The following is a 144,179-nucleotide window of genomic DNA, read 5'->3' as shown; positions in this document are numbered from 1 at the left end:
GAACAAAGATTCAAGAAAAGTGTTTCTTTTGGAAACACTACCAAAACCCCAACAAACTTCATAGTTATGGCTTTCAATTTAGTTAGTAGATTGGGTAACATTATAGCAACTGCAATTTCTAGATTATGTAACAAATCCATTATTAATGATAAATGGATAATGAAAACCTCACATACCTGATCAACCTCGTATATATGTGAGAATATCTAATCTGGCCTTTGTATTACCATAATACTTAAAATTCTTTCGAGTTTCTAAGTGTTATTTTTCGTATTAAAATAAAATTCATTTATCAATATCATTTTTCATTTCTACAATGACATTCTTTACGTGGTATTGGATTCTTGATCGATCATAATATTTCGTTATATCAATTTAACATTCAACTAAACATCATCATCAACATCAATTAAACATTTGTGTTCTACATCAAATTAAACAGAAAATGTTTAGGTTTTTGAAATCTTTATCTCACATCTAATTTTATCATCTTTTTTTTTGTTTGTCTTTTGATATCAATATTCAACGGAAACTACTAGAAGCATGGCACACGGCAATCATCACAACAATTTTACTCAAAATCCATGCGCCATTAACTTTTAATTCTTCCGCCGCTACTCAATGTGATCCTTCTCTGCAATTTTCTCTACCTTTTACAAATATTTCCGATTTGTTTCAACAGAACATGCTGGTGACAATTACTTGTTGTTACGAGATCAGTTTGAGTCGAGCTTAATCTCTATTAATTTGTTTGGTTATGTTAATGATGAAATTCAAGAACCGCTGAGAGAGAGTTGTTGATGGATCTATTAGGGTGAGGTTGATCGTTTTTTCGCAAGTTGTTTCAAAGCAACATTTACTGATACGGTTTCTGGAGATGTTTTGGTCTCTCATCGGCTCGTGATATTTGGTTAATCTTGGAAACAAGCTTCAAAAATCAATTCTCAGCACGTCGGAATATGCTATGAAATTAGTTTAGTGGTGTTCGAAAAGGAAATTTATCAATTCTTGTTTACTTGTATACTATCAAGTTTATAGTTGATTCTTTTGATGGTATTGGTGAACAGGTTAGTGAGAATGATCTCACTATGTATGTTTTAATGGTTTAGGAGCATATGATAAGTTCGTTATATATGCAAATAATAGAGAATCACCTTTCACATTTGCTAAATTGAAACCACGTTTAATGAATGAGAGAAGTGGTTACTTGACCAAGTACATGATATGTCTATGGTTTTTTGTTCCACATATTTATCCTCCTTTTTCCAGCACAAATTTCAATAACTATGGTGGTGGTAGAAAAGGAAAACCTAGGCCTAATTCTAGTAACTTTGTGAATAGTCCTTATCAATTTGTTTCTACTTCTTCCCAAGGTGGTAATACTCGTGGTTATTCTGTTGGATCTACAAATATAAGTGGACTACTAATTTTGGTGGTGGAGGACGTCAAATTGATTACTCTCGGGTTGAATGTCATATTTGCAGAATCTTTGGTCATTTTTATAATAGATGTTATTATAGATATGCTCAGAAAAGAAGCAAAACAATTCTCAATTTTATCATGTTGCTCTTGAGATTTTCATATATTTGTCTCTTTCTGCAAATTTTTCTTTTATAGAACAAGTTTAAAAAATAAAACTTTTGTTTCTCCTGTAAAATTGGTTCATCAAAATAAAAGATTTGAATTTTACACAGCTATATATATGATATATTATTAACAATTTTGCACATAATATGATGTGAGTCATACTAAATATTATATGTGATACCCGTGATTCACATATATCATAAAGTTAATTTTTTCTTATCGTTAGACACTAACATCAAATGGTATCTATTAGAACAATGCATCTTGTTTTGTTACCAAATCAGAAATATTAGCTTCTACAAAAGAATAATACCTTAAAAGAAACAAATTAGTAAAACAAACATTACTTTTACCTATGCTATTCTTTTTATCTATAAAAACAAATAGCTTCTAATATATTTACCTATATTTATTTTTTCAACGCAACAATATATGAATAAATTTTTAGATCTCCATTTTTTCAATGCAACAATAAAAAGCCCATTATACTATGACAAATGCCTTTGAAACATCATGTTTTATGGCAATACCTCCATCTTTAGCTTTTCTTTTTTCAAGAAACCAATCATCTCATGAGCAATTACAATATTGTCATGTTTGAGTCTACCAGATAGGAATACTGTTTGATCAGGAGCAATAACTTTATGAAGAAATCTTTTTAATCTAGATGCAAGTAATTTAGATATGATTTTATAAGCAACATTTCATAGACTTAAAGGTCTAAAATCAACTGAACTTTTAGAACATGAAGATTTACGAATGAATGTAGTAAAATTATGATTAAGTTGCTTCAAGATATGCTGAGATCAAAGAATGACCTAACCATATTTATTACATCTTGTACTACAATATCCCACATCAACCGAATAAAACCCAGCTGGGAAACCATCTAGCCTCGGAGTAGTCCAAGGTTTCCTATTAGAGTCCGTAGTCAAGTAATCCGATGCATCTGCCATAAATACTAACAAATCTCGATGTTGTTGTGAAATGTCCGTACATCAATTTGATACTCGTTACAATTGAAGAGAGCCCATCAAGTTTGGTTTTCTGGAGAACACTGGCTGATACCGATAGATGTGTAACCGTTATTATGAATTGATAAAAGGTTTTATAAATTGCGTAATAGTAGACCAGTATTCCTACATACCTCATCACGATGATCCAAATCCCCTCTGATACTGCAACCGATACGGATGGAAGTAATATTTTGTTACCAAATCAGAAATATTAGCTTCTACAAAAGAATAATACCTTAAAAGAAAAAAATTAATACAACAAACATTACTTTTACCTATGTTATTTTTTTTATCTATAAGAACAAATAGCTTCTAATATATTTACCTATATTAATTTTTTCAACGCAACAATAGATGAATAAATTTTTAGATCTCCATTTTTTCAATGCAACAATAAAATCTCATTCTACTATGACAAATGCCTTTGACATATCCAGTTTTATGGCAATACCTCCATCTTTAGCTTTGCTTTTTTTCAAGAAACCAATCATCTCATCAGCAATTACAATATTGTGATGTATGAGTCTACAAGATATGAATATTGTTTGATTAGGAGCAATAATTTTACGAAGAAATCTTTTTAATATAGATGTAGGTAATTTGGATATGATTTTATAAGCAACATTGCATACACTTAAAGGTATAAAATCAACTGAACTTTTTGGACATGAAGATTTACGAATGAGAGTAGTAAAATTATGATTAAGTTGCTTCAAGATATGCTGAGAATCAAAGAATGACCTAACCATATTTATTACATCTTGTACTACAATATCCCACATCAAACGATGAAACCCATCTGGGAAACCATCTGGACTTGGAGTAGTCCAAGGTTTCGTATTAGAGACAACTTTATTAACTTCATCATGTGTTGGAATGGCAACGAGCATACTATTGTCATCAACAGATATACAATAAACAACATTATTTAGATATCTAAAAGGATTATGATGATTAGTAGTTTTGCTCGTGCTAGAAAAATGATGCAATAGTTCATCTGCAATATCCTTTCTCTCTCGGTAAGCCACTCAACTACTATATTCTAAATTGAGTCAATCCGAGTTTCTCTTCTCCAAAAATTAATTTTTTTTAATGAAAATAGGCAGTGTTCCTATCATCAAATTTCAGATGATCATCTATATTTCTTTGTTTCCAGATATCTTGCTATGCATCATACCAAAATTTAAGTTTCTCAGTTAACTCTCTAATATGATTAGAGTTTTGAGATCCTCTATTTTCTAGTTAAAGCTGCAAATTAAGACTGAGTTTTGTTTATTTGAGTTGTAGTGTTACCATAATGAATATGATTCCAGTCTCTAAGAATATGTTCAGTCTCAAAAAAAGCTTTTAGTAAGCCTATAAGCATGTGAGCCATTATCTTGACAACCCCATTTACTTTTGATTAAATCTGAGCAGGAATTATCATTAAATCAAGACCAATTAACTCTAAAAGGATTTTTTAGTAGTATTGTCCATTCTAGAAGTGACAAGCATAATGGGGCAATGATCATTACCTTGATAGGTAAGATATACAGAGTATCATTACTATAATATTGATGCCAATGAATACTAACACATGCTCTATCTAGTCTTTCCAGAATCAATTCCTCTCAATTTATTATATTGGTCCAAGTATAGGGATTCCCTATATAACCCATGGTATGAAGACCTCTACTTTGTATCAACGCATTATAATCATCAAGATCAGATTAAGATCGAATATTTCCACCTTATTTTTCACCTGAAACTAATATGAAATTCATGTCTCCTATAAGAATCCAACTATTATTATGAGAGTTTTTGATGTCGTCTAGATACTTCCATTGAGCAAACCTATCATTACCATTTAAGCTCCATACATAAAGGATATTAGAGAAGCATTGTTTCTAAAATCAAGTTTAACTAAACAGTTCATGATGTTATAATTAATATCCACCACATTAAGATCCATTACATCCTTCCATATAAGACATAGACCACCAGAGAAAACAATGGGATATGAAAGATAGTATTTTGAAATTTAAATCTAGCTGTCAAGAACTATATTTTTTCAAGTTGGTTTTTGGTTTCAGATAAAAAGATGATATATGGATTATGGGCTCTTATTAAAGATTGAAGAGGTTCTTAGTATCTTTATTTCCAAATCCACAGACATTCCAAGAGAGGATTTTCATGTTGTAAAATTTGTTTTTGTAGACAACAAAGTGAGATATATAGTTATAACTTAAAGAAAAAGATATAACAAAAATAAAGAAATTAGAGATTACATGGTTCTCTCTATCTGTTTTGCTAAAGTATGATTGGGAGATGCATAAACGATATAGGTGGAAGACTAGTAGTTGTAGGATTAACCCAGATTATTTTATTTTTGAAAATCTTTGGTTCTGATAAGTTATCATCTATATCTGTCAAATATATTTTTATTGGTCATAGTTTTTATTTTATAGGAATATGAGCGCTACAATCCAGTTTCCAGAAAAACACATATCTCCCGACAGGTTATTTTTGATGAGTCTCAACTTTATTTTCCTTCTTCTACTACATCTTTTCAACTAATTCAAGAATATTTTCCCATTATTTCACCATGTCCTCCTAGTACTATTACTACTAGATTAAGTCATGGAATCTCAAAAGAAAAACTTTTTCCCGATTACATTGCTTATGTAAATGTTAAGCATCCCATTTTTTATGCTTTTGCTTCTCTTTTTAATAGTCATCCTAAGCCCAAGACATTTAAAGCAGCTTCTAAGGAACCAAAATGGTTCGTTTCTACGAGGGATGAGAAAGTTGCTTTGGATAATAATGGTACATGGGATCCCGATCAACCCACACCTGACATGAATCTGTTGGGTTGTAAATTGGTTTATAGGGTTAAATTGAATGCAAATGGCTGTGTAGATGGATGTAAGTTTGGCTTGTTTCTAAAGGATTTAATCAGCTAGATGATATCGATTATACATAACTTTTAGTCATGTAGTTAAGTAACAATAAGAAGAGCAGTTCGATGCGTCAAATGTTTTTCTTAGTGGGGATTTACAAGAAAATGTCTATATGCAACAACCTCCGGACTTAACCAACTGGCATTAGCCCAGTTGGCCTTCTCGCATCTTTGGAGCTTTTAGAAAAGGAAAATAGATTAGACTGTAAGCCTTGTGACACGCCAGTTGCTAAGACACATATGGCTTATATTCATGATGGTACTTTACTGGCTGATTTGCTGGAGTTTAGAACTATTGCAGGAGGATTGCAGTATCTCAGTCATCTAGGTACTTTACTGGCTGATTTGCTGGAATTTAGAACTATTGTAGGAGGATTGCAGTATCTCACTCACACTAGCCTGACATTTGTTTTGGAGTCAATCATACCAATCAATTCACGTATGCTCCTACAAGTTTTTGTTGGGATCAATTGTTTGAAATACCGCTTAACCTAATACTTTACTAGTCGTAGCTCCCAATGTCCCATAAAAAAAGCCATTTAAAGCAAAAAACAAAATGAGGTCCCAAACACACCCAAGGTAGTCTCGACATTTGCTGGCGCGGAGTACTAAAATGAGCAAATAAAAATCCGGAAGGCGGGATTTTCCTGGGATTTGTCATGTTATAAGAATTCAGTTTCAGCTTTGATTTGATTCAGAATCAGGATAGTTTGGGCTGTTTTAATATTTTGATTGTAGCCCATTGGGCCCGACATGGGATAGAATAAAAAAACAAGAACAAATTGAAAAGACATATGAAGCAGATGAACCGGATGTGCCATGTATCTTTGTTTCAGCAGAACTGCAGTGCGCTTCTAAAATTAAAAAGTAAAACAGTTGATAGACTGTAGTAGAGTCGATTTCCATATAGGGTTTGGTAAACAAAAGTTGTAATACATTAATTCCTAGAGAGTGCAACAAAGTAGAAACTGAAGTGGTGTGTGTCTTGGAGGCGCAGTAGCTTTGGATCATTCCTAATGCTGAATAGAGCATATGTTTCCCTGCCATTAGACGCACAAAAGTCAGTCGAATCATCTTGTGGTACAAATAGGACAAGTATAGTATGAAGCAATTTAGAAATCAGAGTTTAAATACATTAACTCCACTTGCAACTGCACTTGCTGACTAACGTTTTCATTTGGTTGAAAAGAATGCACCAAATATTGCACACTTTTGAGATACAAGTGGTGAAACATATATAACACACCTGCATTGTTCTATTTGCCCCTGAGACGTGCAATCAGCTCATCCTGCAAAATTTTCAAACTATCAGCCATTGAACCACATATATTCGTCCCGTTCTCTTGAATTTTCAACGATGTGCGAAAGTTATATAAGTAAATGGGTCTCTTTCACATTGAAACACAAGAAATGACAGGTTTTTGATTGTTAGATTCTTTCCTTTCACCATCAAACCTCTTTCCTTTAGAAGGGCGCGCAGGCTCTCTACAGTCAGCGTTTGGTAAGAATCTTCAGAAGTAGAGTGATTCTTAGATCCCTCTACAAGAAAACAAAAACAAACAGAAAAAAGGGTATTACTTGGACATGTAATTGGAACATCATCCTGTCGTCAGGAATTTCCCCTGCGTCTAGATAGTTCACTGATAATTATGAAAATTTGAAAATACTAGTGCACGAGAATGCAAAAAATCAGCTGGTTGTATGGGCATTGGGAAAAATTGTTTGTTTAACCTCATCTGCTAGATAAATCCTTAACACTGAAAAGTTAGTTGATCTAGTCCAACAAGTGCATGCTTAAGTTTTGTGATTTTTCACTCAGTACTATCCACCAGACTATGGTAGAGAGGCAGCAGGCAGCGTTGAAGCAGAGTGTTATACCCAAATCAGAATTGAGCAATTTCAGTTGGGGAAACCAAGTTCAGTTAACAGGAAACAGGCATAAAGGGACAGGAATAGTATCATACACATAGAGAGAAGAAAGCAAAAGGTAGATAATCTAATCTAAAGCAGAAACACCAAAGTAGAAGACATGCAGCGAAGTTATCAGAGTGGGTTTCATGACTGACAAGGTCAATATTAGGAGATAATATATGAGAGTCTATATTTAGGAGATATGCACATTAAGTTGTGAGAGTTATATTAGGAAAGTGTCTATTGCTTCCGCGCGTTTATGCTCTCCTCTCTCTTGCTCGATCCTTAACATGGTATCAGAGCGAGGTGAGAGGAAGAGAGAGGAGAAGGAGAAAGAGATATAGAAGTTCTATTATTTTTCGTTTTAGGGTTAAAAAAAAAAAAATCGTTGTTTTGGTTGCTGTTTGCGTGAAGAAGAAAGAAGTTGAAGGTTTGTCAAGCCTTGTTGTTGTTGCTGAAGTGTTCGTTGGTAATTGAATCACGTCTGTGAGTTCAATATGTCAAAGATGGGCTGTTGATTAAGTGCTAAGGTCATCGCCGGTAAAACATTGGTTAAGGATCGAGCAAGAGAGAGGAGAGCATAAACGCGCGGAAGCAATAGACTACATTGATAATAATCTTGGTATCAGAGCAAGGTGAGAGGGAGAGAGGAGAGAAAGAGTTAGAGGATGTTCGGTGGTAAAGAATTTCCGTTTTTGTTTGTGCTGCGTTGGTGAGTCTTCACCAGGATTCGAGAGTTTTAAAAGAAGAAGTTAAATAAAATAAAAAAAAAAAGTCCAGTACGTGAGATTCCAACCCTAGGGTTTGAGAAGAGATGCTGAAAAGAAGAAGTTTAATACACTGAGCCTGTAACGAAGGTGATGCTGCAGGAAATCCGAAATCAAGATGGGATTCGAGAGTTAAGCTGTTGTAGCAGTTTGTGATTCTCGTTGCTGTTGATTGCGAACTGGTGATGGCAGACGAGCTTTGTGCTAGGTTGAAGCACGAGTTGTTGACTGCTATTATAATTCTTTGAAGAGAACCAAGTTGTGCTGATGAAGAATGAAGTTGGTTACAACAAGTTGATGGTACTGGTTTAGGGTTTAACGAGAAGATTCCGTTCAAGAATTTTCAGGCGAGAGGAACATGTTGCTTTCTTTACCGACTGGTGGTAACTGCTGAGGTTTAAGTGACGGTGATGGAACTATGGCAGTGATGTTGAGCTGCTGGTGTTTTGTGGTACTCGGTGATGGAAGATGAAGCAACTAAGGGTTCGAAAAAGGTTTCGCTGTCGTTGAGTACGTTGTTGAAGGAGAAGGCATTGGTGAGATCTGTGTTGTGCTAACAGAAAATTACTTGTTACTGCATACGGAGCTTAGTTGTTGAGCAGTGGAGATTCGATGGTACATGGCAGTAGTGACGACGACGGGAGATGGCAATGAAGACGTGTTAGCTGATGGAGTTGGTACTCCAGGTCCGTAAAAAAAAAAAAATTATTGTTACAGAAGAGAAGAACAGTTATAGAAGCGTAACTAAAGGTTGTTATAGATGAATAGTCACAGTTTGTGATAGTAAGCGTGACGAAAAGTTTTATAACAGCGTAAGTAGTGTGAAAGTTTGTGGCAGAAACTTGGAAGTCTTACAAAGTGTGGCAGACTTTGTGTTAGTTATTGCTTGTGGCAGAAGCATAACAAGAGAAAGATTGTGAGAAAATTTAAAAAAAAAAGAAAAAAAAAAGTGTGAAGGTTTCGCAACAAAAGCGTGATTGGAACAAGAGAAGAAAAAACAACAGTCATGTTGTGAAGAGAAAAAAAAAAGAAAAAAAAACAATCACCAAGAGGTGATGAGAAAAAGAACAACAATAGTAGGTTAAAATCCTATGAGTTGTCGAGAGAGTACACAAAGTATTCTTTCGAAGAAACCAAGAAACCAAGAGTACAAGAAGTATTCTACCAAAGAAATGAAGGGGACCGTAATGTCCTTAAACTACAAAGATGGGACCGAAACGTCCTTAAACTACAAAGAGGAGCGAAACGTCCTTAAACTAAAAGATGGGACCGTAATGTCCCTAAACTACGAAGAGGACCGAAATGTCCTTAAACTACGAAGGGGACCGTAATGTCCTAAAACTTCCGAAGGGGACCGAGATGTCCTAAAACTATGAAGATGGGACCGAAATGTCTTTAAACTACAAAGAGGACCGAAATGTCCCTAAACTAAGAAGATGGGAACGAAATGTCCTTAAACTACGAAGGGGACCGAAACGTCCTTAAACTACGATCTGAAGATTTTTTTCACAAAAGTGTTGAAAAAAAAAAGAAGAAAACTGAAGTTAAATTTCTTTTGTCCAAGATGGGCATTCGTGATCTACATGCTCCATCTTGAGGGAGGGTATTAGGAGATAATATATGAGAGTCTATATTTAGGAGATATGCACATTAAGTTGTGAGAGTTATATTAGGAAAGTGTCTATGTTTAGAGTTTGATCTTAGTTAGGAAAGTACCTTGAATGGTCGTCAAGTTTGTGAACAATATAAATAGGCTGTTGTGCCATGAAAGTTGACATACCGAATTATTATCAATGTAGTCTATTGCTTCCGCGCGTTTATGCTCTCCTCTCTCTTGCTCGATCCTTAACAGTCACAAAACAAGAACAGGTTCATAAAGGAATACAGTATCTGAGGTCGCATGTATGACAGATATCAAAATTTGAGAAAGGCGCATAAACCTAGTTTGAGGAAGAACCTCAAAGATAACCATACAGACTTATGTCATACTACTAGTATGTCTATATTCAAAATGAGTGCGTCTGTCTGACTTGGGACACATATAACTCACCATTTCACAGCAAGGATACTTCCTACCAGCTCCTAATTATGACTAAAAAACATCTTACTGCAGCTTTCGAAATTCCATTTGCCAAGAATGCATGAGAAGCATCCCTAGTATATTGCAGGTTTTCATAGAAGAACCAATACAATGGTTTTGGTATATATATTCCTGAGTCTATCTGGAACAAAAACAAATGCCCATAAAAGAGAGATTTCGTAGTTAATTCTAAACCATTCCAGTAGTATATAAACACCCTAAACACAATTATATTCTAAATCGTTCCAGTAAGGTTAACCAATTTATACCTTTGATTTGGTAAGGCTCCAGAGTACCGCCAGTAGATAATAGAACATAGGTAGCTTGCTCACGTGCTTCGAGTTCGGTATTACGTGCTTCAAGAACTGAGTTTCTATGCTTAAGAATCTAAAAATCACAAATATATACACACTATAAGTAAAATTGGTAGTTAGTAAGAACAACAAGGATAGACGAGTAAATGCAAACTGTAAGTTTAATACCTCAAGCTCCGTGTACGAACTATTTGCGGTTCTTCCTCCGACATAGGTACCAGAGTTTAATGATACTAAACTTTCCGAATAATTCTCCGCCGACAGATATTTCACCTTACATTCAATAGCTCTTCCATGCTCTGGGTCATATAGATATGGGTAATGATTATACTCCGTGAATAGAATAACACCACATAAACCTCAAAAATGAGCAACACACTCAATTGTACAAGTTATTATCGTATGGGTAAACTGTATAACGTCTAGTCCACGAATTTGGATTTCCATAATCTTGCATTGCCCATATTTCAATATCATCATTATCTCCTCGAACAAGTACACAAAGTCACTCTTCTAATACCCCCACAACAATAACCTGAAACCATCCCAGTGGTGGTTGAATTCTTTGAATTCCTCGTTTGTAACATCCAGAGAAACTATGGAAACATCGGTACCCGAGGGAGCCCAATGAAGATCTCCATTGAAAAGTACCCCAGATTTTTGGGACGAATAATAGAACTTATAAGGTGTTACAAAGCTTTTCCATGAATCTGATGCTAACGAATAGACATGAACTAAAGAGTTCATTTCATTTGTGTCATCTTCAGAGGATGCAGCAATCAAGAACTTGTAATCATCAGTTGTGGGATCATAAAAAAAAGCATGTAGTCTGATTTCGTGGTGTCTATATCTCTTTGGTGCTTCAGATATTTTCTTGTATTCGCTCGTTGCTGGGTTCCAAAGACAAATGAATTGCTCCTGATCATCCTGATTGTCATGAAACCATAGGAAGACACAACCATTACAAGAACCAAATAAATCAACCGCAAGACCTGAATCTTTAAATGGATAATCCTTTTGAGCTACATAACCATCAATCTCTCTCAATGTTGATGATGAATCCTCACTCGATGTGGACAATGAATAACCCATTTCAACATTATCATTCTCATCTTCAATTTCAGGAAGCAATAATGATGCTAACAAGTCATAACCAATTGAGCATATTATATAAATGTCGTTCTTGTATGTACTAAACATGAGACAAGTAGAGTTTTGTCTATGGAAATCAAGATGCATTTGCATGAAATCATCTGAATTAGAAATTAGGTTTAACCAACTCTTGCATTATACATTTGCATGGTAATACAGATCTTGCTGGTAACCTTGAGATGATCGACTTCCAAATATCACCTGGAATCTTGCTGATTGACATTGCTTTTACCATCGACTTCAAAGACACCACTTGTTTGCTGTGTTTTCAGACTAGAAGAGATTCACCAGAAAATCTCTCACAAACTCCACAACCCATGTAGTCTGGTGTCGCCGTAACTATATCTCTTTGGTGCTTCAGATATTTTCTTGTATTCGCTGGTTGCTGGGTTCCAAAGACAAATGAATTGCTCCGTATCGTCTCTGAGATAGTCTTCATAAAACCATAAGCAGAGAATACCATTACAAGAACCAAAAAAATCCATACTAAGACCTGAATCTTTAAATGGATAATCCATTTGATTAGTATAACCATCAATTTCAGGGTTTCAACATCATTAATATTATTATTTTCTTCATCAATTTCAGGCAGTAATAAAGATGCTAATGAGTCATAACCAACTGGATGTATTAGATTATTGTCTTTACCAACAACACAACCAAGCATGAGACGAGTAGGGTTTTGTTTATGAAAATCAAGATGCATTTGCACAAAATCATCTGAATAAGAAATTAGGTACAACCAACTCTTACATACACATTTGCATGCCAACACAGATTTTACTGGTAACCTTGATAAAATCGAAATGCAAATATCAGTTGGAATCTTGCTGATTGACATTGCTTCTGTGTAATACACTTTAGAAAATCACCAAAAACCTCTTAGAAACTCTTAGTACCTATTAATTATTGAGCGTAGAAATGGCTGATGTTTGCTTAACATTGAACTCCAAACGTTGAAGTCTTGAATTGAAGTGGAAGATGTAGAAAACAAATTGTTTGTCTTTTCTTTGACTGTCTCCTTGACCCAAGACTTCTCCGCTTTTTGCAGGGTGACGCGTGTCCTCGCCAATAGTTATCTACCACGATTCGGAAATGTAAAAAACGTCAAGTCATTTATGTTCACTTAAAAAGTAGTGGGTGAATGTTACGTTTAAGAATCGCATTGATTCTAGTGTCGCCGGAGTTAACGAATTTGAATCTGACTCGTCATTTGAACAAATCCAAGTTGCACATTTTTTTCTTTTCATTTATCTGAGAGTCAATTCAAAGAAACTCGCTGGTGTGACGTGCGTAGCCTGTTGTATCTTGTATCGGTCTACAGTCTACTACAAAATACTATAGACAACCGATTAAAACACAAGCTGTTATTTTTCTTTCCCGATCGATAAAATCATCAACTATTTTCGGCATCATAATCGATTCTATCGACTAATAGAGTTGTTTTAAGTCACACCCATTTTTCAGATTTCTCCCACTATGAAACTCACCGACAAAAAACTTCAGGCGCGCACCCATTTTCTCGGTGAAAATTTCTTCCATATCCAGAATTTCTAAAATTGTTTGTTCGCTTATTCTTCCTCGTTTTTCTTTCATTACTCATTTTATTCTTCTTTCCTAATATTATTTTTTTTGGATTCGAAATTAATCAGAAAAAAAATGGGTTTTGGTATGGTAATCGAATTGAGAAATTGGAGTTCAAGAAGGAATATGAGAAGGGGATCTGAACCGAGAAAAGTTTTGACTCGCATATGAGATGGGTTTCTGGTGGTTTCTGCTATTCAGAAGAAATGGAAGAATTAAACAGGGTTTTGATTGCTGGAAATACATGGAACTGCAGCTGTTACGGAGGAGAAAGTGAAGCCAAGAATGAATGGCTTGAGAAATCAGAAATTAGGGATTTAGAATTTAAACCTATGAAGAGACAAGTCAGTTGCTAAACCAACAATTCCATCACCAACAATAACTATATCTTGCTTTTGAGTTTCGCCCACACTTGTTGATGAAGAATAAATGAGTTTTAGTCTGTCTCTGAACAACGAATTTCTTATTGTTTTTGAATGAGGGAAATTTGATGAATACGAGAAGAGATAACATGAGAAGATAGTGACAGCCATTGTTACTGATCAAAAATTCAGTAGTGCATGTGATAATTGAAGCCTTTGTTTTTTATTTTGTGATGGACAAAGGAAAAACCAGTGGTGGAGAAAGAAATGGTGTTCACTTTCTACACAGAGAATTAGGAGCATGAATTTTGCCGGATGCAAAAAATGTAAGTTAACCTAGATGATTTTATTCAATCACCCCAATTATTCTCTTGGATTGTAAAACCGAGAGGCTAGAAGATGGACATGTAACTCTGCTCATTGCTATGTGGATGTAGTGGTAGTGGTTGTTTGAAGTTGTGAACCACATACATTTTAATGCTAAGTGAGTACTAGTAATGCCTATTTATAGATAGAACATGGATACTAGAGATGATGCATATGGACAAAATGCCCTTCGCTAATCGACAGATCTCAGGATGCCATATCTCTCTTGTGCACATGAGCGTTGTTGGGACAACGACATATCGACATTATTTTTCAAGTTGCTGCATTTATAAAAATGGATGCATAACCTATTATGTATCTATAAAATTTGTTGCATTACTTGTTATGCAGTCCAGAAAACGGTTGCATAACACGTTATGCAACAACTTTTTTGTCACTATTAAAACCAACAAAAACAAAGACTGCATAACTTGTCATGCACCTACAATAATATCTGCATAACATGTTATGCAGTCGCGAAAATAGATGCATAACCTGTTATGCATCAAAAAATACGACTGCATAATGCATTATGCATCGAGAAATTTGTTGCACAATCTTTTATGCATCGAGAAAGTAGATGCATAATGCATCTATTTTTTATGTACGCGCTAATACAATGGCTACATAACTTGTTATATAGATGCATAATTTGTTATGCAATGGAGAAAATGGTTGCATAATTCGTTATACGTCTGCAGAATGTGTTATGCATCTTTTTTGGTGGCTGCATAATAGTTATGTATCAAGTTTTCGAAAAATTTTCCTAAAATGATGATCACTTCCGATTTTTTCGTGAAAAACAAAAATTTGATATTCTTGTGTTGTACTCGTTGCGTAGCTCTCTTAAAAAGATTTCCAACGATATAAAATTTGTAAAATCCAAGGCGTGGATTTTTAGATATGTTATATCCAAGTTGTGTTGCCAATTATACCCCTGATGCATAACCCGTCATGCGGATGCATAATCCGTCATGCAAACATTTTTAATAATTTCATATAATTATGGGTGTCACGGAAATAATTATGTGTGTCACGGTACCTAAAATTAATTGTGGATCTGACAATGAGAATATTATTTTTTTTGGACCTACCACCAATTTTCCCTTATTTTAATTTCAACTTTATCTTGAATCAACATTAGTTTGGGCTGTTTTAATATTTTGGTATCAGCCCATTGGGCTCAGTATGTTAGAAGTAAAATGCAACAGAAAAACAAGACACACTAGAAAATAGGTGTGAGCATCCGCGGAACCGTTCATTTGCGGATGGATATCCGGACCGTTCGTTAATTGGTTGGATGCGGATGAAACTTTTGAAATCCAACAGACAACAGATCGGGCCCGGATGCAACCTTGAAAATCCGTTGGACATCCATATCCGTTAAATTAAAGGGGATTTATATAGTTTTAGAAAATGCTATGGATCATTTAGGAATTTTTAAGATGTTTGCTTGTTGTGTTGTACATGACATATTTATATTTGCATACATATACAGGATATGTAGGTTTTATAAGGAGTCATTTGTGTCAGCTTATTTTCTTTACTATAAATTTTAACTAAAATAAATTCATTGGATTATCCGCATCCAATCTGTCCATCCGTGCATCCATTGGATATGGATTGGATGCGGATGCCAAATTTGAAATCCGTAGTGCAATGGATTGGATGCGGATGAGGCGAAAACCGGTCCATACCGGTCCATGCTCACCCCTACTAGAAAACATTCGAAGAAGATGAACCAACTGTATCATTTGTTTCAGCAGACTGATCCCTTATTATACAAGAATACTTTCCAAAATATCATTGATTCGATTTTTTTATACGGGTTATGCCGGTATGGTAAACAAAAGTTGTGATACATTGCGCAGAAAACAAAGTAGAAACTAAAGTGTCGTACATCCTGGAGGTGCAGTAGCTTTAGATCTGAAGCGGCGTGCATGTAAAGCTCGGACTCGATACTGTATCTTGAATTAACTTTCTCTGCCAAGGTGTTATATCCTCAAAAGCATGTTCTGGAAGATGTTTAAATTCCCCTGAGACGTGCAATCAACTCATCCTACAAACGTTTCAAGGTATCGATCAATGAACCATATACATTCACAAAGATATTTATAAAGATGGTCATGCTCTCTTGAATTTCCAACGCTGTTTGTAAGTTGTAACAGTAAATGCTCATTGAGACTGTACAAAGCTCACTAATCTAAACATCTCCAGCCACCCTCCTCACAAAACTGGATTAATAAAAGCAATCCCTCATCCAAATTTTAGAGGATGCATAAGTCGTTTGATAGGTTTTCTTCACCAACTTTTAGTTAGGAACCCATTTTTGACTTGTACGTATCGAGGAGAAGTTAAAACAACAGAAGACAGGTGTTTGATTGTTACCTTCTTTCCTTTCACCATCAAACTTCTTCCCTTTAGAAGGGCACGCAGCGATTTTACAGTCATTGTTTGATAAGTGTCATTGGAATTGGAGTGAGTCTTAGATCCCTCTACAAGAAAACAAAATATTATTTCGATGTAGATATCCACAACATAGAACCCATACAGCAGAGGAAGTCCTAGTGTCACACTACTGCTTTGTCTATATTCAAAGCGAGAGTCTGTGTGACTTTCCAAAATCATCCTGTTATCCTGTCTACTAAAGACAGAAAGTTTGTAAGCATCATTTCAGTGAAGTGCATTTCCTCCCAAACATATCAAAAGGATTCGCATGTTATCATCACAATGTTGCTTCTACAGGACCTTAGCATTGAATTGTAGGCATTACAAACATCTGTAGACATGATAACTAATGTATTCACCAAATTAGATCTCCGGACCAAACTACAAAACTGGTGTAGGATGATAGTACTGGAAACGAAAGAAATCACACATAGATAAAACTTCTCAATGGAAGAGTATGTTTATTCAAAGTCTGCCTTTTTTCCTTACAGACGAGGCCATATATAGGCCTTATGACATAATCAATATTAATGCAAATATCTCTTAAGGTTAATGCAAATAAAGAGGAAATCCTAACCAAATATGATATCATGTCAATTCTGCAAGATATCTCTTATTTCCTAAAAATAACAAACAGGAAAATATTCCTGCATGGCTAACGGATATTCTTTCGTCGATCTCTTTCTTCCAAGTAGGATTCTGCCATATCTTGCACTACATCATTCTCCCCGGGAAAGAGGAAATTCGCCCTCAAATTAGGCAGGTTAGGAAGATCATCATCGGACAAGTCGCCGTGGTAGGGAATTAGATGACGCACATTGAACACATCAGCCGTATGAATATGACTGGGAAGCTTCAGACGGTAAGCATTGGGGTTGATTTTCTCAATAATCTCAAAAGGACCAATCTTGCGAGGGCCCAATTTGTTGTATGTACCAGTGGAGAAACGTTCCTTAATAAGCACAACCCAAACGAAATCACTTACCTCAAATTCCACGTGAGGACGATGTTTATCAGCCGAGTGCCTTTGAAGAGAAACCCGTCCGGCAGTGAGAACTGTGCACTGGTGCCTGTGTGCACAGCATCCAGGATGACAGAAAAGTACGGGTATGTTTTGTATAATGCAGCAAACGAATCATACCCCAATACCTTAGTTCGCAGTGATGTAAGAATACTTCGTCGACGACTAAGACCATCAGCCACACGGTTCTGAGTACCAGCTTTGTGTTTGAGGACGAATGTAAAATCCTGCAGATAACTAGCCCATTTAACCTGGCGTGCACTCATCTTGTCTTGATTACCTGTTTGGCTTAAGACGGCACCAATACCAACCTTAGAGGCGACTGTGTGAACTTCGAACGACAAAGAAAAATTGGGTAAAGCTAATATAGGAGCCGAACAAAGCTTCTCCTTAAGCAAGATGAAGCTTGCTGTTGCCTTTTCTGTCCATGCAAATTTACCATTCTTCATGCAGTCCGTGATTGCCGCTGCTATCGTGCTAAAGTGGGGAATAAATCTCCTATAAAAAGACGCAAACCCATGAAAACTCCGAGCCTCATGGATTGTTTGGGGGAAAGTCCAAGTACGTAAAGCATCGACCTTAGACTCATCCCCGAGATGCCATCCTTGGATATGACGTATCCAAGAAACAGAATACGATCCGTACAAAAAACACACTTCTTTGTAGCAGCAAAGAAATGTTGCTGGCGTAAAACTACTAAGACCTCATGAAGATGACACAAGTGACAATCCAAGTTAGTACTATAAACCAAGATGTCATCTAAATAAACGACAACAAACTTACCCAAAAATGGTTTTAATACTTCGTTCATTACGCGCATAACTGTACTAGGAGCATTGGAGAGACCAAACGACATCACCAACCATTCATAAAGCCCTTCCCTCGTTTTAAAAGCGGTCTTCCATTCATCTCCTGGACGTATACGAATCTGATGGTAGCCACTACGCAAATCTAATTTGCTAAAAACCGTAGCACCATGAAGCTGGTCAAGTACATCGTCCAACCTAGGAATAGGAAAACGATACTTTACCGTAATCTTATTAATAGCATGACTATCCACACCCATGCGCCATGTACCATCTTTCTTAGGAATGAGCAAAGCCGGGACTGCGCAAGGGCTGAGACTCTCCCTGATAAGACCTTTGGCTAATAACTCCCCCACTCTCCCTGATAATACCTTTGGCTAATAACTCCCCCACTTGACGTTGTAGTTCTGTATGTTCTTTTGGACTCATGTGATAATGAGCTCGATTAGGAAGCACTGCACCAGGAACCAAGTCTATCTGGTGCTGAATAGCTCGAGAAGGAGGCAACCCCTCTGGAAGATCAACTGGGAAGATATCCTCAAAGTCTGATAACAGCCCCTGGACACATGCTAGAACCTCCACAGCAGCTGTAGCCTCATGAGAGAGACCACACAAGATGAACACCATCCCCTCAGTGAGCATCTCATTCTCAAACGGACGCCAAAAAAGAAAATTGGAGGCCCCGGGAGAAACAGGTACATGCACCGTCACATTGGCAGGAACCAGCGTAACACGAGTATTCTTAAATATGAATGAGTATGTATTCAGCTTACCATCATGGGTCACTGCCCTATCGTATTGCCATGGTCGACCCAACAACAGATGACAAGCATCCATTACCACGACATCACACCACACGACATCTGCATAGACAGAACCAATGGAAAAATTCACAAGACAACGCCTGAAAATAGTTACCTCAGATCCCTTGCTAAGCCAGTGAAGACAATACGGGCTAGGATGTTTTTCTGTGGGAAGCTTGAGTTTCCGAACAGCCTCGTCAGACACCACATTTTCACAGCTGCCAGAATCAATGATCAAACGACACACCTTGCCTTCAATAGTACACGTTGTCTGGAAGATGTTCTTTCGTAGCCATGACTCGTCAGCGTCAACTTTAGGTGTAAGAAACGAGCGACGGTAGATCATCAAACAGTCACCTTGGTCCCCTGGCAGGAACACCTCATCGCACTCAGCTGCTATCTCCTCCGCATCAGCAAAGACATCAGCAACAGTATTCACCTCTGTAAGCAAAGCCTTACCAGGTATTCCAGCCTTGCGACACTCGTTTGCCAAGTGATTCGGATCTCCACAACGATAGCACTTAGGAACAGACTTCGTAGGCGTACTAACAACCTGTTGTGCGGAAGAAGTATGAGAAGAAGAAGCCGGGGGACGGACGATTGCTGCCCGAATCGACTTACGAGATAGTTGTTTCTCCAATCACAAAGCACGCTGATGAACCTCAGACACAGAATAATAGTCAAACAGATTAAGGGTATCTTGAAAAGTCTCACGCAAACCCCCTAAGTATCGATAGACAAGTTGTTCTTCAGTGTCTGTAATACCTGATCGTGTGACCAAATCATAGAACTCTTTCGTATATTCATCAATTGATCGAAAACCCTGACGAAGATTTTGTAAACGAATATAGAGTTCCCTCGTATAGTTAAACGGTAAAAAGGCCGAACGCATGCACTTTTGAAGCCTAACCCAGGAAGAAATAGGAGTTTTACCTTTCTGAATTCGTGAAGCTTTCAACTGACGCCACCAAACATCAGCCCTTCCTCGAAAGCGCGTAGCCACAAGCGGAACCATTCGATCATCAGGAACCCTCTTAAATTCCAGAACTTCCTCCACAGTGGAGAACCAGTCGATACAATCTTCCGGTGTTAAACCGCTACCATGAAACTCGGGAATCTCTATGCGGAATGATGATTCCCAACTCCTAGATTCACGCTCACGCCCAGCAAAGGGGTTTTCAGTATCATTATCGTCATCTGTTCCATCCGAATTGGATTCATCCGTAGGAGGAAGACGTCGCTCATGTCGTTGTAACAATGTTGCTACTTGACCGGCGAGCTGCTCAACCGTGCGTGATAGTTCATCGTACCTAGTTCTCTCCATCACCTCATCAACCAGAGCTTCGCGAGGACCACCCTGACCTCTACCACGAACCATGTTGGAAGAATCGATACCCAGATTCTGAATACCAAATGGTGTAGGATGTTAGTACTGGAAACGAAAGAAATTACACATAGATAAAACTTCTCAATGGAAGAGTATGTTTATTCAAAGTCTGCCTTTTTTCCTTACAGACGAGGCCATATATAGGCCTTATGACATAATTAATATTAATGCAAATATCTCTTAAGATTAATGCAAATAAAGAGGAAATCCTAACCAAATATGATATCATGCCAATTCTGCAAGATATCTCTTATTTCCTAAAAATAACAAACAAGAAATATTCCTGCATGGCTAACGGATATTATTTCGTCGATCTCTTTCTTCCAAGTAGGATTCTGCCATATCTTGCACTATATCAAAAACAACATGATCATTCATCTAAACAAGCAATCCTGAATAGGAAATAACAACTATTTATAAAACTACGATACTTCAAGTAAAAGATAAAGATTGTCTGGTAATGACAATGAAGGATACCACACTCTGCAACTCTGATGTATGACCAGAAAGAGAAAAGCTAAAAATAAATGAAAATAACAGACAAAAGAGAAATCATATTTCTTCAATCTACTGCATATGTCGCTATATGACAAGGAAGATATTAACTCTTACGACCTATGTGCAACAAACATGACGTGCATAATTTACATTTGTGACACATGTAATTCCCCATTTCACAGCAAAGGATGTACTTCCTACCAGCTCCTAATTTATGGCTATAAAATAACATTAGGCCAACCCCTATGGGCTAGATTGAAGTGCTAGATTGCTCAAAAAGTGTTGCAAATCATGTAAAAAGTGTGGGAAATTTTTTTACACTGCTAGTTGATAGTTCTCTCTCCTAGCAACTGCTCGCAGTTCAACTATCATCTAGATTGAAATGTTGAACCGTTCAACGCTCAAAAAGTGGTCTAAACGCTGAACCATCCAGTGTTAGGGAGAAAATTTTCTGATCTAACGGCTGAGATTTAAAATGCTGAATGGTTCAGCATTATATGGTGGTCCCGCTGCTAATCTAGCTGCTAGATTGGCCATTCCCATATGACTTAGGAGGCTTCCCATGATGGCGTGGATGTCCAATCTAGCAGCTAGCCCATAGGACTAAGCCTTACAACAGTGGGGTTCGAAATTCCATTTGCCAACAATGAGAAGCACCCCTAGATAATCATAGAAGGACCAACACGATGGATTGGTATATAACTGAGTCTATTTAGAATAGTCCACATAGAATCATCAACCATGGAACAAAAATGAAGCAATGACCGCCATAAAAGAGAGATTTTGTAGTTACTTCTATGCCATTCCAGTATCATAAATACAGTTATATCCAAACCCCTAGAATTTTAACCAATGCATACCTTTTATTTGGTAAGGCTCAAGAATACCACCGGTCGATAATGGAGCAAGTTTAACTTGCTCTTTCTCAGCTCTCTGCTGCACGGTGAGACTCTCATCTTCGAAGTTACTGCTTTTTCCTGGACTCCCTGCAACCGCTTTCGAAGCTTTCCTCTATAAACATAGCATAGGTATAAAACAATTATCTACAAAATGTTAGCTTTTACCAAATTTTCCCTGCTAACCCAACATAACCATGCATTCAAGATTTACATAAGTGGGGAATCAGAAAACTTACTGTATTATATTGGTATTGAGCCTTCGTCTTTCGACAGTTTTTCTTGTTCATAGCAGTTTCTTCTTCTTCATCTTTTTTACTCCCCACTGCTTCTTTCTGCAGAATCAAAATCACATAGCAACAAAGAAAACCCAAAACTTGTTTTACAAAAAAGAGACCAACAAGCTAAATTTTGTTTTGCTTGGATCACACATTCGTTTTCTTGTTAATTCAATTTGCATAATCAGCACTCATGTTTTAATTTTTTAGCCTAAGACACTATCTTTATTAGTAGAAATTCACACAACTAAAAGATGATGAAATTTCCATCCAAAAAGACAACACAAACCTGAGCATTAATGTGTTGTTGTAGGTGTTGATATGCCACTTGAGACTCGTGGAGCTTCCTCTGTAGTTCTGCATTGCTAGCAACCAGTTGGACATTATGTGATTCAAGTTCGGCATTACGTGCTTCAAGAACTGAGATTTTTCTATTCCTAAGAATCTAAAAATCAAAAACATAAACACACTTTAAGTTGCATCGGTAATTAATAAGAACAAAAACACACGAGACGATGCATCTTGTAAGATTAATACCTGAACCACTGCGTAAGCGCTATTTCCCGTTCTTCCTCCGACATAGGTACCAGAGTTTAATGAAACTAAGCTCTATGAATAATTCTCTGCCGACTGATATATCAACTTACATTTAATAGCGCTCCCATGCTTTGGGTCATATAAATATAGGTCACCAAACTCCCTGAAGAGAATAACACCATTCTTAAAAGACGATATAAACCTCAACAAACAGCAATGACAAGAAATGCTGCTCTTTCTGATCTCATGGATAGTGTTATAACGTTTATTCTTTATGATCTTATGGGTGATGGTATAACGTTTAGTCCATGATTTTGGATCTCCATAAACTTGCATTGTCCATATGTCAAAATCATCATTTTCATCTTCAACAAGTACATAAAGGCGTTCTTCCAATACTCCCACAACAAGAAGCTGTAAACATCCTAATGGTGGTTGAATTTATTTGAATTCCTCGTTCTTAATATCCAAAGAGACTATAGAATAACGGGTTTGGCCTATGGCAAGCAAATGAAGATCTCCTTTAAAAAGTATGCTAGATGTTTTGCCAGAAATGAAACCATAAGGTGTTAGAAAGCTTTTCCATGAATCTGATGCTAACGAATAGACATGAACTAAAGAGTTCATTTCATTTGTGTCATCTTCAAAGGGTGCAGCAATCAAGAACTTGTAATCATCAGTTGTGGGATCATAAAAAAAAGCATGTAGTCTGATTTCGTGGTGTCTATATCTCTTTGGTGCTTCAGATATTTTCTTGTATTCGCTCGTTGCTGGGTTCCAAAGACAAATGAATTGCTCCTGATCATCCTGATTGTCATGAAACCATAGGAAGACACAACCATTACAAGAACCAAATAAATCAACCGCAAGACCTGAATCTTTAAATGGATAATCCTTTTGAGCTACATAACCATCAATCTCTCTCAATGTTGATGATGAATCCTCACTCGATGTTGACAATGAATAACCCATTTCAACATTATCATTCTCATCTTCAATTTCAGGAAGCAATAATGATGCTAACAAGTCATAACCAATTGAGCATATTATATAAATGTCGTTCTTGTATGTACTAAACATGAGACAAGTAGAGTTTTGTCTATGGAAATCAAGATGCATTTGCATGAAATCATCTGAATTAGAAATTAGGTTTAACCAACTCTTGCATTATACATTTGCATGGTAATACAGATCTTGCTGGTAACCTTGAGATGATCGACTTCCAAATATCACCTGGAATCTTGCTGATTGACATTGCTTTTACCATCGACTTCAAAGACACCACTTGTTTGCTGTGTTTTCAGACTAGAAGAAATTCACCAGAAAATCTCTCACAAACTCCACAACCCAACAATTCTGAAACCTCTTAGAAACTCTTAATGCCTCAAACCATTCACTACCCTATCAATTTATGATCCGAAGATTCTCAACCGATACACACACAATTAGCCACAAAACAAAACTCAATTCAAAAAAACCTTGAAAAGTCATCTCCAGTAACCAAATAACATTACAAGCATTAAAACATTCAAATCAAGAAAACCCTTAAAGATAATAAGCCCTGACAAAGCTTAATAAAAAAAAAGATGGATTCCTAAGGCCAGCAATGCTGCAACAGCCAATTCAGAGGCTCATGAGACTAGTGCAGGGGGGACAGCAGAAGTGGTTACGAGGTCTATGCAACAAGACTTGGAGGTGGTGGCTCAATCAAAGGATATTTTGACTGCTGGTGTACAACATGATGGGGTCATAGAATTGGCAGCCAAACCTTCATCAGAAAACTGGACTGTTTATACTACAAAGAAGAAGAAATCTAGCGGAAAAGGCAGCAGAAAAGAAGAAATTAGAGAACAAGAGGGAAACAAGGAAGTTAGCGATGACAAAGTAACAATTGAATCTTGTGATGTTTCTAGTGAAGAGTCGGAGTATGAAACAGATAAAGAAGGTATGGCAGTTGAGAAGATGAGAACTCTGGAAGAAATACCTAGAAGAAGACCTATGACTAAGGAGCAAAAGGTTGACAAGCTTGTGAATGTTAGTTCTTTGTTAGGTGTTGGAGGAAAGAAAGCCGACACGGAAAATGTATTCAGTGGCATAGTAGAAAGGCAATACAAGCTAAACCATGAAAAAGAACTCGCTAAACTCAATTGGCCTGGGTTACAAACAATGATATGCTTGGTAGAGGGAAAAGAACCCCAGCTAGGAAGAAATGGACTGCGGCATTTGCTTGGATGTCTTTTATTTTAAGCTCTTTGGGGTTGGGAGAGAGAGTTGTATGCCTTTGTTAGGTGTTGTTAAGGCTTGTATGTTATAGCTTAGTTTCCTTTTGCGGCACTTGAACAGTGCTTTCTTCTTCTGTAATTCTTTTTTTTCTTGTTTCAATAAAATTTAACCTTTTAAGTCAAAAGAAAAAAAAAAAAAAAAAATCCAGTATCCTTGGATATATCTACTATTCATCTCTTCACGATAGTTGAAAAACCAAGAAGTAAAAGATGCCAAAAGAAATACCTATTGAGTGTAGGAATGGCTGATGTTTGCTTAAACCTTAAACTCCAAAGGTTGAAGTCTTGAATTGAAAAAACCCCCAGAAAATTCTAAACTGCACTGATGAACTTGTAAAAACGAGTGATGTTGAACGAGTACTTTCGATAACTCAAGCAGGTTGGAGATCCTCACTCACAAATGCCTACTACGATAGCGGGACAAACATTGAAATTTGTTTTACTTTTTTTTTTTCTCTTTCACCTTCTCCTTTCAAGTGCTTTTCAGCTTTTTCACTCCAGGGTAACACGAGTCCGTCGCCCACGTTGTTAGCCAATAGTTGTCTGCCACGATTCAGAAATGTAAAAAACGTCAAGACATTTGTGTTCACCTAAAAAGTAGCGGGTATGTTACGTTTAAGGATCATATTGATTCTGGTGTCTTCCGAGTAAATGAAGGTGAATCTGACTCTTCATCTGTACAAAATCCAAGTCGGACCACAATTGTTTGTAGAATTTTCTACACTCCCGTTGTCTGGAGAAGATGCATAACAAAGAGCTATTCGAGGTAGAGATGTTTCGTAGCATAATCAATTCTATCGACTAACAACACCAAATGAGGCAAATATATCCCACAGAGTTGGTTCATGATTTAATTTCAACTTCATCTTGAATCAAGATTAGTTTGGGCTTTTTTAATATTTTCGTACCGGCCCATTGGGCTCAGTATTCTAGAAGTAAGATACAACAGAAGAATACCATGGTTTTTTGAGGGGACCATGGTTTTATTAGGCCATCTTCCCTATAGTAATAAGGGGTGTCCTAAAATGTTGAAATGACTAACCTATCCTTAACCTAGTTTAATTTAAAACCAACCTAATAACCACCTATATATATATAACCACCTCCTCCCACCACCACCGCCCACCACCGCCGATTACCACCACCACCACTTCCGATTATCACCACCAGCACCCACCGATTACCACCACCACCATCACCGCCCACCACCGCCGATTACCACCACCACCACCTCCGATTATCACCACCACCAACCACCGATTACTACCACCACCACCACCGCATATTCAAGAAATGTAACAACATCAATGCAATCACAATTAAGTTCGGTTACATAATAATTTTATCGAGTATAAAAGACGCCAGCCGCAACCTGATGATTCTGCCATGGAACCACTCCGGAGGTATTTTCCAACAAACCCTTCGCTTTAATTTGATTTTGATTGCTTCAATCGAATAGATATCATCAAAATAGGGTTTTAATAGGAGTTACAGAGCCATGTTCGGTTAGGTCGATTTTCCAAAAAACCCTAGTTTACTAACCGAACTTCTTGAAAATGAAGAACACGAAGAACAGTTCGGTTCTATTGGATTTAAAACAAAGTCACCGAACTCTCTGTTCGGTTGTTTCGCAAAAAAATTTAAAATTCCAAATTAACCGAACTCCAACCTTAGAACCGAAAAAAAAAAACAAATGCAGTCTAACTGAACTGTGTTGTTGTGGCCACTATGTTGAGTTCCAAAATAACCGAACTTAGTCAATGGAGTTCGGTTTGTTCGCAAAAAAATTTAAAACTACAAAGTAACCGAACTTAGCTAATAGATGCTGGAACTTCACATTTTTCTTGTTTGTTAAGTTCGGTAACTTCACAATTTTATCGCAGAAACCGAACTCAGAGTTCGGTTGGTTAGCTGTTAGGTTCAAGTTTGCGAAAGAACCGAACTTTGTAAATTTATATACTCTTATATTACGTAAAGTTCGGTTAGATCAAAAGTGCATGCAGTCTGCGAACCAACCGAACTTTGTACACCAAAGTTCGGTTAGTTGAGAACCAACCGAACATAACGCTGTAACTCCTAGAAATTATTAGAGAGTTCGGTAACCTACGTGTTTGGAACAAGTAACCGAACTACACTTTCAGATGAGTTCGGTTACTTGTTCATCTCACGAGGCAACCGAACTACAGCTTCAGATGAGTTGGGTTACTTGTTTTTCATATAAAGTAACCGAACTGTTCAAAATCCAGTTCAAATCCGGATCATTTTGAAGATTAACAAATATTTTAGGAGAGGATGGAGATGAAGAATCAGATGAGTTTTCATCATTTGAATACTCAAACTTAGTGAATTGGATAAAAAAATATTTTCCATGTTTTTCTCCTTCATCATCTCTAACTCTACTCTCTCAATAATTCTACTCAACTAATAATAAACCCATCTTTTAATTTAATCTCACTAATTGTTTTTAACTAAATCATTCACTAATCATAACCTAAAATTAATTAAGAGGGTAGATTAGGTATTAAATAAATAACTAGATATGGGGTGACCTAAAATTACTTCTAATACCTTTACCCAAAATAAAACCATGGTCCCCCCAAAAAAACCATGGTCCCCAAAAAATCGTTCCAACAGAATAACAAGAACAAACTAAGAAGTATTCTACATATGAATAAGATCAACCAGATGTGTCATTTGTTTCAGCAGACTGACCCCTTGTTATACAAGAATACTTTCTAAAATATCCTTGATTCGATGTTTCTATACGGGGATGTAGGAGTGGAATATCACACATATCAATAAGTATGCGAAACAAGGATTATCTAATGTAAGCGAGGACTATCGCACATGGAAAAATTGCAGTGACATATTGGATAAAGTCAGCAGAATCACGAGAAACGTGTGATGTTCTATGCGAGGTATAGTCTGTGCGAAAATAAATGATTGTAAGTGAACGAATGTACCGCACAGTGATTCCGAAAATAGTGGATCTCTTAGCTGTCATCCACTATGAGGAATCACTATATAAAGGAAGGAAGTCATCACGAGGATAGAGATCTAGTAGTGAGTGTTAGACAAGCAACTAGGAGAGAGAAAGTTTATTTGGAGAGAAAGTAAAGTCATTGTAATCCTTTATTATTCATTATATCCAATTGTAAACCCTTGAAATTTAATAAAGAATTCATTATGATTACTTGAGTGCTTGTCTAGAATACTTTGGGGGTGTGGTTGTAGGTTTTCCTGCAACTACATTTTTGGTGCCAGAAACATCTTTGGGTGATAAATCCTGGTAGTAAATTCATAGAATCTTGGAAAACGTAAGATCTGGAAATTGAAGATGGCAAGACTTGGATCAACTATTAAACAGGGAACATCAACCATAAGGGGCAGTAAAATTGCTGAAAGAAGAAGAATTACAAATCTTGACCGACAAGAAGACATAATTGAAGAAAATCAAGGAAACGAAGATCCAGTTGGTTCTCAGCGTGAACAAGCGCATAACAATGATATTGATTATGATAGTGTAAGTGTTCATACTTCGCAAACAAGTTCGACTGAATAGGAAACACAGAAAACTGGTGAGACAAGAAGAATTGAGGGGAATGATGAGAATATGACAATTGCAGAGCTTAGAAAATATTGATTGCACAACGACAAAGAGAAGGTGAAGAACGTGCGAATCTGTTACGTCAGAATGATGACTTAAGAGAAGAGAATCTTAGATTGCAAGAACAGAGATCCAGAAGCACTACACGATCAAGATCGAGATCAAGCAAGAGTTCATCAAGAGAAAGTCGGTCTAATCAAGAAGATACTAGGCGAAGACAACACATGGAAGTTATTGAAGAAAACATGCAAGAAGATGATAATTCGCAGGACCAACAAAGGAGAAGGGATATAGTTCAAGATTTAGGAACTAATCGATATGAGCATCCGCGTGAAATTCTACGTCGCACACATAATGATTTTGCAAGAGAAGAAGAGGATTGGAGGCAAATGAAAATGCAAATGATACTACATGGAAGAGAAATGTTAAAAGAAGAGAATGAGCGTGAAAGGGAAGTTACAAATGCAAGGAATGAAAGAGACAAACAAAGAAGAAGGGAAGACATCGAAGAAAGAGAATTACAAGAAGCATTACGTCAAAATAATTATGACAATCGAGTAAGGCGGCGCGAACATCATCGCATGAATGATACAGAGCAAGGAAGAGTTTCACCACAAGAAATAGAAATGTCAAGACATCGACATGATGGAACAGGTGAAGAGGAAAGACATGATAAAACACAGATTGAAACACACACTGACAAGCGTTGGAGAAGGAGAGAAGAAGCTGAAGAATATGTGATACAAGAGGCAATACATCAGAATAATCATGAGAATAGACTAAGGCAAGCAAGATTAAAAAGACCTATGCCCGAAGATATATATCAGAGCTTCAGTGAAGACATTCTTAAAGAAATGGCGGAATTAAGAGAAATGATGACTGCGAAAAGAAATGGTGGAAAAAGGAAACTAGAGGAAGCAGTGGAGGAAGCTGGGAAAACTCCCTTTACAAAGAAAATTCAAAGGGAAATGATACCATCCAAGTGCAATTACCAGCTTTTACTAGCATATTTGATGGAAGCGCCTGTGCGATACAACATGTGAAAGCTTACACTCGGTCTTTATTGCAATGGGAACATAATGATGCTGTAATGTGTAAGTATTTTGCTGCGAGTCTGGCAGGGGAAGCTCTGAAATGGTTTGAAGGGCTACCAATAGAATCCATTGGGTCATTTCACCATTTACAAAACGTACTTTTAGGACAATATATCTGCAATAATATGTCAAGACCAGGGATTGAAACAATATTTGGACTTCACAGATGAACAACTGAGAGTTTGCGTCATCTGACAACATGCTGGAGAACCATGTGTAGTGAAATGGGAAGACGAGTGGATGAGAGACACCTTATTCTTTCATTTATCAATGCTCTTTTCGCTACAAATTTATTATACACACAAATCTTCAGGATAAAAGATACAATAACAATGTCAGAGTTACGCGAATTTCAAGAGGAGTACATAACACTTGAGGAGAAGCAAAGAGATATGGAATCGTACCCTGTTGTAGTACCTGATGCGAAAGGTGAAAATGCAAGCTTACTCCCAAGAATGACAAATGTTGTTGCGAGTACATCGCAGGGAAACCAAGGAAGGAATATTACAGAAATGGAACAAAAGCTGATAGCCATGGGTAGTGCAGATCAAGCAGAATTTGACAAGGATTACAGAGATAGGCAATTTCAAAATCAGGGAGGTAGTAATAAGATCCAAAGAATGAATAATCCACCAGAAAGTTCAGGAGGCCAGCAACTATATTATAATAAAAGACAAGGAAGTGGAAGGATAGTATGGGAACAAATAAACTTGACAAAATTGAATACTACGGTAGATAAAGTGTGGAAAGCTGTCATCCTAATGAAAGAAATCCCAGAGCCACATAATGTAGGGGATGAACCACCTCCAGGGAGGAGGAGTAGAGAATTTTTTGTATATCATTGCTTTCACGGACACACAACAAGTAATTGCAGAAATGTGAGGAAAATCATATTGAGGATGATTGAACAAGGAAAATTGGATCATTTCTTAGAACAGCAACCGTCGGTAGGAAATGTATATGCAAAGGAGAAAGGAAAGAATACATTTGTAATTGAAGTAGGTGCGAAAGCGAAGAATCTATATTGTAATTCAATTGTACATTCATTCAGGAACACCGAAGACTTTCATGACAATGTCTTAAGTAGGGTGTATGCGAGAGATGCTGATGGAAGATAAATTCTCAATCTTGCGAAAGTGTCACCATTGAAAGATTGGCAAAAACAAACAATCTCATTTGGTGCGGAAGAAACACCAGGAGGAGGGGAATCGCATGAATGTCCATTAGTAGTGAGATTAGGAATTAATCCGAAGCCAAAAGAAGATGATGATGAAGAGGATGAAGCAAACACTTGGGGAATAAATAAAATCTTAATAGATCCCGGAAGTTCTGTTGACATTATATTTTATCCTACATACAAAACCATGGGTGGCAGGGACGATGAATTGATTCCGTCAACATATAAAATTTATGGCTTTAATGGAACTGCGAACAAACCAAAAGGTGAAGTGACTATGAGGATTCTTCTTCAAAATATGCCAACAGAAATTGTATTATGTGTTGTGGATGTTGAATCGCCCTATAACGCTCTAATTGGAAGACCATGGCTGCATATTATCTTGGGCGTGGCCTCAACATTTCATCAGTGCATAAAGTTTTCTTTACCCCAGGGTGTTGGTATTATAAGAGGAGATACAATTGAAAGTATAAATTTTCAAGAAATTGACATAGACAAGTGTGAAGAAAGAGAGAGTAAGCGAAGAAATTGGAAAAAGCATGCTGTAGAAAGTCAAAGAGCTGAGAGGTTAATGGTGGACACAATATATAATGTTGGACAAACAGATAAGAAAAATGTTGAAGCAGTATTTTATATGGGTAACGATACTAAGCGAACCAGAAATATTATTTCTAAAGAAGCAGAAAGAATACAAAGGCAGAAGTTGTGTTTTCAAGACAACAAAGATGTGTGGGATGCTCATCGCACAGAGGAGGTTGAAAGGATTATGCGAAATAATATTCTGAAAAGCATCTGCGAGCTTAAGGAAATACAAAAAATGAAGGGGTAAATGAGTAATATGAGGAATGGATATGTCTAAGCTTTGGATAGCGTGAATTTTATTTCCAAAATTCTGTCTGACATCATCAACTCTTCTTAACCCTCTACTAATGATCCTTGAAAACTTCGCATTTGCTATACTTTAAGAAAACTTCAGTATGAATTGTATAAACTCAAAAATTGAAAATGGAATGATAAATTCTAGTTTCATGAAGTGATACCGTGTCAATAAGAGAAAAATTAGAATTTTTATAATAAGACCTTACCAAAAGGCACCAGAAATGATAATTTTTATCGAGATAGACTAGGAATCCAGATGTGGCGTGCAACCTAGTTCGCATACATGCAAGAGACAAAACAATAAGACCTATCACACGTCATAGTCGGAGAAACCTAGAAAGCATGACTCAAGGGAAAGCAACACCGACCCTGGAACTTGAGTCATTGAGATTTGGGGTGAGAACAAACGAAAATGCCCATCCGGGAGAGGTACCTTTAATTTTCAGTTTAAGATAATAATCTTAGATTGAGAGACTAAGGTGAGAAAGTCTCTCATAAGGAGTACAGAAACTCGATCAGGGCGCCAAAGTACACGGTTGAGTCAAGAGTGCCCTGGGCGTCTGGAGCGTACCTTGCCACTCTTGAAAAGTCCTGACTATGATGCACTCGGTCCAAAGATACCCCACTTAGGGTGCGGTCTCGTAACCATAAACCTCATCGGTGTTGGGATATGAGACTGCGAAATCAACTGATTGTTGGATTAACCAGAAGGGAAGAGCCATAACCTTAACCCGGTAGAGGTAAGCTTCCTTGAAGGATCAATCAGGGGGGAGATAAGGACGACACCCTCCATTAGGGAGCTTAATTGTATCAAAAGACGTAAATGTCATAAGGCTTGTTACTCAAGGGAGTATTAAGACTTATCATATTTATGCGAAAACACCTGAAGAGGAAATAATACAAGAAAAAGATAAGATGAGGTCAATGGGTCGATACACTACAGGGTAAAGAGCGTCTGCGATCTCATCACACAGAATTGAGGCAAGATAAGACCTTTACATAGGAAGGCAAAATAAAACCTTGTGATAAATATAAAATTTTATACTAATTTTGTTTTGCAGGGATTTACAAGGAAAAATGAATACTGCGAATGTATTCGCACCAAATGAATGAAGGACTATAAAATAGAATTAATCATGATAAGCCCATCAAGATGTGTCAATTAACAAAGGCAAGAATGGGAATGCAAAGGGAATGTTAATTGCCCCAGTTGATAGACTCATATACATGCGAAAGAATGATATTTTGGATGCGAATGTGAACAAAGGGAATTTATATTAAAGGAGTGAAAAATAATGCTCAAAGAGTGCATGATGTTAAGGTTACATGAAAATGTTCAGAAGGCAAAGAATTTACAACAAATGAAAGTGATTAATTTTCATCTTTCTTCATCTCGCTCAGCCTCAGAACCACTTATTTCTTCTTCAGATTCTTCATCTTCTCCCCCACTGTCTGAAATATCAGAAATATGTTCATTATCAGAGATTTCTGGAAATCTATACTTTGTAAGAGGGATGTTATTCTCAACGCAGACTTTCTTAACAGCAGCTTCGCGAGCACGGTTAACATCATTGCTATTGTTTGAAACCATGATGATGAAATTCTTGTTCAATTGCTGATATTTAGAGTTGCGAGCAGATAAATCTTTTTCTTCAGAAGCCAAGCGAGTTTCTAATTCTTCGATCTTCTGAGGATTATTCTTCTCTTCTTCAGAAGCTAAGCGAGTCTCTAATTCTTCAATCTTCTTAAGATAATTCTTCTCCTTATCTGCGAAATATGAATAAGCAGGTTAGGATATATATATATATATATATATAAATTATCTCCAAAGAAAAGACAAGTATTAAAAGAGCAATATTTGACCTTCATAATTGGAAACAATGTCTTTAACCAATGCGGAATGTTCATCTTGAAGACTCACATTAATAGCTAAATTCTCTCTTGCATCATTCAGAACCCTAGCATCCCAACTAAATTCGGCTTCGCTTTCTATGAGAAGCTGAGAGCGAATTAAATTTCTTTCTTCGACAAGGATGTTCTTTTCGCTCAAAGCTAAGTCACGTTCTTTTTGAACCTCAACAATGAATTCTTGGAATTTTTCTAGTGCTTTCGCACCCTTAAGAGCAATCTCATATTTCTCATCAATAAGCTCTTCTTTGTTTCCAAAACTTGAATTTGTTCTTGGCTCTCATGAAGACGATGTTTAAAATTATTAAATGTAGTCAATAAAGATCTATGGATTTTTCTAAGAGCAGCATATTTCAATCTTAGTTCCTCCAAACTCAAATTTTCAAATCCTTGGTTGGGATAATTATTAAAAGAAGAATTAAGGTGTTATAAAAGGGTTTCACCATCAGGAAGATTGGCAGCCTCATCCGAAAGGTTATACAGGCCTGCGAATATAACAAAATAAGAAATGCGAATTACCGCATAAAAATAGAAGAACAAGGGAAATAAAGGCTACATACCAATGAGTTCGTCATTTCTTTCTCGGACTCGCGAATCAAGTCAGAATTTGTTGAATTCTCAACTTTAAGTTTGGTATTTTCTTTCTCAAGTTTAGTAAGTCTCCTTTGATATTCTAAGGAGATTACATAAGATAAACGGGCTCCCTGCGAGAATCAAAGAAACTGTTACGATTAGGAATAAAGCAAGGCTACAGAAAAGGCAAAAAAGCAAAGTTGCAAATATTACCAAAGAGCTGATTGCGAATTGGATGTTCGAATTTATCGCAGAGGCAACTCCACGAAGAGATGAATCATCTAAAGTAGGAGCATCACATATTTTAGAGACCATTCTAAAATCTCGATTTAATTACTCATTATCAACAGCAGTCAGAAGATCTCCAACGAAAAGATTGGACAACTCTTTCAAAGAAGAATGAATTGATGAATTATCAGAAACAAGAGTATCATCCTCACTAGACTCCGAACTTGAGGAAGAATCATATCTTTTACGCTTCCTAGAAACTTCATCTATTGAAGACATCCTTTTTGATGAAGCTTTAGACGTAGGACTTTTAGGAATATTCTTGCCTTTAATTGAGATCTTATCACCTAAAGATTTCACCTACGCGAATAAGAAAGATAAGAAACAGAGGAAAAAATATTGTTAAAATCAAAAAGGGTGTTTCTTACTTCCTTATTCTGCGAAGCTGATGTATTGTGTGAAATCTTAGTCCTCTTAGCATCCTGCAAAAAATGGGATCATTATGCGAGATTGAGAACATTAGAAGGAAATTGGAAGGAAATTATGCGAGACTGAAAACATTTATGCGAAGCCCCATACCACTTTCTTTGACTCAGCTTCGGAAAGAAAAAACTTCCAAGGTTCGTAAGGAGAAAACTTCTAGGGAAGAGGAATATCAGAGCCATCCTCAGCTTTACCAGAAATATAAGGACCTTCTAGAATGGCAGGGAAATTAAGCCATCTTGAGTCATTAGATCTGCGAGCAGAACTGTTAGATTTGTCATTCCAATCAACATCTCGCATGATCTTACTATCTTCAGCAATACCGTCTTTTCTTCTTAACCGAACGGCCCATTTAGTCAAATTACTCTTCATAATTGCAACATAATAATTGTTGAAGAAGTTATCAAGAGTGTATTCGGTAGGATCGATAACCTTATCACGATGTGATTCTTTTCGCACTTCATAAATGTAAGAAGTCCCTAAACCAGCTGCGCGACGAGAATATTCATATGCTATTCTGATCGCATCACCACTTAGTTGGAATATTCCCCGTGCGAATCGAGCATCAGCAAGAATTTCATAGAATAGGGTTATTTATGGGTTAAACAAAGGAATTGGAAGAATGGAAAGTTGACCCAACGAAACAATAACTCGTTGATGGATCCATTGATCGGAATTGATCAAATGAAGATTGAGCTTGGATGAATAGTCAGACGATGGGGGAAGAGAAAGTGAGTAACCTCTCGGATGAAATTCATTCTTCAACCTGTTGAATTCTGTCTCCATCTTCTTGCCAGCAGGAGCCATTTTTAGAATGGGAATGGAAATGGGTAAAAAAGAAAAAAGTAAAAAGAAAATTGTTTGATGAAACAAATTTAGCTTTGATCAGAGAAAACAGTAGCAGAGAAGATGAAACAAGAAAATAGAAAGAAGAAAGAAGAAGACGAGAGAAGATATATAAGGAAAGATTAGTCTCATTTTTCGAGATTTCATTAATGCGAGGAATGAATGGATAAAAACAGGCGGTTAAAAGGACGTGTCACATAATAATTGGTTAAAAATGCACACGTAATTAAGAAAAACTGGAATTCCGGAGGAATGTCGGCAAAATAGAATGCGAAAAGGTATACACATGCGATATTATAGGATGGAAATTTCTCATATCGCTCACTTCACATTGCAAGCGAAATGAGAAGAGGCAAAATGTAGGAATGGGATATCGCACATATCAATAAGTATGCGAAACAAGGATTATCTAATGTAAGCGAGGACTATCGCACATGGCAAAATTGCAGTGACATATTGGATGATGTCAGCAGAATCACGAGAAAAGTGTGACGTTCTATGCGAGGCATAGTCTGTGCGAGAATGAATGATTGTAAGTGAACGAGTGTATCGCACAGTGATTGCGAAAATAGTGGATCTCTTAGTTGTCATCCACTATGAGGAATCACTATATAAAGGAAGGAAGTCGTCACGAGGAGAGAGATCTAGTAGTGAGTGTTAGACAAGAAACTAGGAGAGAGAAAGTTTATTTGGAGAGAAGTAAAGTCATTGTAATCCTTTATTATTCATTGTATCCAATTGTAAACCCTTGAAAGTTAATAAAGAATTCATTATGATTACTTGAGTGCTTGTCTAGAATACTTTGGGGTGTGGTTGTACGTTTTCCTGCAACTACAGGGGATATGGTAAACAAAAGTTGTGATACATTGCGCAGAAAACAAAGTAGAAACTGAAACGTCGTGCGTCCTGGAGGCGCAATAGCTTTGGATTTGAAGCGGCGTGCATGTAAAGATCGATCTTGAAATAACTCTCTCTCCTAAGGTAGCTATATCCTCAAAAGCATGTTCTGGAAGGTGTTCAAAGTTTTGTCAGCTGAAAGGAGGGATAAAAAAAATGAATTGCAAAAATTGAATTGTGTCTGCTGGGATTTGATCCCAGATCTCCAGTGCCAAAATGTGGAACTATCAAAAGGGGGATACAAATTTCTACGATGTTTGGTATCCCTTTGATAAACCATGGCGACCAGTTTCTTACTGAAGTTTTCTTTTGTAAGATTTGTGACTGGTAATTTCTAAAGGTGTACGGTGGAAAACCCGAAATCCGTTCATTTTTCAGGCTACAAGACAGTCATCCCACACCCCCATACTCTGGAGAAGATGCATAACAAAGAGCTATTCGAGGTAGTGGCATTTCATCATGTGAAAACTACAGGGAGACCCATTTTTCCAATTTCTTCAACTCTGAAACCCACGCCCGGAAATCTAAAGGCGCGCAACCATTTTCTAGGAAAAAATTATTCCCGGACCCAAAATTATTGAAATTAAATTTAATCGTGAGATTTTATATGTTCATCGTGCTCTTCTTCTTCTCTCTTTCCCCTCGATCTCTTTCATAAAATACGAAATTACTTCATTGAAAAACAAGTTTTAGCTGTAGATCTATGATTATCAAACCTTGTTTTACAAACCCATTTAAGGATTTTCTCTGAAAAACAGAAACATGGTGGCTTTAGCCTAATTTGGGTTACCCTTTTTGGATGAAGATGAAGAACAAAGAATCGCTACCAGCAAGGTACTTTTGGAGCTAATATCAAAGATGACATCCTTATTCTTCTGCCTCTACCATCAAATTTAGTATGTCTATCTTTATTTGAACTTCTTTGTGGTGCTAATTATTTCTTTAAACTTCCTTGCTGCTGATCATCTTTCTGATCTCCTGCTACTACTATATTGAAATCTTTAACTTCTGATGCTGCTTTATGATTATGGGTTTCTTCCATTTCAACAATCTGGGTCTGTTTTGATCTTGATTTTGAATGTGGGTTTATGTTTATTCCTCCTCCTCCTTCTCTAGGTTCCATTCATTCAAAGTACTTCAGAAACAACTGGTCTTTTTCTTTCTGTTTTTTTTATCAAAGTCTGAAACAAAGAAAAAAAAGGACTAAACTTTCATGGGTATTCATTGTTTTTGGCAAAAAATACTTGATTTCAAAAAGAAGAACTGAATATAAAGAGTTGAGATCAAGCACGTCAGGTCCACTAGGATTAAACAAATGAGTGGGATGTGATGCTGTACACAGAGGCTAAAGAAATGGTGGACGATGTTTACTAGAAATTGAGAGACAAATACTGGGGTCCGTTGCTGGTGTTGGTCTGTTTAGTGTCTGCAGATCATGGTTAAATACAGGCTCGAGCTCTGCAGGTTGTGGTGATATGCAATAGCCGATAGAAGGTGCCCTTAGCCGCGCTGCATAATCCGTTAGGAGATTTGGTTAGTGCTGTGGAAGATTTGGTCAATGCTAAACAACAAGAACATAACCAGCTGCAGCTGCTTGACCGCACCGTTTCCTTGCTAGTTTGTTGTGCGTTTGTGGGATGAGTACAAGGGTTGTTTGCAACGGATGTGGCGTTAATTATAAACCAGTAGGGTGAGCTAACTTGGGTACCAATTTTTTTCAGCATCGGATAGAGTTTTTTATGACTGCATAACATGTCAAGATCATATTTTGTTTTTAGTCTGTTTGGTGTTGTTTTAAGTTGTTATGCAGCTATGAAAATGGATGCATAACCTGTTATGCATCTACAAAATTTGTTGCATAACTTGTTATGCAGTCCAGAAAACGGTTGTATAACACGTTATGCATCAACTTTTTCATCACTATTGAAACCAATAAAAACAAAGACTGCACAACTTGTCATGCACCTACAATAATATCTGCATAACATGTTATGCAGTCGTGAAAATTGATGCATAACCTGTTATGCATCCGAAAATATGGCTGCATAATGCATTATGCATCGAGAAATTTGTTGCACAATCTTTTATGCATCGAGAAAATAGATGCATAACCTGTTATGCATCCGAAAATATGTTTGCATAATGCATTATGCATCAATTTTTTATGTACGCACTAAAATCAACTAAAACAATGGATACATAACTTGTTATAGATGCATAACTTTGTTATGCAGATGCATAATTTGTTATGCAGTTGAGAAAATGGTTGCATAATTCGTTATGCGTCTGCAGAATGTGTTATGCATCTTTTTTGGTGGCTGCATAATGGTTATGTAGTCAGTTTTCGAAATTTTGCCTAAAATGATGATCATCTCCGATTTTTTCGTGAAAAACAAAAATTTAATATTGTTGTTTGTACTCGTTGCGTTGCTCTCTTAAAAAGATTTCCAACGATATGAAATTTGAAAAATTCCAAGGCGCGGATTTTTAGATATGTTATATCCAAGTTGCGTTGCCAATTATACCCCTAAAAAATTAGGCCGCATAACGAGTTATGCCTAAAAAATAGTATGCATAACGAGTTATGTATTAATTCTTAATAATTTTGGATAATTTTGAGTGTCAGAGAAATAATTATGGGTGTCACGGTATACAAAATTAATTGTGGGCCTGAAAATGAGAATATTTGTTTTTTGGGTCTCCCCCTAATTTCCCCTTTCATCATATCATAATCAAATTCAACATAATCCCACAGAGTTGGTTTATGTGTGGGTTTGAACTTTGAAGGCATAGTTGGCCAATTAAGCAGAAACTGGCCCATTGGGCTCAGTATGCAGAAGTAAGAGACAACAGAAAAACAAGAACAAACTAAGAAACATATGAAGAAGAAGAAACATTTGTTTCAGCAGACTGATCCCTTGTTATAAAATATCCGATGTTTTTATATAGGGTATGGTAAACAAAGTAGAAACTGAAGTGTCGTGCGTCTTGGAGGCGCAGTAGCTTTGGATCTCAAGTAGAGCTCGGACTCGATTCTTGAAATAACTCTCTGCCAAGGTGCTATATCCTCAAAAGAAGGTTCTCAAATTCCCTCAGACGTGCAACCAGCTCATCCTACAAAAGTTTCAAGGTATATCAATCAATGAACCATATACATTCACAAAGGTATTTATAAAGATCGTCATGCTCTATTGAATTTCCAACGCTGTTTGTAAGTCGTAACAGTAAATGCTTCTCTTTCTCATTGAGACTGTATAAACCTCACTAATCTGAACATCTCCAGCCACCACTAGTATATTTCTAAGAGTCATTGATCAAATTTTAGAGGAGAAGTTAAAACAACAAATGCATAAGTTGTTCGATAGGTTTTCTTCACCAACTTTAGCTAGGTACCCGTTTTAAACTTGTACACAACGAGGAGAAGTTAAAACAACAAACGAAAGTTTTTTGATTGTTACCTTCTTTCCTTTCACCATCAAACCTCTTTCCTTTAGAAGGGCACGCAGCCTGTTTACAGTCATTGTTTGGTAAGAATCCGTGGAAATGGAGCGAGTTTTAGATACCTCTACAATGAGAAAAACGGATTATTTCGATGTAAACATCCAGACCTATAACCATACACCAGAGGAAGTCATGGTGTCATACTACTAGTTCGTCTCTAAGTGTGTGTTTGTGACATTCCATAATCACCCCATCATATTCACTAATCTATAAAGATAGAAAGTTAGTAACCATCAACTCACTGAATTGCATTTACAAAAGACAGAAAAGAACATGATCATTCATCTATTAATCTATAAAGAAAGAAAGCTCGTAGACAAGATAACTAATGTATTTACAGAAGTCAGATCTCAACAAGCAATACTGCAAGAGAGTGAAGAGACAATGAAAAATATTGATAGAACTACTATATAGTAGCAGTAAAAGATAAAGACTGTCTGGCAATGATACCTCTACACTCTACGGATCTAAACTAGCTAACAGAAAATATAAATGAAATTGAAAACGAAACAGATTTCTTCAATCTACCTGCATATAGATACTAACCCTTCCTACTTTAAGGATAAGTTATGATTTGGGACACATATAGTTCAGTCCATTTCACAGCAAAGGATACTTCCTACCAGCTCCTAACTTATGGCTATACAAAAGCATCATAACTGCGGGGTTCAAAATTCCATTTGCCAACAATGCATGAGAAGCACTCCTAGTATATTTTAGCAAGTTCTCAACGTATATATCATCATAGAAGGACCAATACAACAGTTTGGTATAAAACTGAGTCTATCTGGAATAGTCCACCAAGAACCATCGACCACGGGAAAAAAAATGAAGCAATAAATGACCATAAAATGAAGCAACAACGGTTTAGTATTATATAACTGAGTCTTCAGCTGATTTCGTAATTATTTCTATACCATTCCAAGAAATATGAACATCCTAAAAACAATTATGTCTAGACCCCTTGAACTTTAACCAATTCATACCTGTTATTTGGTAAGGCTCCAGAGCACCACCAACCGCTAATGGAACACGTTTAGCCTGCTCTTTCTCAACTCCCTGCTGCACAGTGAGACTCTCATCTTCGAAATTTGAGCTTTCTGACAGACTTGATAACATGGCTGCACCAGCTTTCAAGGCCTTTCTCTATAAACATAGTGTAGGTATAAATGTTGGAACATGTAATTTGTAATAGTCTAAAATGTTCCAAAGAAGTATAGAAAATTGTCGAACACAGGCACTCTAGAATGTGCTACAGTTGGCTAACAGAATGTTCTAGAGAATGTGAGGTCAGTCAAAGTCCTCGTTGTAGAAAGGTTGTTAGCAGATAGAGTATTCTAGAGAGGGTCTTATACTAGAATATTAGAGAGAGTTCTAGACAGTCTGTAGTCGGTTTGTATTGCCTATAAATAGGCAGATCCTACACCAATTGTAAGCAAGTAATATTCAATTCAATAGAAGATAAAGTTCAAATTTACAAAGTCCTTGCTTCCACCTTCACCATTAGAGTTCCTGGAGCTCTATACGAGCACACCTGTGCTCGTATATCTCCGAAAATATAGTTCAACGTCAAGATTATAAGAATTTCTAACATGGTATCAGAGCGAGTTCGATCCAAATGGGCGCTAAAGTTTCCGCTACAAGCTGAAGGTGATAATTCCACACAATAGATGACGCAAGGTACGTCTCAGCTATCCAAGTTCACTACTTATTTTACAACCCCCAATAAAATCTAGTTATCACCCAATTCTAAGTTTAGAAAAATATGAAAAGAACATAGCAGCTCGTGAAGTTGAAGTAGTTCCTAGAAATGATAAGTCTCCATATAACATAAAATACAAGTAAGAAATGTATAAGTTTCACCTCCTTCCATTAAAGAAAAATAAATAACAAAAATAAGAAGAGAAGTTTCCATCCTCGCAGGAGATGCACCAAAGAGTGCATTTCTAAAGAAAATTTGAGGGAAGAGCATCAAAGAAATGCCTCCTCAAATAACAGAGATGGCAAAAGTGAGAGTCATCCTGTAAAAATATTCTACTCATAAAGTTGAGTGGGCGGAACCTCTGAACCTACGATGGTCAAGTTTTGTGAAAGGCGAGGAATATCAACAGAAGGCAAAGCCTCTGAATTTAAGACTGTCAAGTTCGATCTAAACCATGAAGGAGAAGGAGATAATTGACACAAGACAGAGGCTCTGAATCTACAAGGAACAGGCTGCGAAAATGCCAGGTCAACAAAGAAGATCTAAAACAGGATATGGAGACACTACGAAGGCGAGCTGGTTTCAATGTGACGACAAGTCCGAAATGAATACACTACGAGCATGGGAAGGCAACGACGAGCATAAGCAGCTAAGAGCGAGTCAAGATTGGGTGAGATCAAAATCAAAGACCAATACAAATTAAGAGGAGGTGTTGGAACATGTAATTTGTAATAGTCTAGAATGTTCCAAAGAAGTATAGAAAATTGTCGAACACAAGCACTCTAGAATGTGCTACAGTTGGCTAACAGAATGTTCTAGAGAATGTGAGGTCAGTCAAAGTCCTCGTTATAGAAAGGTTGTTAGCAGATAGAGTATTTTAGAGAGGGTCTTATACTAGAATACTAGAGAGAGTTCTAGACAGTCTGTAGTCGGTTTGTATTGCCTATAAATAGGCAGATCCTACACCAATTGTAAGCAAGTAAGATTCAATTCAATAGAAGATAAAGTTCAAATTTACAAAGTCTTTGCTTCCACCTTCACCACTAGAGTTCCTGGAGCTCTATACGAGCAACACCACTATGCTCGTATATCTCCGAAAATACAGTTCAACGTCAAAATTATAAGAATTTCTAACAATAAAATAGTTATCTACAAAATTTTATTTTTTTACCAATTTTCCCCAGAAAACCAACACAATTATGCATTCAACATTAAAGTCAATGGTGATATTCTTTGTATCCTATCATGACTGCAGCTTGGATGCCAACATTCCTTTTACCACAAAATGGTGATTAAAGTCAAAATCACATAGCAATTAAGAAAACACAGAATTTCTTTTACCACAAAATGAAACCAACAAGCCAAACAAAAACTTGGATCCCAACATTCATTTTTTTCATGCTTCGATTAGCATAATCAGCTGTTATTTCTTAGCCTGAGAGTCTGAGACACTAGCCTCTATTTGTAGAAATTCACACAAGTAAAGATGATGAAAGGTAACACAAACCTGAGCATTCACATGTTGTTCTAGGTTTTGATATGCTACTTGAGACTCGTGGAGCTTCCTGTGTAGTTCAGCGTTACTAGCAACCAGTTGCCCATCACGTGTTTCAAGTTCAGCATTACGTGCTTCAAGAACCGAGTTTTTCTTCCTAACAATCTTACAATCACAAATATATTACGCACTATAAGTTACATTGATAATTAGTAAGAATAACAGAGTTATACGAGACAATGCATCTTGTAAATTTAATACCTGAAGCTCCACGTAAGCACTATTTACCGTTCTTCCTTTGACATTATTTACAGTTGTTCCTTGGACATAGGTACCAGAGTTTAATGAAACTAAGCTTTCTGAATAATTCTCTACTGAAATGTGGCTCAGTCTCCGTTCAATAGCAGTCCCATGGTTTGGGTCATATAAAACTAGGTTACTCGAATCCATGAATAGAATAATACCGTTTTTAAAGGACCACATAAACCTCAGAAAAGAGTATTGAAGGGAAAGTCTACTTGTTATTATCTCATGGGTGATGGAATAATGTTTATTCCATGATTTTGGATCTCCATAAACTTGCATTGCCCATATATCAATAGCATCGTTTTCATCTTCGACAAGTACACAAAGGCATTTTTCCAATACCCCCACAAGAATAAGTTTTAAACATTCTGATGGTGGTTGAATTTCTTTGAATTTCTCATTCCCAACATCCAAAGAGACTATGCAATGCTTGGATTGGCAAAAGGCTAACCAATGAAGATCTCCATTAAACAGTACCCCAGACTTTTGATAGGATAAAATGAAAATATAAGGTACTAGAAAGCTCTTCCATGAATCTGATACTAACGAATACACATGGACTAAACTTGTTTCTTTTTCAGAGGATACAGCAATCATGAACTTGTAATCATCAGCCATAGGATCATAGACAAAAGCATATTGTTTGACGACGCTGTAACTGTATCTTTGTGGCACTTCGGGTATTCTCTGGTTGCTGGGTTCCAAAGACAAAAAAATTGTTCTTGAAACCGTAGGCATAGACAACCATTACAAGAACCAAATAAATCAACCATAAGACCTAATTCTTTGAACGGATAATCCATTTGAGCTGCATAACCATCAATCCCACTCAGTTTTGACGATAAATTGTCTTCTTCAACAGCATTATCATTCTCATCTTCAATTTCAGGCAGTAATAATGATTCTAACGTATCATAACCAATTGAGCGTATTCGAGTATTCTTCCCTTGTTCACCAACACCAACAAGCATTGGACAAGTAGAGTTTTGTCTACGGAAATCAAGATGCATTTGCACGAAATCATCTGAATTAGAAATTAGGTTTAACCTGTTGCGTCTGTAACAATAAAACACTCAAGAAAGATGTTAGAAAGATGTAAGAATAAAAGGATTAATTTCTGGAAAATAAATAGACACTCGATTGGACTGCAAACAGAGGACAGAGTCACGTGTTCAACACGCTGTCCTTAACACGATATTTGACCGGTACGCCTCAAGAATGAGTGATGCCTATACCCTGTGGTCAAGTTCGTATCCAGGATAAAACTGCCCGTTGCAAGCACTGTTAGCATTACAGTACTTGCCCACTCTTACGACCTCAACAACAATTGCGCAAATAGTGAAAATGAGCTAGTGCCCTTAGTGACCAATAGATCCTAAGTTCCAATCCCACCAGGACCAAAAACCAAACTATTTTATAAACTCATTTTCTCTAACATAACCAACTCTTGCATACACATTTGCATGCTAATACAGATCTTACTGGTAACCTTGAGATGATTGACTTGCAAATATCACCTGGAATCCTGCTGATTGACATTGCTTCTGTATAATCTCCTTCAACACTTTAGAAATTCTCTAAAATCTCTCAAAAATTCTTAGCTAAACAAAACCAAAGAATTCCCAAACCTCTTAGAAACTCTTAATGCCTCAAACCATTCACTACCCAATCAATTTCATGTTTCTGATTTGAAGATTCTCAACCAATATACGAATACAGAACAACATTTGGTCACAAAACTCAAATCAAACCTTATCTCCGATTGTAACGAACTAACTTTACAAGCATTCAAATCAAGAAAACCCCAAAATCAAATTTGGTATAATAAGCCCTAAAAAAGCTTAATCAATTAGAAACAGTATGCTATTCAACATCTCTACCATTCATCTTCGTAATAGCTGAAAAACCCAGAAGTAAAAAGAAGTACCTATTGAGTTTAGAAATGGCTGATGTTGAAATGTAATTGCTTAATCTCCAAACGTTGAAGTCTTGAATCTTGAGCAGCAGAATTGAAAACCCCAAACCCCCAATTTGAAATGACCCAATCTGACGAATATTTGTTTGTTGCTCCAAATGTTGGAAGAAATGCATGCAGAATGTAACGTGAGAAACTTCTTTGACAAACATTATTACACCCCTTTTACACCACGGTAATTTTCAGTATTCCTATCCGTTATGGTAAAAGAAATGGTAACTTTGACGGTCATCGGTGAAACTCCATCCGTCCCAAAAACCGAAAGTATCACTTTTCCTGGGACTTTTCCTGGGGCGGAGGTCCAATGGCCTGTTTTAGTTCCAAACACACCAAATGAGTCTCAAGATTTTTGGCATCCTTGAAGATGTAGTTCTAATTTTCTAGGCTTGGGATGCCATAAATCACAACTCCCAAAGATGAGATTTGCCATGGGATTTTTCTCAGTTTATTAAGAATTGTTGTTTCAATGATCAGCTTTGATTTGATTCAGAATCGGGATAGTTTGGGCCGTTGTAATACACTAATTTATGTAATATGCACAAGTAACACATAATAGAAAAACAAGAAACGTATGAAGAAGATGAAACAAATATGCTATCATTGTTTCTGCAGAACTGCAATCAATACTAAACTGTAGCTCCTTTATTAGACAATTACAGAGTACAGTCGATTGAAATCGGTGTTTTTAAATATATAGAGTATGGTAAACAAAGGTGCAATAGATTACTGTGGAGTGCAATACAAGCACACTAGCTCTGAAATGGGCGCACGTCTTGGAGGCGCAGCAGCTTTGAATCATTCCTTACGTTGAAGTTAGCAGAGCATATGTTTCCCTGCCAGTACCCGTAAAAAAGCCAGTTGATATATCTTTCATAATAAATAAAATGGAATACGGGCAATTCAGATATCAAAGTTTGAATAAACTGCGGTCATGATTCTTTCCATATTTCTAACCGAAAGATCTTAGCATGTTATAGGCCAAGAGAAGAAGAACAGCAAGCATGATAAATCAAAATATTGGCTTTGACCTGGCCAAGTAACAAGAAGGAAACTGCACTTGCTGACTTACAGGACTAATGTTTTTCATTCAGTTGAAAAGAATTCACCAAAATTCACACATTTGAGGAAACAAGCATGAAACATATAACACACCTGCATTTTCTTTCATGTGCCACGTAGAGCACGGACTCGATCTTGAATTAGCTTTCTCTCCCAAGGTGCTATGTCCTCAAAAGCATGTTCTGGAAGGTTCTCAAATGGTTCTTTCCACGGATCGTTCTTAGCAAGATCATATGTAGCTGCACGTATTGCTTTCTTGTTTGGTCCACAAGGCCTCACTGAAGTAAGCGTCTCATAAGCTGTATTCAGCTGATGCAGGACACCAAACATAATAAGAATGCTTGAAGTTCGAGATTCTTAAGCACATGTTTAGCAAAGCAGTAACAATCTCAGAAGAGCTAGTTATACAAGAAAGTTTGGGGTATGTACAGCTCGACCCATATTAAAGCTCTAACTTGATTTTCAGATGAAGCATTGCAAGGAACAAGCATAACAATATGCTAGGCTGCTTCAATGAAACAAATGCAGTATACAAAACAGGACAAGTGAGGCTAATTAAAGACTTACATTCATATCGCAAAACCAGAACATATAAGCAATTGCAACAGCAGGTGCCCTTCCCAATCCAGCAGTACAATGCACATAAACTCTTCCTTTTCCTTCTTCAACAGCCCATTCTAATGACGAAACAGCTTTAGGTAATCCACTTCTTAAAGAATCCCCATCGAAATCTTTCGCCTAAAATCCAATTCCCAATCCCAAAATCCAATCAGATAACATACATTACAGACTCCCAGGTTAAACTTAAAAGGGGAAAACAAAATTCACTTACAGGTCTTCTCATGTGGCGAATACCGATTTCTTTACATCTATCAACATTCAATTGCAAATCAATTCCCCAAAACTGAACATCTTTGTCTTGTTGCAAATTCAAAATGTAAGCAACACTCATCTCCTCTCTCAAATGATTTATATCCTCAGGCTTCTGTGGTTGAGATCCCACAATCAAATTATCAAGTATAAGTTTATAGTTCATTCCTACACCACACATTTCCACAAATCAAAGAAACCCACACAACTAAAATGTCTAAAATCCTCAAACATTCTCAAAATTTCTACCTAAACATACATAGAAAAATTGAAATAAACAAATGGGGTTTGTTAATTGCTTACCAAGATCATGGTGATACTCATAAGGGTTTCTCATCATCTTCTTCATAGCTGTATTATACTCATCCATTTTTCCACCACCACTGCTACTAGTACTGCTGCTGCTGTTCATGGTGTTTCTCCCTTCAGTCTCACCTTTTGATTTTGAAACTTGACATGAGATTTTCTTGTAATTTCTAGAAGAAGATGGTGATAAAAACTTCAAATTAGTTGCACATTTCTTATTGTTTTGAAGTGGAGAAGATGTAGAAAGCAAACTGTTAGTTGCAGTTACAAAAACAGCTTCCATTTTCCACCACCACCACTACAGTCACTTACTCACACAGATTTGGCATTGAAATCTGTTTTACAATTTTTTTTTCTTTTTCTTTCTCATTTCAAGTACTTTCAGCTTTTTCACTCCTTTTTCCAAAGTGGCACGTGTCAACCGCCCACGATATCAGCCAATAGTTGTTTGCCACAATTTGGACAAAGTAATATTCTATTAAGAAATGCGATGTGGTTGTGTTCACTTACAAACAAGTGGGTGAATGTTACGTTTATTAATTGCTTTTGACATCTAGTGTCGTTGAGAGTTAACCCCTCTGTTGAGTTGGGTCTGTTTCAGAATTTGAGTCTGACTTGGCATCTGAATCAGTCGAAGTCAGATTATAATTTTTCTTACTTTTTGACTTGGGGATATTTGATTTGAGTCAGCACCAGATTTGTTGGGTTCTGTATAGATTCTACCTGCCATATGTTATTACCCTAGGTGATGGCATAAATATATGCATGGAAGGGCACTTGGGTTTATGTCTTGTTATCTTAACTCTCATACTCATATCATGAGTGGACGGAAATCCACGTGCCTACAGGCTATTCTAATAGGGGAAATATGAGGGTTTGAGTTAAGAATAAAAACCTGCCTGTAAGGAAAGTTTGAGTTATATATAAGCTGTTAAGATTTAACTGAACCCTAAAGTTCGATCGAGCTTTGTTTACCCATTACAATCATCTGGTTAATGGAGCTTTAGAAGTCAGAGGCGATACAACTCACTGCATAGACCGCCATTACGTATAATATTCATCATCGTCCATCCTTTAAGAGGTTAGTGTTGTAAATTTGTTTCTGGATCTTCGACTTGGTAGCTTATGTTGTATTTTCAGAATGCAGACAAGGTCTAAAAAACGTAAAGCAGTTGACAGGCCTCTACCGGATGTCAGAGTTGTTCCTGATCTCAATTTAGTTTACAATCCTAATCCTTTTGTTGATTGCTCATCAGTTACCGATGGCACATTCGTTGAAAATCCTCTTGTTTATCAGCCATCTGTAGAAATCCCCGTCACTCGCTGTTTTCTACCAGTTGTTAATAACTCAACTTATCATTTACCAGCAGTTGAAAAAACTCTCCTCAATCTCCCTCATCATATCATCGACATACTTATTAGACTCCCAGCAGAATGTGTTTTCGGGTGCCAACGTGCACTCCTTTCTTTGTTCGCGCACACCTTGATCATCAAGCCACTTCTGTCATAGCTCTGCAATCCTTTTCACAATCTAGTGACCGAGAGTTGACGTTTTGTTTCATCGACGAGCATGCAAAAATTAAGAAAGAAAAACTGAAACTTGATTTGCGCTATACGGAGAGAGATTATCCGCTCATGCTTTATAATTCTTATGACGGGCTTCTTTTATTTAAGAACAAAGATGGTTCCTCATCATGGAGATCCGTTTTTGTCATATGGAATCCTACAACAAAAGAACAGGTGACTATTACCATGGATGGTCGTAACTTCAAGGTATGTGGATTTTATTTCAATCCTCACAACAAGGAATACGAGGTGCTTCTTATGTATTTGGCACTTGGTAGAAGTGGAAGTGGAAGGTATGCTTTTGACATACTAAGCTTTGGATCACGGAGACATATTGGCAGACACTCATATATGCCAAGAAGTGAAAGACCCCCAACAATCATAAATGGGATCTTGTATTGGATGGTTGACACAATTTACAGCGACTTTCAGGACCCTGGGTTTACTTGTTCAAATTCCATTTTGGCATACGAAATCGGAACAAATAAGTTTAGCACGATGCGGCATGGTGGTGCTTCATGTGATGATCCTGGTCGTAATAATAAGCATGATGATATGCAGTTAATAGAGATGGAAGGGAAACTGGGTTTATGTCTTGTTTCTTCAAATATTTATTTGCCAAAGGCTGAATTTGTGCTATGGGTTCTAAACAGCGCAACAAATAGCTGGGATAAAACACATACTGTGACCCTTCCCCAACACTCTATGCCGAAATATTTCTCATCTAATCCAAATAGCTTTGATGTGGAAGTTGTGAAGATGAAGGATGGAAAATTGCTAGTTAGACAGATTGACACACTTTTGCTTTTGGATTTGGATTTGTATACTTATAAGATAGTTCGGAAGAAAGGATTTGAGGGTGATAATTTTCGACCAGTGGTTCATACTCATAGTCTAGTCTCCTTGGGTGCTCGTAGATTGATACACTTACACTCAAGAAGAGGTTATACTTTTGTTATTTAAGAGTTTTTTTTTTTTTTTATTAGGAATGGAGATTTTATTGAATTAACTAGAAATCAAACTATATTGTCTGCCTGCCTCAATTGAGGCTGTTAACCATGAAGGAGAATCTTGACAGCTAATTTTTTTTGAAACAGAATTATATGCCTCTTTAGCTATTAAGTCAGCTGTTGAATTTGCCATGAGTGCATTTCCATTCTTGAAAATCAGATAGTGAATTTAGAAGTCTAAAATTACTGAACTTCTTATTTATTTCAGTTCTGCTCAGGATTCATTATTCATGCAATCCATTTAGGCTTTGAAGAAGAACAGCACATTTGTGAGTTTTTCGATGTCTGCTCGAGTTACCAAAAGTACTTCTTCAATCTCACCCATTTCTACATGTTCATAGAGTTTAGAATTTGGTGGGGTTTTCACTTCAAGACTTCCTTTTCCATATTTTGGAGTTTAAGGTAAAAAGGAAATTACACAGTTTACACTTGATCAGATCAGCCAGTTTTACGCTCAGTAGGTACTTTTTCCATCTTTTGATTCTGTTTTTTTCAACTACAAAGAATAAATAATTCTATGCGAAATTGGAGTTTTAGGGTTTTTGTTTGTGCTCAGAGTGGGATTTGTTCATTGCAAAATTGGAGATTAGGGTTCTAACCAAATGATTTGGGGGGTTTTCATTAAGGTTTAATTTCCTGACACAATGAAAGAAAAGAGAAATGCATCCCCGTATTTTAATGGGGAAGATAGATTCAGTAGGTTACATGATATAACCTAATTCACCTTATCATGTCTTTCAATGATACTAAATATGCTGTCCAGACTAGTGTTTTGTCGAAAAGATGGATTAATATTTGGAAATCTCTCCCTTCTCTAGATTTCAATCAGAGTTCATTTTCGAATGACAAAACATATAGTTTTGTAATGTTTGTAGACATGATATTCATTTTTCGCCGCAAAGACATTGATATTCAGAGGTTATGTGTGCATTGGGAGAACACTACATATCATGATTCAGTGGCTGTGAATGTTAATAGATGGTGCCTTTTTGCTGTTGAGTATAATGTTCAAGATTTAAGTATAATTATCAGTCAGCGTCATAATTTGGCATATGAAATTCCTCACCATATCCTCAATTGTAAATCACTGAGAAAGTTGGCAATAGAAATGTATGGAAATGCTAGATATGCAGATATTATTCTACCAAGTTCAATGAGTTTACCTCAGCTTAAAGAAATGTAGTTGGTTGGGTTATCAATCACCAATGTAGAATTATCTAAAAGACTCTGGTTTTACCTATTTCCCATCCACACTTTTCCTAAATCCCATCCCAACTAAATAAATAAAATTTTGTGTAACCTTTTCTAGGTTGGGTAAACAAAACTCACAAATTAAACTCATCAACTACCAACTTCATTCTTCCTTTCTCTCAAATTTTAACCCAACTATTTCTTGCAACTACTATGAACGTCCGTTAATACGCAGCAATCATATGTGTTTAGTTTGCGACAGTATCAAGTTTATGGATCTCCTAAATGTATTATACCGTCATCTGATATCCATTCTTAATTTCCATGATGCATATGCTTGAAGGTAAAGGATAACTCATGCCCGCCTATATCACCGGTATACATGTCCATATCACATGATCTAATTAAGGATTCGTACCATAGTTAGATTGATTATTCAATATTTTTTTATTGGATTTTTCGTTTTTGGAATTAGGGAAACATATTATTGTCCTTAGTATTCCTTTTTCAATTAGGTTTCAATTGGATTTAAATCAATGGATTTTTCTTACTTTAGATGTTCACACTAGTAAAGAAATAGAATTGTTTTTACCAGTTCGATCTCCAAACTTGATTAAAATGGTAATTTGTAAATTATTTGCAGAACCCTATTAATCTGGCACTGGTGAGACTTTAAATAAATGAAGGATCTTAGAGAATATCTTAAGGTTTTGTCTACCCAATCTAAAAATAGTTAAACAGAATTTGACAGTTTTAGTTGGGATGGGATTTAGGAAAAATGTGGATGGGAAATAGGTAAAACCAAGACTCTTTTCAAGTTGTCCGGTTCTTGAAACGTTAGGTATATGTGATTGTGATATACAAACTGATAATCAAAGGAATTTGATTGTTGATTCTGTCAGTTTGAATATTCTCATTTCCATACAAGTCTTTTGACGCATTCTATGGCTAATATTATCAAGTTAAGTGCTCCGAATCTGGAAGAGTTCAGTTGCAGATCTTTCTTGACACAATATTTTTATCTAAGAAACTGTTCTCTAATACCTAGGGTGGATTTTGACATGCTTCTTGAAGAAGATGTGAACCCAGAAACATATTTAAAACTGCGTAAAAAAATATAATGATTTTTTCTCCTTTATATGTTAATTTGGAAAAAAATAATCCTAATATAACAATTACTCAATTTCCAAATTGTATTTGGACTATCATAAAATTCTAAACATGTTAATTTAAGTTTCCCTTTTAAATTTGTAATTTTTAAATTAATCATACGTTGCTAAAATGTCCTTACCTAAATATTGTCATCCTATAAGTTCCAAATTGAATTTGGTTTCCTTTTTTAATCTTTTTCCTATTTTTTTAAACCAATCATACGTTGCCAAGTGTCGCCAAAACGTTTGTTTCACAAAACTCAAAAAAAGTCTATTTCGACCAATAGAAAGCGAGGATTTTCTCACCGTTCAACGTGGAGGCTTTATTTATTTAGGCCTTTAAGTCTTTAGATGTTTTATTTAAGGTTCTTCCATGAATAATTTTTGGTTCCCATATTTTCTTTGGCCATTACACTGTCGAAATTTAATATATATTTCATAACAGTTTTAATCAAATAATATCCATTTATAAAAGTGGGATACGTACACATACATTCACAGTGGTTTTGCCTTAATTACATAGATATATTTACATTTTCTCCGTATCATTTCCTCTTTGTGTGAAAAAATATTATATGGATTCTCTTTTAAAAATCTAACTTAAAAAAGACATAAAGTGAAAATTAGAGAGAAATACAACTATAATCTGATAAGTTTTATTTTTGTTTTCTTAATTACTGTGCTGCAAAAATAAATTAGATGGACGCTCAGTAAAAAGACAACCATATACATAAAACAATTGTCAAATGTGGCCTCTCAAGAAATGTAGTTTGGTATACCCTGTGAATGCAGTAAAAGTCCGAAAGATGATGAGGTTTGTCATGTTAGATGAATTTTTTATTTTGAGTTTGTTTTAGTTTCAGCTTTGATTTGATCTAGAATAGTTTGGGCTGTTCAATACTTTCATATCGTCCCACCTGGCATTTGTTCCAGCAGAACTTCTGTGTACTGATCTAGCTCCCTTATTATACAAGCATATTCTCTAAAATATCGTAGATTTGATGTTTTATTTTATATACCGTATGGTAAACAAAAGTTACAATACATTCCTAGGAAAGTTACAATACCGTATGGTAAACAAAACTTGAATAACATATATGAAGATAAGAAATCTATAAGAACATAAGAGTTAGGTTCCTCGGAAAATGGGAAATTATTGTAATTCTTTGAATTTTATTTACTTACCGTTAAAAAAAGGGTTTCCCATTGATCCCATAGTTCTCAACTGTAGCAGTATAGAATACAGGAAAGATGGATGAACCCATGACTGAAAATTATAAAATGGTCGGAGAATATCTGAAAAAAATGTTTCTGGAAGTGCTAATTATTTCTACAAAAGAGAAATTCTCAATCAAGAATTTTTCTGGAATGGTTTACAAGTGCTAAACTCCATGCTCTCGCCATATCAGCACTATCATCTAAGCATTCCCACTTCTTGATGAAAGTAAGATGTTTTGCTCGATCACTCTTTCTGTATGCATGTCCACTCATCATCGACGGAGTAGTGTTCATCCATTGTATCCAGCACAACCTCTGCTAAGGAAAGGTGACCCAATTTTTCCAGCAGAACGTTTGTAAGATAGTTGTTGTCTTTATCCAGCACAACCTATGCTGCACAACCTCTGTGGCTTATTGTCTGTTCATATCCATCCCTGCTGCTTTACGCTGAGCATCAGATTTTTTTTGCAACCTCTTCAAGTGACCTTGCAAGTCCCTGAAGGCAAGAGCATAAAAGTTATTAATCAAAAATAGATATAAATAAAAGTTTTTATAAGACAGATTTTGTATTTCGATCTTATAAGCATCATATTTCCTAGACATGGCTTGAAAGACTACCCACCTACAACGTGGCACAAGACACCCTGATCTTGTTCTGCAAACTCTGGCGTGAAGTTGAAGAAGATACCACATTTTCTTACACAGAATACAGCCTCCAGAAGCACGAGTTGTGCACTGTATACCATGGCGAAACAACCCCTTAACCTTACGGCAGTTGTGGTACTGGCATTGGTGCTGTCTGCATTGACACGCGTGGATCAGAAGATCAAGCATTTTTCTAAGCTCAAACGTTTTCAATTCATATCTCAATTCCCTGGAGATAAAAATAAAGGAACCATAAAAAAAAAAAGTTTTTTATATCACGTCATACATATGCAACTCAAAAACATATACTCACCTACAATGCGGCACATAGCACCCTGATTCTTTTTCGCAATTCCCCGCGTGAAGTTGAAGTTTTAAACACAAATCACAACCACCAGAACCAGAAGCACCAAAACACTGTATACCATGAAGAGATATTTCTTTAACCTTACGGCAGTTTGGGTACTGGCATCGCGGAAGTCTGCACTCAGATGCATGGACCAGAAGATCAAGCATATCTTTAATGCTGCATTACATAATTGCAACATCACGTCAGAAGTTTTTTGTAAATTCGATCAATTACTGTAAGCAATTCTAATAGTTTTGTTTTTTTTTAACCCTAGTAAAAACAAACAATTAAGGAAAAGAAAAAAAAAGCATCTATTGAGAATTAATATCTGAACTGCTAGAGGTTCTGGATAAGAAAAACTTACAGTCGGGGGATCTAGCGTTAGGGATGAAATCCTCGTAGCCTGAAAAAAGAACTTGTTAATGGTTTAATCATCAATTCTTCTTAACATCAAACAGAATGTTTATGCTGATGTGTCGGCCTCACAACGAATTTCAATTTTTTTGTCTGATGTGTCATCGCCATATAAGACTTGAGGAGAGAGAAAAGAATCGGAAAGGAACGACCTTTCGAATCGTTCTACCAAGAAGACGCACCATGAGAATCTTTTCTCTTAGTTCCGAAGAGTTTCTGTTGAAAGGTTGAAACTTGTTCGTGGATCAACATATGATGTTGATCCCGTCCGAATGGATCAACTGTTGCAGTTGACACAGTAAAGTTGAATCAACGGGAACTGTTGACACGCCGTGCGATATTTAGAAGTTCGGGTTAACTAGAAGAGCAAGTTGTGTCGGTTCCTTGTTTTAGAGTTTTACTATATTTAGCGTTTCTAGAAGTGTGTTTTATTTAGAGTTTGTTTTTTATTAGGAAAGTACTTTGAGTGATTGTCAAGTTTGTGAGACTATAAGTAGGCTCTTTAGCCATGAGACAATGTACACCAAACTGATTATCAATGTAATCGTTTTATTTGCTTCCGCGTGTGCTCTCCTCTCTCTTGCTCGATCCTACAAAACTCATCATCCATCAATAACTTTTATATATTTTCTGTATACAAAGGCGCGTCGTTTGAAACCGAGAATCTACAAGGCAAATACTTTCAGGCGTATCCAACAGGTGCGTCCATTCATTGGTTTGGTTTTTATATAAGGATTTCTAAAACCTCATGTCATATTGCAGACTTACAGTTTTGAGATTTGTTAATTTATGTCTATATCGTTAACAAATATTTTTTTTTGTTGATGCAATGATGCTGATTCAGGGATTGTATTTTGGTTAACAAATTCATGAAATCCAGACTTGGTAAGTACTCTTCGATTTAATTTTATTACGTGGGTTTAGGAATTCGATATTATTGAAAACAGATGCAATGAAAAGTTTGATTTGTGTTTTATATTTTTGAGAAAAAATTTGATTGCCATTAGGGCCATTCATTTGATTTTTTTTTTTTTAAGTTTCTTAGTTCTTCCTCTTTCCTGGCAGACCGGCCTTCCGGAGGGTGTTATAAGTGTGATCTATGACTTGGTCCTACAAATGGTGCATTCATTTTCCAGTCATATGGATGTCGGCAATGTTTGTTTTCCTGCATCGGGCAACAAATATACTGCATCTTAAATGATCGATAGATAGAATTTTGGATTGAAGGTCTGGACGTATCAAGGACAAGTCTTGAAGTATGTTCTCGCGATCCTTTTTATTTGACTGTTCGAAGTTATTTGGATATCTGGGCGATGTTTATTTTCCTGCATCTGGCAGCCAATATATTGCATTTTAGATGATCCATATTTGTCTCAAGGTCAAGGCCTGAAGTAAGTTCTGTCAATCCATTTTATTTGAGTGTTCCAAGTTATTTGGATATCTGGGCGATGTTTGAATTCCTGCATCTGACAGCCAATATATTACATTTTAGATGATCTATATTTGTCTCAAGGTCGATCCATATTTGTCTCAAGGTCAAGGCCTGAAGTAAGTTCTCGCAATACTTTTTATTTGACTGTTGACTGTTCCAAGTTATTTCGATATCTTCTTATTATATTTATAATTTTGGATGCAAGGAACAATTGATGCTTAACGCTTATCAAGCATGTGCATGCTTTCATCCTGCTTCGTCACAATAAAAAGCGAGATTCCACTAGATTTTCCAACAGGAGGGTGGAAACCAACAACTTGGAAATTCTGGGTATCGAAATGGTTATCTGTATACTCAGAGTCTGAAATTGGGTCACATCTATCTTCCTTTAAGAAACAATATAACCGGAAGCTCCTTAATGTGACTATGGAGGCTATACATAGACCAGAAGAATGGGTTTTCAGAGAGAAATTAAGTTATATATAAGAAAAATGGTTACATACGAAGACGATGTATGTTTATTCAAGAAATTGCGGATAATGATTGGATGCAACCAGTTGGGAATTATTTTTTTGGTTTTTTTCAGGATCGTTTGTATTGGAGGAAGATATGCTGATCAATGTTTATGAATTGCAGCTTGAGTGTGCAGCGGAGGGGATATGGAGAATTCTTACAGTTGGTTTCCTGAATGACTGCAACGCCTATGAGAATCAGATGAGTATTGTTATATGAGTATAAGTGAAGGTATGTTATATCGTCCAATTCACCACTACAAAAAACCTGAGCATCGGCAACCAAGCCAGTTTGGTTGCCGAATATGAGTTTTTAGTTGCCAAACACATTGGCAACTAATGGTAGTTGCGGAGCCTAAGTTGCCGTATGGGGTGTTTCCAAATGTAAAGGCAATTACTAAAAATACATAGTTGCCATGGTTTCATTTGGCAACTTATGTTACAGGACCCAAATATGTTACTTAGTTAAATGCAATTAATTAAAACCACAAATTTTTGCAGTTGTTCTAGAGTTGCCAAACATATTAACAACATAGTCATTGTAGTTGTCAGTAACTTGCCAAATAATATGGCAACTAAATTAAAATCTTGTTGTGGATTTATTTAGCAATTAATTTGGTGGTATCCAAATACTATGATTTCATAATTTCAATAGGTATAGACAATTAAGTTGAAGTTGATTGATAGTTATCGAATCGTTAAACAATTAAATTTACTAGTTGGCATGTGGTTCCCAAATCATTCCGCAACTGTGACGAAAACTAACATTTCGTAATGTAATTATTTTGGTTGTATGCATGGATGATATTGTAATTAATATCGTAATTAATATCACAATTAATTATTATAATTAATATGGTAATTAATATCTTCATTTATCTTGTAATTAATATCCTAATTAAACTCAAATAATTATCATAATTAATATGGTAATGATAATATCGTAATTAACCTCATAATTAGTTAATTACTATTTTTGATCATATCCTAATTAATAATTTTTTTGTATAATGTATGCATCGACAAAACAAATTAATAAAATATGCATTTCATTTCCAGAACCAAGAGTAAAAAGTCATAACACCTTATTACAGGATGCTTCAAAAAACCATACTACACGTTATCATCCTCCCTACCCTAATATCCTAATACCAGAAAAAAAACAAGAAAGAAAAAAACACAAAACAAAATAAAATAGAAATTCATTCATCACTGGCTGGCCCACTCCGAACTAGGATCCTCCAAGTCAGTCTTTCAAATAAAGAAAATCATTCATCATCCATGGCACCTTCCACATTTTGATCCTCCATATCAGGATAGTCATGGATGTAGTTTTCATCCTCTAGGTCATCATAGTCATCCTCATCATTTTGACCTTCCACATCAAGATCCTCATCTCGCCCACTGACCTCTGCATCATCCTCCATTTCATCATCTGATACATCTGGTACAACCATGGAAGGATAATGTTTAGAAAAAAAAACTATTAATTAGATCAGTAAGCCGACGTGTTTCTCTTATCTGTAGCATGTTTTCTATCTGTAGAGACTCAATTCTTCCATTCAACAATTGTATTTCTTTTTCCCTTAAATCAGCCAAACTCTTGTGAGTGTGAGAAGCTTTGTGACGACGTTTGTTAAGACTCCCACATTGTTCATTATAGACAGTTTCATATATGTCAGATGGAGTTTTACTAGATTCTCCTCGCAGTGTTGCTTCTTTCATGTCCTCCATTGTTTTCTACATAAATTACAGATAGCTATACATGATCATATACTGTTGCAGAGATATATTTAGACACAAACTTCAAAGTATATTTGTAGTATGTATTACTTTCATCTCCTGACATTTCGGTGGTAATTTTTTAGAACCATGGGTTCTGAAAACAAAATCACTGCATCACAAGGCTTGTTCTCCGCAATCTTTGAAGCAGCAAGCAGTTGCATACAAACCAAGTAAGTTAACACTACACGGTATATAAACACACAGATTCGAACCAACATCAGTAGACAAAGAATGAGATACAATTAATGCATACCAAATCATATTCTACGCTGGCAAAACTTCTGTTGCCCCCACTATGATTAATTTCCTTTGCTTTAGCAGCCGCAGTCCCTCTGTCTGATTTTTTCTGTCATTTAAACTCCACCATCTGTTAGCTTAAGCAACTCTGCAGTGTATTCATAACATATATAGCTTGATATTTTAAATATTCTACACATACTATAGGAGGCTCTTTCATGGAAAGTCAAAACTTCATTTTATTTGCGACAGTCTAAAACCAGGTATGCTACGCATATTTGACAATAGAAGAACAGATAGGAAGTTCAAATGCATACCCTTGCGGAAAAGAACACACTCCTAACTAGACACAATAAATTTTCAAAGAAGCAATGAAATTGTATAAGGGGTGTATTACTAGGTGACATAAAATTGCATATGCTATCTAATTTTATGGTTATAATGTATCCACAAGTAAATTCAGAATCTAACACATAAGCAATGATAGTTTGATGAAATGATCACATGTAACTGAATGTATATACCTTGAAATCTGGCGTGTCGAAATTCTTGCACATATATATCCAATCCTCTTTGTTAATCTCCAGTTCAGAGGGTGGTTCAGAGGCCAAAGCTACCTCGTGACTACTAAGGTTTTGAATCTTTAGGTATGCTTTATGAATTTTGTGCCTATGCCTGTTATATGCATTCCTCATTATTTTCTTGATTGCTTCCTCTGGGTCTTCTCAAGTGCGAGACTTGATTGTAAAGTAGTACTGGTTGAGAAAAAACTGATTAGCTGGGAGTTATAATTGACATTAAAACATCCGAATTATTGCTTTCACAAAAAATATTATTAAAATTGGAATAACACAGTGACTTCTAATACATACATAGAGATTTTTGATCACCCGCTGAATTTTTTCAGGAGGAATATCATCAAATGCATCGTAATTCAAGGGACAGTTCTGACTTTGCCTAGTCCACATGCACACTGAATTGATTGCGACTTCGTTTTTATAACCACATAGTCTACCTTCATAGAGATCCAATTCAAGTATTTGTCCCATGAATTTGGAAAGTTCCTTCATACAGATGCGCCCTCTTTTTTTCCTTAATGGTACAACTGTTTAATATTAAAAATGAACATATAAGTGAACTCGCGCAAAAAAAATAAAATGAAGTGTTCTGCATCTTTTATTTTCACATATGCATACATTTCTACTTACTCGTTATTTCTGCAGTACCACATTCTTCATTTGATTGGGGAGAATTAGATGTTGAACGTGAAGGATGCTGCCGCTGGAGGTGTTGATCTTCAGGAGTATCATTTTGTTGTGGCTCATAGCGTGAAGTATTATGATGCAAGATGTTTTGGTTTCCAAGAGGAGCGCCATTTGATGGTGTTTGAGATTGTCGTTGGGAAGATGAACTTCGACTACCCTGATGTTGTAATCCCAATGGTTGTTGCCGAGAAAAACTTGATACTTGAGTGTTATAAAGTTGATCTGATTGATGTTGGACTTGAAGATGTCTTTGCATATGTCCTGCATTTGAAGCATTGTACTCTGCCTCAAGCGATCTTTGTACCCTATTATTGTCGAGTCCCCTTGGATATCTCCTTAAAGAATTAATAAAATCATTAGACCTGCTGGTTAGTACTCGATTACTACCAAGTCCTCTAGGAGATCTTCTCGGAGAATCAAGAAAATCATCATCAATTAGAGGTAACCTGCTTGGTGTTATAGGAAGACTTTGTCCACCCCTGTCTCGCGGTGGTGGTGAACGTGTTGGCAAGGGAGTGTTACGAGTTCTTCCTGATCTTTCTTCTGGTGGTTGAAGGTATTCTTCCTCCATTTGTTCATGCTCTTCGATATAATATGATGGTTGTTGATTCATTGGTTGTTGTTTCTTTCTACGAACTTGTTGGAATATTGATCCTCTTCTTAATTTTCCTGAACGCGATGGTGGTTCAACCAAATCCTCCAATGAATGGCGCACTGATTGTTGACGACCGAGTAGACTAGCCCTTCCTCCTCTATTCTTTACGCTACCTGTAGGAAAACAATGAATGAACAAATTAACACATGCTACACACTTCATTATATACCGTCATCTGACAATATAATTCTTACCGTAATTTGACCTCAACTGTCCAGGGGCTATGCTTGCTCTGTCGGAGCTCCCAATTTTGTTCTTGGAAAGTTGTTTTTTGGTTTGAGACATCTGGAAAGGAATAAGAAAAGATCAGTCACGAAATCAAATCTGAATAGCAAGAATGATATTACAAAACTATAACAATCCTGTAGAGACAAGCATAGGATTATATTATTACTAAACTATAACAAATTCAATCATAATTTAGATGCATTATTTTTTGTTTTGAACCATTCTGCAAAACCTGATGGAAAGGGAACACCCAACTTAAGAAGGATATCATACACAATTAACTGCTTTGTAAAATAGTGCGGCGATTTGATATGCATTTTCTAGCCTCAGATGCACACTTTCCTAAATTCTAAAGAGGGATATGGTCATCACTCCACACCTTCCTGTATGTCAAGCAAATCAAGTAACTTGTTTGATAACTGAATAATAATATGTATCATGAGTCTTTTCAATCAAAGATAATCTAATAAGATTGAATTGTTACAAAACTAGATGAATCCTATGTAACCCCAGTTTCTTTTTTTTTTCTTTGAGGAAAAAAGTTAAATGTATTAGAAAAAGGAATCCAAGAGAAACAAATTACAGTGCTACAAAGAAAACAAAGCTCAAAAAAGCTAGAGACAAGGCCAAATTTAGACCAAAACACTAGAAAACAAAAATATGTAACCCCAATTTCAGATTCAATCAAATAGTCTAATATCAACTTATGAACTCATGGATCAAATCAAAAATCGTAAGTTATTTAGCTACAGATAAGTATAAAAAAGATATACCTTGCTGTTTTTGATCTCTGATAATTCCCCAAAAAGGATAAATCTCTTAACATCTCTCGAATGATTTTAGGGTTGAGATTTATAGCTATTCCAAAACACCAAGCGGGAATAATCCCCGCCCAAAAGGATTTTCTTTTGATTTTTATCCCGCCCAAAAATTGTTAGGGTTCAAATCGAAAGTTCTTGGACTAAGATTATTACCGCTTGATATTTTTCTTCCAATCCTTATCAATATAATCAACACAACCATCCTACGGTGATGCAGAGAAATTTCCAAAATTGTAGAACTAAACTTCGATGAATAATCCCTAATTTTCTGCCAAAATATCAGATGGAGGAGAAATCTTCTACCTAAAATAGAGATTGGGAGAAATTCGCTGGATCTGGAATTGACTCTTGAGGAGAAAACTATGTTGGGCGTCTGTTTTACTTCCTTTCTCTTTTTTCCTTTTTTTAGTTGGGCGTACACGGTAAAGTAAAGGCTTTGGTATTTTATTTTAGACCGCTCCTATTGACAGGGCCGCAATCTTATTCCAAGGGACGTGAGCAGTTTACTTTTTCGCTTTTACTTTTTGCAATTGGACCAAAGGTACTCATCACCGCCGGGCAGAAATTTCCACCACCGTCCCCAAAATATTACTGCCTCTCACCACCACCATTGCTAACAGTTCAGATTGAATTTTTGATCGTTATGGACATAACCCATAAGACCAAATACTCTAACAAATAAATTATGTTACTTTTAATGTGGAAATGTTAAAAGGATGATATCTTTTTTAATAGAATTGGGTTTTTAATGGAAGAAATGTTGGTGGTCTGTATTTGTTAAATGTTCAATTCAGCAGATGCTGGGTTCAAAGCCGTAAGGCCGTAATTGTCGAGTTTCGCGCATATTATCATTATTCATCTGATTAAGTTTTGAACTAAATTTTTTCCCGTACTACATGATTATAATTAAAACTTGATACTTAAATTTAGTAAATTATAAATTATTTGAATATTTTTGATGAAAATTTGATCAAGATAAAGCATATCTGAAATAACATTGAAGCAGAAGAATCCAAATTTCACTATTTTTTATCAAATTTAAATAAACTATCCACATCAAATATTCAAAATCTTTTAAATGTCGGCAGATAGACCAAGAGTAACATTATTCAAAACCCCACTTTCGACACTTCATTTGTAATAAATCAAAAACATTTTGAGTATATTTTAATGAAGATTCGACCGAGTTGGAACGAGTTCGAGTAAATTGCAGAGACTAGAATTTTATTCTTCCAAGTAGAGGCGATTTGCATCAATATTTATTAGACAATCAAAACTCGACACGTCATCATAATAAATAAATAAATAAATAAATAAGAAACAATATGAATATTTTTTTGATGAAAATTGGATCGAGTTGGGACGAGTTCGAGTAAAACTGAAGAAATTGGAACTTAATCCTTTTGAATTGAGACGGTTTATAATTGAAAATATAGTTACATAATCAAGACTCGACAATTTTGTTGAAAATTTGACCGAGTCGGAAAGAGTTCGAGCAAAAATGAAGAAACCTGAACTTCATCCTTTCGAATTCAGACAATTTGCGTCAAAATATAGTTACATAATCAAGACTCGGCAATTCTGTTGAAAATTTGACCGAGTCGGAACGAGGTCGAGCAAAGATGAAGAAACCGGAACTCCATCCTTTTGAATTGAGACGCTTTGCGTCAAAATATATTTACATAATCAAGACTCGGCAATTCTGTCGAAAATTTGACCGAGTCGGAACGAGTTCGAGCAAAAATGAAAAAACCAGAACTTCATCCTTTTGAATTGAGACGATTTGCATCAAAATATAGTTACATAATCAAGACTCGACAATTCTGTTGAAAATTTGACCGAGTCGGAAGGAGTTCGAGCAAAAATGAAGAAACCAGAACTTCATCCTTTCGAATTCAGACGATTTGCGTCAAAATATAGTTACATAATCAAGACTCGACAATTTTGTTGAAAATTTGACCGAGTCGGAACGATTTCGAGCGAAAATGAAGAAACTGGAACTCCATCCTTTTGAATTGATACGCTTTGCGTCAAAATATATTTACATAATCAAGACTCGGCAATTCTGTCGAAAATTTGACCGAGTCGGAACGAGTTCGAGCAAAAATGAAAAAACCGGAACTCCATCCTTTTGAATTGAGACGATTTGCATCAAAATATAGTTACATAATCAAGACTCGACAATTCTGTTGAAAATTTGACCGAGTCGGAAGGAGTTCGAGCAAAAATGAAGAAACCGGAACTTCATCCTTTCGAATTCAGACGATTTGCGTCAAAATATAGTTACATAATCAAGACTCAGCAATTCTGTTGAAAATTTGACCGAGTCGGAACGAGGTCGAGCAAAGATGAAGAAACCGGAACTCCATCCTTTTGAATTGAGACGATTTGCATCAAAATATAGTTACATAATCAAGACTCGACAATTCTGTTGAAAATTTGACCGAGTCGGAAGGAGTTCGAGCAAAAATGAAGAAACCGGAACTTCATCCTTTCGAATTCAGACGATTTGCGTCAAAATATAGTTACATAATCAAGACTCGGCAATTCTGTTGAAAATTTGACCGAGTCGGAACGAGGTCGAGCAAAGATGAATAAACCGGAACTCCATCCTTTTGAATTGAGACGATTTGAAGCTTAAGAGGCAACCATTCTTAGTGAGTTAGAAAATCTTAAGCTAATCCAGAGATATCAAAGCTCAGTGATGAAGTAAGGGGCTGCAAGTTGGATCTATAGAGTGTTTTTTTTTTTTTTTTGAAATTTAGTTAGTATATATAAGCATAGCTGTTAAACTTTAACTGGCAAGACTTATTGACAGACTAGGTTGACAGCATGACTGAAAAACTAAATGGGGGCATAAATAGACAGGACAGGATCAGGAGAATCGAGTACACCGACCGAATTGAGTGAATCGGGTCAAACGAATAGATTATGTTAGTGAACCGAAATATTGACCAAAGTTAATGGTTGAGTCTAAGTAATACTCGTACCTATGGGCCAATGTGACAAACAATATTTCATCCAAAGAAATATGGCACATGTACATTTTTGCCGAACACACAAACACCAAATATTTACATTTTTTTTTCTTTGATATATCTCGTGGTGGACCATGTTTTATTTTCTAGCTGAACCAGTTTGTTTCTTTTTTTTCTTAATAAACCAAACCTTGGATTAGATCCCAGAAACCTTGTTATCGGAGTATTTTTCCACTCTCTAATGAAATTTGTTCACCATCAGAAATTTTTTTTGCGCGGGATAAAATCAAATGGATTAATTTTTGGGCGGGATTGTTCCCGCGTATCTCTTCATCTATAAAGGGATCCCTAAAGTCGTTTGACATTCACTGTAAACAAAACCCTAAATCGTTTCGAAACCCTAATTGATATTTTTTTCTATTGACAGGAAACTTATCGATTTTTGATTCAAACCTTCATCTTACCAAGGTATGTTTTCTGTTGACCTCTTTTATTTTAGTTATGGGCTCAATTTAGTTTAGTTATGTGTATGTTTATCAACCGAAAATTTAACAACTTAACTTTGTCCGTGAACTTCTTTTCCTGCTATGATGATTTTGCACACCGACATATTTAGCTTGAAATTGTCTAATTTCTTTGTGTTTAACTCTTAATATCAAGATGTGTATATATTTTAATGTGATAAATGATTTCATGAAGATTTGTAAATCTAGGCAGCCAAATAAGTTATAATTACCATCATAAATCAAGCCTTGAATTGATTACCTAGCAAATTCTAATTGATTTTTTAGAGTAGCCTATAACTGTTTGTGAAAATTACCTAGTCAATTAGAATTTTGAAACTTAAAATACAGTCTATAAATGACGTGTGAATTGATCTTGGTCTTCTTTATAGACCTTGATTCATGCATTTTCGTTTAGTAACTATCTAAACAAGTACTTCATCAGCTGAAAATCTTACAACCCATGTTTGCACGATACTATTTGAAATGTAATGCCATATAAATTATATCCATTCTATACAGGCTTGCACTGCGACTTGCTTTGATATTAACTAATAACTAATTCTCATTCGTGTTCGTTATGTCATGATGTTCCCTGGATTTTGTCTTGATATAATAAAGCTATTGGTTACCATTGGTGTTGAATTAACTGGAGCATGTTTAATTTAGTGATCTAATTCAGACTATATTTTTAGGTATCTTAAATATTTGCATCTAAATTGCTCATCAAAATCGAATTGATATATTTACTCTTTATGTTCATAGGATGGATTTCCAAGACTTCACTACTATTGACAAGAGCTGGATAGGACTGCCAAGAGACGACGATGCATTCAAATCAAGAGTTAGAAATTTCATAGACTATGCGAGTTGAGATTTAGAACCCGACCAGAATTTTTTTTGTCCTTGTAAGGATTGAAATAATAATAAGAGAAAGCTTGTGTCTGTAGTGCACGGACATATTCTGTGGAATGGCTTTATGCCGAGATATGTCGATTGGGTATACCATGGAGAAGGGGATGACCAGGTGAGGGAAACAACCAATACTGAAAATGTGGTGCAGGACGACGATGAAGAAATGTCTGATTTGCTGCAAGAAATGAACTATGACGCCTCCAATTTTTACAAGTTGCTGAATGATGGGCAGGTGTCACTATATCCTGGATGTGAAAAGTTTTCAAGATTATCCTTCATTGTGCACTTGCTTCATGTCAAGTCCCTCGGTGCATTGAACATCAAGGGGTTTGATGCGTTGTTGAGTCTCTTGACCAAAGCCTTTCCGGATGCCAAACTACCAAAGAATTTTTATGAAGCTAGAACAACAATCAAGGGCTTGGGGCTTGGCTACATTTTGATCGATGCTTGCGAGAATGATTGTGTTTTGTTCTGGAAAGAGAATGCAGATAAAATTTCTTTCCCGGTATGTCATGCTTCAAGATGGAAAACTACTGAATTGGATGTGGATAACGAATCAATCAGAAGGACACCAAGAGGTAAAAACATTCCAGTAAAGCAATTGCGGTACTTCCCATTGAAGCCAAGACTTTAGAGGTTATTTATGTCTTCAAATACCGCTTCTTATATGCGATATCATGCCAAAAGACGTCCCAAAGATGGAGTTTTGAGGCATCCAGTTGATGCAGAGACATGGAAGACCTTTGATAAGAAGCACCCAGCGTTTGCAGCTAATCCTCCCAATGTAAGACTTGCATTTGCAACTGATGGGATGAATCCGTTTAGGAATATGTTGCATCCACATAGTACATGGACAGTTGTTCTCATCAATTATAACTTACCACCGTGGTTGTGTATGAAAGAGGAAAATTTTATCTTTTCTATGATAATTCCTGGACCCAAATCCCCAGGAAACGACATCGATGTGTATTTTCAACCACTCATAGACGAATTGAAGGAATTGTGGGATGAAGGTGTTGAAACTTACGATATTTCAAAGAAAGAGAATTTTAAATGTCGTGCAGCATTACTTGGCACCATCAGTGATTTCCCTGCACTAGCTATGCTTTCCGGGTGGAGCACCAAAGGGGAATTTGCTTGTCCGTGCTGTGGGCCTGACCGATGTTCAGAACGACTGAGCAATGGGGGCAAGTATTGTTACATGCATCATCGCCGATACTTGACTGCTGGTCATCATTGGTGCCACCAGAAGTCAGCCTTTGATGGAGAGAAAAAACTTCGAGAACCACCACATCTGATGAATGGGGATGAAATTGCTCAATAACTGGCTCATTTTCGACAAGTTCAGTTTGGTAAGAACGCCAAACATACTGGTCTGACAGAAATAACACCGGTTACTTTTGAACACAACTGGAAAAAAAAAGAGCATATTTCATGAGTTGCCGTACTTAAGCTCAATTATATGTTTTCATAATGTCGATGTGATGCACGTTGAGAAGAATATTTGTGAAATTGTATTGGTCACAATGATGAATGTAGAAGGGAAAACGAAAGACAATCTTAAGGCCCGGTTGGATCTGATGGACTGGGGATTACGACCGGAGTTACATTTGAGACAATAGGGAGATAAAATAGTGGTGCCAACAGCTTCTTTTGTCATGTCGCCCAAAGAAAAGGAATCTTTTTCTAGAACTTTGAAGGATATTAAGGTTCCCGATGGACACTCATCAAATATTTCTCGGTGTGTGAACGTTAAGGATCGAAAGATTATGGGTCTGAAAAGTCATGACTATCATGTATTAATGGAATATTTATTGCCTATTGCCTTATGTGGACACTTGGATGGGGATATATTGGAAGCACTGAGTGAGTTATGTATGTTTTTTAAAGTGTTGTGTACACGGGTTCTCAAGATAGAGGATCTGGATAAACTACAAGATAGTATCGCAATTACTTTGTGCAAGTTGGAAAGAATATTCCCCCCATATTTTTTTGTTGTGATGATGCATTTGCCAATTCATCTAACACAACAAGCAAAGGATGCAGGTCCAGTTCAGTATCGGTGGATGTATCCGATCGAGAGGTAAGGGTATTCATTTATTTTATGTGCAACATTTGTCTAATTACATTGACGACTTGGGTGAATATTTATTTTTGTAATTTTTTTTATACAATCACTATTTTTGCATCCTTTGAAGTCTTACTTTAATTACTTTAGGTATCTGCGTAAGTTGAAGTCTTATGTGCGGAATAAAGCTTTCCCCGAAGGATCGATGGCTGAAGCATACCTTATAGATGAATGTATCACTTTTTGTACGCGTTACTTGAATAGTGTTGTTACAAAATTTAATAAACTTGAAAGGAATGAGGATGATGAGGCGCCACAACCTGTTGATCGATTAATAGTTTTCAAACAATCCGGTAGGTCCCTTGGAGATGAAACTTGGGGACACAAAAGTGAGCTGCAAAGCCGTGGCTTAAGAGACGCCGAGGTTAATAGAAGACACATCAAAGAGTTTCCTGATTGGTTTGCAACTAAAGTAAGTACCGATATATCATTGTAACACAATTTCTTTTGCGATTTTAATGACTTTCACTTCGTTTTTTTCGTCATTGATAAACATCTCTATGCATGTATGAATAGATATACCAATTGCATAAAAATGGTCAGGTGAGTGATGAACTATATTCGTTGAGTCAAGGTCCTTCTAAAGAATGTTTGAGTTACAATGGCTACATTATCAATGGGTTTAGATTTCATACAAGAGAGTGGGAGAGTCGATGAAAGTCACAGAATAGTGGACTGTGTGTCCCTCGGGAAGACGAAGGTGTAGCTGAAGATGAAAATGATTTTTATGGAGTTGTGAATAATATTATCGAGGCACGGTATGTGGGTCAACTCCGAGTTCTTCTTTTCAAATGCGATTGGCGACCGATTGCAGGAACAAATGAGTTTGGATTTACTAGTGTCCATATGAATAGAAGATACTATGTGAATGAACCGTTTATTTTAGCATCTCAAGCACAATAGGTTTTCTATATCAATGATGTATATAATAAACAAAATGAAGTGGTTATAAAAACGCAACCTCGTCGGTCTTTCACTATTCCAGAAATAGATTCAGATGGGGAGACTGAAACAGAAAGCTCGACTTCTAGTGAGGCATATCAAGAATGGAATTCAATCTATTCGATAAAAGATCTTAGAGGAGAGCCATATTAGGATCGCAGTGATAGTTTTGTTTGGGATAAGAACGACGTTCCCCCAGAAACTATCAGTCGTGCTGCAGCAGCAGTAGCTTGTCGAAGCCAAGAAGATGAAGAGGAAAATGACACGGATGTCGTTTACACCTCTGATGATGAGGATGAGTATGAATTTGATGATAATAACAACCGCGATGATATGGAATTTTAATACTGGTGAGCATTATTTATCGATCTAATAAAAGTTTTTCCCTGTGTGATGCTTAGATTGTATTGAATTTAAGTGTAATCTATGAGTTAGTTACTGAGTAATCCATATATTGCAGGACTTGTCCGGTTATCAACTGCCAATGGCTTAAAAAATGGACGGGTTTCTTCGTTTCTCTTACAAAATGGACGGTTAACAATTATTGTAATCTTTATTTCATAAAATCTTTGTGCCACTCGCCCTGGCCTTGTAGAAACCTCAATTGTTATTGCACTGTCTATAGTTCCCAGTTCACAAATGGTAGGAAAATATTGAACACTTGGGTGTCCTTCCTCATTTATGTGTGTAACGCAGTTCCGAGCTTGTATTCTGGCTATAAGCATCTGAATTCGAAGAATTGTTTTCAGTTAACTTAGATCAAATCATTTGCTTTGGTTAGCTCTCCTGACCTTCCTACTCCTGTTCCACTGTAAATTTCTTCTGTTGCTCGTTTACATCCATCTAATTTGGTCCCTTTCTTTCTTCTTTGTTTCTGTTTTTTTTTTTATAAGGGTAGATGTTCATTTCCTTTCTCAAGATTTGTCTGGATCTGTTTCGAGTTCATGTCTATTATTTGTAGGATACCTGTGGTTCTAGGCATTCATACCTTCTGTGCAAACACTTTCTTCAACCTGTATTCTCAATCTTTCCGGATATGTTGGGTACAAGTCTATACTTTTTAGAATATTGTAGTTTTAGCCTTGTAATTGGAAAGCTCACTCTGAACCGTTGTTATCCCTTCCATTCTCTGCCCCTGCTTTTTCACTCGTCACATTTCTTCAATCTTTCTTTGTTGATACAATCCATCAATCACCCTCATGCATCAGCAGCCACCACTATCAAAGAATCATCATGACAACCACTTAACGTCAACACAATGCTGCCAATATGGACTGACTTGACCACCTTGTAAAACAAATGTAGGGCTCATCATCACTAGATAAAATCTGTCATTTTATTAATCAAGAGATTTAAGTTAATCACTAATTCCATTTCCGAACAATAATTCAACCAAAGTGTTGTAAGGATTTAAGTTACACATTTAACTGTGAAAACTTTTATAAATCCCATACCAAATAGTGACGCCATCTTAACAGTTAAAGATTCTCGAAAGGGAAGAGTAGTAGTTCAAATTCCTTAACTTAAATCACAATTTAATGTTTTCAAAAAGACTGATCAAGAATGAGTGTGATAGCGAATCAAGAACAAGTATTATAATTTAGCAAATTCTTATTTAATTAATGGAAACTCAATTCGGAGGATATTCTTACCCTTTCCCTTGTATTTTCTTTAATATAACCTTGGTTCCAACGAGTAATACTGTAGGTGACTTCTTGAAACAAGAGCAGGAAAACATCAAACTATTTTATTTATTTTTAAGCAAACTATTTACTGAAGAACGAGAAACATAACTGCAAAGGGCCTCAAACTTTTAATTTAAATGTCAACATGTGTTTTAACAATTAACATAATCTAGTTGGTGTATTTGGGTGCTCAAACCTTTCGCAATCACAGTTGCTGCATTTAGTTTCCGAAGTCTTAAGAAACTATGCAATCTGTTACTTGTGGAAGCTTAGTTGCCGAAGAGTTTGGAAACTAATGCATTATATGTGGTTGGAATATATTTGTTGCTGAAGAGTTTTGAAACTAATGAAACCAATAGTTGTGATTGACGTGTTGTCAAACCATATAGGAACTAATAGTTGCCTTCGCCTAGTTCCTAAAGCATCAGGCTACTAGTATATTTCATATAGTTGGCATATACTTGTTACTAAAGAATTCAAAAACTAATAAAAATAATAGTTGCGGTCAAATTGTAGCTGAAGTATATAGGAACTACTAGTTGCCTTTGACTAGTTTCGGAATCTTGTGGCAACTAATTTTTTGGAACGGTTGCGAGATTTTAGTGGTCTTTGCTACGTTTTTTTGTAGTGCACCTTTGCAGAAAATACAACTTTGGTGCAGTTTTCTCCCATATTTGATTATCTTACTTCCCAAGTCAGATCTTCAAAGCGGTTGTCGTATTCTGCTGTTGGACGGGTAAAAATGTGAATGGAGTCCGAGATTATGCTAACATCATGGACTAGATTATGCAGACTTGCAAACAGAGGGCCTTTTCTAAGTCAGTAAAGGTATACAAACAATTTTTTTCCTCTCTCTGGATAACTTTTTTTTAATTTCTTTTTTATTGGTTAGGTATATAATGCAAAAAAATTTAGTTTGTTCAAATTAAAAGAACCCATTTTCTTCTTTATCTGTCATCGACTCAGCAGCTAGACGAGAAAGAAGATCTAACAACCACAATAACATTAAGCTAGCCTGCCGAGTGAATGACCTTGCAAGTGGTTTGCAGAACGTTGTTGTGAATGGTCAAATAGCCAACGAGTGAATGGTCTACCAGTGGTTTGCAGAATGGTGTCGTGAGTAAACAGATTAACACTGCAAAATCATTTGCTTATAGTGATATAGCTTTGCCTCCTTGCATAATATATCTTATTTGTTACAAATTAATAGTTTTTACTTTGTATCCTTCCGTAAACTTTTTGCAAAAATAAACCTGAACATCCATGATACTTTTTTTTTAGAAGAAAAAAGAACATCCATGATACTTTGTTTATGCATCGAGGGCTTCATGACCAGCACATTTTGGTTGTGTCGGTACTAATTTTTTATTGTGAATATATATTGAATATGACGGCAAGGCATGTGATAGGAATTGTGCAGGTAGAGATACTATTTCTGTACATAACAAAATGACATGTTTATTAGATAAATGTGTCCTGCATTTGTGTTTTAGTCAAGTCAGTCTTAGTTAAGTTGACTTATACTGGTATTGTGAGTGTGTGTGAAGTCTGTGTGTAATAAAACTACAGCATTGATTGTATTAAATAAGCAATCATAGCTTTTGTAAGAGTTATCTCTTTTCAATACAAGTTTATCTGTTTCTCATGGTATCCGGCTGAGTGCTCGATCTCAGGAGAAATTTTTCAACAATTTTTCAATCAATCATTAAAATCTTACCTGCAACTAATTTTCATCATCTTTTTCAGGAAGAATTTGTCTGAGAATCAAATTCTTTTTCTAAACCTTTCTTAGGTTCAACATTATTTCGATTCAGATCTATTGAAGATTATTTTCTTGAATTTTAATTCACAAAAAAATTCTTCTATTGCCGGTTGTTCATGTCCATTATTGTTTACACACGAAGAAACAAGATGTCTTCCGCTGCTCCGGCTGGTAATTGTTTACCTTTTTCATTACCTTTTTCAAATATATCAAATTTTGTTTCCTCCAAATTGGATTCTTCAAATTACCTTGTTTGGAAGGATCAGTTTGAGTCAATCTTGATTACAACTGATTTATAGTCATGTTACCGATGATGATCAAGAGCCGCTTAGGGAGATTGTTGTTAACGGTGTGAATACAATTAATCCTGAGTGTGTTTTATGGAGAAAATTGGATTGTTTTGTTGTTAGTTGTTTAAAAGCAACTTTTACTCCATCTGTATCTGGAGATGTGTTGGGTCTTTCTTCTGCAAGTGAAATTTGGAAATTGCTTGAAACTATCTTTAGACACCAATTCATGGCTAGGAAAACTTTGTTAAGAAATCAGTTGCATAGCTTCAAGAAAGGGAATCTTACTATTCAAGTTTATCTACAAAGCATCAAGACTATAACTAACAACTTAGCTGCTATAGGTGAAAAGGTTCCTGAATCAGATTTAGTGATGCATGTTTTGAATGGTTTAGGCAGAGAATTTGATAGTTTTGTCATTGCTGTCCAAAATAGAGAGAATCCTTTTACTTTTGCTGAGTTAAAGCCAAGACTGCTGAATCATCAGCAATGGCTTATTGCTCAACATCATGACACTCAGAGTATATGTTTGATAGTCAGACCTCTTCTGCTTTTTATAGCAAGAATAATAATGGTGGTAATAACTTTGCTGGAAATAACAAGAATAAATTTAAAGGATCAGGAAATTTCAAGAATTCTACTAATGTAAAGGGTGGTTCAAGCCAAGAAGGGTCTTCTAGTGGAGCTAATGGTTATGTAAGAAGAGATTTTTCTCAAGTAGAGTGTCAAATTTGTAGGACAAAGGGTCACTATGCAAGTAGATGCCATTTTAGGTATCATCCTCCAACCCCAGCTCCTACTTCTTCTACTTCTGGTCATGTAGCTACTGTGGAAAATATAGAACAACAAGCTGCTTCTGGTTCTTCTGGGGTTCAAGATTTTGCTGGTTTTTCTGCCTACTCTACAAGTACTTCTACTCCATAGTGGATTTCTGATTCAGGTGTAACAACTCACATGACTGGTGATGATACTTTACTTTAACATACTTCTACTTACAAAGGCAAGGATCATGTGCAAATTGGCAATGGTAATTCCTTACCTATAATTTCTACTGCAAGTTCTATTATTCAACCATCCGACACTAGTTTTAACCTCAACAATATTTTATTAGTTCCAGCAATGAAGCATAATTTACTTTCTGTTGCAAAGTTCACACATGATAATTCTTGTTACAAGTTTTATCCCTTTGGTTATGAAATCAGAGATTTAGATACAGATATTTTAATGGCTCAGAGAAAGATGGTTAACAATCTATATCCTATTAGTCATATTGTGCCTACCAATTTTGCTTTTGTTTCTAATATAGTTGCTTCTTCCTCTACATGGCATAATAGACTAGGTCATCCTTCTCAGCATATTCTTCAGAAATTATCTTCTCAACATAAGATTGTTTTAACTTCCAATTCCTCTCCTTCTTTATGTCATCCCTGTCAACTTGCTAAGAGCATGAAATTGCCATTTCAATTGTCTCCATCACATGCTGATACTCCATTGTCACTCATTCATTGCGATGTGTGGGGTCCTACTATTTATTGTTTGAATGGTTTTAAATACTATATAGTTTTTATTGATGATTTCAGTCGTTTTTAATTGGATTTATCCAATGGAGTTAAAAGCAGATGCTGTCAAGTGTTTCTCACATTTTAAAACTTTGACTAAAAATCAATTTACCACAAAAATCAAATCTTTTCAAGTTGATGGTGCTTCTGAGTTAGTTAAAGGTCCTTTTAAGGTTTTACTTGAATCTAGTGGTATTCATATTCGTATTTCTTTTCCTCACACCCCGGAACAGAATGGCCTTGCTGAACGCAAGCATAAGCACATTACTGAAATGGGTAATTCCCTTTTGTTTCATGCTTTATGCCCTAAAGAATACTGGTATGATGCATTTCTCACAGCTTCTTATCTCATAAACAGAAATCCTACAAAACTTTTGAACTATAAGTCTCCTTTTGAAGTTTTATTTGGTTTTGCTCCTGATTATAGTTTTCTTAAAACCTTTTGTGTTGTTTGCTATCCTTGTTTAGCTCATTCAAGAGCTGATAAATTATCTCACAAATCAGTTAAGTGCATTTTCATTGGTTATAGTATTTTACATAAAGGTTTTAAGTGTTATAATCCTCTCACCAAAAAGTTGCATATTTCAAGAAATGTAGTTTTTGATGAATCTCAGTTTTATTTTGCTTCTTCTTAAACTGATTTTTCTCCTCCATCTCTTACTGATTCTTGTGTTATTTCTGAAATCCCTTCTCTTTCTGAGTCTGTTCCTACTAGTGCTGTTGTCACTAGATCAAAAACTGGGATTTTCAAGACAAAACCATTTCCAGATCATGTTTTAGTCTCTACTATCAAGCATCCTTTGTCTCATGTTCATACTTCATTGTTAACTACTATTTCTGAGCCTAAAACTTTTAAGGAAGCAATTAAGGATCCTAAATGGCTAGTGTCTATGAAAGAAGAACATGATGCTTTAGAGTTGAATGAAACTTGGAAAAAGGTGCCACCAGAACCTCATATGAATATATTAGGTTGCAAGTGGGTTTATAAGGTTAAGAGAAAGCCTGATGGTACTATAGACAGACTCAAGTCTAGGTTAGTTGCTAAGGGTTTTGATCAGCAAGATGAAATCGATTTTAATGAGACTTTTAGTCCACTTGTGAAATGTACAACTGTCAGAGTTGTTCTTTGTATGGCTTTGAACTATAACTGGAAAGTTAGACAATTGGATGTTAGTAATTCATTCTTACATGGTTTTCTTGATGAGGATGTATATATGATCCAGCCACCTGGTTTTGTGGATCCAGTTCATCCTGAGTATGTTTGTCATCTTCAGAAAAGTTTATATGGACTGAAACAAGCACCCAGAGCTTGGTTTCATAGATTTAGTTCATTTCTACTAGATTCTGGTTTTAAAAAATCAATTTCTGATAATTCCATGTTTGTTTTTCATCATGACAAGGATATAGTTATTCTATTACTCTATGTTGATGATATTCTTTTGACTTGTAGTTCTCCATCTTTGTTGGATTCTTTTATTACTTCTTTGAAGACTGAATTTGCTATGAAAGAACTGGGTAATTTGGGATTTTTTCTGGGAATTGAAGCTATTGGAAATTCTGATACAATTGTTCTTACAAAAAAAAAGTATACACTGGAGTTGTTAGATAAAGCTAAAATGTTGGATTGTAAGCCCTGTGATACTCCTGCTGTTAAAGCTTCAAGAGCATATATTCATGATGGTACTTTACTAGCAGATGTCTCTGAGTAAAGGTCTATTGTAGGTGCTTTACAGTATTTAATTGTCAGGGACGGAGCCATAAATCTTTCACAGGGGAGGCTAATGTATAAAACATATATTTTTAGGGGGGCTTATTGAAGGATTTTTTCTCCAAATAACAAAAACATCAAGGGATGTCTAATGAATTAACAAAAAACAGGGGGGCGGGGGACACCCCTAGGATGCACATAGCTCCGTCCCTGTTAACTGTTACAAGACCAGATATCTGTTTTGGTTTTCATTATGTGTCCCAGTTTATGCATGCACCCGCAGATATACATTTACAACTTGTTAAGAGAATCTTGAGATACTTAAAGGGAACCATTGGATTATGTATTACATTAAGAAAGGGTGATTTGCAAAACTTGAGAGCATATACAAATTCAGATTGGGCAGGCTGTCCTGATACAAGGAGATATACATCAGCATATGCAGTTTTTCTTGGGTCTAGTTTGATATCTTGGTCTTCTAAGAAACAACCAACTATTTCAAAATCCTTAACTGAAGCTGAGTATAAGTGCTTGTCTGTGGCCTCAGCTGAGCTTAAGTGGCTTTCTTCTTTATTAACTGAGTTACATATTCCTTACAGTATTCTGCTAAGATTTATTGTGATAACACCAGTGCTATTGCTTTATCTTCTAACCCAATCTTTCATGCCAGGACAAAACATATAGAACTACAATATCATTCTGTCAAAGAGCTTGTGGATGATGGTTTTATTCAGTCACATCATGTTGCTTCTGAAGATCAGTTGGCAGATTTATTCACAAAGGGATTGTGTCATCCAACTTTCTCAAGGTTGCTGTTACAGTTGTTAGGATAGCTGCTTAGCTGTTTTACTTCACTGTCTCCTGCTTAGCTCCTACTTCAGTGTTCTCTGCTTCAGTGTTTCTTTCTTCAACTTATTAGATAAATGTGTTATGTATTTGTGACAAACTGTTCTGTCTATCCCTGAACAGTATTAGATAAATGTGTCCTGTATTTGTATTTTAGTCAAGTCAGTCTTAGTTGACTTGACCTATATTGGTATTGTGAGTGTGTGTGAAGTTTGTGTGTAATAACACTACAACATTGATTGTATTAAATAAGCAATCATAGCTTTTGTAAGAGTTATCTCTTTTCAATACAAGTTTATATGTTTCTCAATGTTTAGTTCTGCCCAATGGTGGTTATGTTATCTATCGTGCTGATCATCAGCACTCCGAGTAGGACCGGTTCAACACTATGTAAAGAGGAACTCTGACCATTTAGAACTCCGTTGATAATTGGCCAATTTCTTCTACTTTATCTTTATGTTACATGTACCTTCTATGTTGATGTTCAAGTTACCCGTATATAAATCTCGATGTAAGACCTTACTAAGAAATCAACTGATCAAATAGCCCGCGCAAATTGCGCCGCATGAAAGACCTTGTTAATGATATATAGGGAAGCAATATCTATTATTTTAAAAAGGTTGTTTCCTATCTTATAGGAGAACGGGAAAACCCTAGTGGTTGATCTGGAAAAATTAACCACGGTAAAATTCTAAGTGATGGTTCATGCACCCAAGTGGTAAATTTGGAAAATTAACCACGGTAAAATTCTAAGTGATGGTCATGTTATTCTTTTTAAATGGTAAAGAATTTTGGTGTGACGAGTTTCAAACTCAGGTATCGTCATCCAATGATTTTACCCAGATATTACAGTAACATCAGTATGATGGTAGCTCATTCTTTTAATAAAAGTTTGTCTGTGGCTCTATGCTCCGTTTAGTTTATATGGAATTTTTTTTTGGATCGAAACACCTTGTTATAGTACTTTCATCAGAGTTACTCCGTCTTTTTTTTTTTTTTTGGAAAAAAGATAGATACTATAAGGAGTTTTAGCATATAGAAATAAAGATCATCTTTGGCATGTAAAGATTTGCTAATTAATACCGAATGGATTCCTATAACAAAAGCATATAGCAAAATCAAATTGGTTCTGGAAGCTTCCCCATCAGCAGTTCCAGGAATGGTTTTTACTAATAATGGTGGAGTCCTGTCCTGGCACCATTCACTCTATCTTTTTATACACATATCCACTCATCATCCGTGGAGTGGTGTTCATCCATCTTATCCAGCACAGCCTCCCCTACAGAGAGGTGGCCCATTTTCTCCACCACAACGCCTGCAACGTAGTAGTAGTCTTCTTCCATTTTATCCAGCACAGCTTCTCCTACGGAGATGTTATCCATTTTGTTCAGCACAGTCGCCTCTGCGGCTTTTTTCCTAATCATCTCCATCACGGATGCTCTACGCCGAGTATCAGATTGTTCTTGCAACCTCTTCAAATGTTCTTTCAAGTCCCTGAAGACAAGACGAAAGGAACACATAAATGTCTGAATAGACATCATCTTATGTAAGAGATGTAAGCTTGAAAGACTACTCACCTACAACGCATCACATGGCACTCTGATTCTTTGCATGCTCTAGCGTGAACTTGAATGAGACACCACATTTTTTTACAACGAATACAACCTCCATAAGCACGAACTTTGCATTGTATACCATGGCGAAATATCCCTTTAACCTTACGGCAGTCGAGGTACAAGCATTGCTTATGTCTACATTGAGACGCGTGGACCAGAAGATCAAGCATGTTTTCAAACTGCAGTACAGATCGTAATACCATGTTAGAAGTTATATACTCTGCAGACTCAATAAAACATACAGGTAAGAGAATCCATATACCTGCAAAACTCGAATTTTCCGAGCTCCTAAAGTCTGTGCATCGCCATGAGCAGTTGATGGATGGATTGTTAACTTATGAGGATGATTAACACCGCCATCCATCTGGAAACAAGAATTGCATACATCGTAGTCACGGCAGATTCCACACCTCCATATTTGACCTGCTTCAGTGTATTGCTGGCATACGTTGCATGTACTACCAAAAGCAAAGGAAGTTGGATTATGAAGATGATATAAAACCATCATTGACGAATGCTTTGCTCTTCGCAGTGTATTGAACTGATAATGGTTTTCTCGACATAGAGATAAAAATGATTGTCTAGTGTCAAGGAATTCACTATGCTGAATCTCATCCTTGTCCTCAGTATTTTCTGCTACATCCCTTACTTCAACCTGATCAGCGAATTCTCGAATTAAAGACAGGTTTGTGTTAATTATAAAAAAAATTTAAAAAAATTTACTCCAGCACGCACTTACCGGATGAAAAACATGTTTATCGTTACTACTGATAGGATGCTTATCTTTGTCCTCTAGTTTTTTCTCTACACCATAGCACCTGCAATGAAGTGTGAGGGCTTTTTAAAAGGAGATGCCGAGTTTAGCATGTTTATGCTACCGGAATGAGAATTGCTAAATATAAAATATTTGCAGATATAGGAATTGCTTACTTGTCACAAAGCTGAAATTTATTGCAACTGATACAAACCCAACGGTATCCAGATACCATTAGTTTACCACAATGGTTGCATGAATGTTGCAGGTGTACCATGATAAAATCTTCTTTCGGGCATATGGTCTCACCAAGCTGTGAAAAAAATGATAATAGACTTAGAACTAAAACGATTCTCAAGAAGAAGAAAATAAATTGTTATGTGCAGCTGAGGTCCTATCATGCTGAAATTTGTAGCAACTTCCACCGACGATGACTTCACCCTAATTTCTAAAAAATTACCTTTTGCATTAAAAGAAGATCTTTTGCAGCATTTGCAAGAGTATAAGCTTGAGCAGAAGCTTTTAAAACCTTTTTTGTCATAATCTTTTGGGTATTCCCTTTGTTTCGTAGTGTTCTTCTCTCGGCCTCTTCTTGATGGTGTTGATTGATTATGTCTCCGGCAGCACCAGGCCAAAAATCACCATCGAAGTAAGGCAACCGAGAAGCAGTTAGCTTGGCCTTACTTTCTCCAGTAGAGATAAAGAATTGCTCATATATATTAGTGAGCTCAATCACAATGTTTTCCTTTGAAGCTTTTCGTAGCATTGCTAGAAACCTGAATAAGAGAGAATCCAATGCACATTCCAAAGAGGCATTAGTGAGGAAGTGGGACTATTACGCCAGCAGTTCTTTTGAACAGCATAAGTAGCGTGCAATCAAGCTCACCACTCCCTGAGTTTCTCAGAATTAGGTGTCTTCTGAATTTCCGGATGGCAATGAAAGATACAGTCATCATCCTTCAAGGGAGGGCACGCCCATATATAGCATCTCGTGAATCCTCGTAGCTTGCAAAACTCAAGGTATCCTATCTAGAAGACACGTAAAAAAGAAAAAGGAATGACACCATATTATTATGTGCATTTTAGAAATGCCGAGTGTTGAGGATTATCTACATGGCGAGCAGCAAAATGAAAATACAAACAGCAAAACTGGAAATTTAAATGATTATTACCAGAATTTCATGATATACAAATGTACGAAGAGCCTCCCCACTAACAGTTCTTATTTCAGGTTTGAAGTATTTGACAGAATCCAGATGTGAAATATACACTGCACGCTCATTTGGGTGCTGGCATTCAGAGCCATATTCTTGAACTTGTATGCCAAAAAGACACACTTCTACTCCTTCAATCTCTTGAAACAACAGAATTATCTGGAGGAAACATTTCCCAGCGAATCAAATCTTGGACCCTTAGAGGCAGTTGAGTCCACCAACAGTAGTAGTCTTAATTGTGGGTTGCCCCCCAAAAAAGCATAAATTTATGATTACTGAAGAGAAAGTCAAAATACCTTGGATTTGTAAGGAAATTCTAAAGGATAATTCTCTTCTTGAAATATTTCCAGAAAACGCTGATTCACTTCCAACATTTTGTCAACAGAAGACACAACTCTGACAGTAAGTGATTCTGCTCCGGGGATCTGGAACACCGACGAGAATTAGTTTTCAGATGGTACTGGCAGTAACAGAAATGAAGTTCTATATCTAACGCTAAACACAAACGCGTACTATAACTAAAAATAATTACCTCATCAATACTCTTCCCGTTTAACTGAGCCCTTTCTTGTTTATCCTGCGTTAAACACTTGAAAAGCCGCATCTCTATGTGATCACTCAATCTTGTTTTGGGTAGATCTTTTGCACCAAGAGTTTGTGGTGACGGGTTTCTTTCTCCTCTTTCGACCTCACCTATGTAGCATTCGTCGCAAGTGTATTTTTGCTGCTTTCCATCATTCCTCCGTCCATTAAACAGGGCACATATTTCATGTTGCCAAGCTTTACATTTATCACATTGAACCCACTGCAGATAGACAAAGTAGTCACAACTAAACTCAACTTATTTGGTAATCAAATAACAGGCACAGCTGTCTAATAACAGGCAGCTTGCATCCTGGGCACTCAGTATCTCCGCGAGGACACGAGCTACGAAGTTAAACTACAGATCTTGTACGCTTAATCTGATAGTCAATACTCAACTCAAGTCTCACAGTAAACATGTAACAAACATAGCAAGAGCTGCAAATTCTTACCCATTCATCAGTTTCTTCATTATTTTTCTTCTTTTGAAGCCTCTCCTTTGGAACTGCAGGAACGCAAGAGATATCCCTTGTCACACCATTTACAGGGGGAGGTTCATATGTAAGTTCCTCCGCTCCACACAATTGTTGGAATATCTCGCCCTATACAAGAGCCAAGGTTGCCGTGAAGACTGTAACCGTGGAGCATGTGTTCACTAGAGTGGAGATAAAGTCAAGAGGAAGACCACGTCATTGTAAGCTACTAGCTAGTAAATCTGTTTGTATAGTCAGATTACCTAGTCAAGATGTGATCCGTCTCGATACCCATAATTTATTAACAATTGACAGGAATTCTCACTCATCGAGTTTTCCGTCGATTGCTGTGTGTTTTTCAGCCTTTGGTCTGCTCTGCAATTGAGTAGGAAAGAAAATATCATTTGACTGGTTATGAAATTCATAGAAGCCCATAAGCAGGCAGAAACAACAACAAAACAGATAATAAAACACACATATTTACTGACTCGGTTTGACTTCTTTTAGGAAACTTAAGACGGAAACTGTCGCACAACTGGAATTAAAAAAGTTTCTCAACGAGCATAAACGATAATTTCCATCCTAGGTTAGGATGTAGATGAGTTTTGATTCTACAAGACATCAACAACTGTAATAGAAACTGTAAAAAGAAAATTACCTATGATTTTGATCTAAAGATAAATAATTTGCCATCTCTTCATCGAGTTTCAACCTATTTAAAGAAAAGTCAACCACAATAAGAATACAACCATCAAACAACAATAAAATGATAAACGATAGAAAACGCAAACGTATTAATTGTCTAACTCAGTCAGACTCACTTTAACAAACTAGAATGGTGAATGGATACCATCGATGCACCATTGGAATTATAACAGTTTCTCAACAAAGAATCAGCGATAACTTCCATCCTTTTAGGATGTAGACGAGTTTAAATGTCTATAAAAACATCAACGATTGTAATTTTTTTCCTTTTACCTTTGTTTTTAATTTTGAGATACTCCAAGAACTAAAAAAATTAACCACTGTTTGTAATTTATTTTTTACCTTCGTTTCTGAATTTGAGATAAATAACTTGCATCCTCTTCATCAATTCTTAACCTAATTAAAGAAAATTCAACCACAGTAAGAAACTCTAGAAACTAGAAAAATTTACCACGGTAAAAAGTAATTCTTCTTTTTTTTCCTTTTCCCAGTGCAATTAATGTAAGCCTGCAGATTATCCTGCAAATCTTTTAACCCTAGAGAAAACAATTATGCATCAATCAAGAATTAGAAATAGAGTTGCGAGAACTACCAATCCCTGCATCGCATAAGTTTTATTTAATCGGTTGAAAAAAAAGAAAAAAAAACTCACCATAGGATCTAGCAATCGGAGTTTCGGTCCATTACTGACTCCTGTTATTGTGATCTATCCAGCAACTAACTGTCTCTACATAACACACGACCAAAAACAAATTAGGATGTAAATGAGTCCCGACGTCTACAAAAACATGAACACCAGCTTCTTAAATCCCCTACAATTTCTTAAGATATCTTTCAACCTTGAAATCCTTTACCCCTAGTAGTAAAAACAGGAAATCTATATATTTCATTTTATCGATAAAAAAATGCTTCAATCAAGAATTACTAATAAAATTGCCAGAGAGGTACAGGGAAATCCCGGCATCTCCACAAGTCTTATTCTTAACAATTGGTCAAAATGGAAAAAAAAAATTATAATAAGGAAAACTCACGGTTGGAGGATCCAGCTATCGGGCTTTGGGATGACCGCCTCGTAGCCTGAAAAACAAACAGATTTCGGTTTAACAAGAGAAGTAAATGCTTTAAAAGTGTTGTCAAATTCTCCCGCAGACATGCAGTGTCACTGTGTCAGGTTAAATACTCACAAGTGCATCTGGTACTTCCAATCTACATTTTCATGTTACTTTCGTCTAGGCAACATGGAAATACTTTACACACCTTAAAAACTGGAGCCTCCACGAGCTCCCCAAAGTCCTGGCCAATATCAGGAGGAGGTATTGTGGAATCATTCTCGGGTCCTTCTCTGTGAGATTTGACTACACCAACTGTACAGTGAATTGAAAGACAATCATCTTTAAGGTAGTCAGACATCTCTAGCGCAGTTCTTTTAAAAAATCGTTTCTATCCCCACATGCTACCCCGGTATTTAAGCGTATGAGGACCATTCTCAAGGGTTCTTCCCCCAAAGTGACCATGAACCTTATGCATTTCTTTCCCACTCAAAAGTGTTAGTTCAAAAATAGCCCTAACATCTGTACCTTCACTAGCAAGAGCTATGAATAGAGAAATATAATAAGCATGATCTTCAAGATCTTTTCCATCTGGATAGAAATATATCGCCCATTTATATCCACCGACATTAAATGTATCCGAAGCTATATATTTCCCAATCCCTAAACCTTTTGATAATGAATAACCTGTGATCTTGAATTGATGAGACCCATTTACTGTCTCCAGCACAACCTCTGCAGCTTGTTTTCTGGTCATATCCAACGCAGCTGCTTGACGTGAAAAAATTTGCAAGGATTTCTGATAAGTTTGCAAGGGTTGCTGATAAGTTTGCGGTTGTACAAAAGTTGGTTGCAGATAAGTTTGCAAGGGTTGCTGATTCCTATTCATATCATCTATCAAGTACCTGAAGACAAAAACAGAGGAAGCATAAAAGTTGTTATAGGACAGATTAAGTGTCATCCTGTTTGTTTGTTTTTTTGGCTTATAAAGATCACATGTCATAGATATGCACTTAAAAAAATGTACTCACCTACAATGCGGCACATAACAAAATTCTTTCTTGCAATTCCGGGCGTGAAGTTGAAGGAAATACCACATTTTTGTACACGGATCACAGCCATTACCATAAACACTACTTTGGCACGCTATACCATGACACTTTATACCATTACGATACATTTCCTTAACCCTAAGGCAGTCAGGGTCCTGACATTCTGGAAGTTCGCACTGGAATGCATGGAGCATAAGATCAAGCACATCTCTATGCTGCATGACGGAAGTGCAATATAATGTCAGAAGTTATATAGACTGATACACATTGTCATGTTTCGAAATTTCTACTTACAGAGAATATTTTATCGAATTCTGCATACTGCATTTTCTGTTTCTCTTGATTTTCTGCTTCATGTTTTGTCATACAGCTACTAGTACCTGTCTCAACATAGTACGAACCAAAAACAGATTAGTAGGTAGATGAGTATAGAGATCTACAAAAAAAAATGAACAAATCCACTACTGGTTTCTTAAGAGGTCATTCAACCCTAATAATATATTTGTACAGGGTTCAAACCCCATATCTTCCTAAGTTAGAATTTTAATCGAACAAATGCAAGAATAAGGAAAACTCACGGTTGAAGGATGATTTAGCGATCAGGGATTGGAATGACTGCATCGTGGGCTGACAAACGAACGGATTTAGGTTTTGACTTGTTTCTCCCATTAATGGTAAACTTTATTTTTACTGATTTTATGGATAGGGAAGGTGGTAACTGGTAAGGTGGTTTTGATAGGTAGATTCCTAATTTATAGGAGAATGCAAAATGATACAATACAACACTCCCCATTGTACTTTACATACTATCCACGTCAGCACACGAACAACTGAGTTTCAATGGTGTGACACCAAACATGACTTATGATAAGAGAGGACACCCAACAAGCCATCATCTTGTCTTCTGGGGAAGTACAAATCGTCGATATCAACTGTGAATATGGCTAGAGTACTATCATATTTGGATGTATCAAATCAGTTAAATCTTTGTGGTCTGTGTGATGGGATCAAAATTCGATTTAGTACAGAACGTAAGTTGGGCGAGTTCGTCTAGCTTTCATGTATATTGCAAAAGGTTAAAAAAGTGATCTATCTGCCTGGTATGAGTTTCTAAAGTTCACAGTGACACATGAAATTGAGGCATATAATTAAAAGCCAGTTACTTCTGCAAATATGCACAAGCGAATCTAGAGAAAGAAGCTGCCTCACCTTGAATGCAGCAACATTACCAGCCTGCAAGTTGGACATGCCCTCGAATGGAATTCAATTAGTCAATAGCTCCCATAGAACGATGCCGAAGCTGTAGACATCAACCTTGTTATTGTGATGATTCTTCTCCCACTCCTGCAATGTCACAGTGCTGTAAAACTGCAAACACATGCTAATTGCTGGTAAAACAATCGTATGAAAAGAAAAAAGACAAATGAAAACAATCTTAGTGTCTGCAGTTTTGATTTCCATTCCGTTTTTATTCCTGTTTCTTCTTTGATGAACTAGAAGGAAACAAAAGTTAAAGGGACAAGAGTAAAATCCTCAGAAGCCATCCACCGTTAAGTTTCGGTTTCTGCAGTCATCATCTCAGTCACCAAATCTTCTCTAGCATAACCAAAATCAGCAAGCTTGACAGACTCTGATTTGCAGTAAGTAAGGACAGTCTGCATCATGAGGATTTACTTGTTATTGTTTAATATGGAAAGGCCTGCCTAGATGTAAAAACTCTTACATGTTCTTATAGTAACCAATACAATCATAACTTCAACTGAGTTCAAGAAACACCAAATTACTAATGACAAAATTGGTGAATACGAAATGAAAGAATCAACATCTATATAAGCTTTGGTATAGGTACCTAAAATTTGTACCTTGAACTCATGGTCCTAACACATTGCAACAACCGAGTAATAACCTCAATCCACAATGAGCTATGAGCATTTAAAGCATGAATGCATTGATGATAGTGATGAATCTGAATACGAATTAGACATTGAAGGGAGGGAAACAAATCTCCCAGATGCGGGTGTAGTTAAAAGAAAACAGAAGACTAAATCCCCCATAGAAAACCTATGAGCGAGAATTTTTACTCTCTAGAATGCGGTAAACAAAGAAAGGAAGAAGAACAAAACAACAACAGGAACAGTAATAACAACAAAAACAGCAACAAAGGTAACCAAGTAGTGGCTGTGACCTCAGTAAGAACCCTGAAGAATATGCATCCTAAGCCCTAACATAATGAACACTGCACAAAACGAATATGACTGTAGCACATAAAAACAAATTAATAGCTGCACAACTCAAGTTACCAGGTTTAAAATCTCTGGGTATAACTACATTGGCATGTAAACACTCCATGCATGGCACAAGCATAACCTATGGCCACATGACTGTCAAGTTGTTTTGGTCGGATGCTGAGTAAGTACTTCTGAAGTGACATTCCAGGCAACATCTTTGTAGCTATCACTGATAGACGCATTTATGTGTCTAATTTATCTCAATTGTGTATATTGTTAGTGCCCATTGTTGTACTTATTTTGGTTTTTAATCTTTTTGTAGGTGTTTTTGGATAAATAAGGTTTTGCGGCAAAAATTGGCTAAAAATGTGGCCCTTGGATTGCCGTTCAAAGTGTACCGGAAATGCCCCAGAGGAACCCTGAAAAAGTGCGGAAAACATCCCAGAAGAATTGCTAAAGGCACCCCTAATTTGGATAAGGGGCACCCCATTTCAGGGCATGTACTAAAGGGACACCGGAACTGGATAGGGGGAGGTCATCTTCAAAATTCAAAACAAAAAATTGGCGGGAAAAAAGGCAGCAGCGACAACAGTTTTTGAGCAGAGATTTGAGCGACTTAGGAGGAGATTCAATGGGCATATTTGGTGCCTACGGACTCTAGAAGACATAACATGCCTAATGCAATCGTCTAGACCCATCCAATTTGGCTGGATAGGTCAGAATAATTGATCAAAGTCCCAACAGGATACGGCTTCTCTGTTTAGGGTTTGGGATTGGTCAGAGAGATTTATGGGATTTTCTTGCGTGGGATATACTTCAAATAAGTTGAGTCCAAGTCCTAGAAGATATTTGAGACGAGAGAATAGCTAAAAACAGGGTGGAATGCAACAAGAAGAGGATTATTCTTCAAACTGCCCGTAGAGAATAATGGAGATTTTCAACGAGTTTGATCGAGTTTCAAGGTGATTCAAAGCCTATAAGTAGTTTGGTTTAAGTCATAGAAGGGTTAAAACCTTAGGAGAGAGTTTAGAGTCCAGAAGAGCCGAGGAGAAGCGATTACAGAGAAGACAGTGCTGCTGCTGCTGCCATTGAAGAGCTTCAAGAACACGAAGAACAGACTCGCAGAGTCAGTCGTTCTTCAACAGTCTTAAACAGCAGTATCCCGTGTTCTTCATTACAGCAGTACAGAAGTGTCGTTCTTCAACAGTGCAAACAGCGAACTCGCTGTGTCGTTCTTATACAGCACTTGAATTGTATCGATTATTTTCAGCACTTACCCTTTTGTAACAGTGATGCTGTAGCACTATTACAGCATTACAAACTTCAATTATCAATTATTTTCATCAATAAAAACAATCACCCATAATTGGATCCTTACAGGCTCCAATAAGCTGCAAAAGCAATAAGCTCATATCATAACCAACACAAATCGAAACTCAGCTCAAACATGAAAACTAGCACCACATATCAAGTAAAACAAATTAGGTATGCATGTTTAACTCTAGACATCATACTGACTTCACGAATGAATCGCCCTTCAAGTCTATCTTGCTCTTCTTGATTATTCCCACAACCTAAGAACCCCAACTGCAATAATCTGATCACCATACCTGAAAAACAACAACAGCAACAGTTGATAAATAACAAATCAAAACACATACACATATTAACATTTGATAACTATCCATCTAACAATCCAGCACCGCCGTTACGTATTCTTAAATTGAACTTACTCATGAATCTAAACAGTTCAAAAATTGAGTAGAAAAATTCACAAATTAGTAAAAGCTCGTTAGCTATCATCTTATACTATAAACCAACACAAAATGAAATTCAACTCAAACACGAAAATTAGCACCACAAATCAAATATTACCTTAACAAGGTTGGGATGTTTACATCTAAACATCACACTGACATCACGAACGAACTGTCCTTCAAGTACATCTCTCCCTTCTTGATTATTCTCATAACTGCAATAATTTGATTACCATACCTGAAAAACAACACCGAAAGCAAAACATACATTTCAATTCGTATCAATCAAAACTAAAACAACAGATAATCTACATAACAAACAAATTAATTCATCAAATCAAATCAAATCGTGCTCGAAACAAAATGAATTGAAAAGCTGAAGAAAAAACTGAGTGAAATATTCAGAAATTTACTTTTCCTTGATAGACTTTGCAATCTTAGCTCCAACAAAAGAGAAATTTCGGATCTTCTAATCGGAATCAAGCTTTTCAGGAAACACAGTTGAAGAAGAAGAAGAAGAATTTGGCGGAAGAGTAAGACTGTAAGAGTGATTCAAAAAAATTGTAGTGGGCGGAGAAAAAGAAAATGGAAATGTGTAGTAAGTGGGGATTCTCATTTCTGAAGAGAAATTATTGGCCAACAATTTGTTGACACGTGGAGAGCTTACACTTTGGCGTCAATTCAACTGACCGGACCGAGATGAGACCAAATTGCCCCGTTCATCAGTGGGTTTGGGGTTAAATGAGACATTGAAAATGTCTAACCAATAAATAAGCCCATGTAGGATTTTCAATGATTCAACCAAAAAATCCCCTCCAACAGGAATGTGAATATCCTATATCATTATCGATAATTATTTTTTATTTTATTTTTGAAAATTACTTAAATTGATAGGAGAAAGATTACACAGGATACTCCGTGATGTTGGTTATCCTTATCCCTAGATTGTGGACCAGACATATCAACTGAAAAAGAAAAACTTAAATCTGACAACAAGACAGAGTTTAAAAAGAGAGGCATCAAAAACCAATGTTGTTTGTGAATTTCCTGTTTCTGCGCTTCCTTGGCCAAAGTGTCTGCCGCTTCATTTCCTTGTCTTTTTGAAAACATAAAGCCCAAAAAGTTGTCACAGGTCTTCAGAATCTTCACTGCTTCTGAGACTATGGCTTTGTTCCTCAAAAAAATATTGCTTTGCTTGTCTTGAGCATAACATATTATCCTTTGGCAATCACCTTCAACCCAAAAATTCTTTAACTTCGTGGTATTTGCCCAAGTTGCTGCCTCTAGCATGCTCAGAGCCTCTGCTTCTTCTGCTGAGGAAGCCCTGAAAGTCCCAGCCGTAGCTTGTGTTGCATTACCTGTATCACATCTCAATACCCATAACCAGCAGGAGATATAGAGTCAATCCATGATGCATCAAAATTAACTTTGAGTTGATTAGTCTGAGGTTTTGACCATCCATTAGTATGAGTATTTAGTTGATTACTCAAAACAGATGAAGAGTTAGAAGTTCCTCCCTGTTTTAGTTGTCTCAGTGGAGACCAAAAAGCCAAGTGTCTCTATACATCAAGGGATATTTTATCGATCATTATTAAAATATAGATTAAATATCTAATTTGGATCCATAATTTAAAAGGTTCAACACTAAGATATTTTTCTTTCATCTCCTAAAATTAAGAAAATTTTGGTCTTTACATGGAAGAAACAATTTTCACAAAAGATACACACCAAACGAAGTTATCAGTCATTCACTTTTAGTTGAACATGGAGTCTCATTCCAGAAGTTATCAGTCATTCACTTTTAGTTGAACAGTCTAATGCTATTTCAAGTTCTTATGTTCCTGTATCTTTAGTTTTGCTTCCTGAATACTCCTGTAATCAGAACAATTTGGTTTAAGCTTTTGTGAATGAAAGTTTGTTTTTCAAAAAAAAAAAACACGAAGGTATCCTAAGAGCAAGTCTTATGGTGGAATCCAACCTATTCCAAGTGTGGAAAAATCATGGAATGTCAAGTCTAGTGGCTTCCAAGTTGGGGCTTTCCACAAAAAATTCAAGGAGGGTTCCATGGTTTGGTGGAAGGGTTCGTGGAATCCATCTAAACGCCAATAAGAATAGCGCTAAACGCAAATAAGATTGGTGCTAAAAAAACGCCATTAAGAATTGCGCTTTTTTTTTATCCGTAGATTTAAAATGAGTTGTTGAAATCTAACGGCTGAAAAAAAGCTCAATTCTTAATTACGTTTTTTTAGCTCCATTCTTAATTGCGATTTTTTAGCTTCATTAAGAATAGCGTTTCTACTATTACACCATTACACTTGCGCTTCCATCCACAGTTCCAAGTGCTGAGGTGGCGTGGAAGATGGAAGGTGGATGAATTCCACCATAAGACTTGCTCTAACAAGTTGAAAGCATAGAATATATGGAGATAAAAAAATGATCCAGGAAGCGCTACATTACTTATACAACTGTGAAATTCTCCACCAGTAATTTTCTGGAATGGTTTTTTCCTCTCACCATTTCAGCACGATCATTTACTACACATTTCCATTGCGTGTTGATAGATAAAATTATTTGCAGGAGTCCCCAATACCTTTTTGTTCAATTTCACTCTATCTCTATATACATATCCACTCATCATCTACAGATTGGTGCTCATCCATTGAATCCAGCACAACCTCTGGTACTGGTAGAGAGTGTTGTTGTTCATCCACTGTATCCAATGCAGCTTCTGTTATGGAGAAGTGACCCATTTTGTCCACCACGTCTGCTGCATAGTAGTCTTCTTCAGTCATTGTATCCACCATGGGAGCCTCTACTGCTACAGAGAGGTGACCCATTTTATCCAGCACACCCTCTGTGGCTTGTTGTCTAATCATGTCCATCACGGCTGCTCTACGCCGAGTATCAGATTGTTCTTGCAACTTCTTCAAATGAGCTTTCAAGTCCCTGCACGAAGAGAGAAAGAAAGGAAGCACAAAACTTAGGAAACACGTTATCTTCTATTTCTGCCCAATAGACATTGATCATACGCCATAGATGTACACGCTTGAAAGACTAGTACGCACCTACAACGCGGCACATGACATTCGGATTTTGTTTTGCAATTTTGGGCGTGAATTTGAAGGAGATACCACATTTTTTTACATTGAATACAGCCTCCAGAAGCACGCCTTTTGCACTGGTTACCATGGCGGAACACCCCCTTAACCTTAAAGCAGCTGCGGTAGTGGCATTGCGGATATCTACATTGAGATGTGTGGACCAGAAGATCAAGCATGTATTTAAGCTGCAGTGCAGATCCCAACGTCGTGTCAGAAGTTATAAACCGTCCAGAATAAAAAGTCATAAACAGAAGGGTAAGATCCATAAACCTGCAAAACTTGAATTTGTCGAGCTTATAAATTCTGTGCAACACCCTGAGAAGTGGATGGATGGATTGTTAACTTATGAGGATGATTACCACCGCCATAATTATGGAAACAAGAATTGCATACATCGTAAGGGCAGATTCCACAACTCCATCCTTGACCTGCTGTAATGTCTTGCTGGCACATGTTGCACGCAGTAAGAAAAGCAACTGAAGTTGGATTATGAAGATGATATAAAACCATCATTGACGAATATTTTTCCCTTCGTAGAGTATCAAACTGGTAATCATCTCTTCGACATAGAGATAAAAATGATTCTCTGGTGTCAAAAAATTCACTTTCTATAATTTCATCCTTGTCTTTAGTATCTTGTGCCACACCCCTTACTTCAACCTGATCAGGAAATTCTCTAATTAACGTCCTGAGGAAATATCAAGTTATAAACCAATTAAGGAAGTCTGCACTCTGCAGACCAACACTCACCGGATGAAAGACGTGTTTATCCTTACTATTGGTAGGATGCTTATATCCGTCCTCGAGTTTTTGCTCTACACCATAGCATCTGCAATGTATAAGGGATTTTTAAAATGTGCGAAGTCTACAATGTTTTTGCTATCGATGGTAACGATCGCTAGATATTATTTTCAGATTTAAGAAGTGCGCACTTGTCACAAAGCTGAAATTTGCTGCAACCGGTACAAACCCAACGGTTTCCAGATACCATTAGTTCACGACAGTGGTTGCACGAATGCTGCAAGTGTACCACTATAAAATCTCCTTTCATCGGACGTATGGTATCACTGAGCTGTGAAGAGATGATAACAAACTTAGATACAAAACGATTCTAAAACATAAACAATGAAAAGAAATATATTACCCTTCGCATTAAAACATCTTTTGAACCATTTGCAGAGAGATCATTTTGAGCATATTCTTGTTGCAGTTGATTGATTATATCATCCGCAGCACCACGCCAAAAATAATCATTGAAGTACGGCAACCGAGAAGCAGTTAACTTGGCCTTACATTCTCCGGTAGAGATTAAGAAATGATCATATAAATTAGTGAGATCGACCACAATGTTCTCCTTTGAAGCTTTTCGAAGCATTGCCCAAAACCTGGAAAAGGGGAGAATCCAATACATCCCAAGGCGCAATTAGTGAGGAAAGGGCATGTCCTATATAGTATACTGTCAGCAGTCCTTTAGAACAACATAAGTAGCAAAAACTAAGGCTCACCACTCCCTGAGTTTATCAGACTTGGGCATCTTCTGAAATTCTGGATGGCAATGAAAGATATACTCATCACCCTTCAGGGGAGGGCACACCATATATAGCATCTCGTAAATCCTCGTTGCTTGCAATATTCAAGGTATCCTATCTGGACGAAAAGAAGAAGGAAAGAATGACAACATTGTTTATTGCTGCTGCTGAGGATGATCTACATGGTAAGCAGCAAAATGAAATAGCATAACAGAAAAACTAGATTATTACCAGAATTTGATGATACACAAACGTACTAAGAGCCTCCCCACTGACTGTTCTTATTTCAGGTTTGAAGTATTTGACAGAATCCATACAAGAAATATGCACAGCACGTTGGTTTGGGTTATGACATTCGGAGCCAAATTCTTGAACGTATATGCCAAAAAGGCACACTTCTATACCTTCAATCTCTTGAAACAAGAGAATTACCTGGAGGAAACATTTCCCAATACATCAAAGCTTGGCCCCTTAGAGGCACTAGTATCCACTAACAATTGTATTTTGTCCAGAAAAAGTGTAATCCTATTTTCCCGTGATTGATGAAGAGAAAGATAAAATACCTTGGACTTGTAAGGGAATTCTGAAGGATAATATTCTTGTTGAAATATTTCATGAAAATGGGGATTTACTACCAACATTTTGTCAACAGAAGATACAACTCTGACTATAAGTGATTCTGCACCTGGGATCTGGAAACACCAACTACAATTAGTTCACATGGTACTGGCAGTAAAAAGGAAATGAGGTTGACAACATGATTGACAAAAGATAACATGATATAGATGATAGAGATCATCAGTTAGACCATTTATTTGCTAATTTCCAAAACGAATCACCTCATCAGTACTCTTCCCATGGAACTTAGCCCGTTCTTGTTTCTCCTGCATTAAACACTTGAAAAGCCGCTGCTCTATGTGATCGCTTAATATTGATTTTGGCAGATCTTTTGCACCAAGAACAGCAGTTCGTTGCAACGGGTTTCTGACCTCACCTTTGTAGCAGCTGGCGCAAGTGTATTTTTGTTGCCTTCCAACATTCCTCCGACCATTAAAGAGGGCACATATTTGATGTTGCCAATGTTTACATGTACCGCGTTGGATCCACTGCGCATAGACAAAGTAGTCATAGTAACAGTAGTCTCACACTAAATATGTAACAAACAGGGGAAGAGCTGCAAGTTCTTACCCATTCATCAATTTCTTCATTATTTTTCTTCTTTTGAAGCCTCGTCTTCGGAACTGCAGGAACGCTAGTGAAATCCCTTGCCTCATTACTTATAGGGGAAGGTTCATATGTAAGTTCCTTGGCTCCACACAATTGACAAGAATTCTCACTCATCGAGTTTTCCATTGGTTGCTGTGTGTTTTCCAGCCTTTGGCTTTCTCTGCAATTCATAAAAGCCCATAAGAAGGCTGAAACAACAATAAAACAGATAATACAACACAAACATATTGACTGACTCGGTCTGACTCACTTTACGAAACTAAGATGTAAACTGTCAGTTGAGATCTCTTCGGTTTCCTTGCCACTTTCCAAGAGCTCCCCGAAGTGCTGGCAATCAGAAGGAGGTACTGACATGGAATAAATCTTGGATCCCTCAGTGTGAGATTTGACTACGCCAACCTTACAGTGGACTGAAAGGCAATCGTCTTTAAGGTAGCCTGACGTCTCCAATGTAGTTCTTTTAAGAAAGCGTTTATATCCCCACATGCTACCCCGGTATTTAAGCGTATGAGGACCATTCTCAAGGGTTCTTCCCCCAAAGTGACAATGAACCTTATGCATTTGTTTCCCACTCTGATCCAAAAGTTTTAATTCAAAAAGAGCCCTAACATCTGTACCTTCACTAACAAGAGCTATGAATAAAGAAACATGACCAGCAGCATTATCTTCCAGACATTTTCCATCTGGAAAGAAATATATCGCCCATGCATATCCACCAACCTTAAATGTATCCGAAGCTATATGTTTACCAATCCTAAGCCTTTTAACAATGAATAACCTGTAATCTTGAATTGGTGAGATCCATTTACTGTTTCTGTTAGAGATGTTGATGTCGTGAGAGATGGGGTAGAAGGATCCGAAGAAGAACCTAAATAAGAAGATAGGATTGAATTAGCTTCAGACACCCTACCCATACCCATACCCTTGCCCACACCTATACAAATCTTTTGAGCTTTCAATGGGTTTTGATCGAATCGATTGAATTGATGTTAATGTATTGTATCTGGCACAGCCGCTGCAGCTTGTTTTCTAGTCATCTCCGTTGCGGCTGCATGCTGCGGATAATTTTGTGTGTATTGCCACATCTTCTTAGTAATACTACTATATGTAAAGTTCCTGAAGACAAATTAAAACAAAGGATGCATAAAATTTTTGTAGGAAAGATACAGAAAAATGTCCTCTTCTTTATTCTGTCTTATAGATATCCAGTTCAAAAGATGAACTCACCCACAATGTGGCACGTAACAAAGTTCTTTTTCGCAATTTCGGGCGTGAAGTTTAAGGAAACACCACATTTTTGCACACGGATCACAGCCACCAGAAGCATACCTTGTGCATTTTATACCATGAGACTTTATACCATTACGATATAATTCCTTAACCTTAAGGCAGTCAGGGTCCTGACATTCCGGAAATTCACATTGAAATGCATGAAGAAGAAGTTCAGGGATATCTCTATCCTGCGTTACAGAATTTTCAATATCATGTCAAAAGTTATAGACCCTCCAGAAAGATAGAAATTGTCATGTTCTGCAGTCAAGAAGAAATTTCTACTTACTGCGGATAATATTTTTTTGGAATCTTCAAATAAATTTTTCTGTTTCTTTATCAATGTTGCTCTAGAGTTGGGAATATTAGGATTTAGCTGAGTTCCGACGTCTACAGAAAATCAAAAACATGATCAAAAAGCTTTTTCCGTTAACTGTAAGAGGTCCTTTATCCCCAGCAAAAGAATACATGCACAATCAAAAATCAGAAATAGCGTTGCGAGAGAGAGGTACAGGGTTCGGATCCCGCATCTTAAGTTGGATTTTTAATCAATCACATGCAAAAAGTAGATTGAATAAAGAAAACTCACAATTGGAGGATCCAGCTATTGGGGTTTGGAATGGCTGCAAAGAAGCCTGATAAACGAGCATTTGCCTTTGGTTCTCCCTGCAATTGAAAAAGGAAATCATATGATTGGTTAAGAAATTCATGAAATCCTACAACAGCATTCAAAATTTGAAAACATACATCCTAATCTGTTCAGCTAGCATAGGCTGGACTCAATCCATTGTATCCGGCACAGACTCTGCAGCTCGCTGTCTGATCATCTCCATCGCGGCTGCTTGCTGCAGATAACAACTTCGCATGGGTTGCACCAATTTCATAGAATCTTTCAAGTAACTGAAGAAAAAACCAAAGAAATCTTTCAAGTAAGTGTCCTCCTTATAGACATCACATGTCGTAGTCATATGCACTCAAAAAGAGATCTACTCACCTACAACGCGGCACATAGCAAAATTCTTTTTTGCAGTTTCGGGCATGAAGTTTAAGGAAATACCACATTTTTGCACACAGATCACAGCAACCATAAGCAAAAGCATTACACCGATAACCATAATCATGAGACTGTATACTACTACCATATAACTCTTTAACCTTAATGCAGTCAGAGTCCTGGCAATCTGGAAGTTCACATTGAAATGCATGGACCAGAAGATCATGCACATCCCTATTCTGCATTACATAATTCCCGATATCATGTCAGAAGTTATAACCAAACACTTCAATATACGGGTTCACAAGGGTAGTAAGGAAAGAGAAAATGAAGTCAAGATTGGCCGTCGCTTTGACCAAAAGTCAATATCATCACATTTCGCAAATCACCTAGATACTCTTGTTTTGCTCAGTAACATATCTTGAGAAAGATTCCCAATCCACTCAAGGGAATATTGCAATCTCGGTTTGTTATTCTTGCAAGGAAGATTTGTAGGGTCGAATCTCTGGAAATCTGTTTGATTATCGACCTCATCTCACTCTTCTCCTCTGATCCCACTTTCTTTGTCTTTTCTAATTTCTGAGTTTTATATTCTCCCAATGGAGAAAACTCCATCGGCATCCTCCACCAACAGCAAACAGCCACCGCAACAGGGTAATTTATCGCCCCTGACAACTCCTCCACCCACGCCTGTAAAGCTACACAACAACCAACCTCCTCCCCATCACCCAAGACAAGTTAATCATCACCCCCCCACTTCCTATCAAATGCCTCCCCCACTCCAGTCGATAACAACAATAACACCTCGACCTCATCATCTTCTTTATCCTTTTCTTTTTTTCCTCTGCCTCGTCCTTCCAAAAAGCCAGCCCATCCATTAAAAGTACAGTAGAGAATCTTCCAAAAGGGAGTTTTTCAACTTTACAGCATAAAACAAAAGGAGAAATCTAATCAACACCGTTACCCAATCATCCAGCTTCAAAGTACAAGGATACTGTTAAAAACATAATTTGTGAAAACCCAATAGTAAGGCCCAAATAATCATCTACTCTAAGTAAAGCCCAAATACTAGAATCTTCTAGGCCTTCTTTACATCAAGTATTATCTAGAGAATTCTTTTCTCTAGAATTTTCTTATAATATCTAATTTGAAGAAGAGTCTAGATAGAACTATCTAGAAAAGTAAGGAGTTGGTCATGAAGCCTATAAATAGGCATAGGATGGATTCATTTGGGATCATCCACCAACAATCAAAACTCAAGTGAGTAACCAAGTAGTAGAGTGAGAGCTAGAGTTAGAGTAAGAGCCAAAGTGCCTCTTTGTAAACAACTAGTGGAAGCCAAAGTTGCTACACAAACCTCTTGTAACATTTTCATTTTCATATTAATCAAAGCCTCACTTTCCAATTAACCAACCTCTCTTTCAAAATCATTTCCATAAACCCATCACATTTCCGCATTGCGCCAACAAATTTGGTATCAGAGCAAACCTAACCCAGTAATCCTAAAACTCTACTCATGGCAATTAACCAAAATATTCAAGGTTTCAACTATGCCCAAAGTCTAATTCCAATTTTTGATGGTGAGAGTTACGATTATTGGAGTCTACAATGAAGACACTATTCATTTCACAAGACCTATGGGATTTTATAGAAGAAGGTTATAAAGTACCAGAGTCAGCAGAAACTCTGTCGTCATGGACGGACGCAGAGAAAAAAGAGTATAAGGAAAATAAGAAGATGCTAAAGCATTACTGTTTCTACAACAGGGCGTAAGCAAAGCTATTTTTCCTCGAATTTCGGTGGCAAAAACTTCACAGGAGGCCTGGAATATTCTCAAAGTAGCATTCCAAGGATCAGAAAAGGTAATCTCCATTAAACTACAATTTATGGCGAGATTTTGATAATTTACTTATGAAAGAAAATGAAACTATCCAGAACTTCTCTCAAGAGTTACTGGCATAGTAAATCAAATCAGTAGTTATGGAGATACCATTGAAAATAAAAGAGTGGTAGAAAAGATATTAAGAAGCTTACCATTCAAATTTGATCATATCGTCGCTGCCATTGAAGAATCAAAAAATTTATCGACTCTCTCGGTACATGAATTAATGGGTTCACTCGAGGCGCACGAGAAAAGAATAAATAGGTTCGCGGAGCAACCATTGGAGCAGGCATTTCAATCAAAAATAAATTTCAGTGAGAAGAAAAATACAGAAGCCAAAAAGAAAGCTAGAGGGGGATCATCATCCAACTCGCAGTATGAGAAAGGGTCGACGTCAAATCAAGGACCCAGAAATTCTACCGCGGACGTGGAAAAGGAAAAGGAGGTTATAGAAACAACAATCAAAGGTACGGAAAAAATAACTCCTCAAATCTCCGATGCAATGTTTGCAAAAATTTGGACATGCAACTGAAGATTGCAAGTATAAGTGCACCAAGTGTGATAAATTAAATCACATGGGAAAGATTGTTGGCTTAATGAAGCAAACTATTCCGAGAAAAACAATTCTCAGAATCAAGTATTCTATTCCTGCCTCACCTCGCAACAAGAATCGCAAGGTATATGGTACGTCGACAGCGGATGCAGCAGCCATATGACAGGAAACAAAGAATATTTCGTAAAATTGGAGGAACAAGAGATTCCGCCAGTCAAACTTGGAGATGGAAAGTTCCAGAATGTTGAAGGAAGAGGAGTCATATCCGTACGTACAAGGTCAGGTAAAACTCGATACATATCTGATGTTCTTTATGTTCCTGGCCTAGCTCAAAATTTATTAAGTGTTGGACAACTTATAAGAAAAGGGTACTCACTACATTTCGAAGACGGAGAATGCACAATTTACGATAAAATTAATAATCAATTGGTGGCAAAAGTAAAAATGTCAGGAAATTTTGTCTTTCCCCTATCTATGCCATCAATTGAAAATTGTGCAATGAGTACCAACCATATTGACGAAGGAAAGCTATGGCATTTGAGATACGGGCATCTCAACTACAGATCCTTAAAGGTTCTAAAATCAAAAGGCATGGTAATTGGTCTTCCCAATATCGACGGTGGAGATAAAGTATGTGAAGGTTGTATTCTAGGGAAGTTTCATAGACTTCCATTTACGAAGACATCGTGGAGAGCAAGAAGGCCCCTCGAATTGGTGCACGCTGATATATGCGGTCCGACAAGAACAACTTCACTCAACAACAGAAGATATTTTCTCTTATTCGTGGACGATTATACCAGGATGATGTGGGTGTACATTCTTGAGCAAAAGTCCGAGGCATTCACTAAATTCCTAGAATTCAAGGCGCTGGCAGAGAAGCAAAGTGGCCATCAATTGAAAGTTTTCCGTACAGACCGTGGTGGAGAATTTACTTCAAAAGAGTTTATCAACTACTGCAAAGAAAATGGAATTAAAAAGGAGCTCACCGTCCGATACACTCCACAACAAAACGGCGTCGCGGAAAGGAAAAATCGTACGATCGTGGAAATGGCTCGCAGTATGCTAAAAGCAAGGAAGCTACCCAACACCTACTGGGCGGAAGCAGTCAACACAGTGTACATCCTTAATCGCTCGCCAACAAAAGCGGTTCACAATAAAACTCCATACGAGGGATGGCATAAGAAAAAGCCTGAGGTAACTTCTTTCAGAATTTTTGGTTGTGTAGCATACTCACATATTCCATCCCAACATAGAGAAAAGTTCGATGAAAAAGGAGAAAAGCTTATATTCATCGGATATAGCGAGGAGTCTAAAGCCTATAGACTTCTAAATCCAGATACAAAGGAACTGGTAATATCAAGAGATGTTATCTTTGATGAATTCAAAGCTTGGGATTGGAATGATGAACCAGATAACCACGAGTCTCCACTACTCATCGAAGAAGAGCCATATCTGTCACACCAAGAAGAAAACACTCCACCAGCAAGCCCGAGATCTCCTAGTCCAACACAACAAAGTCCAAGCTCATCTGACTCAAGTGCCCCACCTAGAAAGGTGCGTTCCCTAAGAGATATTTATAATGTATCTAATTGTGCTTTTATAGCACTAGAACCTCAAAAATATGAGGAAGCGGCAAAGAAGAAAAATGGAGAAACGCCATGGACGAAGAAATGCGAGTAATTGAGAAAAATAAGACATGGGAGCTCGTCAATCAGCCAGTTGATAAAGAAATAATTGGTCTGAAATGGGTCTACAAGACAAAATATAATGAAGATGGGTCAATTCAAAAGCACAAGCAAGGCTAGTTGCAAAAGGATATTCCCAGCAACCAGGAATTGACTACAACGAGACATTCGCCCCAGTCGCTCGCATGGAAACAATCCGGATGGTGTTAGCTTTGGCAGCTCAACTCAAAATGAAAGTCTACCAATTGGACGTAAAGTCGGCGTTCCTAAACGGAGAACTTGAAGAAGAGGTGTACGTGAACAACCTCAAGGATATATCCGAAAAGGAAAAGAAAAAATGGTATATCGTCTCCGCAAAGCACTATGGTCTAAGCAAGCACCGCGTGCATGGAACAGCAAAATCGACAAGTATTTCCGAGATAATGGATTTGAGAAAAGTCCAAGTGAGCCATCACTCTACATCAGAAAACAAGGTACGGACTTCCTAATTGTCTGTCTCTATGTTGATGATTTAATTTACGCCAGCACAAAACAAGACATGACAGAAAAATTTAAGAAGGAGATGATGAAAGAATATGAGATGACAGACTTAGGACTTATGCGATATTTTCTTGGGATTCAAGTAAAACAGTCTCCGGAAGAAATATTCATTTCCCAAGAAAAATATGCGGAAGACTTACTGAAAAGGTTCAACATGATGGATTGCAAACCAATTGCAACTCCAATGGGTACCAATGAGAAATTGGTAAAAAATGATAGAGCGACAAAAGTTGATCCAACCTTATTCAGAAGTCTAGTTGGCTCACTGATCTACTTAACAAATACAAGGCCAGACATAGTCAATGCAACCAGCATTGTTTCTCGGTATATGAGCGAGCCAAGCAAATTACACTATGCCGCTGCGAAGAGAATTCTTCGATATATCAAGGGAACAAAGAATTTTGGCATCAAGTATACAAGAGAAAAAGACAATGATTTAATTGGCTTCACAGATAGCGATTGGGCAGGTTCTATTGAAGATCGAAAGAGCACATCAGGCTATGTTTTCTGTATGGGAACAAAAGTTATCTCTTGGAGTTCTAAAAAGCAAAGTACGGTGGCACTATCATCAGCCGAAGCAGAGTACATAGCATCAACAAGTGCAGCATGTGAAGCAGTATGGTTGAGAAGAATAATGACCGACCTACAACAAAGGCAAAAGCAGCCGACGACTATCTACTGTGACAATATGTCTACAATTGCAATGACAAAAAATCCAGTCTTTCACGGACGGACGAAGCACATAGAGCTACGACATCACTTTATCAGAGAGCTGGTCGAAAACAAAGAAATTGAGCTCCAATTTTGTCCAACACAAGAGCAAAATGCCGACATCTTCACAAAAGCAGTCACAGTGGACAAATTCAATCATTTTAGAGAAAAACTTAACATCACAAATTAAGAGGGGGTGTTAAAAACATAATTTGTGAAAACCCAATAGTAAGGCCCAAATAATCATCTACTCTAAGTAAAGCCCAAATACTAGAATCTTCTAGGCCTTCTTTACATCAAGTATTATCTAGAGAATTCTTTTCTCTAGAATTTTCTTATAATATCTAATTTGAAGAAGAGTCTAGATAGAACTATCTAGAAAAGTAAGGAGTTGGTCATGAAGCCTATAAATAGGCATAGGATGGATTCATTTGGGATCATCCAACAACAATCAAAACTCAAGTGAGTAACCAAGTAGTAGAGTGAGAGCTAGAGTTAGAGTAAGAGCCAAAGTGCCTCTTTGTAAACAACTAGTGGAAGCCAAAGTTGCTACACAAACCTCTTGTAACATTTTCATTTTCATATTAATCAAAGCCTCACTTTCCAATTAACCAACCTCTCTTTCAAAATCATTTCCATAAACCCATCACATTTCCGCATTGCGCCAACAGATACCAACCTTTTCCAGCTTACCGAGAGAATGCATAATCACCAAAAAGACTGTCTGGCGGTTAAAGTACTCTCATGAAAGTTTTCATACTCCACTTTGTTCTCAGCTTTAAGAAACAAATGGCACTTACTGCTTGTCAAGCACTTAGAGACCATTCCTCATAAGTGACAAACAGTTGTTGCTAGAGCAGAAAACAAGAATTATCTCAGACCAAATAATTCTGCTTGAAGATTATGAACAGTTTATAACAAACCCTGATAACTGTTTTTTAAAAGCAATTTTTTGGATACAATTACTCCACCTCCCGGCCTTTCTTGTTGATGATCTTGTTGTTCGACAACTGCTACACGATGTAGCAAATCTTCTTGAGGTAGACCTGCTAGCGGTACCACCAAGAGCACAAGTCGAGATGGATCTCAACAAACCATTCTCACCAGGTAAGATGATAGAGTATGCAGGGAAAATTTGGATCCAATATGCGTATGAATACCTCCCCAATATCTGTTTTCGTTGCGGTTTTATTGAACATCTAGCAAGAGAATGCATAAGATACCAGAGCACAGAGGAAGCCATGCAAGACCAGCAATTTGCTGGATTTCCTTTCAACAGGCTCAATAGCACAATGAAAGCCCAAAGATCAGCAATGGTACTACCCAAAACTGCTAAACCTTCACCAACTATCGACTCTACTTTCTACCATAATCTACCTTCACCTACACCGCCACCACCACCACCAACTTTGTTTCCATCACCTCCACCACCTCAAAAAAAGTGGTGACTCGGCCGATCCTGATCCAACTTTCAAGCGAGATGACTCAGAGAGGACTCAACTGGAACCCAATTCCCGTTGTTCAAGGAAAAAAGACAGCTACACCGGCGGATTCCACGGAGTAGGTTCAACCTGACATATGCACTGTTGCGGAAGCTTCAGCACCTGCACATTCATTCCTTACACCAAGTACCAATGTCCCTGCTAGAAAAACGAATGTCCCATCTGACAACACCACTCAGGAGGATAGTGGATTGCAAGCTGGAGCGGATCTTACCCGGGGCTTTCAACACTACAACCCGCCTACCCACAACCCGAGTCCTTTTGGATTTGGAGTACCCATATCAACTTTGTTCACTACAGATAGTCACGCAGCGAGCCCAGCTGGGTCTTCCAGGAAAGGCAAGGAACCACTACACCCATATCCGCAGACACCTGAACCTTTTCAAATCAGAGAGATAAGGAGACAAGAAACTGAACCTTCTGCTGTCACAGAGCCACAACGAATGCCTCTCTCTACTTACTTTTCGGCTGATTTTGCTCAATTATTAGCTAACTTTTTGCATAAAAGGGATGCTATGATTCAGTTGCAGGTTACAAAAGTGGATGGGTTCCCTCACATCAAATTGACTCATAGTCACTCAGAGGAGCTGCCAAAAGAGACTGAAGCTGAGCCTACTGCTGATCCTATCACTGTCAATGTACCAGCCAGCACTACCAATGACCCTGCAAATCTGCAAAAGCCACCAAACCCACCACAGATTACCACTTCAATGAAAACATACAAGAGGCAACAAAGAAGACCCAGGAAGGAAACACCAAAACATCTGTCCATCCCTCCTTCTCCTGATTTTGGAGCACCACCCCCACCACCAAAAACCCAAAAATACAAATCTCTTTCAACCCTCAAAGGCATCTCAAGTAGAACCCCACAAGCACAACATGAGGTCCCTACCACAAGGAACACGAAGCAGAGATCGGCTATTTTTGTGGGAAGAACCACACAAAAAAATACCAAACACCAGCAAACACATGACATGCCAGATCCTCCAGCCCCATCTTCCGAGTGCACCAACCTGGAACCTGCAATGCCCTCTCCAGCATGGCATCTATCTTTACAAGATGATGAGACTGATACCACTGCTCATGCCACCCTGATGCGAGATGTTGGCCAAGGTCAACACTCGCCTTTATTATGAATTGCATGGCATGGAATTGTCAAGGCACCCACAACACCTTGACAATTCAAAAACTGCGTGAGTACACACGCAAGTTTAAACTTGACCTACTTTTTTTTGTCTGAAACTATATCATCTGCTGCTCATATGCATTTTTTGAAAACTTCTCTAGGATTTTATGATTGTTTCGCACTTTCCTGTAATGGTCATAAGGGAGGTTTATGTTTGTTGTGGAGAACCAACCTTAAAATCTCTGTATTAGTGGCTAATCAAAGTTTACTTCATGTCTACATTGAACCTGTTAATAACTCGCAACCTTGGCTGTTTACCGGCATCTATGGACCGCCCAATCCGCAAGCTCGCAAGAACCTGTGGAATGATTTCAACTCAATCGTTCCTTCTCACAACCATCCATGGCTGCTAATGGGTGATTTCAATGAGATCTTGAATCAAATGGAAAAGAAGGGGGGGAAGACCGGTATGCATCAATCAAGGAAACAGGCTGAAAGAAGTAATCAACAACAATGGGCTCATCGATCTGGGATTTCATGGCGACCCGTACACTTGGAGTAATAATCAACTAGGTGAAAATGTCATATTGGAACGACTTGACCGTAGTCTTAGTAACCAACAATGGCTAAATTTACATCCACGTATGACTATTCACCACCTACCAAGAATTGCCTCGGATCATGCACCATTACTACTGAGAGGGAGTTTCATCCACCACCCAATATCGAAAAAGTTCAAACTGGAGCATCTTAGGTTTTTGCATCCTCAGATGAGAAATATAGTGATCCAATCATGGGAAAGTTCATACTCCCCAACACGGCCAGCAAATCTCAATATGAAGTTGAATGATATTGCAACTGCCTTGCTTCAATGGAAGAAATCAACATTTGGAAATCTTCCTTCTCTAATCCGTGCTATGGAAGAAACAATCGCACAAGCACAATCTATGTGTTCCCAAGTCTCAGGGCCAGAACTTTTCTATTGGCTCGAACATGAAAAACAGTACAGACAGGCACATCAGATGCTGATGCAGTGCAATGAAACCTACTGGAAACAAAGATCGAGAGTTCAATGGCTTCAAGAAGGGGAACTCAACACCATTGCCTATTAGTCCACTCAAAACCTATTAGTTTTTTCTATTGCCTCGACTGGGGTTTCATTGAGCACACCTTAATAAAGATGGGATTCCCAACTAAGTTCAAAAACTATGTGATGAACTGTATCACATCAGTCTCCTACTCCATCAACTTCAATGGTGTGGCTCATGGATTCATCAAGCCTACTAGGGGACTCCGGCAAGGCGATCCGCTCTCTCCGTACATCTTCATTCTATGTGTTGAGATACTATCATCAAATCTCGGAGTCCTAGAACAGCAAGCTGTACTGCGGGACATTAGAATTGGGAAAAATGCACCATCAATTCTCCACCTCATGTATGCAGATGACTTGTTGATCACCTGCAATGCCGATCCGCAATCATGCTTGGCTCTCCAACAACTACTGCACCAATACTCCACCTCAGTTAGGCAAGCTATCAATAAAGGAAAATCATCCATCATCCACCATCCTAGGCTAGACCCAGAGTTAGCCCAACAACTGCAACACACCTTCAACATCCCCACAACTTCCCAACCACCTAGCTACCTTGGTATCCAATTCAGAAGAGGAAGGAGCTCAGCACACTTGATTGTGGAACTGCTGAATAGAATTGAACGAAAAGCTAAGGGATGGATATCCAAATGTGTTAACCAAGCTGGAAGATTGGTCCTAATCAAAACGGCATTATCCCCGACTACTAATCATGTGATGCAGGCACAACAACTTCCATGTGAAATACACAACAAAATTGACAAGATTACTAGAGATTTTTTCTGGGGACATGATGCACAAACCAGAAAGATGCACCCTATTGGATGGGAGCAGCTAACCACACCAATTGCTCTAGGAGGACTTGGTATACGAAAGAGCAAGGAACAAAACCAAGCCCTACTACTCAAGCGTGTTTGGCAACTCCACAAATCAGGCTCAATATGGGCTAACATCTGCACACCCAAATACCTCCACCCATCCAACAACATTCACTCACCCATACCTCCAATCTCAATTTCAATCCCAGAGCCTCAATCATCAGCCAGTTATTTTTGGAAATGTCTAGCTAATCTGTCTTCTGTTTTGCAGGATATAGCTTTCTACCAAATCAAAGATGGCCTCACAACCACAATCTACAATCACTGGATACCCCATAACCCACCCACTCATCCTCCAAGCTCGAGCCATAACCTGCCACCTAATACCTTGGTGGCACAGCTAATCGACCAACCAGAAAACACATGGAATCATTCACTAATAAACCACTTCTTTCACCCAAACATGGCTCCACAGATCAAAAACATTCACCTACCCACCACCCCAGTCCCTGACAAAATCATCTGGCCATATACAAAACATGGGAACTATTCATCCAAATCAGGATACATCCTACTCAGCTCAGCCTCAAACAACAACACCCCAACAAACCAAAATTCAATCCCTCAAACTGTGAACTTTAAGGCAATCTGGAAGCTTAAATGTCCACCAGAAATTAGACTTTTCCTATGGAAAGTCGCAAACAACGGCCTATCAACCTTTCAAAAGCTACACAGGCTCCACCTCACCACAACAAACAACTGCCCAATCTGCAACACACAACAAGAATCAGAGCAACATCTCATTTTCGACTGCCCCAACTCCAAAGTGATATGGCAATTGATTATGACACACCTGGCAAGAAGTCCAAACAATACCCAATTAAGGAGAATAGCAGGAAATCAGCAACATCAACAGCAACAACAACAACACCAAAGGCAGCATCAACACCAACACCAGCAACAACAACAACAAAACCAACAACTCAACAGCCCAACAAGTATTCAAGACATCTTAAACACAATTTCTGAAGGCACAAGAACTTTAATGGGCTTTACAGCATGGTATATATGGCTGGCAAGAAATGCCACGGTGTATAAAAAAAATCGGCAGACACCATGGCAGACATACCAACTAGTTAGGGTCATGTTTGATGAATACCAATGGGCTCAACAACACATGGCACCTATCATAGCAGACGGACCGACAATCACAAGACAACCACAACGAAGCAGCACCAACACTACTATCTACATACGATGGAAGGCACCAACAACGGACTGGATAAAAATAAACTCGGACGGAGCATCAAAAGGCAATCCAGGACCAGCAGGAGCAGGATTCATATGCAGGAATAGCGATGGAAACATGTTGAAAGCAACGGCAACACCTCTAGGGATAACTACTTCAATCCTAGCAGAAACATGGGGACTTTTACTTGCACTACGAACAGCGGTACACCAACAATGGAACAAGGTCTGGTTTGAGGTTGATTCACAAGCACTATTATCTCTAGTGCACTCCCAACAACCAAACCCTTGATACCTGACAACTATGCTGATCGAAATAAGAGCTCTCATGCAGAACATTCCACACACCAAGCTATCACACACTTTCAGGGAAGGAAACCAACCGGCAGAGGAACTCGCCAACCACGTAGTTAAACAACAAATCCAACTATCATCGGCAACGTCTATAACCTGGGAAACAAATTGCTCACCCTTCCTCCAATATTTTGCACACAATGATAGAATTGGAATGTCCTTTCCTAGGATTGTAACAAGCTTTAATTAAATAAAGTAGTTAACCTATTCAAAAAAAAAAAAAAAAAAAACAAACACTTCAGACTGATACACACATTGTCAAGAAGATATTTCTACTTACTTCGGAAAATATCTAATGGAAATCTTCATAATACTTGTTACTATACTTGTTTGGTGTCAAGTTTCATTTAGGATGCAGTTGAGCTACAAAAAGAAAAAAAATCATTATCAAAAGCTTACTAAAATCCGCTACCAAACAATACAATCGTCAATACCGTTGTGAGAAGAAGGAAAACTCACTGTTGGAGGATTCAGTGACCGTGAACGGATTCAGATTTGTGCTTGTTTCTCCCATTAATGGTAAAAGTATTTTTTACCGAGTTAGGTTAATAAATTTTTTACCCTAATTTTTATGGATAAACTGGATAGGGAAAGCAATGAGTCGTGACGATATATATTCAGTCCACATTCAAATCTACGGTCAAACTTACTTTTTTAATGTCTCATGTGAAAAAATGGGCCGGGCGTGGCCTATGGATTTCATAGTGGGTTGAATAGCGAAAGGGCTAAGAGGAGTAAAATACAACTTCAAAGGGAGTTAGTATGGCCATTTAGAGCAAATTAGGTGATACTGTCGGGGTGGACTACAAATCCCCATTTCCCCTAATCTCAATCAACTACTACTTCTAACAAAGTAGTCTGCGAAAGTCTCCACTATGCGGATGACTTAGTGACACTTGGATGTGGGAAGCATTTTGTCTGCCGTCTGGGAGTTCTTTTTCTTCTTCCCAAGCTGCAATGTATCTGTTCCCAGCTCAAATGTTTTTTTACATGTAGTAGACAATCTGCTGTATAATGTGTTTTCCCTCTAATCCATACAGTAGCGAAGGAGGTTTAAAACACTCTCCCATAGCCCTTGTGTCTTTATGCTTATCAATTTTCATTCTCTAGTATAAAGTCTGATTTACAACTAGTGATGACAAAAATTCCCTAATTGAATTTCGCATACTCTTTAATTAGTTAAAAAAGTGATCTATCTACCTAGTATAAGTTTATAGAGTTCACGATGACACAAAATTTAAATTGAGGAATATAAAAGCTGGCGACTTCTGCAAATATGCACAAGCGAATGTAAAAAAATCCAGGACATATGTAAAGAAGGGCGACCCCTCACCTTAAACGCAGGAGCATAAGTAGCCTGCAAGTTGGAAATGCCTTCAAATGGTATTCGTTTAGTCAATTACTCCCATAGAACGATATCTAAGATGTAGAACTGCAAACACATAAGTAGTATTTCTTCTCCCTCTACAGCAATGTCACAGTGCTCTACAACTGCAAACACATGCTAATTGCTGGTAAAACAAGCTTATAAAAGAAAAAAGACAAATAACGATGTTTGTGTCTGTAGTTTTGGTTTCTTTTGTGTTTTTCTTGATGTTACTTCTTTGATGAACTAGAAAGAAAATATAGGCTAAAGGGTCAAGAGTGACAACCTCCGGAGCCATCCACCATTAGGTTTCGGTTTCTGCAGTCATCATATCAGTAGCCGACTCTTCTCTAGCAGGATCAAAATCAAGCTTAACAGACTTCTGATTTGCAGCATTAAGTGTTCGTCTGCATCAAGAGCATTACTTGTTATTCATCAATACGTGAAACACCAAATTACTAAGAAATTTAAATGACAAATTTAATTTGTGAATACCGAAATGAAAGAATCAACATGGATGTAAGTTTGGGTATAGATAATTCCATGTACCTAAAACTTGTACCTTCAATTTCATGGTCATAACCCATCGAAACAACCGAGTGATAACCTCAATCCACAATGAGCAGTGCCTGTAGGTGGAACCTACATGCCACCAGTTCAAATGTTTAAGAATTTCTACACTACAACAGAATGCAATGATGACAAAAAAAGAATGAAACAACCAAAAAGTAATCAAATAAAACATTTAGCAATGACCTCACTAGGCACCCACCTTGAAGAACATAACCCAAAGTCCTAGCACACAGGATAATGCACAGAGTTGACATGACTCTTAACACAAAATGAACTAAGTAATTGCTGGACATCTCAACTTTTCCGCAACATACCAGGTTCCAAATATTTGTGTATAACTCCATTGTCATGTAAACATTCCATGGCACGAGCAACATCAACTGCATAACCTATGGCCTCAAGAATATCAAGCTGTTTCGGTCGGATGCTGAGCAAGTACTTCTATAATGACACCCCAGGAAAAAGCTCCATAGCTATCACCAATTTACCATAATAGGATACTTACAAGCTGCAATAGCAATAATCCCATATCATAACCCAACACAAAATGAAATTCAACCTAAAACGTGAAAACTAGCACCAAAAATCAACTACTACCTTAACAAGGTTGGCATGTTTTGCTCTAGACATCATACTCACTTGACGAACTAACCGAGATTCAAGTACATCTCGCCCTTCTTGATTATTCCCATAATTAAGAACCTAAACTGCAATAATTTGTTCACTATACCTGAAAAATCAACAATGACTACAGTTGATAGATAACAAAGCAATAAACACAACTTCCCATCTAACAATCCAGCGCCACGGGTTACTTGCAGTTAATCTGAACACACTTATAAATCTAAGCAATTTGATAAATAAACTAAGTTGAAAAACTCAACATTTCAGAAATTGGGAAATTTACCTTCCTTGATAGACTTTGCCATGAGCACTTTCACCAATCTTAGCTCCATTAGAGAGTAATTTAGGATCAATTCAAGAAACACAGGAGATGAATTTGGTGTTCTAGGCCTCTGTGGGGAGGAAAAGCAAGAGTGATTCAAAGAATCAAAGTTGGTTGTAATAGAGGGAGAAGTGAGTTTTTTCATTTTTAAGAAGAAATTTATTGGCCATTAACTTAGTGACACGTGGAGAACATTGGTTTTGGTGTTATCTCAGCATGACCAAACGGAAATTATCGGAGTCTCGGGTTTTGACCGGCGGAAGCAAAAAACCAAAACCCACTTCAGTGTTACAAAAAAAAACAAAAAAGAAAAAAAAAATTACCGAAGCATCACCACCGTACCATAGTCCTTTTAACTTTGAATTCTTTATTAATATTACAGCATTTATCATAATCATAATATTGTTATTTTTAAAGATTTTCATTCTCCAAAAATGGGTGCTCTTGATAACATCTCTCGTTAAATAACTCCAAAAATGGGTGCTCTTGATAACATCCCTAGTTAAATAACTCCAATAAAGAATGTAATAAATTATTATATGAACACTCGTTATTAACTTAATTAGAAAACGTGCACAAAATCAAATTCGGGAAATAATAAAATAGTTTGTGACCAGCTTAGAGGTTAAAACGTGTGGAAACAAGAATAGTAGTTCTAATTATTTCTACAACTCCTATTAGCAATTTTCTAGAGTGGCTCCCAAGAGGATCTTTTGCTCAATTTTACCCCATCTCTATATTAATGTCCACTCATCATCTACAAAGCGGTGATGTTCATCTATTGTATCCAGCACATGAGCCTCTGTTATGGAGAGGTGATGCATTTTGTCCACAACAACATCCTTTTCATCCATTTCATCCACCACGGCCTCTGCAACAGAGAGGCCACCACCCATTTTGTCCCCCACAGCTTCCGCGGCTTGTTCTCTGATCAAAACAAACAATTAACTCAAATCATTATAACGTTAACTCTAAAGAGCAATTATTATTTTATTTTATTTCATTTTTTACCTTTCCAAGAGCTCCCCGGAGTGCTGGCCAATATCCTCAGGTGGAGGTTCTTTCTTGGATCCCTCTGTGTGGGACTTTACCACGCCAACCTTACAGTGAAATATAAGACAATCGTCTTTAAGGTAGTCCGACATCTCTAGCATAGTTCTTCTATAAAAACGTTTATATCCCCACATGCTACCACGGTATTTAAGCTTATAAGGACCATTCTCAAGGGTTCTTACCTCAAAATGACTATGAACCTTATGCCTTTCTTTCCCACTCTGATCCAAAAGTGCTAATCCAAAAAGAGCCCTTATAACATTTGTACCCTCGCTAGCAAGAGCTATGAAACAAGAGACATAAGCAGCATTATCTTCGAGTTTTTTCCCATCTGGATAAAAATGTATCGCCCATTTATATCCACCAGCATCAAATGTTTCCGAAGCTATATATTTACCAAGCCCTAAACCTTTTAGTAATGAATAACCGGTGATCTTGAATTGATGTGATCCGGTTACTGTTTCTGTTAGAGATGTTGATGTTGTAAAAGGATTAGAAGAAGAAGGGATTGAATTTGTGTACACATATATCTCACTATCAGACACGTGTATATAAAAAGATACGTGGAAAGCATGCAGGCCAAAACATCAAAACATGATGCGTCACGAAACACCAAATAAACCCCGAGGAGTTACTTTATCTCATCCCCAAAAGAGAAGCTAAGATCAACGGTGGAGAGAAAGTTAGCTGACACGGACTGACAGGGGCAGAAGACACTTGTCTGACACGAGCAGACCCCTCAACTACCCGCATTAAACACTCTGAGCAGTGTACGTGTCGACCAACCTGTGGAACGAGCGAGGATGCTTCTGCGGGATCAAGGGGCAAACGCAGACCTCCGCGGGATGGACGCAAGGACACAAGAAGATAAGGTTCCAACGGTCTTCAGAGATGGGTCCCACGTTCTAACCTTATAAATACCCAATCTCCACCAAGAGGAAAGGGGATCGGAAAAATCAGGGAGAGAAGGAGAGAGAGAGAGAGAGAGAGATTGCAAGGGTAAGTTAATCACTTAGAAGAGAGAAACATGTAAATCCAAAAGTCATTCGACTATTCATGTAACCGTGAAGAGCATAGTAAAACAACAAACCCCGTGGATGTAGGCCTTAGTGCTGAACCACGTAAACCTTGGTCTTATTTATATTTCAGCACTTTATATTTATTTAGCTCCATGGATGTTTACTTATACGTTTTGTTTTCCTTAATACTTATATCCCATGCGCAAACGCCTCGCATGGAGTTGTTAGATGAGGCCATGATAAACCCGAAGGTTTTGAGCCAATGAATCAACACCAGGATATCATCATCACAATCTCTTTAGATGATAATGATTGATTGTGAGGGTTCGGACCCCCTCGCAGGTTTGTGTGCTCACAGAATTTATACAAATCTTCTGGGCTTTCTTTTGATCCGGTACAGCCTCTGCAGCTCGTTTTCTAGTCATCACCCTCGGGTCTGCGAATGTTTGCAAGTGTTGTGGAAACCTCATACAGTAGGGCGTCGGGACTGGTATCGACTTCATACTTTTTTTCGGGTAACTGATCAAGACAAAAACCAAGGAAGCATAAAAAAAATTATTATCTGTCGTTCTCTTTTAATATAGGCATCATATGTCATAGTCATATGCAGTTCACAAAAGATATACTCACCTGCAATGCGGCACATAGCAAAATTCTTTGTTGCAATTTTGCGCGTGAAGTTGAAGCACATACCACATTTTTGCACACGGATCACAACCACCAAAAATAGGAATTGTGCACCGTAAACCATGACACTTTATACCTTGACTATACATTTCCTTAACCTTAAGGCAGTCAGGGTCCTGGCATTGCGGAAGTTCACATTGAAATGCGTGGAGCAGAAGATCAAGCACATCTTTATGGTGCATTATGGAACCACAAAATCATGTCAGAAATTATAAACCTTCCGGACTGTTGCCTAATACACATTGTCATGTTGTTCTACAGTCAAGAAATTTCTACTTACAGAAAATATTTTATTGAATTCTTCACGTCGCTTTTTATTGAATTCTTCCCTTTGCTTTTTCCATTTCTCTAGATATGTTGCTTGCTAGTTTGCTTGATTGTTTGTTATCAAGCTACTAACTGTCTCTACATAATGCGAGTAAAAATCAGAGACAAAAACATAAACAAAAGTTCACTACTGTTTTCTTAAGAGGTTTTTCATCCTTGAAATCCTTTAACCCTAGTAAAAAACAATCAAGGAAGATCTATATATTTCTTATAACCGGTCAAAATAAAAAAGAAACAACTAAAAAAAGAATGCATCAATCAAGTACAAATAATTATGAAAGGTATAAGGTTTGAGCCCCAGTATCTCCGCAAGTTCGATTCTTAATAACCAGCCAAATGCAGAATGACCAAAAAGGAAAACTCACGGTTGGATGATCCAGTGATTGTGGTTTGGGATGACTGCATCTCCATAAGTTTTGGGGTCCTCACCATCCCGGCTGCTGGTTGCTGAAAAGTTTGCAAGGGTTGCTGAAAAGTATGCAACGGTTGCTGATAAGTTTGCAGGCGTTGCTGATAAGCTTGCAGGGTATGCGGAAAAGTTTGCAGGGGTTGCTGAAAAGTTTGCAGGGGTTGCTGATAAGTTCCCACGGATTGCTCAAAATTTTGCAAGGGTTGCTGATAAATTTGCATGGATTGCTGAAAAGTTTGCAAGGGTAACGGAAAAGAAATTTCTACTTACTGAAAATATCTTATCGAATTCTTCCCTTTGCTTTTTCCGTTTCTCTCCAAGTGTTGTTGCTCGAGATGTTGCTATCGAACTGTTCACTGTGTGTACAAAAACAAAAATCGATTAGGATGTATAAATGAGGTCTGTCTGTCTACAAAAACATTAACGAAAGCTTCCTAAATCAGCTACTGTTTTCTTAAGATGTCTTTCATCCTTTAACCCTGGTAGTTAAAACGATGAAGGAAAATCAATATATTTCTTCCTTATGGGTTAAAAAATTAATATAATATCATATCTTCGTTTCTAGAAAAAGAGAACAACAATTGGGTTTGATTTGCCCATATTACATAAGTTTTTTTATTCTTAATAATCGATCAAACAAAATGATTATGGAAAACTCACGGTTGGAGGATTCAGCGACTAGGGGCTCGGATGAGTTCCCCTTAGCTTGAAAATCAGAAGGATTTGGGTTTTCAGTTGTTTCTTCCATTAATGGTAAAAATTTAGGGAAAATAATGACGGCTCTTGCTAACAGATAAGGTGATTTTAATAGGTTGTTTCCTATTTTATTGGAAAATGGAAAATGATACAATACTATTCCCCTACTTAAAGCTATATACTATCGGTTTTACCTATTTCATATACCTACTTTTCCTAATTCATATCCCAACCACACAAACTAGATTTTATATAACTCTTTTAAAGTTGGGTAAACAAAACTCACTCTTTTAATTTTCATGTTTAAAGATCCTGGCTAAATTGGGGCCTACGCCACTTAATTGGGGCCTAATACTAGATGACAAAATAGGGTCATTAGGAAAAAATTCATAAAAACCCCTTATCCAATATTTATATTAATGCCCAATATACCCTTATTAAATTAGTGCTGATTCGGATTATTTAATAATGTTTAATCAAGCTAATCCTGAAATTAACTTTCATTAATCGATAATCAAAACTTGTAAAAAAAAATAGTTTTTACTCGATCCAGAATCGGTTTATGTTAGTGCATTTGTAAACCGATTCTGGGGTGAGTTTTATGCTTAGGAAGACGTAAACCCAGAATTGGAGTTTTATCAATACCCACATAAACCGATTCCGAAAATCGGACATTTTTAATGCACATGTAAACCGATTATGCCTTACTTACAGAAACAAAATATTCATTACATAGTTTAGGAAATTAGCCCACTACATATATATAGGACTCAGTATGGGAATTCTAGAATTTGACACATCAAATGCTCATCAATGAACCTCCGATCACGTCGGTACAACGTCGTATATTCTTTGTGGTGAATGAACTTTCTTTCCCCATTAAGAATTCTCTATAGCCCGTTGAAATGTTCCAGCTGAAATTCAATGAATTCTTATATGTTAGTATGTGAACTAGTGTAGTTGACATAGGTATAAAAATGATCGCATTACTCACTTTTTCCCTAAGAGGAGCTCGTTGATGATAGTGGTACACCATATTTCTAACTATTACGTACTATCGCATTGCCCCTTTAATGTATTGGAATTGAAATTCCAAGTCTCTCCATTTGCGGTTGTTGCGATTCGCGGTACGCCCGTAAAAGAACTCTTTAACTCTCTTCCAAAACATTGAATAGATTTCATTCGGACGTTCACGGAACGTATTAGCAAAGGATTTAACGAGACATAAATCTTCAAACGGTTCCCATTCCATTTTCTAGGCTAAGTGTGTGATATGGGAGTGGCTGAAAGAGGTTGTCCTTATATAGATAAGGACTCAATGGCTATTTTTTTCAAGTTCAAATCAAACAATCGGATTTTATGTATGTTCACATAAACCGATTGTGTCCTTACAAAATCATATAAATTGTGCCTCTCAACAATCAGGCTGTTCTAAAAGTTACAGAACTTTTCTTCTTAGCAATCGGGCTACATATTGGTTGATGAAAACCGATTCTTGGCTTGAAAAGTTATATGAGTTTTCTTCATCACAATTGGGTTTTATAAAGGTAAATGTAAACCGATTCTGAAACTGAACCTCTGGGAAATTGTCAGAATCAGGTTACATATAGTTATATGTAAACCGATTCTGACAGAAAAAATGCTAGAATCCTCTTTTTTTTTCCACACACATTAAGTCATTCATAAACTAGAAACCAGATTAAGTCATTCATAGACTAGGAGTGTAACCAAACATAATTCGACAATAAGTTTAAGACAAGACATAAGTTTTGACTCCATAATTATCCATACTTAAAGACATAAACATGAATATAACCATTCATTCATGAACATCCCCACCACGACCACGTCCACCGCGTCCTCGTTTCCTAGGTTGGGCACTGCTCGATGCACCTTCAGACATCTTTTTGGTAGGGGCTCCCTTTCTCTTCTTCTTTGGCTCCTCCTCCTTCTCCTCCTCCTCCTCATCCTCTTCCTGCTCCCCAAACTTTGCACTGGATTCTACATCTTCGAAACCGTTCAATTCATCAATTAGATTTTCATTGGCCTTCACATTTTTCCCTTCCCTGATTTCTAGCTTTGCCCGGGTTATCAAGTGTTCGACTCGTCTTCTCTGTTTCAATTTCAAATAACAAACATTCAATATATAATGCAAAAATCATTAACAAAATCGTAATTGAGTAACAATACGCACTAAGTATTGGAGAGCCGTACCTTTGACCTCTATCATGGGCCTCTCATCTACTCGTATCACTCGAGTATGCGAAACATTGAGGTACCACGGCATGTAACCCGGAATTGCATCGTCATCTTTTCGAGATAGACCAACCAAAGGATATTTGTGAAACGCTCTGTTTTCCCAATAATCATATGATGGGAAAGGCCGGTGAACAATGACAATATCACTGTCATGTGATTTGGTTTTTGTCTCATTGAATTTCACTACAAAAATATCAACTTTTAGCCACTCCCATATACCCACGGATTTGTATATCTGTGGCTATTGGTCACATATTGCCACGCTTGATTCCTAGTCGTAGCAATAGATGACTCAATTAGCCATGATAAAACGAGAATTTTCTACGGGATCCAACATGCTGATGTTTTAGAAGTTATAAATGCGGTTAGTCATTTCCACTCACGACATAGGCATAAAGATGTTATCCCGTAGCTAATGTCCAGAGACTTGGTCGTGGATAGCACTCGACTCGGCAGAACAACCCACGTTTCCCATGAATGTAACCTCTCCCTTCATTCTCCTCTTAAGGTTCTTTCTTCAAGTTTCATACAAACTACTTTAGAACGTCTACATACAGAACGTGAACCTATAGGTAATTAAGTTAGGGTTTCCATTTTATGTATCTCTACTCTTGGATTCGTTTAGAATCAGTTCTCCTATGGTTACTGAAGTTAGGGTTTCGAAGTATCTTCCTCTTTTGTTTCACCATAATAATGTTATCTGCTGTGAAGTACATTCTTTTTCCTTCTCATTAAGTATTCACTAATTTTCGGTTTGGATTGTACTTTCCCCAAACTGGTAAGAGTTTTATTCGCTTGTCTATTTGATTATCTGGTGCGAAAATCGTACAGTTAAAATTATTTCAGATGGTTTAAAAATTGTAATCGGTAATCTTGCAGATTCAATAAACCCAAATGGTCATCTCTTCCGCTTGTTTTAGGATTTTGAGTAGATTTCTTATGTTCTTCATCTGGGAACTTCCTGGTAGTAACCCATAACTCATCATCTATCAACTCAAAACCCTAACTATTCATTTTCTAGTTATTTAGCTCTTAGATTTACTACTGTATTTAGATTTTGAAATCTTTGTTGGTGTATTTGCTATTACATAGAAAGCCAAGATGGGAGAGAAAGGGTGGTACTTCAATATTGATTTTCTGATATAGAAAGTACCCAATGGGACTGAGAAAAAACATGACAACAAGATGGGCACCACCAGGAAGCAATAGCAATGGCAAAAGAATCCTGAATTTGTAATTCAAATGCATCTTCCCTTGCAAGTAACTTGGCAATATTTTGCCTGAACTTCTGTAATGCATTTTTCTGTAAAGGTATGGGAACTCAACAACTGTTTGGATGATTGTGATTTCCTGATTGCTGATGTGAATGTGAAGGCGATTGGTACTAGTCAGGTAACTACTGATTTTGAACCAATCTTAGTTTGTTTAGCACACTTTGCAGATTCTGATGATCCTATGCTTATTGACATTGTCAATGCATTGTGCCCTCCAATGGTTAATCAAGGTAACTAAACAACGAAAGTTATTTCCGCGGACTTAGAACCATATTTAGGAGTTACTGATTTTGATAAACTTGAACCATTAGATACAGGTTTAAACTATTGTGCTGAGTTTGATAATTCTTCGCCCCTTCACATTGTCAATACATTGCTTACTATGATTTCTAGTGAAGATAATGTGTCGACCGAATGTATTTCAGCTATTTAGAACCCGATTTACAGTGTGCTTCCCAAATAGAAACTAATATACATTCTATGTTTACTTTCCATGTAAATGACTTATTTATCTCGACCAAGGACTGTTTTCAATTGGGAATGGATTTACATATCTTTTTGGAGGTTTATGGTGTTTGCAGGTTCATATTCGCAGCTCACCTGATTTGTTGGACTGATCCCCAACTTTTCAGACTTTATATATATGTTTTGCTGCTTACTTTGGTGCAAACTCACCTTATTTGGGGTTCTTTATGTGCGCAAACATGGATACGAAGATTATGCTTTATGGGAGTCAACCCATACGATTTCGCTTCATGGGAGTCAACCCATCAGATTTGTTTTCTTTCCTCTATCTTTTATTTGTTTGCTTGAATTTCTCATCTTAATTTCTACGTTGGTTGACTCAATTACATTGAGGACAATGTATCGTTAAGTGTGGGGGAGTGACATTTTCGTTAGGCTTTAAAAAAAAAGAAAAAAGAAAAATTGCATATTAGGACCAGCTGTGTAGCGGGTCTAAAAAAAAATGATTAGCTGTGTAGCGGGTCTTAAAAAAATAAAAAAAAATATTATCATTATGATTTTAGGAGTTATGACCATCTGTGTAGCGGGTCTTTTGTAGGGTATTTTCTATGACCAGCTGTGTAGCGGGTCTTGTGTATGGAATTTTAAATTTTCATTTTATGACCAGCTGTGTAGCGGGTCTAACTCTCTTTTATGATATGAAGCGGGTCAATTCTTTGTTTTGTTCGAGGACTAGCAAAATATAAGTGTGGGGGTGTTGATAAGCACATATGTGCTACATTTTGTACCCATATTTATATTAGCTAGGACTCGATATTGTTGCTAATAATACTATTTTAATGATTTTGTAAAAGAAGAAGTAAATCCAATCATCTAAAAATAAATGACGAAATGTGAAGCTAAAACAGTGCTTGCCACAAAAAAAAACCACAAGGTTACTCGAGACACCAAAGCCAGACAGAGAAGGGATGATACACAAGGGGGACGGTCTAATTGAAAACAAGGAGGTCAAGCACGTACACATGCTTTCCCCTGAATCATGGTTTTTTGGGGCTCAGAAGAACAGTCGTGTGATTTTCATGCAAGCAGAAAACATTATAGGGGTTACTATGCCATGTGGCGTTGCATATATGCATAGTTTTGGGAAGTTGGAAAGGAAAGCCTGTTAGGTAGTGGAATATTGGAACAAATAAATGGGTCGACGTGAATATCTTGTTGGAGGGAGAAAAATGAATTAAAAAGATTTTGCTTTCCCACCAGTGGGATTCTTTTTAAGTCTACCAAATATGCATGCGAGCAAAATGAAGAAGAATATATATATGGGGAGATCACATTGATGACCACCATGCAAGTTTCAATTAAGTCTAATTAAGAGAACGACACACTTTTATTTGGTATATATTTTTTGTATTGTGAAGAAGAAAAAGGGGGGGTTATGAATCCGGTTTTGGGAGACGAATAGAAGGGAGGCGGATACAGAGCCGTGAAAAGAAGACGGAGAAGGGTTTGCGTTCTTCCGTTTTTCCAATTCCATTTCGATTAGCTAGTGAATATCTAATATATTTATTTATGGCTTTTGAGAAAGCGATGACTTGCTAATTACTTTGTAACTAGGGTTTTTATGGTTGAAACTACATGGATATTAGGACATTTTTGATTGATTGGATTATATAGCAATAGACCATATTGAATTGAATAAATAATTCCATGATTTTATATATTGATTTAATGATAATATGAGTTGTTTCTACACCGGTTTCGTATAACCTTTGTGCATAATTGTTAGGATCGAAAATATATTTGTCTACTTGTTTGATATTTCATGCTTGAGTTAAATCCTTTGACGGGGTATGCTTAGAATAGCCAGGTATTATTTGAGAACTTGTTTTTAGTTTCGTATTTCTCGCTAATGCAATTTGATGGTGCATGCTTTGGTTTAGTCTTTTGATGTTCCATGCTTAGGGCGTCCCAGTGATATTTGTGACTCTAATATATATAATAGGTGATGTCAATAGAACGAACAATAAATAATTCATGAATTATGTTTCATTTCAGTATTTGAATAGAAATAGTGGTGGATACATTAAACCCTGGTTACCAACTCTCCCATTTGGTTCGTTTTGTTACTTGAGTTTATTCTTCTCATTGTCTTTATTCTTTCAAAAATCCAAAAACATCTTTATTTGTTAGTCTATTAGAGATATTGATTACCTATTTCCACCGCTCCTCGTGGTAACGACCTATACTTGCCATTGTTTCTACTAGTTAGACACCGTGCAATTGCGGTTTATATAAATAGGTATCTTCGGATCCTATCATTACCACCTGAAAACTTTGTGGTTTCCTCTAACCTCCTTGTAAGGGTCGAACACAACATCTTTGGTACTCATTGCGTCCAAAGCCAATCTCATATCGATCAGTCGGCCCATGTTACCGGGCTTCGGAGTATTGTTGAACTCGTATCTCTTAGCTATAGGCGTATCAGGTTCGGGTAGGTCTTTGATCTTCAAGGAGGTCCACTCCTTGAACAAGGTTGGAAAGTGTTCATAAGCCCACACCTATTCCAAGGTGAAGCAAAAAGTTTTGTTTCTAAGTTCACGATAAGGGTACATGTGAACAATATACATAATAACATAAGTTTAAAAACAAAATTACCTGTAGTAGAGTGAAATTCCCGACAAATTGGTTGGTTTTAGCCTTAGAGGCCCTTGTCATCTCCGTCATCAAATGTGCCGTTACCGCGGTGCCCCAAGAATACCCATAGACATCTTCCAACGGATCCAAGTACTGAAGGTAGTTTGCACTAACCCTGTTGCCATTAGTGTCAGAGAATACCCTAGTGCCCAAGATGTATAACAGGTACGCAGCGGCAGTACAACGAATTTGTTTAGGGTCCCATCCATCCTCCAAACTTATTTGCTTTGTGTTTTCAAACTTCTTCTTAAGCAGTGTCAACTTGATTATCTTTGTCTTACCAGACGTGGATTCATAAAAGGTCTCCACAGAAGTTTTGTAGTCCCAACCAAACAGCTTGTTAGTCAGAGCGTGCAACTTCGACCATTCTAGGTCCAGAGACTCAACTCCTTCTGCAATTGATTTTCCGATAACACTCAAGCCTAGAATGTTCTGAGCATCTTCAGGGATGAAGGTCATCTCCCCAAAAGGGAAGTGCATGGTATCAGTTTCACCATGATAACTTTCGACGAAGCAATTGACAGTCACGGAATCAGGCTTCAAATAATTTTCAACCAAAGCATATAGACCATAATACATTACTATTTGTTGGACCTCTTCACGTTCCTCGGACAATTTCCAACAATCGGCGGCTTGGTTTCGGCAAACACGCACAGCCTTCTTATGATCCTACAATTAAGAGACAATACAATTAAGATATTTTACATAAATACACAACAATACATATGCACAAGATAAAAAATTCTTACATAGGTTTGATAGATAGTACGAGCCCACGATTGCTTGTATCCAAACAGTGTTTTCGATTCCGGAGCTTCATCCCAAATTCTACCACGTTCAAGGTCAAGTATCATGTCATTAATATGAGGAAGGTGGAAACCTTTAACTTTCACTTTGCCTTTTCCCTTCTTGCTATTTCCTTGTGTTGTTTTTTAACTTGGCCCACAAACTTCGCTTTGGCTTGCTAATTAACTTGGAGGAACCACATTATCTTCATCCTCACTTTCCTCTTCATCTTGCTCATCTTGATCATCGTGCTCATGGATTACAACTCGACTACGGTCACCACCACTATCCCAAATTATCCCTCTTGTCTCAGCCCCCAAACGCTTTTTGCGACCTTCATCTTTCCCTCGAGGCGGGAGAGATTGAGGAGTATCAAGACCGTCCTTCCTTCTTCTCTTAGTGACCGCATCTTTAGTTTTTCTTTTGCTAGCTTCCTTGGCTTTTGACCTATTTCATAAGCACACGAAATGAATGTGAGACAACTCACTTTCAGTTTTTGTACCGGCATTGACTTACTTTAACTAACCACGCCGGTTAAATGTTTCGGCAGTGAACATTGACTATCGAGAATGTCGGTAGTCATATGTAATTCTCCTGGATATCAAAACACTAGTGGAGAATAGGATTTGAACCACTTCCTAAGATTTGAAAAAACGACTTCCTCCGGCCAGGGTAATTATATTATCTGTGAGACCCAGTAGTTTTTAAAGGAAAAAAGAAAACTTAGTTCTGACACAGTTGTTTTAGGAGTAGGTATTTTCGTAAATATATGGGTTTGCTATGGACCAGAGAAACCACTGTGAGAGTCAGAAATTTCTATTATAAGAAAATTTGTAAAATATCTTCTTCGTTCACTCCGCCACCACAGCTACCACTATCTCCTTCTTCATATCTATTCACTCACAACTTCAATCTTTTTCGATCTATCAGAAAAACCCAAAATTTTCTACTTTAAAATCCACTTCATCTCTTCATTCTTCGCTTTCACTAAAAATTTCATTACATCATTAGATCTGAGAAGAGAATAGACAAACTCTAGCCATCAACTAAAACCCAGTAAACCAAATCAATCAGTCTTTATCCTTGCCTCTATCCCAATCTCTCTAATTTAAAAACAAAAATAACACCGAAGAAGTAGCAGAAAGATAAGTGAGGGATGTTGATCAAGACGGAGAAATGGTCAAGGGATGATTTTAAGATCTTCTGGTTAGGGTTCCTTTCTTCTTTCAATTTTTCTTACAATCCTTGAAGAGTTCAGAGATATCCATTTTTACTTTATTTTTTTAGGGATTTCAGTAAGAAAAGATGATTACCACAAGTATGGAGATCTTGTGAAAACGGTAAGATTAATTATCAGTCTTTTATTTAGATTTGAACTCTAAACATTGAATTTTTATTTAAGATTCTAGAACTTGTTATCTTGGTTATATTTAATTTTGACAATCTGGGTTAATTTGATTTCAACTGAAATTAACAATATTGGGTTTGTTATCTATGTTTATAGAAATTATGGTGCGTATATCCTTATAAGTCATGGCGGAGCAAGTTCTGGTACTTGTCCATAGTCTTCGAGAGACATTCTCACTGTAACGAACTGAGAGTTCTTCTATCAAGGTAATTGTTGATAAATTTTGTAGTATATTCCTAACTTAATTTGAATTTTTTTGGTTGTGTAAGGGTGTTTGTGTTATATAAATCATATAATTAGCATCAAGGTTTTAGTGTTTGATTTTTATTGTATTATGTGATGTGTAGGATCAGAGGCCAGAGGTAAGGAATTTCGCAGCCCCATCAACTATAGTTGAATTTTTTGCAGTATTCGCTGGAAGCAACGAAAAAATTAAGGTGTATCTAACAAAGTCTTACAATCTCAGCAGGTGAGGATTTGATGAATGATGATAAGCTGAACAAATTTTACATTATATGCTTAAGTTTTTGATCGTGATTCGATTTTTTTACAAAGTGAGCAGGTGAGGATTTGATGAATGATGACAAATTGAACAAGTTTTACATCCAGGTGAGGATTTTTTGCTGTGTTTATGTTATAGGAAGCGATTGTTTTACCTCCATGGGTTGCACTTGTTGTTCGTCCTGCGCATTTCGGTTCATGAGTAATATTTGCCCCGATCTTGATTACTGTTTTACTTGACTAATGGTGCAATAAGTACTTGGGTAATAGTAGTTCAATTTTGGATTTAACACATGTTTAGACTCATACTGTGACATACGTAATACATGAACCTATGGTATGATTCAGATTTTCAGTTGAGTACCTATTGTTATTTTGGTTATTTTTAATTTTAACAATCTGGGTTAATTTGATTTCTACTGGAATTAAAATTGGGTTTTTTATATATGTTTACATAAGTTGTGGTGCGAATATCCTAGTAATTCATGGCAGAACCTGTTCTACAACTTGCTCATAGTCTTTGAAAGCAATGAGAATCTCAATCTCACCGTAACGAGTTGTGAGCTTTTCTATCAATGTAATTTTTGATAAATTATGTTGTATATCTGTGATTTAATTGGAAATTTTTTGCATGTGTAAAGGTGTTTGATAGAGGAAGAAGATGATCGGAGCTAAGCCGGAAACAGGTGATTCAAGTGTCATTACTCCAGGAACTCCATTCATGGTTGTGTTGTCCATCGCCCTTCAATATTACATACGCTCTAGGATGAACCACCATCCTGGGTGGTGTTACACTAAGGTAGGGAGTAGTTAGTCCTATTTACGGAACAAAGTCTTATTTCTCTCAAGGATGATTAGTTTTATGCCTGGATAGTAATCTTTCTTAGTCTCTTTCCCCGAATACCTTGTTTCCAGGATACTTCTCTGTGTATCTCTCTAATTTATTCATGGGGCAGCATTGGGTGATTTTTTGAAGGTTATTTTTTCTGATTCAAATGTTCCTGGTGAGGGTGAGCACAATGTCATGTCCTACATTCACTTAGATAGGATTCTTCCAGGTTACAATCCAAACACAGTGCATTGTCTCTATGGCCCGGTGTGTTTCAACTCCAAAACTTATTCTTTTTATTTCCTTAAACTTCCATATCTTCATTTTTCTTCTAATTATAATTTTGGGACAAACTATTTGCTTTGTTATCCATAGGATACTGATCTAATTATGTTGTCACTGACTACTCATGAGGTTCACTTTTCCATATTAAGATAGGTTCGTCAAATTGGATCTTTGAACGCCTAGTCATTCTATTACTTGGCCATTGATAACTAAACAATGAGATTTTTTTATTTGCAGGTTATCACGTACCCAGGGAAACAAGAAAAATGTTGTCATCTAGCAGCTGAGTGCTACGGCAAGCCCGCTGAAAAAGATGAAACACCGATTCGCAAAAAGAAATATCAGATGAAGAAGTATCATTGGACAACTTTTATGGATGCATCTATGGACCTCAAGAGGGAGCAGGTGGAATTAAAGTTTGATGAAGCTATGGACCTCCCTACGAGTGTCAACTGACAAGTCTGCTCGGTAAGGATCTCAATTGGTGAATTTTGTGGATTTTCTCCTAAGACTTCTACCAATTTACTGTGTACGTTTTTTATCAGGAATTCTGAATCTCAATTTCTTCATGACTTATGGACCTGAAATTTTACATATGAAAATTAGCTGCAGTTCATACGTTCTCTTTAAATTTCCATTTGAGTGGATACATATATTATTCGGTTTGGCGTCGATCAGATTCCGTGTCTCATTTCCTTTTCTTTTTTGTTGTTGTTAATTGATGTAGTCTTGGTTGGTTTTTGTTTACAGCTTAGGGATGGAGCTATGGAGCTGATTTGAGCTAGGTTGTCAGAAAAGGCATAGATGAAGTTTTACCTACAACTTAGTGTTGAAACTTATATGTTTGTTAAGCTTGTAGTAGGATATTGGTCAAGATTTTCCAACTCAGTCTCCAACTTTTTAAGACTTGGAACTTGCGGTATACTGAATTCACTTTTTAATATGCTTCAAAGTCCAATTTAATTTTGTTAGATCCAGTTTTGAAGTCAGTATTTTCTTAATTGTGATTCAGCTTTTAATAATTTAGTTGAATCAGCTTTGGATTCAGCTGAATCAATAACAATTTTTTTTAATAAAATATCACCAGTAAAACAACCGTGTCCATCAGTATCTGTTGATAGAATGTTGAAGAAAGTTGTTTTTTTAAAGAATTTAATGTTTGCCAGACACAGTCGTTTCGAGAAAAACTACTTATATATTACTGTTGATGGACACAGTCGTTTTTAGTGATATTACTTCTTATCCTGACAGTGGTTTAACTACCATTTTCCACTAGTTAAGGTTTTCCAACTGCTTTGGACGTTATTGCATTAGAACTGTGGGTAGCTTGATGCGACATTCAGTTTCTTACATATTTTGTTTATGTTTTCCATCTCAGAGAGGGGTGACACATTGGAGATTGCCGCTATATAAGTGCAATTATAAAATTGTCGAAAATGTTTTTCCTGTGACGTCTTGGATTCCAACTTATTCTGATTGGAGTATCACCAGACTAATGATCCATGTAAATTCTGATGCAATGCAAGTTTGGAGTTTTGTCTTACGTGCCCGATGGGTTGTCAAACTTTCCTTTCTTCCTTACTTTTACGATAATTTAGCAAATGGTTTTTCTGGTTTCTTTTTAGATTAATAAAAATCGTCGACAAATTTTTGGAGCATAACCACCTAGTAGTCTTGTTATGGTTGTTTCCTCAACTAGTCAATTACCTTTGTCGAGTTTGAATTGCTCATTCACTCCGTTATGGAGCCTCATTCACGCTCTTTGAGTTGGCTGCATATGCTTTAATGTCGATTATGAAATATTGTATTACTTGGACTATTTACGGTCCCACACCAGAGAATTTGTATTCTCAAAAACTAAAATAACATGCTAGCCAAAGGATGTGGCCCACTCCATCACAGGCCAGGCTCAGGCTGGGATAGCTTGTTTTGTTAGCATGTCTGGTTGGTTTTGGCTGTCACTAGATGCCTGGTTGGCTTTGGGTATCACATCTCTTGCATTCATGCAAATTCAGAACATTGGGTGTGTTGAAATTCCAAAATATGTGAATTCATCAACTATATGTAATATTTTTCGCAGAGGGAAGTCTATGCGAAGGAGAAATTGCACCATGCAAAATCAAAAGGAAGAGGTGCATTCTAGGAAAGGCAGTATGTTATGCGATTTTTTCCTTGAAGGATTGTTGAATAGGTACTTAATTTTCAACCTTTTTTTCCCGTTTGATGAACCATTAACTTTACTTTTCCTTCCATATTTAAAGGAGACCTTGTTTATGTCTTTTGTTGGTAAAGTTAATGAATATGTTGAACATGATATCAAGAAAAACCCTGTAATGATTTACCTGAAAGAAGTTGCCAACCAATAACATGTTTGACTAATCTTAAGATTTTTTTACATGTAGCCATTGGCCAACATTTCCTCATACTTACTAATGATGAATTTGTCGGTGGGTCAGACATCGTAATATGTACCAGCCACCAGGTTATCTATGGCGCATGTTATCATAATTTTCTTTTTGATTCACTTTGTTCTGAACTGTTAGTCGTCCTTGGCAGCGCCTTTTAAGCTTTATTACTTCTCATAATCTATGCATAATTTGGATTTTCAGGTATCATTTCCGTGGTTTAAGAAACAAAACAAAAGATATGTCAGGCAATTTTGCAAGAGATTCGGTCAGTGCCGAACGGTTAAGTCATCTGCAAAGACTTGCACAAATAGTGTTCCTGAACCACTCAACTGCAAAACAAAACAAAACAAAACAAAGACAAAAGAATAGTGTTCCTGAACCACTCAACTGCAAAGACTTGCACAAATACCTTGCCTGGAAATTTGCAGACGCAGCAGAACTTCGTGATATTCCATCAGTTGTCGCATCGAAAGTCGGACTAGTCACATCAACAGATCTCATCAAGCAATTTTAGTTCTCATATTGAGGATGGTGATTACATTGTCCATTCAGAGATATTATGATGCTTCTCAGTATGAAATTCAGCTCCACGGACACTATTCCCAGCTCTAAATACATTAAGGCGAAGGAAGAACTGCATTGTTAGTTTATGTAAAATAGTAACATTTCTTACCTGCTTTCCTCGTTTCATTTTTTACCCTATAAAATTAAAAACTTAATAGATGAGTACTGTAATGCATAAGTGGATATGTCAAACAAACAAATATATATATATATATATTATGAATAAAATGTTGTTTTAATGGATGAAGATTATGTCAATCTCTCTATCATCAGTTTATGATACCAAAATTTGGTTAATACCCTTTGGCATAAAGCAAGTAGTGTGGCTGGTGGCAGAGAATGGTGTCATATCCTTACCATTATTTACCCACGGCAAGCATAAGTGGCAAATGAATTTGGATAAATAGCCACGGTAACAAAACCGTGGCTAGCATCGTGGCAATTAGTATTAGCCACTGGACTATTTGTTACGCCAGGCCAGCCGTGGCAAGATATCTTTTGCCACGGAATTTTGATCCATTGCCACGGTTCTCTGGCGTCACTAAAATTCAATAAGTTTGTAGTGTTTGAAATCCTTGTGCGCCTTTGGGATTTTCTGTATGTAACCGCATTGTCTTGCGACTTTCGACGGGTTGTACATTACATATTCTTTTGGGTGAAACAAAGGCCCATGATATTCACCTTGCTCTAGGCACCCAACCTTCTTTCCTTTTCCTTTAGCCAAAGCCTCCTTGTAAGGATCAAAGACAACATCCTTCGTCGTCAAGTTGTCTAAATGGCGTCTCAAATTCAAATAATCAATTATTTGTTTCTTCGGCTTACTTATGTAGGTGTACTTGTTTCCATACTACTGTCCATCCAAATCCTTGTTCTCAAAAGCCCTTTTAGCAAATATTGGGAAGTGCAAATATATCCACGCTTGCAGAAAAGACATATTCCCTCCGAGTTGGTTCCTTTGAGCCATAGAATCCTTTCTCAACTACGTCAAAGAGTGTGCAAGGATGGCAGTGCCCAAGAGTAGTCCTGTATCTTGTCAAATGATTGCAACAGCTGGATAAAGTTGGCGTTAACACGGGCACCGGAAACGTCGGAGAAGATAACAGCTCCAAGGATATAGAGGACATACGCATTGGCTGTGGCGATGATACGTTGCGGCGCCACCGCTTTTCCCTCATGACGAAGCTTCTTTGTTCCCATAAAGTTGCTCCTCAGCCTCGAGAGATGGAATATCCTCTGCTTTGCCTTGCCTACTAGCATCTCCTTCTTGGTCTTCTCCTCATACCATTGGAACACTTCCTCGGTCCACGCATAAATATTTTCCCAATCAAGCTCTTTCGCGTAATCTTTGTGCTTCACGGCTTTACCTTCTATGCTTAGCCCGTTAATGAACTTCGCATCATTTGGAGTTATCATCATTTCTACAAACGGAAGATGTAAAGTATCCGTTTTCCCGTAGTATCTCTCGGCAAAGGCGGAACAAAGAGGTCTATCGTAAGTAAGGTGGCCCAAATTGTTGACCACAGAAAGCAACCCCGTAGAATTGACTAGATCGACCACTTACGGAACTTCTCCCCTGCTTAATTCATCAGCTATAAGTGTCCACTGCCTCATCTTACTCACTGACGTTCCAGGCTTCATAAGACGAACGACATGCTTGTGATCCTATAAAACGAAACAACCACGATGGACAATGATCAAAACACTACGGATAATAATGTTTACATCACATGGCACAAGGTTGAGGTACTTACTATTGTATTGTAGACGACGCCGACCCAACTGCCTTTGTAACCCCATAACACATTTCCTCCATCAGCTGGTATCCCTAAAGGTGGATCATCAGGGCCACGAGCAAGCATCTTCAGATCGCCGGGCATGTGGTCACCTTTCTTCTTCTTTGTAACTTCTTTATTCTGACCTTTTCCTTTAGGGTCTCCTTCTTGTTCTTGAACGACTTCTCTTATCTCTTTATCACCTTCCTCGTCACCTTCTTCTTCATCACTTTCACTCTCATCACTTTCTTCTTCAACACCTTTCTTGCCACGGGCATCTTCATAACTTTCACTCTCATCACTTTCTTCTTCAACACCTTTCTTGCCACGTGCATCTTCATCACTTTCACTCTCATCACTTTCTTCTTCACCATCTTCCTTGCCACGTTCTTGTTCAGTAGGTGTATCAGAATTAGGTTTTTCATGTGTTTGTTGCTCCGCTCGAGGTGGTGGGTCATTGATGCCGATCCCTTTGGATTTACTCCCTGTGCCCCTTCGGTGGGAAGCATTCAAATTTGACCGTCTTTTCGACGAGGTCCCAAAGGCTTAGGAGTAGCATTGTCATGTTTCTTCTTATATTTCTTTTCGGCTTGATTTTTTTGCCTGTAGAATACGGATTTAAGCAACAAAAAACAATGGAATAAAATACATTTTTAAAGTCAGGGTATATAATCGGTTTACTCTATATACATATGAAATCCGATTCCAAACATATAAAATTAACAATCGGATTTTTGCAAGTGCTAATGTGAACCAATTCATGAAATCGGTTTACTCGATATACATATAAAGTCCATTTCTAAAATTAACAATCGGTTTTTGTTAATACATATGTAATCCGATTCCAACAAAATAAGATCCAGGAAGATTGGCTACAACAATAGGGCTATTTATACACTAACGTTTCCCGATTCTTTTTCACATGCAGAACAATCAGACTATAAGTTTATGAACATAATCCGTTTCTAATAAGAATCGGGTTACTTCGTGACTAACGTAAACCGATTCGTAAACACTGAAATTTTTGGATTTCAAAATTCTCGATTTCTAACCTAAAGCATGTTACTAAAACCTAGTTTAGAGGATTGGGTTGATAGAAAAGTACCTGATTCAACCCATTTCCTCCTCCTGTGCGATACGAGAGGCTTCGGATTGTTCTTGCACTTCCCTCGTTCTATTTCGAATCGCTTCAACAAGCCCGGGATCGTCGTCACTAGAATGATTCCTATTAGTAGCATAATTAGTTCTTGGTTTCGACATTTTATGGAAGAAAGAAAACGATTAATCGTTTTTGAATCGTCGATCATCGACGATTTTTGGTTTCAAAAAAATGGAAAAACAAGGAGTGGAGGAGATGAATCGGTTTTTATGTTAGAAATAAAAACTGATTTTTGTTAGTTAGGTTTATTAAGAGAGGTTGGCAGTGGCATATGGTATATAGGTTAGTAGTGAAATGAAGAAAAAAAGAGAGGTTGGCAGTGGCATATGGATTTAAAACAAACTTTAGTAGTGGTGATTGATTTAAGACTTGATTCCAGAGATAGGGGAAGAAGGAAAATGGTGGTGAAGGTCCCGCATAAAAGGTAATAGGGTGAGTTTTGTTTACCTAGTTTAGAAAGGGTTATACAAAAGTGAAAAATACTAGAAACCCCTATTATATGGGTTCACTATATAGAAGCCCCACTAAATGGATCCTCTCCTATCAACTTCATACTTTCATTTTTTAATATTTTTAGGCCCAGAACTTTAGATTTCAGGGCTTGATAATAAAGTTAGGGTTTGGGGAAAATTCGTAATACCAAAAATGCCCTTTACTATATATAACTAATGAAATAGACTATAGGTTTCATTTCCAGATTCATTTTCATTTTCACTTTCTCTCACTTCTCTCTCGTCTCTGCTCTCTGAAACAAATTAGGGTTCTTCATCAAAAGGAAGAAAACAATTGCAGAGAGCAAGAAAACGATTCTCGCTCCATTGATCTTTGCTGATGACGTTTACGTATTACAGAAGAACGAAATCAATCAATCATTTTTGGTTTTAGATTAAATCTAATTTTAATTTTACGACTGTGGATGTAAGTGTTTTGAGATCGAATTTTTAAGCTTATAAGTTCTAGATCTGGCTTGATTTGTTTGGATTTGAAGTAATTGTTAATTTAATTTCAGATTCCTAACACCATTTTAATCTCTATTTCTGATTTCATATTTGTAAACAACTTTGTTGATTAGAAAGCTTTCTACAATTTCAACTAAAATTTCGCGATGAACTCGTGATCGGAGTTCAAATCTGTTATAGTTTGCTCTTTGCAATGCTTTTAAGATGAAAATATGGAAAAAAAATATTAGAATACTTTTTTTAGGTTTCTTTACTGAGAATCACTCAGTTTTTTTTATCTTAAATCTCGATTGAAAGTTTGTTTTCAGATTCGTTATCAACGAATCATCATCTTTATTACCCATCTATTTGTTACGAATTTCATATACTTTCACTGAATTGCTTAATTTTGTGTACTTTACTTCTGATTCTATGTAGTTTGATACATCTCTGTCAATGAAATCGAATTTAACTGTTACATAATATTTTTTTGTTGGAAATGAGAGGTGGTGATATGGTTGGTTGTGGAACTGAAATTGCAGGTTGATTTTTGAACTAAATTGTTGGAACTAAAACAAGGAGATGTGATGTTGTTGATGGAATTTGCAGAAGAAAGGAGTAGAGATGTGGTGGTGACTGAGATAAAAATGCATAATAATATCCCACTGCGGAAGCACTCATGGGATCCATTATCTTTCAAACATTGCAGGTATTACGAAACTCTCTCCCCCTAAACTAGAACCATGAAATTAATTGTTGCTGTAAGCTTCCTTCACCAGCAAATAGGCATTAAGTTCCACTAGAAACAAGTCTACTCGAGGCCTCTTAAAATATTAATATTATTTTCTTGTTGAAATATCCTTGGCCAGTATCACTCTAAACTCGAGGGGAAAAAATGGCACTATGAAAATAAATGTGATTCTCGATGTCAACTGGCAAGTATGGCTTAGTACACATGCTAAAAATGAATAACAAAATTATTTTTTGCATCAATTGATTTTGCATTTCTGGATCCAAGTACATTTAACCTTACATATATTGAATGATAATTAATTCAGATGATTTTACACGTATTGGTTGGACTGTCTTATGACAGATTTTTGATTCAATCATACCTTTATTTCGAGTTGATTTCGCCTGTTAGAGGGGAACCTACTCAGCGCCAGGTAACTTCATCTTTTCTTTGTTATCTTGCTATGAATACATCATTTATGTGGCATGTTTACTTGAGTTAATTCTTTGCTTCGATGGCCCTAACAATACTTGCACAGATGTAAGTGAAAGTTACACTAGTAAGATTCATGTGCGACTTCTAATTTTGATTCTAATCAGTTATCTTGATTTAGTTTTTCCTCCCTCATATGTATGTCTAAATGGATCAACCATTATGTTTCAGCTTTAGATGCCTTCAATTTCATTAACTTGTTATGCCTTTAATTTCATTAGATGTGTAATTTCTAGTTATACAAGCTAAATAGATGTGTAATCTCTAGTTACACATGCTAATTAGATGTGTAACTTCTAGTTATACAAGCTAAATAGATGTGTAATTTCTAGTTACACATGCTAATTAGATGTGTAACTTTTACTTACACATACTGATTGAATATGTAAATTCTGGTTTTGGTGATTGAATTACTGTTACACTAGTCGGATGCAAGTGTAACTAACTTTTACACAAGTTATATGCATGTGTAACTAAGACTTACACATGCCATATGCATGTGTAATTTCTGATTACACATCTCTCTTCATAGTTTTTTTTCGTGATTACTTTAAGTTGGTTACATGGCATATGCTCTACAAATTCTGTTTTTTTTTTCTTCATCCCAACCTAATTCCATGGGTGTTTATTCTCTTTCATATATCCAAGCATTTTGGAATCGAGTAAGACAAGAAGGGAAGAGAACATTTCTATTATAGGATATCGTGGCTTATTTCTAAGATATAGCGGCTTATTTCGAGGATTTCGTTTTACATATCTAGTTTTTTGATTCATTTGTTGTGAATAACAAGCAATTACTATTATTGATAAACAAACAAATTATTGTAAATGAATATTAAAGTAATACATGTATTTTCTATGTGTAGTTTTGTTGTATAACTAGTAAGTACACATATATGCATGTGTAACTTGTAGTTACACATGCCATACGCATGTGTAACTTCTGCGTACACATGTGTAACTACTGAGCACACATCTATATACAAGTGTAACTTTGCGTTACACATGTCATATGCATGTGTAACTTATGGATACACATGCTATATGTTGGTGATGGTTGGCGGTGGTGGCAGGAGGTGGTTGGCGGCGGTGGTTGTCAGTGGAGGTGTTGGTCGGAGGTGGCTGGTGGCGGTGGCTTGCGGCGGTGGTGGTGGTCGGAGGTGGAGGGTGGCGGTTGTCGGAGGTGGATGACGGTGGTGGTCGGAGGTGGATGACGGTGGTGGTCGGAGGTGGTTTGACGGTGGTGGTCGGAGGTGGTTGGCAGTGGCTGGCGGCGGTAGTGGTGGTCAGAGGTGACTGGCGTTGGTGGTCGGAGGTGTTTGGTGGCGGTGGTGGTCGGAGATGGTTGGAACATCATCACATAATATTTTAATAATTTTGGGCCTAAATTTAAATTTTATTTAATTATGGGCTTGATAATATGCATAAGGGTATCAACGAATTTTAATAATTTGGGGCCTAAATTTAAAATTCTTTTAATTAAGGGCCTCATATTATGGGTTATCCATGGGTTGGGCCTTAGCCTAATTTTCTCTGTACCAAATCTACTTTGTGAGGTTGGCATAGGATTTAGGAAAAGTGGGGATAGGAAATAGGTGAAACCATACTATCCAAAAGTAATAGTGCTTTTGGAGACCATAAGTCAAAAGTAAAACTATTTTGTAAAAAAAAAATAGTTAACTTATTTTGCTTTATAAGTCATTTTGAAATTCAATACCCAAATTAACTTTTTTCCACGTATTAGGAATTGTAATTCGAAAAGGTGCGGAAAATCAGCTTATTGTTAGGATGCCTTCCAGTTTTTTGTTGGACCCTCTTTATATTGATTGAGAGACAATTACATTACATATATACCCGGTTTAACTTTTTGCTTTTTAACTTTTAGAAGTCGAAAACTAACTTCTGAGTGCACATTTGAACATCCTATAAGTTTTGTGACAAACATGACTTCCTGGAAAGTACCAGAGAGGTGGATTTGGTGGTTTAGTAATATAATAACTTCATCTCCAGTTACATATGAAGAGAATGACACTGCCTCACCTTAAATGCAGCAGCATAAGAAGCCTGTAAGCTGGACATGCCCTCAAATGGGATTAGTCAATGACTCCCTTAGAATAACGACACTGAAATTGTAGTACATAAATATTGATATTGTAATGTTTTTTCTCCTTGTTCCGCAAATGTCATAATGTTTTACAGCTGCAAACATATGTTAATTGCAGGTAAAACAGGTCTATGAAAAGTAAAAAGGAAAATGAAAACAAATTTTCGTTTGTAGTTTTCTTATTATTTTCTATTCTTTGATTAAACAAAAAATAAAATAATACTCCTTCCGTTTTCCAAAAAGATATATCATCACTTTTTTTCATTTTAACCTAAAAAAAGATCAAATTGAAAAATTAATACTATATCTTTTCTTAAAACGGAGAGAATATTACAACAAAAAAGTAATCAATATGATAGTACAATTTCAGTTTTCATTGATGTAGATATTATCATTTGTCTTTTCACTGATTCTGAAGCCCCAATCCCAAACTACACAGCACTTTACACACTTCAATTATAAAAAATTTATGATATCCTACACATTATCTAAGCTCCATTTAATTCTATCAAACGCTTTCGACATATCTAACTTGAGTGCAACAAGACCTTTTTTAGCCTTATACCTTTTCACTATCTCAACAACTTCATGTGCTAACACAATGTTGTTAGTTATTATCCCAGATGAGAGAAAGGAAGTTTGATAGGGACTTATAAACTTGTCCAAAACATTGTTCAACCAACTGGTTGAGATGTTAGAGATGATTTTATAAGTCACATTACTAAGAGTAATTAGCATGTAATCAGAAGCACTCTTAGGAGTTAGACACTTTGGCATGAAATTAATGAAGCTATGATTTATTTGCTCGAGGAGATATTTATAGTGGAAAAAAGATCTTACCATATGAATGATGCTCTCGCCAACAACATTCCATGTATGCATGGTGATAAAAACTAGGTGGATAGCCATCCGGCCCCCATATGCCGACCATAGCTTCATCTCATAATAAGGGGAGTCATAATAAGTGAAATATTCCCCATCACCAGTGATGCAAGATTCATTAAGAACTTATCCGGGTTATAAAATGTTCTTTAAGTTCACAAGATATATTACCTCTATCAGATAGCTAGACTCCTTGACTTGATTGAGTAAAGTCAATTTGATTCCTCATTTGTCTAAATTTCACCCAGTCATCCAAGTACCATGTGTTCCTATCCTGCAACGCGAATCAGATTTAACCCTTTGCATACAAATCATGTTGAATCTCATAGCAATGCTCAAGTTGGTTTTCATTATAGAAATCTCTCTTTTAATTTGCTAAATCAACCCAACTTTCATAACCTTGTCTTTATCAATCACCTTAATCGCCTCACTTTGTCCAGACTGCAAGTTGCTCGCATAATAAACCTTTGCGAACGTGCCTTGTCCCAATACTCTTCCCAATTCATACTTTTCCATCAATGTACCCATCTTCGTATCCATTCCAAATTACTCGAAATCAAATCTCATGTTACACACAATATATGTCGACATCCATGGATATGATTTCGACATATTTTACTTCTAAATTGAAGTTGTGTTGTACTTTTTTTCTCTTCGGTCGAGAGTAGTTTTTCCTAGATGGTTTTATTACTCGGCAAGCTTTTTAATGAGACAACAACAAACACCGTGAAGTAATTTCACAAGTAAGGCTATTGTCTTTCCCATGAGGATTTTCTGCCTTAGGAGGTGAAGCAACCATAGTCAACTTCAACAGAGTAAAGTGATCAACTGCAACGAATCACCTTAACTTGCATTTGTCACGTTGTACTCTTTTCCCTTCATCAAGGTTTTGTCCCCCTAGGTTTTCCTTGTCAAGGATTTAACGAGGCCAACTATGTTCTAAGTTTGCGTAATATTGTACTCTTTTTCTTTAGTTTAGTTTTGGTCCCTCTAGGTTTCCCTAACGTAGTTTTAACGAGGCCATTAACTTAGACTTGTCGATGTTTGAAGATCGTATTGCATGTGATGAACTACATGTAAAGTACGAGACAACATGTACACATTTGAGGAGTTGTACCATGATTTTGTCCCACTGGGTTTTCCCTGTCAAAGTTTTAATGAGGCAATTGATTTGGGCACAAGTCATCAAGGAGAAAGACATTTGAAAAACTACATTCGAAGCACTATATGTGAAGCATTGCATATGAAATTATATTGGACCGCACTAAGGGGGGTGTTGTAGGGCCTACGACCCATAGATGTGCGACCCAACTAGCTATACCTAAGGTTTCCCTTACATGTATATAAGGATATTATAGATATGTAATGTGGATAATGAATCAATAAGATCTTCCGCTCTCTCTCTTTTCTCTTTGTCTTTTTCTCTATAATTCTACTGCAACAATATCCATGTTTATATTCGTTACATAGGCGTTTTAAAATGCTTTGCAACGGTATAAAGTTTACGAAAAATAATGGAATAGTTTAAGAGATACATCGTTTCTAAATTTTGCTGGTAATTATCCACAAGAGTATAATTGTAAAAAATACTTAAACATACTCCTCTTTCATCTTGCCTTAATAATTGTGCAAACTACGAATAGCCATCTTTAAGTTCAGTGTCATCTATCATCATCTAGAATAGATCGTGTCAGAGAAAATTTACCAAACCTAACTGTGAAAGGTTTCAAAACGCAATTTAAAATTACGCATGTTCAATTTTGGCCCACAAAATCAACTGTAAGAGAAAAACATCGACCACAAGATTTAGCATAATTTGTTTTTTGAGGAGAAAGGTTGAGAATATATTAATGAAAGAAAAAAATGTAAAAAGGCATCAGCCCCCATTTTTAAAGATTACAGATATCTACATCCTATCATATGGCTTTCCAGTGTGTAGTGAGGTCCCTGAATATGGTTCCGAAGAACCAATTTTCTTTCCCGCCACAAGTGAATATTGAAAACTTCACTTGTTTTATTGTTACAGTTGTTGATTTTGGCCTTTTTCTAGCCATCACTCTTCTGTTCCTTTCATTCCATATGGCCCAAGAAATTGCAAAAATTAACAACGGCCATATTTTCCTTCCCCTGTTGCGCCCTTGCGGAAATTTCCAAGCTTGTAGTTGATCACCAATGGGGCCACGCTGCACCCATCGAATGTTATAACCATCAATAAAGTATGACCATACCTTGTGGGTATACTCACAGAGAAGAAGAAGATGGTTAACTGTTTTTTCTTCTTTTTTTTTTTTTGGATCAATTAATTGTTTCTTCATGTGAGTTGCAAAGAGCACATGCTGTATCTTGTATCTGACTTACCCTTCTGTTGAGATAATCCACAGTAGGAATGGAGTCTTGAGCAGCTGACCATAAAAAGAATTGAATCTTTGGGGGGACATGTTTAATCCATATGCATGCAAGATTTAGCATAAATCAAAATAACATTTTAGTTTGAATTCCAAACTACTCTATGTTCCATGAAATCTTGGAACTTTTGGAAAAATGTGAAGACTGCTAATTTGAAACCATTAAACTAGAGATTTCTCATGTTTTTCACATTTCTCATAACTTGGATTTCACCATTGGATTTTGCACTTAAATTCTTTATACACCATTAAAACATTTCTCTTGATATCATTATTCTCTTGGTTTTCATTCTCTAGTATAAATCTTATTTTCATTGATGACAAATTATCCCTAAATAGAATTTCACATAATCTTTCGCAAGCTGGCATTCACTGTAACATTCTGAAATTTCCAGATAGTATGCCATTTATTGTCCTTAGTCCTTTCCATTAGCCCTATAATTTCCTAATTGAATTTCACAGATTCTTTCATTAATTTAAAATCATACAAATCAATGAAAATTATTTTATTACAGTCTATAAATATGACTCAAATACCATATTATTCATGAAACCAAAAATAAAAAAAAAAAAGAAAAATCACACCATGAGATCTCAATTTCAAATTTCTGCAACACTGCTGTCATTTCTTATTTTTCTTGTAGTTTCAAATACACTTTCAGTCGCCTTTAATGACGACATTATCGATTGTCTTTTCATTGAAACCGAAGGTCTTCCAATCCCAATCTACACAGCAGGAGACGCTTCATTTACAAAAATATTACAATATCCTACACATAATCTAAGGTTCTTATCGCCTTCAAACCCGAAACCGAACCTCATTGTAACACCATTGAATGAAGATGATGTCCAAACAGTTCGTTTTTGTGCTGATTCATATGGTTTTCGTGTCAAAATTCGAAGTGGTGGTCATGATTATGAAGGTCTTTCTATTGTATCTGATGAAGCTCCGTATTTAATCCTCGACATGTTCAATCTACGGTCAGTTGACGTCGATGTAAATGAGAAAACTGCATGGGTTCAGTCTGGTGCGACTTTAGGTGAGCTTTATTACGCAATCGCTGAGAAAAGCAAAACGCTTGCGTTTCCCGGAGGGCTTTGTGCGACGGTAGGTGTTGGTGGGCATTTAAGTGGTGGTGGTTATGGAACTTTGCTGAGAAAATATGGACTTGCTGCTGACCAGGTCATTGATGCTAGAATAGTCAACGTGCACGGTACAACTCTTGACAGAACATTAATGGGGGAGGATTTGTTTTGGGCAATCAGAGGAGGTAGCGCCGGTGGAAGTTTCGGTGTTATTCTTGCATGGAAGGTGAAATTGGTTTCTGTTCCGCGTACCGTGACCGTTTTTAGTGTTGGCAGAACACTAGAAGAAGGTGCGACTGAACTTGTTCATAAATGGCAGTACGTCGCGGATAAATTCCCCAAAGAGCTCTTCATGAGGATCGCTTTCCATCTGACGAATTCTAGTAAGACGGGGGAGAAAACAGTGACAGCTTTCTTCGATACGTTGTACCTTGGTGGTGCTGATGAACTAGTTTCTTTGTTGGAACAGAGATTTCCTGAATTGGGTATACAGCAAAAGGATTGTAAAGAAATGAGTTGGATCCAGTCTGCGTTATATTTCGGCGTACGACCATATAATGGTTTGAATCCTCTGCATGATTTATTGAGTAGAGATGAAGACAAGAGTACTTATAAGGCGAAATCTGATTACGTGAAAGAACCCATTTCGATAACTGGATTAAAAGGAATTTGGAAAAGATTATTAGAAGAAGAAAAGCCTGTGATGGTCTTCGTTCCTTACGGCGGAATAATGGATGAGATATCGGAATCTGAGATTCCGTTTCCTCATAGAAAGGGAAATAAGTTTATGATCCAGTACTTGGTGTATTGGAATGAGAAAGGAGTCACTCAAGGAGCTGCACATCATATGAAATGGATCAGGAATCTGTATGCGTACATGGAGCAGTATGTTTCTAAGAATCCAAGAACTGCGTATATCAACTACCGAGATATCGATTTAGGCCGCTACATGAATGGCACAGGAAGTTACTCACAAGGTGAAGCTTGGGGAAGGAAGTACTTCAATGGTAATTTTGATAGATTGGTAAAAGTGAAAAGTATAGTTGATCCTGAAAACTTCTTTAGAAATGAACAGAGCATTCCAACTCTTTCTGAATCTTAATTACCAGCTCATGGATGCAAATAAAATGGCCTGCAGCCTAGTTAAGAATGTTATAAACTAAACAATTTTCTAAAATCTTCGTTATCAAAACAAAATGGTTTATGATTAAGAGGGATATACGGTATACGAGGATCACAAAATAGACTTCCATTGAAGCAAAGAAAAAAAAAATACACACAAATTGCTACAATTAGTTTACAGAATATGTATGTACTTTACAATGACAAATACCACAATTTTACTAGGAACAGAACAATGTACTGATTTTTGTATCCGGTAAAAGGTCAAAATGGGGAGGTTGAGGTTCAAAAATGTGACGCATCTAAAGGTTAAAAGACTTGGCAGTTGTACCCTCAAGAAGGCTGCAGCGTCTGTATTTCTTCTTCCTGTTGTTGTGGTTGTTGTTGCAGTGTAACTTCTTCTTGTTGCGGTTGTTGAATTTGTTCCTGGTCTTCTTGTTGTTGCTGTTCTTCTTGTTGCTCGTCTCTTATCTGTGGTGGCAGAGCACGAGGTTGATCACCTTGCCAAACCCAAATGATGTCCTTGAGCGCTGGTCTTAAACAATGTTCCAACATATTCTGATACTCCATGGTATCGCCGCTAGATTTCTTCATTTCCACCCAATGAAAAGATGGAGTTACCTCGAATATCTCTGCATCAATGGACAGTACTCCCTTTCTACCTTCTTTTGTCCCTTCAAATTTCAGGTGTCCTCCATCCTTCTTTTTCACCTTTAACCTCAGGCGCTGAGCAGCATCCTCCAGCGCAGAGATAATGGTTGGGGCAGGCTGCCTTGACATAAATCTCGATTCCTTCTTCTTATTGTCAGTTTTCTCAAACAAACCCGACAGATCAAATCCCGCTGAAAGGGATATAATATCAAATGCATTCAAATTAGTTGGCTTTGTTTCTGAACTACTAGTACTGCTGTTATCGGTATTACGACTGAACAATGCATCAACATCCACAGAAGAAAGGCTCGGTCCCTTGCTTTTCCGTGAAGGCTTTTCTACTTCGGCATTCAACCCCTTTCTGAACCAAGAACTTTCCATGATCTTTGCCATTGAGATTCTCTCATATGGGTTTGGAGTTAAGATCTTTGACAGAAGCCTGCGCACATCTGCTGGAAACCAATTAGGAAATTTAAATTCTCCTCTACCAATCTTCCTGTACATCTCCATCAGATTGGCATCTTGAAATGGAAGGTAACCAGCTAACAAAACAAATAAGATCACCCCGCACGACCATATGTCAGCCTTAACTCCATCGTATCCATGTCTACTAATAACTTCAGGAGCAACATAAGCAGGAGTTCCACAAGTTGTATGTAGTAACCCATCTTGACGTGTCGATTCGGCCAGAGCACTCAACCCAAAATCCGAAACCTTCAAATTACCATTATCATCTAACAGCAAATTCTCAGGTTTCAAATCTCGATGGTAAACGCCTCTACTATGGCAAAAATCAACTGCACTAACCAACTGTTGAAAGTATTTCCTAGCAACATCCTCCTTCAACTTTCCTTTCGCTACCTTGTTAAAAAGCTCACCGCCTTTACAATACTCCACAGCGAAATAGATTTTAGTCCTAGTAGCCATTACCTCATAAAGCTGCACTACATTTGGATGTCTAACCAGCTTCATTATAGAAATCTCTCTTTTGATTTGCTCAATCAACCCAACTTTCATAACCTTGTCTTTATCAATAACCTTAATCGCCACACTTTGTCCAGACTGCAGGTTCCTCGCATAATAAACCTTTGCGAACGTACCTTGTCCCAACACTCTCCCCAATTCATACTTTTCCATCAATATACCCGTCTTTGTATCCATTCCAAACTACTCGGAATCAAATCTCCTGTTACACACAATATATGTATATACATACACAGCACAGGAGTTTTCAAAGAGAAATTCAATTCAATTCAACCGTCTTTATCTTTTAACTGGAAATCTATTCTATAACATTTACCCACATTCTGTATTGAGAATAGACAAACCGTCTTGTGATCTATGCGTCTGACGATACTACCGAGTAACTCAGATTGATCTACCTGATCGAATTTAGATGCGGTGGAGGTGGAGTTCTCGACGTTGATGCACATCTTTCAGCATTCCCTCTTTCAAGAACTCCTCCTTTTTGGTTCCTTCAATTCACCAATACACAA

General features: G+C 37.0%; 8 protein-coding genes, 2 long non-coding RNA genes and 2 pseudogenes across 10 annotated transcripts in view; 4 read left to right on the top strand and 8 right to left on the bottom strand.

Moving 5' to 3' along the window:
* Nucleotides 1–23,192: 23,192 nt before the first annotated feature.
* Nucleotides 23,193–23,870, bottom strand: LOC113280126. Its single transcript, XM_026528782.1, has one exon. The coding sequence runs from the start codon at nucleotides 23,868–23,870 to the stop codon at nucleotides 23,193–23,195; it is 678 nt and encodes a 225-aa protein (XP_026384567.1).
* Nucleotides 23,871–28,864: 4,994 nt separating this feature from the next.
* LOC113280125 (trichohyalin-like) lies at nucleotides 28,865–29,683 on the top strand. Its single transcript, XM_026528781.1, has one exon. It carries the CDS (start codon nucleotides 28,865–28,867, stop codon nucleotides 29,681–29,683), a length of 819 nt encoding a protein of 272 aa, XP_026384566.1.
* A 12,001-nt stretch (nucleotides 29,684–41,684) lies between these two features.
* On the top strand, nucleotides 41,685–42,550 carry LOC113278199. The gene is made up of 2 exons (XR_003325358.1): nucleotides 41,685–41,906; nucleotides 42,150–42,550. It is a non-coding gene; the product is annotated as an uncharacterized LOC113278199 (long non-coding RNA).
* Nucleotides 42,551–42,822: 272 nt separating this feature from the next.
* LOC113280124 (F-box protein CPR1-like) lies at nucleotides 42,823–44,739 on the bottom strand. The gene is made up of 4 exons (XM_026528780.1): nucleotides 44,500–44,739; nucleotides 43,685–44,416; nucleotides 43,436–43,588; nucleotides 42,823–42,888 (listed from the first exon to the last, which is right to left on the bottom strand). Exons 1-4 carry the CDS (start codon nucleotides 44,737–44,739, stop codon nucleotides 42,823–42,825), a joined length of 1,191 nt encoding a protein of 396 aa, XP_026384565.1.
* A 1,518-nt stretch (nucleotides 44,740–46,257) lies between these two features.
* Nucleotides 46,258–48,308, bottom strand: LOC113283750 (phosphoglucan phosphatase LSF2, chloroplastic-like). Its single transcript, XM_026533100.1, has 5 exons — nucleotides 47,937–48,308; nucleotides 47,596–47,801; nucleotides 47,331–47,501; nucleotides 46,857–47,072; nucleotides 46,258–46,537 (listed from the first exon to the last, which is right to left on the bottom strand). Exons 1-4 carry the CDS (start codon nucleotides 48,220–48,222, stop codon nucleotides 46,869–46,871), a joined length of 867 nt encoding a protein of 288 aa, XP_026388885.1. The 5' UTR covers nucleotides 48,223–48,308; the 3' UTR covers nucleotides 46,258–46,537; nucleotides 46,857–46,868.
* A 7,727-nt stretch (nucleotides 48,309–56,035) lies between these two features.
* Nucleotides 56,036–57,428, top strand: LOC113278198. The gene is made up of 5 exons (XR_003325357.1): nucleotides 56,036–56,182; nucleotides 56,328–56,368; nucleotides 56,549–56,874; nucleotides 56,976–57,031; nucleotides 57,121–57,428. It is a non-coding gene; the product is annotated as an uncharacterized LOC113278198 (long non-coding RNA).
* Nucleotides 57,429–78,931: 21,503 nt separating this feature from the next.
* Nucleotides 78,932–83,280, bottom strand: LOC113280123 (histone acetyltransferase HAC1-like). The gene is made up of 14 exons (XM_026528779.1): nucleotides 83,192–83,280; nucleotides 83,029–83,082; nucleotides 82,682–82,745; nucleotides 82,350–82,484; nucleotides 81,848–82,120; nucleotides 81,612–81,740; nucleotides 81,274–81,474; nucleotides 80,988–81,130; nucleotides 80,562–80,877; nucleotides 80,278–80,414; nucleotides 80,087–80,165; nucleotides 79,610–80,002; nucleotides 79,309–79,526; nucleotides 78,932–79,225 (listed from the first exon to the last, which is right to left on the bottom strand). The coding sequence occupies exons 1-14, from the start codon at nucleotides 83,278–83,280 to the stop codon at nucleotides 78,946–78,948; spliced, it is 2,511 nt and encodes an 836-aa protein (XP_026384564.1). The 3' UTR covers nucleotides 78,932–78,945.
* A 2,985-nt stretch (nucleotides 83,281–86,265) lies between these two features.
* LOC113280122 lies at nucleotides 86,266–111,707 on the bottom strand (annotated as a pseudogene).
* Nucleotides 91,564–98,471, bottom strand: LOC113283748 (annotated as a pseudogene).
* A 702-nt stretch (nucleotides 111,708–112,409) lies between the features above and the next one.
* Nucleotides 112,410–114,616, bottom strand: LOC113280121 (BTB/POZ and MATH domain-containing protein 2-like). Its single transcript, XM_026528778.1, has 3 exons — nucleotides 114,378–114,616; nucleotides 112,687–113,262; nucleotides 112,410–112,602 (listed from the first exon to the last, which is right to left on the bottom strand). The coding sequence occupies exons 1-3, from the start codon at nucleotides 114,614–114,616 to the stop codon at nucleotides 112,410–112,412; spliced, it is 1,008 nt and encodes a 335-aa protein (XP_026384563.1).
* A 25,794-nt stretch (nucleotides 114,617–140,410) lies between these two features.
* On the top strand, nucleotides 140,411–142,044 carry LOC113280120 (berberine bridge enzyme-like 15). Its single transcript, XM_026528776.1, has one exon. The coding sequence runs from the start codon at nucleotides 140,411–140,413 to the stop codon at nucleotides 142,010–142,012; it is 1,602 nt and encodes a 533-aa protein (XP_026384561.1). The 3' UTR covers nucleotides 142,013–142,044.
* A 92-nt stretch (nucleotides 142,045–142,136) lies between these two features.
* Nucleotides 142,137–144,179, bottom strand: part of LOC113283747 (CBL-interacting protein kinase 18-like) — a 2,775-nt gene continuing 732 nt past the window's right edge. The window contains exon 2 of the mRNA XM_026533099.1: nucleotides 142,137–144,179. This exon is cut by the window's right edge and continues 25 nt beyond it. Coding sequence (XP_026388884.1) covers nucleotides 142,366–143,844 — 1,479 coding nt within the window. The 5' untranslated portion in view covers nucleotides 143,845–144,179 and the 3' untranslated portion in view covers nucleotides 142,137–142,365.

This window comes from Papaver somniferum, chromosome 5 (genome assembly GCF_003573695.1).
Source record: "Papaver somniferum cultivar HN1 chromosome 5, ASM357369v1, whole genome shotgun sequence".
In the NCBI taxonomy this organism is placed as follows: Eukaryota; Viridiplantae; Streptophyta; class Magnoliopsida; order Ranunculales; family Papaveraceae; genus Papaver; species Papaver somniferum.
The sequence above is the reverse complement of the archived record's forward strand: the minus strand, read 5'-3'. Positions and strand labels throughout refer to the sequence as shown.

Bases quoted from the DNA above. Each gene is read 5' to 3' on its own strand.
- LOC113280120 (XM_026528776.1), top strand. From the start codon at position 140,411: ATGAGATCTCAATTTCAAATTTCTGCAACACTGCTGTCATTTCTTATT.
- LOC113280123 (XM_026528779.1), bottom strand. From the start codon at position 83,280: ATGGAAGTTATCGCTGATTCTTTGTTGAGAAACTGTTATAATTCCAAT. The intron at 81,741-81,847 runs GTAATTATTTTT...TCGGTGTTCCAG, and splicing joins ACGGGAAGAGTATTGATGAG to ATCCCCGGAGCAGAATCACT. The intron at 80,166-80,277 runs GTAAGCAATTCC...ACTTCATTGCAG, and splicing joins AAATTTCAGCTTTGTGACAA to GTGCTATGGTGTAGAGAAAA.
- LOC113280125 (XM_026528781.1), top strand. From the start codon at position 28,865: ATGGAAGTTATTGAAGAAAACATGCAAGAAGATGATAATTCGCAGGAC.
- LOC113280124 (XM_026528780.1), bottom strand. From the start codon at position 44,739: ATGCATCTTGATTTCCGTAGACAAAACTCTACTTGTCCAATGCTTGTT. The intron at 44,417-44,499 runs GTTGATTTATTT...CCCAGCAACCAG, and splicing joins TCAAAGAATTAGGTCTTATG to AGAATACCCGAAGTGCCACA. The intron at 42,889-43,435 runs GTTTGTGTTACC...CAATTGGTGTAG, and splicing joins AACAACATGTGAATGCTCAG to GATCTGCCTATTTATAGGCA.
- LOC113280121 (XM_026528778.1), bottom strand. From the start codon at position 114,616: ATGCACCATAAAGATGTGCTTGATCTTCTGCTCCACGCATTTCAATGT. The intron at 113,263-114,377 runs GTGAGTATATCT...CGTGTCTGATAG, and splicing joins TGCTATGTGCCGCATTGCAG to TGAGATATATGTGTACACAA. The intron at 112,603-112,686 runs GTAAAAAATGAA...TGTTTTGATCAG, and splicing joins TCCGGGGAGCTCTTGGAAAG to AGAACAAGCCGCGGAAGCTG.
- LOC113283750 (XM_026533100.1), bottom strand. From the start codon at position 48,222: ATGGAAGCTGTTTTTGTAACTGCAACTAACAGTTTGCTTTCTACATCT. The intron at 47,802-47,936 runs GTAAGCAATTAA...TGTGTGGTGTAG, and splicing joins TGAGTATCACCATGATCTTG to GAATGAACTATAAACTTATA. The intron at 47,073-47,330 runs GTAAGTCTTTAA...GTCCTGCATCAG, and splicing joins TCTGGTTTTGCGATATGAAT to CTGAATACAGCTTATGAGAC.
- LOC113280126 (XM_026528782.1), bottom strand. From the start codon at position 23,870: ATGCATCTTGATTTCCATAGACAAAACTCTACTTGTCTCATGTTTAGT.